This window comes from Cupressus sempervirens, chromosome 10 (genome assembly GCF_028749045.1).
Source record: "Cupressus sempervirens isolate cs-2001-9-10 chromosome 10, ASM2874904v1, whole genome shotgun sequence".
In the NCBI taxonomy this organism is placed as follows: Eukaryota; Viridiplantae; Streptophyta; class Pinopsida; order Cupressales; family Cupressaceae; genus Cupressus; species Cupressus sempervirens.
In genome coordinates, this window is record NC_143127.1 from 497,302,388 (window position 1) to 497,446,566 (window position 144,179).

A 144,179-nucleotide genomic window follows, 5' to 3' on the forward strand; every position below is an offset into this window, starting at 1 on the left:
ATTATAAGAACCAAATTTAGTAGAATGAGAGTTGTATAATAGAACATTAAAAACTTTATTGTAGAGGATGAGATTGTGGTATTTGAGAGTTATCGTAAGAGACACATATTTCTTTTATAAAAAAAGGATGTTTAATGTTTTTGCAAGATTTTTTAAAGAAAAAAATAGTTATTTTTTTATTTAAAAATATTCTAGATATTTTCATATTTAAAAATATTCTTATATTATCTTTGAACATAACGTGAAAATATTTTCTTTCACATTTAATTTTTGCATGTCTTATAAATGTTAATGATCATGAAAATAAATTGTATAATATACTACTTTGTTAATGGTCATGAAAATAAATTGTATAATATACTACTTTTGATGAAATGATTTGTAAGTTAAATCATTTTATTTACGAGTTTTCTTTGTTTGATGATCATAACCAAATCTATATGAGATCAGAATAAACAACAATATAGAATGTCTCTCTTTTCGATATATATTCTTTATTTTAAACTTTGAATTCTTCGAATCAAAGAGAAACGAGGGAGTGGTCCGGTAAATTGCAATTGAATGTTTGGATGCGAGATATCCAGTTTCGCCAGGGGTGGGGGACACCATAGCTTAGCTCTGATCAGTTAAAAAAGAAGACACCGAGCATATCTGGGGGTTGCGAATGGCCAAAATGAAACTAAATAAGGAGAGGTCACAGTTTCTAGATGTAGATTGGTCTGTGATATCCGTGTCGTCCATTCGTATGGTGTTTGAGGAGCTCATTTGTCAGTTGATGGGCGTGGATCGGCCTTTGGAGAGGTGGCGTGGCGCAGATGTGAATGATGTCTACCGGAGGTATTCTACAGCAGCCCTGGGCAACAGCAGCGCCGGGTTTCCGATAAAGGGCGTCATCTATGACATGCTCTGCTTTATTCAGAGGGCACCCTCAAACGCAATTTCTCCAATTGCCTCTTCTTCTGTTTCTGATGGGGGAAGAGACTGGAGCAATCTTATTCCGGCCTTTACTAATTCTAGTACCATTACTAGTACCGATGCTTGCCCTCCTGTAGTGACTGCTTCTGAGGTGGTGCAGAGGTTGGGGGTTCAAAATCTTCCTGGGTTACAAGATAGGATTTTGACAGAGAGAAAGGAAACACTGGCGAAAAAGCAAATGCTGGAAGAGGTGACGGGGAGAGGGGACAGTGTGAGAGACAAGTACATGGAAAAGATCAGAGCCAAGAAGATGATAGCTCAAGCCAGAAGAGAAAGGGAAAGGTTTTCCATTAACACCAACACTGGCGGTTACACCGCTCAGTCTTCACTTTCTCAGAAGGCTTGGAGTATCACACGTAGTTCCCCTGCGCTTGTCCGCTATCTCGAGGTATGCTTATCCTCTGTTTTTCTTTTGAGAGAATAACATGATAATGCAAATTTTTTTAAGCTTTCACATTGTAGCTAATACCTGTTAGAAAATTGCAAGTTATTACTGCTCCGAATGGTCCGGTGACCATTTTCTTCCGATTCGGCACAAATTCAGATTACTAGTATCTTGATATGTGCCCAATTTTATCTGTAAAATCACAATTCAAACGTAATTGAACATGAAATAACAGCAATTTTTTCTCTGTTTCATTTTTCATCCGACTAGGTGATTTGTTGAGCAATCTTGCGTATTAGTAAATAACCAACAAGATTATAGAATATTGAAACGGAGTTGAGAAACAATCAACAAAATACACCATTAAGGCCTTTTGTGAATGTAAGTCACTAATATTCAAAACTAGAATGTACCGAATATTTACAGAGTATCAGGTTATCTATCGCGTAGTTCCTTTCGTCTGATTGCATTTGTTACATTACCGATAATAATCGGTTGATATTAGTTTGAGTCAGATACCGATTATGAAACGGTAGGTGGAGAGACATGTCTAGTCTATCCATTGGTATGTCTCATCAAGCAAATATATATATCTCAAATCAGACAGAAATTCATTAGTGCAAGTAATTTGGAGTTCAATCTCTCTTTCTTATACTCAGAAATTTGTGATTCAAATTCAGAATAATTGAAGTATTATCAATATCAGAGTTATCTACATTTCTTGTGAAATATCATTGTTTCATTATTCTGGCAGCAACCTGGAAAGAATCATTAGTTACTAAGAACATTATTCAAGAGATAATAAAATCAAAAGATATCTATATTCCTACTCAATAATAAATCTAATCTACTTTAACATGGTATCAGAGTATAGTTAAGGAAGATCCAATTAGATTTGAGATAGCAGATTATCTAGACTATCAATTAGCTCTTAAAGAGAAATCACGTTCCTTTCTTTATAATGACAAGCGGAATCAGATTCGAAGATTGTCTTGAAGGAGCATCAAACTTTGTACCATGGAAGTTCAGGGTCATGCTTATGTTGAAGGAAAATGAACTAGATTCATTTGTAAAAGGAAACATATCTGAACCAGAAAATGATGTTGAAAAAATTCAATGGAATAAGAACAATGAAAAGGCTATGAAAATGATTGTGGATGCGGTTAGGGACCATATGGTTCCAATTATATCAAAATGTGACACAGCATACCACATGTTTGAATCACTTGAACATATGTATGAAATAAACAATACGATCAAAGTTCTCACATTGAAAAAACAACTCCATCATGTGAAGATGAATAAGGGAGAAACTGCCACATCATACTTTATGAGGATCACTGAATTGAGAAACCAACTTTCTACAATTGGTCATCAATTTGACAATGAGGAGTTAACATTGATGGCTCTAGGTGGACTCCCATCATCATGGGAATCATTTATTCAAGGAATAAGTGCACGTTCAAAACTCCCTAAGTTTGATCAGTTAAAAATCGATTGCATTCAAGAAGAATCCAAATTGTTCACCAAGGGGATTAACCAAAATACCATCAATGAAGACATTCATGTATTGAACACTAACTCTCATAAGAAAGGAAAGAAAAGGAACTACAAAAGAAAGGACAAAAACACCTATGGAAAAGGCTCTTCCAAGAAGAGGAAGGACATATCTCAAGTACAATGTTTCAGATGTGATAAATGAACATTATGCCATGTTGTGTCTTGATAGAACAAAATTGTTAGGATTAAGGGGAGATTGTTAAGTGGTTGGCATGTGGATAGCATGTCTATGTGTTGTATTGATGACATGTTTGTCATTGATGTCAACATATATATATTTTGGTATGTGGCAGACAGAGATTTTGAACATTGTAGTGGTCGATTTGATCAACGATATTGTGTTATGACATGTTAAGCTATGTGTGTTTAGATTCATGTTCAAGAATGTGGTGAGATGCTAAATTTGTGTGTAACAAGCTATTTTCCCATTTCCATTTAAAAACTTTAATTTAAGATATATCTATATTCATAATAGAATGACAAGGTTACAGTTATAGCAGGTATTTCATATGAAAGAGAAATTTAACGAGCATATTCAGATACTTGCAATTCATAATTAAAGAAATCATTAATGAACTAATCTAATTCACATGAAATAGAGTTATAACTTCCATATCTATTTCCTTTCTATTTGTAATACAATCTTTCAAATGATAACATAAGGAAATAACAATTTAAATATCATGATTTCATAGTAATATGACAAATGATAACCGAGCATGCTAGCGTTAGAGTGTCGACTAGACAACAGACAAGGCTGTGGATATCCTTCATCAACCCACCCTCTATCAGCTAACACTCTGACCTCTAGTAATCGCAGTGACAAGCATGCCACTAATTTACCTTGGCCAAGGATTTTAGTGGTCTACTAATTATGCCCGATCACCCACCGCTCGACTTGAGAACAAGAGTTATATTTTGACTCAGTTATTTTATGCTGTTGTATAAATATATTCATTCATTACTGATCTCATCTTGTTTTTGTAGGGATGTTCTCTCCTCCCACCCTTTTGTCTTGACCATTCTGGTCATTATGGGTGATTCCTAGGAGATCCCTTGAATAAATTCAGTTCTGGTATCAATTTGCATTTCTAAAACCAAAACATTGTACATAATTTTTATCATGGCATCAAATGCTGTACTTATCTCAGAGGCATATTGCCAACACTTTTGTATAAGCCAGTGTAATACAGTAAGTAATATTTGCTTTGCAAATATCATATCATATACATGATTTGTAAGTGGCAAATGCATAGCGGATCACTTGCAAAAATACAATAACAACTTACAATGTTTACTTCTATGTTACTATCATACGATCCTTCTGCTGCAACATAAATAAATGAATAATGAACGCATAACCTACTAGAAAGAGGTGCGCTGCCTTGTGCAGTTAGAGAACGGAAATGAAAATCTGCAAAAGTGGATGCTAAGAGAGACTTGGCAAGTTTGATGCCACATGCTTGGCTCCTGATCGATATGGAGCTCGCATTCAATTGAAACTGCAGTGTTCGCAGTCCTTGGCTTATGGAAAATGCCGTGAGGAAGGAATGAAATTGCAGAGCACAAAAAAAAAGACTTAAAGAAGAATGCTTGCATAGCCTTGGTGAGAAGATATATAAACCAGCCTGCAAATGCATGCTTGATTGCAAGAGAGGCTGAGGTGGTGGATGTATAGCCAGGTATCGGTTCCATAAAGAAATTTCATTTCCATTGATTTTAATAACTCCATCGGTTGAATTATTTGAGAAGAGCATTTGAAAAGCATAAAAAGCCCGATGAAAAGTTAGGCAATCGCTCAAAACTGTAAGTTTTCTACAAATTCTGAACTTTCTGATATAATGTCTTTAGTCTTGCTGAAGATGTTCTTTAAATGCACCAGACCTGTATATGAAGTGTTCCTGGGAGTAGGAAAATTATTCTGAAAATGTTTTTATCCCTGCTATAAATCATATAAGGCAGCAATGCTAAAGGAGCAGATTTTATTGTATTTGTGTGTCCTTTATCCACATCCTTACCTCTTATTTATATGGCACCCAAGAGGCATGTCCTTAGAAAGGACACGACTCTTTCTAGGTCAGCCCTACATATAAACCAATAATTACATTGCCAAGATCAGCGTCTCAAGGATTTACAATTAGTTAGTAAATATACTAACTATAACTATGCAAATAGAACATTAATAAATGCTCCCAAGGAAGACGCCGATTAGGTTATGCATATAAGGTATTTAAGAGGCCAGTCCTTTCTAAGGATCTTCATGCTTTACTAAATCTGATGATCTGCAGTTCAGACCGGTTATGATATCAGAGTTATATAGAATTAACACTCCCTGTTAACTTGATAATCATATTGAGAGATAACATATCTAGCACCATCAATTAAGATGAATAAGCATAGATTGATACTCTATATCGATCTGAATCTTCTAAGCATGTGGTATCGTTGAACACATGATACTATGTCATATTACTATACCTGTGATATGACTTATCACTTGTACTTGTGATAACAATATTGCATGGAATGCAATATACATGATAAAATCCGGAAAATGATTAAATTCTTCCTTCATCCAAGTTGTGACTCATAGGTATCGGCAGGCCTATTTCACAATATGATCCTGAGTTAAGATCTACTAGTACACAGGATAAGATCTGGAGAATGATTAAATTCCTCTTTTATCCAAGTTCTGACTCATAGGCATAAAAAATGTCTACATCACAGTGTGATCTTGAACTCATCCATATCTGACAGTAGTTCTCTACTATTCAGTACATTATCTTAGAGATCATCATCTCTCATAATGTCTTTTATACAAGTGCTCATTATCTCAGAGATTGTCACCTCTTAGATATTGAATACAAATGGTGAAACCCATAACAGTCAATAGCCTGACAATAATAATTTTAACACAATTATTTTATTAATAATTAAAGAATACAAATTATAATTCAACCATACCAAGTCCTTTTCTGAAGTGATCTATCTTCACTTGAGAGAGAGGTTCGGTAAGAATATCTGTTGTCTGATCTGCAGTGTAAATGTATTCTAACTTGACAATTTTCTTTTCTACCATATCTCTTACATAATGGTAAGGAATTTCAGTATGCTTGGACCTATCATGAAAAACTAGATTCACAGAAAGCTTGATGGAACTCTGATTATCACAATGAATAATAGTGGGATTCATGTGTTGACCAAATAATCCCACAAGTTACTTCCTAAGCCAAATTGCTTCCCGAAAGGCCATTGCAGTTGCAATGTATTCAACTTTTGTGGAACTCTGTGCCACCGATGCCTGCTTTCTGCATATCCATGATATCGTTGCTGAGCCTAAACTAAAACAACATCCTGAAGTGCTTTTTCTATTAGTAACACTTCCAACACAATTTGAGTCTGTGAACCCATGTAAGTCTACGTCAACTTTCTCATACTTGAGCCCAAGGTTAAGAGTGCCTTGTAAGTATCTCATAATGTGTTTGATTGCAACTAGGTGAATCTCCTTTGGCTCACACATAAACTGACTTAAGGCATTGACAACATAGCAAATATCATGTCTTGTATTTACCAAGTACATAAGACCTAATCATTTGTCTGTAAAGAGTAGAATCTATGGAGGGTGATTCTGCTGCTGCTTCCTTAAGTTTGTGTAGATTACTCTCCATTGGAGAAGACATAAGTTTGCAGTTCCACATTCCAAATCTTTTCAAGATGTTTAATGTATATTTTCCTTGATTAAGTATGATGCTATCAGAGTTCTGCTACACTTCCAGTCCTAAGAAGTAATGGAGCCCTAAATCTTTCATATCAAATTCTTTGATTACATCTTTCTTGCATTGATCTATAAGATCATCATCTGTTATTAGTAGACCATCATCTGTTATTAGTAAATCATCAACTTATAGTATCAAAATTATTATATCATCTCTATTCTTTTTATAATAGAGATTTGGATCACCTTCATTCTTAGAGAATCCTAAACTGGTAAGATATGTATCGATTCTTTCATTCCATGCCCTAGGAGCCTATTTAAGCCCATAGAGAGCTTTCTTGAGTTTGCAAACAAAGATTTTAGGATTATGAGTTTCAAATCCTTCAGGTTGTTCCAAATATACCTCTTTTGTAATCTTTCCATTCAGAAATGTTGTTTTCACATCCATTTGATGTACTTTCCATCCCTTCGATGTTGTAATAGCTAGGATTGCTCTTACAGAGGTGTATCTGGCAACTAGAGCAAAGGTTTCTTCATAATCAATTCCCTCCTGAGAGAATCCTCTAGCTACGAATTTGGCTTTATATTTTTCAATGCTATCGTTAGCAGCATGCTTGATTTTAAATATCCCCTTAGAAGAAACAATAGATTTTCCTTCAGGCCTTGGAACAATTTCCCAAACATCATTCTTTATAATCGGTTGGTATTCTTCTGTCATAGCATCCTTCCAAGCTGTATGTTTAATAGCATCTGAAACATTGATTGGTTCTGATTTAGATAAATCACTCATGTTTGCTACATAGCTAGAAAATCTTTTGGGTCTTTTTATTTCTCTGAAGGTTCCAGATGGTGCAACAAAGTCTTGTGCTTCCTCTATAGTCTTAATAGCCCAAAGTGGTATTTTCTTAGGATTTTGAGTTTCCTCAAGATTAAGATTTTGAATTTCACCTTCAATTTCCTCAATGTTCTCCCTCTGAAACTCAGGTTCATGATTTTCTTTAGAACTAGGTATATGTGAAGGATCTTCAGAACTTAGGGCTCTTTTGAATGCTAAATCTTCTTCAAATATTACATCCCTATTAAGTTCAATGTTTTTCTGACTAGATATGTAAACTCTATATTTCACTGTACCATTCAAAAATACCTTTCCTCCCAGAGGGTTCTAACTTAGTTCTCTTTTCTTTTGGATCATGTATGTATACAGGGCACCCAAATATCCTAAGATGACTTATATTTGGTTTAACCTTAGAAAAGACTTCTTCAAGAGTTTTATCTCTAAGGTGGGAGTGAGGACTTCTATTTTGAATATAAACAGTAGTACAGGAGGCTTCACCCCAAAGATAACATTCTAAATTTTGATCAAATATCATAGCTCTTGTTGCTTCTATAATTGTTCTATTCTTCCTTTCTGCTACCTCGTTTTGTTGTGGGTTTTAAGGAACAGTATACTCTCTCTTAAGTCCTGCTTCTTTACAAAAATCTTTAAACAAATTTGAAGTATATTCCCCTCCATTATCAGTCCTAAGAGTTCTAATTTTGTGTCCTGATAGGTTTTCAGTTAAGGATTTGAATTCTTTAAATCTCTTAAGGATTTCTTCTAATTCTTTACGTTTTAAGAAGTAAATCCATGTTTTCTTAGAGAAATCATCTATAAAAAGTATATAGTACCAGAATCCTCCAAGAGAAGGAACAAACATAGGTCCACATAAATCTGAGTGGACTAATTCTAAGATATTGTTAGTTTTTCTATTGCTATCTTGAAATGAACTTTTGGTGTTCTTACCTAGAGCACATCTTTTGCATATGCTTGAATGATCTTTATTCAACTTAGGTAAACCAGTAATCATCTTTTCCATAGTCGATAAGGTTTTGAAGTTTAGATGTCTTAACCTTCTATACCACATTTCATTTATATCAATAGCTTCATGAATTCAGGCTTGAATAGGTTCTATATTTAATTCATACACGTATCCCTTTCTTTGACCAATCAACTTTGATTTCTTAAATGAAGAGTTCTTAGACAAGGTCACTACTTTACCGTCCATGAATGCGACCTTATGTCCATCATCTTCAAGTGATGTAATAGAAATTAGATTCCTCTTGATTCCTGGTACATAGAGTACTCTTTTGAGATGAAGAGAAATACCCGACTTCAGTTTCAAAGTGCAGTTCTCAATTCCTTTGATAGAATGGGTGGAATTATCACTTATGGTAACTTCGTCATTAACCTCTTCTGATATTGAGTCTAATACTTCTTTGTATCTTGTGATGTGTCGAGATGATCCACTATCAATTACCTATGCTTTGCTTGATACTTCATTTGATAGTGCTGAATACAATACACTTTTGTCAAGATCATAGTTTTCCCCTTTCCTAATAACGTTTGTACAGTTTACTTGCTGCTTTGTATTCTCAAGGCAATTAGATTTATAGTGTCCAAATTTTTCACATTTGAAGCATTCTATTTTGGATAAATCTCTCTTAGGTTTCTGATTTCTTTGATTACCCTTTTTCTTGAAGTGCTTCTTCTTACCTTTATAGGAATTTGTATTGAGGACATGAAGTACTTCATCTTCAGTTTTTAATTTCCCTCCTTTCTTGAGTTTCTTAGATTCTTCTTGAAGGCAATCCCCATTAAGTCTATTGAAGTTTGAAAGTTTGTCTCTAGCACTTACTTGTGAGAATGTTTCCTATGAATCTGGTAACCCATCTATAGCCATAAGTGATAGCTCTGTCTTCAATTATGGTCCCTATACTTGCAAGTTCATCTCTTAGACTAGCCACCCTTAGGAAGTATGAATTCATAGATTCTCCCTTCCTTATCTTTATATGATTTAGTTGCCTTTTTAGTACAAGGGTTCTAGTTGTATTGTTAACCTTATATGCATTTAATAATGCTCTCATCATATTAAATGTTGTATGATGTTTCATTAGCATAGGTACTAATTCATTTTTAACTCTGTCTAATATGATTTGCATGGCTTTCTTGTTTCCTTTAATCTAGATAGTTTTATGAGGATCAACATCACGTTGCTTGAATTCCTTATCAACAAATTGTATTACATCATTGTCTTTAAGAATCATCATAATTCTGAATTTCCAAGCAACGAAGTGTTCTTTTCCATCGAACCTATCTTCAGGTTTGATTGCGCTAGCCATTGAAGGTAGAAGGATATTGCTAGATATTTAAATATGATTGTCAATTTGCAGAGCCTAGGTTTGACTACCAGAGCTTTGATACAATGTAAGTTTTCTGCAAATTTTGAACTTCCAAAACTGATATAATGTCTTTAGTTTTGTTGAAGATGTTCTTTAAATGCATCGGACCTGTATATGAAGTGTACTTGGGAGTAGGAAGATTATTCTGAAAATGTTTTTATCCCTGCTATAAATCGTGTAAGGCAGCAATGCTAAAGGAGCAAAGTTATTGTATATGTGTGTCCTTTATCCACATCCTTACCTCTTATTTATATGTCACCCAAGAGACATGTCCTTAGAAAGAAAATGACTCTTTCTAGGTCTACCCTACATAAAAACCAATAATTACATTGCCAAGATCGGCATCTCAAGGATGTACAATTAGTTAGTAAATATACTAACTATAACTATGCAAAAAATAATGATAATTATAAAGGTTCTCCCTCCAAAAGATTTTTAAATATATCGACATCATGGTATCTATGCCACCTCCATTTTTACTTACACATATACATATGTGTGCACAAATTTAATCATTTATATCTTTTGTATCATTATGTTGATTTATGCGCGTGCGCACACACACACATATATATTTGTATGTGCAAATATAGATGTCATGATATCATGGTGTCAATATATGAAGTATAACAAGAGGCTCTACAATGATCTTAGATAGAACAGGTAACAATTTATCTTATTATTTAAATGCTTAATGTTTTTCTTGATAAGTGATGTGAACTAATTAGTTAGCTCCTGGTCGTCCAAGGTATACTCTTGCTTGCCTAGTTGTTAAATCCTTAGCCAAGATGGTTAGAATGAATACTTGATGCCCCGTTAGTGGACTTTTTGTGCTAATCCTAGCTCCCATTTTGGCAATACTTCCCCCCTTCGTTGTGTTTTGCAACCTAGAAGAATTTCCACGATAATAACATATTCAAAAATATAAATCAAGATAACTATAATAAAAAATCATATTTATAATCATCATAATGGCTAACCACCATTTCAAATAAGCTACTAACTTCTCCAAACTTCTTTAAAAATAATCAAATATTCATTTTCTTTTTTAAATTGCAACAAACAACTAACATGTCATCTTCACATGGATAAAACGAACAACCACATTTCCATTTCACATGATCATAATATTCAATTGGTTTACTAGCCAACTGACATTCACATGAATTACATAACGGCTATATGATTATTCAAATTGGCCAAAAATTTGGGATGTAACATTGTGTTTGCACATGTTTCTATAAAGGATTGGATGAGTTATAGTTGATTTGGTAAAGAATGGTAACAAGCAAGTGAGTAGGAAAATAGGTAATTGGTAGTTTGATTGTATTTGACGAACGAGATGGAATAAAGGTGAGTGGGCTTAGATCGTGGTTGAAGACATGTTCGTGTGAGTAGATGTTAGTAATCATAATGATCGCTGAAGTGTAATGTGTGATATGTTCATTGACAACCAACTCTTGTATTGGAAATTATTTTGGAAGTTGTAAAGTGTAATATAGCGTGTTGAACTTTAATGTAATATCTTAATGAGGTCCTATGTAATTAATTGTATATCGGGGAAGCTCAAAAGGCCAACCTATTTAGTTGTTAGGACAAAGTATAAAGGAAATATTGTTTCCTTAGGTTGAAGTGTAGTTAAGTGATTATGTGGTGTTGTAATTGTGATGCTTGGATGCTGAGGATGCAAATTTGATCAGAGAAGAGCAAAGGATTATGATGATGTTGTAAAGTTTTATATATCTTCTGTTTGGTGTAAATCTCAATTTCTATATATATGTAATGATATGAAAAGACTTAATATTCTTAAGGTAAATATGATCACAATATAATATCTTAATATTAATATAATTGAATTGATCAAGTAATTAATATAAGAATAATTGTGTTAATTTCAGATTTACCAATGTATTGAAAAATAATAATTATACTTGAAATGCGATGGGAATAGAACTCGATTGCCTTGGTGATTGATTGGTCTATCCCATCGCATTCAGATATATATCAATTGAAGCGGTATTAAGGCACGTCCTTTAAAATGTCCCATCGGTTTAGAACAATGTAAGGACAGTAGAAGTGAAGCAGGCTGATAGACTGACAACAGTCTTAATTAAAACATTTACCGCTGATGCAAGGTATCAAAGAAGTTTATTATAATGTGCTTAATAATTATTACAATGTGTTTGGTAATTGTTCAACTTATTTGGTAGTATATATATATATATATATATATATATATATATATATATATATATATATATATATATATATATATATATATATATATATATATATATATGTATGTATGTATGTATAATATTATATATATGTATATGATAATATATATATATATATATATTATATATGTATATATGATATATATAATTAATGAACAATTATATGATGCTGTAATAAAGTATATACACATAATAAATCTGTAGACACATTATTTAATTTCAATTTCTCACATGGCTAACATATTTAACACTCCCTCTTTAGCAAGAGGGAAATTGAAAGAAAATAAACAACTTTACACAATAAGGTGTTATCATCATAGTGTTTGATAAGGTTTAACCCAAGAATAAAAAAACAATGGATTTTCATGGTGTCTGGCGAAATCCGGCCCGAAGAACCATGAAGGTTATCAATGTGTCCGGCAAGATCTGGCCCGAAGAACAAGGATAACCCTAACTTCAAACATTTCTGTTTGAAGACAGATCAACTATAAATAAAGTCGTCACTTTATAATAGGATCAGAACGCAAGAAAGGTCGTCACCTTTCACAACACAAGCTTGCAAATAAATTTTTTATATTCATGAATATGATAGTTTAATAAATGCATTTACAACAATGTCATACCAAGTTTACCTCTGAAGTACACAATTTTCAACTTCGCAAGAGGCTTGGTAAAAATATCAGCATTTTTCTCATTTGTACTGATATAACTTAATTTAATAATGTCTCTGCCAACTGTATCTCTTATATAGTGATAAGGAGTCTCGATATGCTTTGATCGATTGTAGAAAACTGGATTTGCAGAAAGTTTGATACAACATTGATTATTGCAATGAATCACTGTAGGATTTAAAGGTTTTCCAAATAACCCGAATAGGAGTTTCCTTAGCCAAACTGCTTCACGTGCTCCCATGGAGGCAACTACATACTCAGCTTTAGTAGAACTTAAGGCAACAACTGGTTGTATTCTACTGAACCAAGATATCATTGCTGACCCAAGACTGAAACAACAACCTGTAGTGCTTTTATGATTTGAAGAGCAACCTGCCTAATCTGAATCAATATATCCTTCAAGATTTATCTCAACATTTTTATACTTTAAACCAAAACCAATAGTTCCTCGTAAGTATCTCAAGATGTGTTTGGCAGTATCTTCTTTGGTTTGCACATGAAATGACTCAGGACATTGGTAGCATAGCATATGTCAAGTCTGGTATTTACAAGATGCATAAGAGATTCAATAATCTGTCTGAAGAGAGTAGGATCAATGTCCTTAGAGTTTATGGCTTCTTCTTTTAGCTTGTGCAAGTTTGTTTCCATCGGAGTAGATAAGGGCTTACTATCCATCATTCCGAATCTAGTTAGAATATCTTGAGTATACTTTCCTTGATGCAAGAAGATGATGTCCTTTTTTTGATTAACTTCTAGTCCCAAGAAGTAGTGTAGTAACCCTAGATCTTTCATCTCAAATTCAGCTATGAGGTCCTGTTTGCATTTTGCAATCAATTTATCATCTCCTGTGATTAATAAATCATCAACATATAGAACAAGTATTAACATCTCATCTTTTGAGGTTTTGAAGTATATGTTTGAGTCGGCTTCATTCTTTGAGTATCTAAGTTTGGATAGATAGTTGTCTATCCTTTCATACCAAGCTCAAGGAGCTTGTTTGAGACCATAGAGTGCTTTCTTAAGTTTACATACAACTTTTTATCTTTCACAGTGAACCCTTCAGGTTGCTCTATGTAGACTTCTTCACTAATGATTCCATTTAGGAATGCAATTTTTACATCCATCTGATGAATCTTCCATCCTTTGGATGCTGCAATTGCAATGATTGTTCTTACATAAGTGTAATGGGCCACCGGAGCAAACGTTTCTTCATAGTCAATGCCAGTTTTGTGAGAGAACCCTTGAGCAACAATTCTAGCTTTGTGTTTTTCAATACTTCCATCTGCGGCGTATTTGATTTTATATAACCATTTTGAAGATACAACTGATTTGTCTTTAGGTCTAGGTACAATATCCTAGACATTGTTTTGAAGTATGGAATTATATTCTTCCACCATCGCATCTTTCCACTCTAGTGAATTTAGAGCTTCTTCAGTTGTTGATGGTTCAGTTTTATTTAGCTTAGTTATCAAAGCAGTGTAACATGATTGATTTCGAGTTCTCTTGCTTTCTTTTGAGATCTCCTCTGGTTCTATATTGTTTTCTTCAATCATCTTCCTTGCCCATAATGGTCTTTTCTTCCCATTAGTAATTTCCTCATTAGCTATATCTAATTCTCTTCCTTCAGATGTGTTCTCCCTCTGAGTCTTAGTTTGTCTAGATCCTTCATCATCTAAGTTTGGTTCATCTTCTATGCCGGTTGAAAGTTTTAAAACAGAGTGTTCTTCAAAAATTACATCTCTACTTATTTCAATTGATCTTTATCCGGGAATATAAATTCTATAACCCTTGGAATTTTCATTGTATCTTATAAATATACCTCTCTTTCTAGAAGGTTCAAGTTTAGTCTTTTTTTCTTTGGGTATGTGTATGTAGACTGGACATCCGAATATTCTTAGATGACTTAAATTTGGTTTAGTCCTTGAGAAAACTTCTTCTGGTGTAGTATTTTTTAGAATTGAATGTGGACATCTGTTTTGAATGTATACAACAGTCTTAGAGGCTTATGCCCAAAATGAAGCGTGCATATTTTGATCATGTAACATAGCTTTTGTGGCTTCAACGATGGTTCTATTTTTTCTTTTTGCGACTTCATTTTGTTGAGGATTATAAGATACTGTATACTCCTTAATCCCAATAGAATTGCAAAAACTTTTGAAGATTTCAGATTTATATTCACCTCCATTGTCAGATCTTAATGTTTTAATCTTTTTACAGATTTGATTTTCTACTAAGGCTCTGAAGGTTTTGAGTTTTGATAGTACTTCATTTGATTCTTTGACTTTCAAAAAATAGATCCAAGTCTTCCTAGAGAAGTCATCAATGAAGGATATATAATAAAGGAATCCACCTAGAGAAGGTGTGGGCATAGGTCCACATAGGTATGAGTGGATGAGTTTCAAAACTAATTTTGACTTGTGTTCACTAGAGGGAAATGGTCTTTTTATAATTTTCCCTAGAGCACATCCTTTGCAAGTTCCAATATGGGATGAGTCTAGTTTAGGGGTTCCAGAAGTGATCTTTTCTAAATTTGGAAGTGAGCTGAACCCAATATGCCCAAGTCATCTATGCCATAATTCATTAATATTTGATGTTTCATGAATAAGGGCTTGCTTTTGAATATTGCTTAATCTATATAATGTTCCAAATCTGGATTCTATGATAATAGCTCTTTTCAGATTTGAGTTATTAGGCTAGTATAGTACTTTGTCTTTGTTGAAGGTGACTTGATATCCATCATCGATTAGACTTGAGATTGAAATGAGATTTCTCTTTATACCTGGTATAAATAAGACATCCTTGAGATTAAGTTTAGTTCCATCTTTAAATTTGATCGAACAAGTCCCAATGCCTTTGACTGGATAGGTGGAGTTGTCTCCAATTGTGACCCCTTCAGTAATATGAGTTCCGAATGTATCAAACATATCTCTAAATCCAGAGATGTGACGAGATGCACCACTGTCTATAATCCAAGCTTCTTTATTTGAATTTGCTTCACTTGAAAATGTAGAATAGTATGGTTGGTTTTCATCTTCCTTTGTTTCAGCTAGGGAGGCTAGTATTTTTTCTCTCTTTGGACAGTTTCTGAAGGTGTGTCCCATCTTCTCACACTTGTAACACTTAACTTTGTAGTAATCATAATTTCTAAAATCTCGTTTCTTGTTATTGAATTTCCGTCTATTGAATTTTCTCTTTCGTTTATTTGAGACCGTGTGAAGAGCTTGATTTTCTCCTTCTTGATTTGATGTGATTCCTTTGGAGATTAACCTTGACTCTTCTGATATGCATTCGTTTTTTAGCTTATCAAAGGTAGGAATTGAAGGTCTACTTACCACTTGGATGAAAGTATCCCAAGACATTGGTAGTCCCTAAGAGCTATTAATGAGAGCTCTTGATCTTCTATTTTGTGTCCAATAGATGATAAGCGTATCTTGGTTTCAAAAATTTTCTCGAAATAAGATTGAACAGAATCTCCTTTTTCCATTTTAGTATTCAGTAGTTGAGTTTTTAAGGTGATCAGTCTACTTGAGTTATCTATCTCAAATGTAATTTTTATGGTCTTAAATACTTCGTATGCACTTTTGACATCTGATATGGAAGGGAGAATGTGATCCTTTATTGAATCAACAATAATTTTATTTGCTTTATTGTTCTGTCTTTTCCAGGTGAGTCATGATTCATTTTGAGGTATTGGAATATCTTTTTCAATGACTGTTTCTAGTTCCAGTTCTTCAAGAATTGTAATAATACGAGTTTTTGAAGAGAAAAAGTTTGATGCACCTTCAAGTCTATCTTCCACTCTAACATTGTTTGTCATTATGTCTTTCCCTTTTTTTTTTTAATTAAATGAAATTCGAGATTTTTCTACCAAGTTGGCTTTGATAACATGTAAAGTTTTATATATCTTCTGTTTGGTGTAAATCTCAATTTCTATATATATGTAATGATATGAAAAGACTTTATATTCTTAAGGTAAATATGATCACAGTATAATATCGTAATATTAATATAATTGAATTGATCAAGTAATTAATATAAGAATAATTATGTGTTAATTTCAGATTTACCAATGTATTGAAAAATAATAATTATACTTGAAATGCGATGGGAATAGAACTCGATTGCCTTGGTGATTAATCGGTCTATCCCATCGCATTCAAATATATATCAATTGAACCTGTATTAAGACACGTCCTTTAAAATGTCCTGTTAGTTTAGAACAATGCGAGGACAGTAGAAGTGAAGCAGGTCGACAGACTAACAACAGTCTTAATTAAAACATTTACCGCCGATGCAAGGTACTGAAGAAGTTTATTATAATGTGTTTAATAATTATTACAATGTGTTTGATAATTGTTCAACTTATTTGGTAGTGTATGTATATATATATACAATATTATATATATATATGTATATGATAATCAATAAATATATAATATTATATATATATGTATATATGATATATAATTAATGAACAATTATATAATGCTGTAATAAAGTACATACACATGATAAATCTATAGACACAAATTATTTAATTTCAATTTCTCACATGGCTAACATATTTAACAGATGTTAGTTTGAGAACTTCAAAGGAATTGTATTGGCAATTAGGTTGCAATATTGGTCAGTTCACTACTTGGATTTTTTATCCTACAGATCTATTTGCATAATAGTTGCTAAAGCAATTTGGATAGTGGGTTCAGGTACCTTCCTTATTGCTCTTAATGGGCTAGAATCTTTTGATAGGGATCCAAAGTCTCCTAACAGGGCTAATGTACTGATTGTAATGTAATTGGATCCTAATAGTGTCACATCCTTTCAAAAGGAACTTTTATATTAGTACATCATATTGTGGGTTCCATCTCCATTGAGGTTTTCCCTCTGATCAAGGGTTTCCCTAGTCAACAAATTATTGTCATCGTGTATGTTTTATCTCTTGGTATTGCTCACTATATTGGTTATTGGAGTTGGATTCAATAAGTTGGATTTAAATTATAGTTGGCATGCAAGTGATCCCCCCCCTCTCAATTGTATTGGTGGACTTCAATTTCTAACAAAAACAACAAGCCTCCTTTATTGAAATTGGAAAAGCTAGCATGGAAAATGATTAAAATAAACTTGGCTTTTATTTAGCCTTATCAAGTCAAGTTTCAAACGAACTCAATACCTGGGTGATTGATAGTGGGTCCTTACGCCATATTACTGCGATACCTGGGTGATGAGGAAGTAATAATTGGGGATAATTCTAACTACCTCGTCATGGAAAATGATTAAAAGAAACTTGTCTTTTATTTAGCCTTATCAAGTCAAGTTTCAAACAAATTCAACACCTGCGTGATTGATAGTGGGTCCTTACGCCATATTACTGGATTACCTGGGTGATGAGGAAGTAACTATTGGGGATAGTTCTAACTACCTAGTCAAAGGAATTGGAATCTATACTATAAATTTGAAATCAAGCATATCTCTTGAACTCATAGGAGTATTATTTGTGCTAGGAATAAAAATAAATTTAGTCTCCATTTTTGCACTTGAAGACAAAGGGTATAGAATAACCTTTATGGAAGGCAAAGTTTTGGCATGGCCAAAGAACTCCACTATCAAGAAGGCTCATACTATAGGAATTAGACATGGATGTCTTAAAAAACTATGCACTAATCCTACCGAAGCCCTAATTCATGAGACTTCATACTCAAACGAGATTTGGCACAAAAGATTAAGGCATCTCCATTTTTGTGCTCTATCTTCGCTAGAAAAAATGATCATTGATTTGCCCAAACTAAATCAAGCTCATGAAGAAACATGCAAGGGTTGTGCCCAATGAACTTTCCAGAATAGTGTTAGCAAATCTAAAAAATTCATTCCAATTTGTGTGGACCTATGTCTGTATCCTTTAAATGAGAATTCTTGTACCATATAATTTTTGTAGATGATTTCTTTTGGCAAACTTGGATATATTTTCTTAAATGTAAAGGGTCTAAAGAAGTCCTTATGAGGTTCAAGGAATTCAAAGCTCTTGTAGAAAACATGTCAAGGAAGAAAATCAAAACATTAATGACAAATAATGGAAGGGAATATACTTTAGACGTTTTTAAAGAGTTCTATGTGAATGCTGGGATTAAGAGGGAGTTTATAGTACCTTATAATCCCCAACAAAATGGGCAGCAAAAAGAAAGAACAAGACCATAGTAGAAGTTGATAGAGCTATGTTGTATGATCAAAACATGAAAACTTCATTTTGGGCTGAAGCCTCTAGGATAGTTGTCTACATCTTAAATAGATGTTCTCATTCACTCCTAGACAATAAAACTGAAAAGAAGCATTCACCAATATCAAACCTGATATAAGTCATCAAAGAATCTTTGGTTGTCCTATCTACATTCATGTGCCTGAAGAAAAGAGGTCTAAGTTAGAACCCTCAGGCAACAAAGGAGTATTTGTAGGTTACAGTGAAACATCTAACACCTATAGGATATACATACCTAGATAAAAAATTAATTGAACTTAGTAGAGTTGTCATTTTTGAGGAAGACATTGCCTTTAGGAAATCCAAGAGCTCTCACGAATTAGAAAATTGAGATCCTCCCAAAGATATGGAAGAGGATCATGTTCTTGAGGCTTAGAGGGAGACTCCCAAAGATATTGACAATGAAGGTCAAATTACACCCTTAGATGAGCCCAAGAATAATTGAAAGATACCACTTTGGGCTAGGAAGATGATTCATGAAGTAAAGTATGTGACACTAAAGGGAACCTTCAAGGAGAGCAAGAGACCTCAACAATTCTCTAGTTATGTTGCCTTGATGAGTGAGATCATAAAATTAAAACTATCTTGTGTTAAGAAGCTCTCAAAAATCAAGTATGGAAAGATGCTATGACAGAAGAGTATCAATCCATTGTAAAAGAAGTGATATACGAGACATCATGCCAAGACCCAAAGGAAAATATGTTGTATCATCAAAATGGCTCTTTAATATTAAACATGGTGGAGATGGTAGCATTGAAAATCACAATGCCTGGTTTGTTACTAGATGATTCTCTCAGAAAGAGGGAATTGATTATGAAGAGGCTTTTGCCCCTGTTGCCCCATAAACTTTATTTGGAGCCGTAATTGTTGTTGCAAAATCAAAGAGATGGAAGTGTTAGAAATAGGAAATATTGAGAGGGGGTGGGGGGTGAATCAGTATTTCACAAACTTTTTCCCAACTATGGATAACTTTTATAATCTTAAAGCATGCACATGTGAATATATTGAAAGTAAGCATAACAGTAATTGTAAATCAATGCAACTCATAACACCATTATTTGTTAACTAGGGAAACCCTGGCCAAGGGAAAACTCTCATGGGGGTGGTACCCGCAAAATGATCCACTAATCAAAAGTATCTTGTGAAAGAGATTTACCTTTTTCGGAGTCTATCACATCCGTATAGTGTCTCAGTCCTTGTTACAAGTTTCAGCTCTCTTAGGAGCTGTTATTACAATTACAAATGTATGCAAGATGGCAATATGCAATAATATCCAGTACTCAAAAGGTATAGATACAAAAACCTTTTGCCAATGCTAATATCTTCAATATCTGATTTGACCTTTGTAGCTCACTATACAATCTTCGCATACACTGCCTCTTACTGCTCTCAACATCAAATTCACAACACATAACAATAGCATAACTATCACAAAGGCATTACAAAAACATTGCAAAACTTTGTATCCAAAATTCTTTCCCTTATACCATATTATTCTGTACTATCAGCCTTCATACTCTTACACGTGTACCAAAATGCAAAACTGACTTTTGCTCACTTAGAGTTAACATCTAGGATATCGTCCCTAATTGGTTAAGTTATTGTTTTGGTAAACAAAACAATTCCTTAACTTAAAATATCCAATTCCTTATTGTTGTCCTGTTCTGCCTGTGTATACCTATAACCACTAAATCATCAATATCTCCGTCCGTACAGCTCGTAATGACTCATGCTCTTGCATGTAGGATCCTTATAGCCTGTTCTTGCTTCCCCCAAGTGCGCACATGCCAAAACTGTGTGTGTGAACTGTTAACCAAAACTGTGTCTGTGCTGACAGATTTTCTAAGTCTTCAACTTAAAACTGTAACTCCATAATATGCTGCCTTCATATAGATAATATGTTGCCATAACTCACAACTCCAAACTATGTACCTAGCCAAAAATGCCAACAATCTCCAGCTTTGGCATTGATGGCAACATATTGGCAAGTCCCAAAAACTAAAAAATTCAAAATTTGTGAAGTTCTTCACATAGCCATTACAAAATTCCAAAATGTGGATCATTTTCTATTTATACCATCTTTACATCCTTACATCTCCTTATTACAATATTACTCTCTCTTACTCTACACTCTAACTTATATTTCCTTTTACATAATACATATAAATTTTTGCTTACCATTACTCCCCCTTTGACATTAATGACAAAGGTGAGTCAAAAACTATGTACTATTACTCTCTCTTACTCTACACTCTACCTTATATTTCCTTTTACATAATACATATAAATTTTTGCTTACCATTACTCCCCCCTTGACATTAATGACAAAGGTGAGTCAAAAACTATGTACAAGTCAAAATTTTGGTTCTACCTGTCTTATCTTCATCCCGATGAATGTTTTGTTAATGAGATACGATCAACAAAACAATGCTTCAGGCTGATTAGACCTTTAGTCTATGCCCCTTTTACTGAATCCGACACTGTAAGAAGCACACACAATCCATAGGATGCTACTTCAGTTGCTTGGGAGTCTGGATAAGTAAAATTTTCATATGATATTTCTGCCTTCAAGCAATCTTCAAGTTGCTTTTGAACAGGGACAATTTTCAAAGATAGATGCTCTCTTACCAAAGAGAACCTTTGCAATGTTTGCTCTTTGCTGCTTTCCAGTATTGTCCTCTCATCATAATTGTTTCCGATCTTTTGCTCCAAGTGAATCACTTGAGCATCTGCATTCTTTATTTTGCTGATTACATTATTCAATTCATCCTCTTTTCCTTGATTGGTGCTGTGAAAGTATTCATATACTCGTGCTAGTGCACATTTCTCACATGGCACCTTGCTTTCGTGAATGCATCTCCTTAACTCTTTAATGCAAGTATCTAAGTTAGCTAAGTCACTTTTCACATTTTGGCATACATTTCTAAACAGGTTAGCATCACGCTCTGCTTGAGCTTTGACTGTAGCTATTTCCATTCCACTAAGGTTTTGCAATGATTATCAAATTCTTCTAGAACTTTTACTGCCTTCTTCTGTGGGTTGTCCTTATTGATCTGAATATCCATTGAACTCTCCATTTTCCCTGTCATCTTCTCAAGAATTTCTTGAGTGCCCTTAATCCTTTTGCTCTTTTCAATTATTCTGTTGGTTGCTAGAGCTGATAATTTGCTGAGCATTTCAATCTCTGGATTCTTTGTTGCTACCAGTGGAGTAGTGCTCATCATGTTTGCAATCAAGGTCTCCATGGGTGACTTGGATGAGCTACCTGCTTCTCTGCTTGTGCCTTTGACAAGAGTGACCAACTGATTGTCATCCTTTTGCTGCTCTGGCTTATTTGCTTGCTGACTCAGGATTGTTTCTATTTTAGTCTCTGTGCTTTAACTGGGGCGCACATAAAGATGTTTCATGAGCAATTATCTCCCAACTAGCTTGAAACTTCTTATCAACATTATGTAGTTGATCTACTAATGTAGCCAGATCTTCATCATTCTTGTCATCTTCTTCTGCTTTACTTTCAACTTCTTTTTCTTCCTTCTCATCGTCAAAACTAGTATAACCTACCAAATTGTCAACGCTAGGGCCATAATCCTTAAAAGGATCTTCTGATGTATCGACAATAATGTTAGTGCTGTCAACATTCATCGTGTCTGTACCAATTGTAATTTTAGGTGTCACTGATGTAACCATCTCTGAAATTCTGCTGACTGATGCATCTCTCATCTTTGTGTCCTTTGCTGTAACTGCAGTAGTGGTAGTAACTGCTCCCCCTAACTTCAAGCCCTCTTCTTTTTTGCTACGCTCAGAAGTATTCAATATTATTTTGTCTTTTGAAGTCTTCTGAGTCTCCATCAGGGAATCGTTAAACTTTGTCATGACCTTGATAACCGGTTCCTCTGTTTTTTTGTTTATTTCCTCATAGTTGACTCCCATGATCATAATGGCTCTTGTTTTATTCCTCAACAAAGGTTCTAAGCTATTCATTATTCTTTTGAAGTGTTCTTCATCCCCAATTTCACAAAGCTTCTTGACTACTCTTTCCCTTATTGGTTTGTCCTCTGCCTTTTCCATTCTAATTTTCAATCTTTCATACAAATCATTAGGAATTCGTCCTTGAATATTTTCAAACTTTTGCTTGAACAAATTCATGTGTCTGATTATTGCATTTTCTAATTGCAACTTGTCAAGGTTATCATACAAGTGGTGAAATCTGTTTAACTTCGTTAAATTTCCATCATTGATGATCAAGCAGTTCATTTCTCTATCTTTGGTTTCCACTTCTTTTTGCTTTCAGTTGATACCTCTGGTCCATCTTCTTCTTTCTTTGTTGTGTCATCAGGTTTCTCTTCTTTCTCTTTCTTTGACTCTTTCTTCTTCTGCTTACCCACATAAGTTACTACAGTCTTAGGTCTCTTACCAGGTCCTGTGGCAAATTCTGACTCTTTTGTGTTTGGGAGGTTCAATTGCCTCTTGCTTGACGTCTACTAACCTCGCTGATCTTTTGGTGCTGTTAGGTGTAGATGTTTGAACTTTTACAATGATAACATCCTCTTCATCCCTAGGCTGAATTGGTGGAACAAATTGTGGTTGAACTTGTGCAACTGCTGCATATGGTGCAATGGGTGACTGTATGGATGGAACTGCAATTGTTACCCCTCAACAGATCTACTTTCAATAGCTAAAGGTTTTGCAATTAGAATCTCTGACTGTCTGCTTGCTTTCATCTCTTTGGCTGTCCCCATAGCTTCTCTGAATTTTTCTTTGTTCATGCCAGTTTATTTAAGCAACTCATTTATCTTTTTGTCAACTTTCTTCCTAATGTCCACGCTATACAATTGCCTGTCCACTTCTCTAACTTTTTCTTCATAAGTGCCCCATCTAGGACACTCTTCATCCTTTTTAGATTCAAGTATTATCTTTGCATAACCTTCTATTAATTCCTCTATCATTTCATATCCCATGGGGTCAATGAACTTTACTCTTGGTTCTACAGCTTCAATACAGGTTACATTTGTCTCTACCATAAAATAAATCTCATTTTTATAATTTTCTACTATGGCAGGTGGAATCCTAAATCTTTGTTTCATTTTAGCTTGGAAATTTTTCATCATTCTAGATATATCTTCTATAATTCTCTCCTCAGGCTGTTTCCTATAATAGCGTGTGATCAATTCCATGGTACACTTGTTTGAATTCCACTCATAATGAGGCATTCTAGGGAATTTTCTCATTACTTGAAAGAACAAATGTGTCAATAAAGATTTAAATTTGAATGCTGCATTTTTGGTTTTCTTGATTCTTTATATGTTGTCAAGTAATTGCTGCCTAAGAATTTCACACATATTAACCTCTCTTTCTACAATCATCATAAATGCTGCATGGATGAATCCAACAAGTCTACTTTTAAACTGTAATTCATCTTATATCCTATAATCTTATTGATTAATCTCACAAAAACTTCCTCTATCTTGTCTATTTTCATGTTTCTTACATCTGATACTAATTTCAGGTTTGTTTCAACCAGCTTCTTAACACTTTTCACATTAATAGGGTTGCTGCCTTCATTACTCAATACAGTTAGCTTGTGAATCATATCATTATCAATCATAATCGGAATGTCTCCTACCCAGGACATGTCTTCATGAATACGGCTCAGAATTATCTTTGTCCACTCATGTTTATCAAACTCCTCAACAAATATATGCTTCGTGATATTTAGTTTCTCTAGATGCTCAAACCCTTTCTTGAATGATAGATCATTGTTGTACACTAGGTTCATATCTTGGTGAATGTCGTTGTCTCCAATTGTTTCATACTTGCAGTGAATATACACACGGATATCTTCTATGTGCAGGACTCTACTTGGTACTTGGGAAAATGCTCTTGATGGGTCATCTTCTAAGGAAATGTACGGGTGCTTTTTAAACTTGTACCTAGGTCATTCACTTAGATCACATATAGTTGGTGTTGCCATTTCCGAATTGAAACTTTCAAATTACAACTGCGAAAGCGATAAATACCTTCAAGTTCGTAAAACTAGGGCTCGTGGAATTTGCTTTCCAATTTGCTTGAGCACACTTCAATTTGCTCTTAAAATTCGCCTTTTTATGCTCCTTAACTTCTTGCTCGATCAAATGGTACTCAAAAATCCGATTGCATCCTTTAAATCCTTTCTAGTTAACTTTTGCATTAATTATGCAAGTACGCACAGGTGAAAAAGTTGTTCTTATTAACCAGTAAACTTGTTTTTCTTTGCGCACTCACATATGAACTCAGAATCTCATGCGCACTTAGGTATAACTTCCTTTCATCCATGTCTACCTCATATTAACTGTACACATCTTAATTCTTCCTCTTAAGTGTTCAAATAATTTTTCTGATGTAATTTCCCATATAATTTTCTAATGAAATGATTGCTTGGATTGATAAAGGTTGGTTTGCAACTATTACTAACTTAAACTTATTTTCAGGAGTTTCACTTGACTTCTTTTCTACCCAACCTTGTGAACTTACTGGTGTCTTAGCTTTAACAAATGTTTCATTGAGGTTTTCTACATGTTCTTTCACATTTTCTTCCTGACTGTTACTACTATTCTCATTCCTTTTGACATTGTTCACATTCCTTAAAGTTTGGTGTTCTTATTTTGTTCCTCATGTTATTTGACATTCTTATGTTGTTCATTCTATAAAATCTTGCTGTATGTCCCATATTGTTACAAATTTGACAAGCTATCACATTGTTTCCATATTTAGGTCCTGATTGATTGATCTGAGTCTGCAATCTCTAGCAATATGTCCAAAGTTGTTGCACTTATAACATATGATTCCATTCCTTATAACATTGGTTCCTCCAATAGGCCTACTAGCTGCAAGGTTAGTACCTTGATACATATAATTAATAAATCTAGGTCTTCTATATTCACTAGCTCTATGTCCATAACCATAACAATTATAAAAATAACTAGAGATAGGGTTAGTATACTTACATGTACAACCTTTCTTCATATGACCAACTTCATTGTATGCATACCATTTTCTAGTAAATTGCCTCTTTACTCTTTTAGGTGGTTTGGATTGTTTAGGTACATCTTCAGATTGATTATGCTCAAGCTTATCCAGATCTTCTTGATTTTGTTCACCCTGTTGGATCAGATCTGGTTCCTTTGTAACTTTAGATCTCTTCGATGATTCTCCTTTATAGTATGTGTTGGTTCCCAAAACCACAGATTGGAAATCCAAGAGCCTACCACTTCTCTGATAGGACTTCTCAATCAGTTCTGGCCAACGAATGGAAATACCTCTTGATTCCCCTGCACTTCGGGCTCCGCTACACCCAGGCGGGTAAACCTTCTACTCAATTCAAGGGTTTTCTATAGCGAATTTAAACTTTGCGAGTTCCTCGGCTGGCAAGGTCCTTGAACTCAATCAAAATGAAACTGAAATGCTGAATAGTGGTTAAATGTTTTGAACAATTGAATAATAATTAATTTGATGCTTGCAGGAGGAATATATAGATTTTCTGACTTCAATAGAAAGACTAGTGCCTTTGCTCATCCGAGCGATAGAGTCAACTTCGGTGAACTTTTACATACAACTTCATAATGTTCAATGCACTTGTACTGCCAATAATTTTGATAATCCAGATGCAATAGACCAATTATAATGTAATCTTTAAATTAGTCCAGATTGAATTTTAACTCCACTGAGAGTAACTGGACAAAGCTGCGGAAACAATTAAATATTTCACAACACCTATGATGATCAAATTTAAAATGCTAACTGACCATGTCCACTTATCTGATAACAAAATCATATACAAAATTTTAAAATATAATTATGAAGGACGATTCGCCTGCAGTTTAAATCTCCGCTCCATTAAAGATAAACAAAAGACATTTTTTATTTTATTTAAAAATAAAATAATATACTTTATTACAAAATCATAATATTGCCCTTATCTCTCCATATAAAATAATAAATATTTTATCTCTTCCTGTGAATATCTGAATGGATGTTTTTTTTTAATCTCTCTAATGCTTTCTTATTTATATCTTACATGTATGGAGACGTGACTTCTCAAAATAAAGTCATACTCAAAATATTATTGCACCCCTTCTTTTAAACACGGATTTAGACTATATTAAAACTTGAATGGGATCATATGGATTTACTAAAATATTCATATTAGCCTTCGTATTTTTTCCTTATACTTTAGCGGGCTTTGAAAAGCTGTTTAATATTTGGTAACCATTGGCGGCAAAGACCCTCGAATCCCCGTAATATTGTTCGGTGACTATGGTTCTTCCCAAAACATGCTTCTTCATTAATCGAAGACATAATCTGCATCAAAAAATCCTGAATATTATTTTTCAATGTGTTGGCGAAAAAGATATGTTGCTCTATATATTTTACTGAATCTTATTTGTGCAGGTCGTTTGAAAGAAAATATGGCATGTGGCTTCCAAATCGATACTTGTCTCTTCTACAATGGCTACCGTCTCAGTCAAATACTTCAACGCTCCCTGTTACAACCTTTCCATTTCAAACACTGGTTTGCAGATAATGTTCATTCATTCATTTTTGTCTTCCAACGCTGTAGGAAAGCTTGTTTTTGAACAGTGATCAAGGCATCCGAGTATGCCCACACCCATCTTTGCTCCTAACTCGCAGTAATGAAAGACTAATCGCCTGGGCTATGTATTCTGGTCAGCATCATTGTAGGCTGGAGATGATGTTGCTTGAAGTTTCTGTTTAGACTCTTCAACCACAGCATCCTCATTTTCACCACACTTATTGAATTGTATTCGCAATTTTCCAAACAATGGTTATTTGTGTTTTGGAAATGGGCTGCACAATATATTGGAATCTTTGTTGATTCAGAAATTACTTTATGATTGTAAAACCATCTTTCTCAATTCATATTTCCTCAATACTACAGTAGTTACAGTTTGCAATGATTTTCAGAGTTGGGGATCTAAGTTTCGATCATTCTATCTTTCATAGGCATATTGTCTAGGACACATTGATCTCTGGTGGAGGAACACATCATGACATTGTCTTTCTCATGGCTTTAAAACCAGTGCTACTCTGGAACGTGTTTGGTTTTCTGGGCATTTCTGCAGCTTGAAAATTTATCCCTTATTCTGGAGTTGCATTTCCTTCAATTTTAAAAGCTTGTCAAAAATTTGTTCCTGTCTAACGCTTTTTCAGAATCAGAAGTCATGCATCACTTTCTTCAATCTGAAGAGTCCCATCAAGAAATTATGCATAACCAAAATCTCCAAGAATGTAAGTATTGCCATAAATATTTTCGGGCTTAAGATCCAAATGCACCACTCCACGTTTATGAATAAATTCCAATGTTTGAAAGATCTGATACACATTGTGCGTGAAGTTTCTATTCTCAAATTAGCTGCTGTCACAAGTACGTATTCATTTACCTTTTGTTTGAAAGCTTCAGCAGACAACTCACTCAACATTTCTCGCAATTTGTCAGCACTCAAGTATTCAACACAAGTGATTGGGCCAGTATGGCATACTAGTTCACCAGCATATATTCCATGAAAAACAAATCACAGTCTGATAGTCCAGTCATCAATTTCAATAATTATAGTGTCTACCACCATTCTCATAATAACTTTTATTGGTTTGAAGCATATTGGTAGTTGGTAAGATCTAGAGATTTTCCCTTTGTCATGGTGTTTGGAGCTCTAAAATTTGCCAAAATTTAGGGTTCCATCAGTATTCAAGACCAGTCTTGTCATAAGGTCTTTGTGCCATGATTTGCTCATCAAGCTTCTCACTATTTGAATACAACTTCTCAATATGTTGCTTTTTTTGTGTAAGGTCACCTTCCACAATAACATTGTACTTCTTAAGTTCTGCATATTGTAGCTTTGAAGATTCAAGTTCAGATGTTACCTTGGTAAGTTTGGATTTCAAATCTGCATTCTCAGACCTCAAATCTGATTCAATCTCTTTGTCATCATCCTTCAAACTCAACTTTAGATTTGTAATCTCTAGCTCATGCTTCAAGATCTCATTTTCTTTCTAAGCCTTGAAACTTCATTAATATCCTTGATCTGATCTTTAGACTCTTTCTTGGATGTGATAGATTCTATCTTGTCTTTTAGCTTCTCAATGTAGTCTTCCGCACTTTCATATTTGTCCTTCAGAATATCCTTTTCCTTTGTTATTACATCAAATTTCTCAAGAGCTTCATCCAAGTTCTTCTGTAATTGATCCATATCCATAGAGATTTCACTCAAGCTGTTAGGCCTCTTTTGAGTAACTGTGCTTTGATACCAATTGTTAGAAATAGGAAATACTGAGGGGGGTGTCAGTATTTCACAAACTTTTGCCCAATTATGGATATCTTTTATAATTTTAAAACATGCACATGTGAATATACTGAAAAGTAAACATAATAGTAAATCAATGCAACTCATAACACCATTATTTGTTAACTAGGGAAACCTTGGCCAAGGAAAAACCCTGGTGGGGATGTTACCCACAAAATGATCCACTAATCAAAAATATCTTGTGAAAGATATTGACCATGGTAGAAGTCTATTACATCCGTATAGTGTCTCGGTCCTTGTTAGAGGACTTAGGCTTGTTTACAAGCCTCAACCTTGTTAGGAGTTATTGCAATTACAAATGTATGCAAGATGAGCCCACTGCCCAAACATTCAATATACAATAAGTTTCAGTACTCAAAAGGTATAGATACAAAAAGCTCTTGCCAATGCTGATATCTTTGATATCTGATTTGACATTTGTAGCTCATTGGACAATCTTCGCAAATACTGTCTCTTACTGCTCTCAACATCAAATTCGCATCACATAACAATAGCATACCTATCACAAAAGCATTACAAAAGCACTACAAAACTTCACATCTAAAGTTCTTTCCCTGTACCATATTATTCTGTACTGTCGACCTTCATGCTCTCACATGTGTCCCAAAATGCAAAACTAACTTTTGCTCTCTTAGGGTTAATATCTAGGATGTCGTCCCTAATTAGTTAAGTAATTGTTTTGGTTTACCAAAACAATTCCTTAACTTAAAATATCCAATTCCTTATCTTTGTCCTGTTCTGCTTGTGTATACCTATAACCACTAAATCATCAATATCTCCATCTGTACAACTCGTAATAAATCACACTCTTGCATGTATAATCCTTATAGCCTGTTCTTGCTTCTCCCAAGTGCGGGCATGCCAAAACTGCGTGTGAAGTGCACCAACCAAAATTGTGTCTGTGATGACAGATAAACTTCATAATACTTGGACAATTTTCTAAGTCTTCAACCCAAAACTATAACTCCATAATATGTTGTCTTCATACAGATAATATGTTGCCATAAATGACAACACCAAACTGTCTACCTAGCCAAGTTGCCAAGAGGAAGATTCATCAAATGTATGTGAACACTGCATTCCTGAATGATACGATTGAAGAATAAGTATATATAGAACAACCCAAAGGTTTTGTCATACATAATGCTGAATTGCTTGTTTGCAGATTAAAGGTCTCAATTATGGACTTAAACATTCCTCTAGAGCTTGGAATGAAAGGATTGATCAGTACCTTGTGGGATTAGGGTTTTCCAAGAATAATGCAGATCCAAACCTCTCTCATAAGGTAATTGATGGTGATCTGTTAATTCTTATTTTATATGTTGATAATTTACTTATCATAGGAGAGGATCACCTAATATCCCAACGTAAAAAAGATTTAGCTTCAGAATTTGACATGAAGGACTTGGGTATCCTACATTACTTCCTCTGGATTATAAGTTTGGCAGTGGGCAAATGGTATCATTTTTAATCAAGGAAAGTATGCTATTAACATTTTGAAGAGGTTTGAGATGATGGAGTGTAGATCCATGTCTACACCCATGGAAACAAATTTGCACAACTTAAAGGAAGTAGTAGTAAACTCAAAATTTGTCGATCCCACTCTCTATAGACAAATAATTGGATCCTTGATGTATTTGGTCAACACATGATCTGATATTTGTTATGCAGTGAATGCACTTGGCCAATTTATGTGTCAACCAAAGGAGATACATCTTGTTGGTGTAGAACATATTCTGAGATATCTTCGAGGTACAATCAAATATGTTCTTAGATACAAACATGTAGACCTAGATCTACATGGATACACTGACTTAGATTGGGCTGGAAGTGTGGTTGACAGAAAGAGCACATCACGATGTTGTTTCAGTTTAGGATCAACAATGATCTCATGTATTAGTACGAAACATTCCTTAGTTGTACAAAGCTCTACAAAGTTGAGTACATTGCAGCTTCCATGGGAGCAAGAGATGCAGTGTGGCTTAGGAAATTGATTGTAGGACTATTTGGTGAGCCTTTGAATCCTACTATTATCCATTATGACAATCATAGTTGTATCAAGCTTTCAGTGAACCCAATGTTTGATAGATAAAAACAAATTCAGATTCCTTATCACTATGTTAGAGACATGGTAGAAAGGAATGTGATTCAGTTGGAGTATATTAGTACAAGTGATTAAACGATAGACATTCTCACCAAGCCACTCTCTAGGTAAAAGTTGAACACTTTCAAGATAAACTTGGTATGATTGAAAATATAAGTCAAATTTGAGATTGAGTCTCAATTATTCTCTACTTGCACTACTGTCTAAAGATGTAACATGATAGCTAAGAGGGAGTGCTAATAATGATAACTTCAGTCAGATAAACATGAATGATAATTATTAATAGAATGATCTATGATTGGTGTAGGAGTACCTAAGGGTTTAGACATTAAGCCCTAATTTTTTTGGCTTATAAGACCTTAGATAGGATATGGTGTAAATAAGGACCATGGGAGAGTCCAATAGGCTGTTGGGTTTGAGTTTGACATATTTGGAGCCAAGTTGTTCCAAGTTTGGCAAAATGTTGCAGTAAGGCCAAAAGTTGTCAAGTATGCCAAATGTGGGCATGATACGCAAAATGGTGTAATAGTGGTTAGGAGGTAATGTTTAGGGGTTAGATATGTCTCGAGTGGGTAAAGACATTATTCTACACCCTTAAGTTGGATGGATACATTGATTAGGTAAAAGTTGCACAAGTTGCACAAATTGCACAAGTTGCAAGAAGTTGTAATGACAACTTTTGCAACTTTGCAAAATTGCATTGACAATTTTTGGCAAGAAGTTGCATTTCTTGCCTAATGAGTTATGGGCACCCATCATCGGTTGAAACATGTTGGGTAGGCATATTTAAGACCTCCCAAGACATTGTAATAGGGTTGGTTGCTATTTTGAGCAATTTTAGTTGATAGTTTTCTAGTTTATCTTGCACAATTAGTTTGCAACACGAGCAACTCATGTGCCATTGATTGAAAATGGCTTCTTTTTGATGTACATAGTTAGAATAGGAGTTTTCCTTCCCTTGTGTGCATTTGGTGTTGCATTTTTGTATAGTTTCGTTTAGTTAAATAAAATCAAAACCCAAGATTGTTGTTCATTGGCATAGTCAGGGGTTTGAACCAAATAACGTCTCTATCTTAAAACTGCACCATGGGATTTTCACAAGCATTTGAGGTCTTTGAGAAGAGACTATGTATAGTGCTTTTGCTTTGGTTGCAGGCCGAAAACTTCAATCTTTAATTTTTAAGCTCATGCCCTAAGTGAGCTCCATGACAGCCTGACTAGGTGATAGAGTATTAGTTTGCCATTTCTTGCAGGAGTGGATTGAAAATCACAATGCAACGATACATTGGTGTGCAATGGAGTCAAGGCAAGCCTTGGATGCAAGATCAAGTTTGGTTGAACCCATTTGAGGGGTCTTTGAATCCACTGATTGACTTAAAGTGTAATTAGGCTTGTAAAGACCCAAGATAGGGTTTGGTGTTGTATGGAGGTTTGGAGACCCAAGACCTACAAAATCGTTTAGGCCTCCCAAATGGGTATGACGAATGGAGATTTGTTCTTTAGGCCATTTGAGAAATTTTTAAACTAGGCCCCAAAATTTCAAAACAGAGGCCTAATTGGTGACCTAAAAGGCTTGAATGCCTAGAAAGACACAATTTGGAGATCGATTAGAAAGGATTGATAAGACCAAGCAAAATTGGGTTGAATCCTTTGTTTATTACTAGGAATTGAATCTTTTAGACTCTTGCAAGATAGATTGCAGACAAGGTTGAACCACCTTGTTGAATTGATTGGGAACTCTAAGGTAGGACTTTATGTTTGATCCTCATCATATTTTTGTTTGGAAGGTTTGAGCCTTAGAAGGATCTCGAGTAGTCTAAAACCATGAAAGTGACCAAGAAAGATTGAGAAGTCAAAACCCTAGAGTGTCCCTATCAATTTCGTATCAGAGCCTAAAAGATTTTGGCTAGGTTGAGCATATGTCAGTTGTGGAATCAATGGGTGAAACAAGTATGGTGACCAATGTAGAATTGGTACAAGACCAAGAAGAGAAGAATAAACTCCTAAAAGAAAAGCTTAATGAGTTAAAAAGTAAGCTTGGTGAAGTAGAAACTAAGATAGAAAGAGTGACTGTGAAGGTCACTGAGAAAGATGAAAAAGAAAAGCATAAAGAAGTTTTAGTAGAAAATGAAGTGCTTGAACCAGACCCTGTATTGCAAGAACCTTTCCTTAGAGCACTAAAGGCCTTAGGAGGAAAAGCACTAGGAGTACATTTTTTTAGTGGCAAAATGAAACTTGATATGATCATGGAATGGATTGAGGGTCTTGAAAGTCACTTTGAATGTGAAGGTGTGAGTGAGGTATAGAAAGTGAAGGTGGCTAAGTCTAGGTTGAGAGGAGCTGCTCTAACTTGGTGGAAGTTTGTTTAAGTAGAGAGAGAGAAGGAAGGCAAGAATCCTATGGCCACTTAGAAAGGTATGATGGCCAAAATCAAAGAGACCTACATACTTGAGGATTATGAGATCCAACTCCATAGAAAGAGGTAAAATCTAAGGCAAAAAGACCTTGATGTTAGCGCATATACAAAGAGTTCCAAAAGTTGTGTTTGAGGTCTAATGTTGTAAAAAGGGAAAGCATCAAAGTGGCTAGATATTTAAATGGTTTGAGATGGAGAATTCAAGAACTTAGTTTGTTGACTCCTACCATAGTGCAAAAGTGCTATCAGTTCACACTTAAGGTGGAAGAAAAGAGCAAAAAGGGGCATGAGCAGAGTCATAGGGGGACAGGCAGAGGTAGAGATGGCAGAGGACACAGAGGTGGTTTTGGTGGAAGAAATAAACTAGAGGTCCCAAAGAGAATCCAAACTAGCAGAGCAGAGTGGGGATTCTAGTAGCAGAGGAGACTACAGAGGAAGGGAATCTTGCACTAGCAGAGGTAGGTCTGGAGGATCAGGGAGAGGATCTTGTTCCTCCACAATGAAGTGTTACAATTGCAATCAACTTAGGTGCCCTACTTATAGATGTCCTAAGAAGGCCTCTTCTTCACAAGGAGGAGATATGAGAGTGAATTACCTACAAAAAGATGCAACAAGTGTTAAATCACCTGAAGTCAATTTTTACTCTGAGGTATGAGAAAATCTCATGGCAAGGAGAACTCTAATCAAATAACCTTTCAAGGAGGAATCAAGCCAAAGAAGATCCTTTTTCAGGATAAATTGCAAGATTATGGGAAAGGTCTGTAAAGTGGTTATTGGTCTAGGTTCTACAGATAATATTATTTTAGAGGAGGTAGTTAGTAAGTTAAAGTTACAAAGAATTCCCCCTAGTAATTCTTATAGAGTCATTTGGCTCAATAAAGGTCAACATGTCCTAGTTAATGAGCAAGCTTGGGTAGAGTTCATGAAAGGAGGGTATAAGAATAAGGTGCTTTGTGATTTGCTACCCATGGATGCATGTCATCTCTTATTATGCAGACCATGGCAGTATGATAGGAAGGCTATCCATGACGGGGAAAATAACTCATACGCATTTAAGAAGGATGGGGTCACCTTTAGAATTTAGTCTATTGAAGAAGGGGAAGAGACCAAGTTAATAGGTCCTAATGTCCTATTAGTTGGGGAAAAGGAGTTCCTAAACACCCTAAAAGAAGGAAATGGCATTGGGTTTGCTCTTTTATTGAAACCTAAGTAGGAGAAGTTAGAAAAGAAAGTGAATATCCCTGCAGAAGTGCAAGCCCTACTTGATAAGTATAAGGACATAGTGAGTGATGGTACACCTGCCACATTGTCACCCCAAAGAACTATAATCCATCAGATTGATTTAATTCTAGGAGCTTCCCTTCCCAACAAGGCTGCATATAAGATGACACATCAACAAAATGAGGAGATAAATAGACAAGTGCAAGAACTTCTAGACAGTGGCCTAATTAGGAAAAGTAATAGTCCATGTGCAGTACCAGCAGTTTTGGCACCCAAGAAAGGAGGTATTCAGAGATTATGCAGTGATTCTAGAGCCATAAATAGAATCACTATTAGATATAGATTTCCTATTCCAAGGATTGAAGACTTGATGGACGATTTAGGAGCAAAGTACTTCACCAAAACTGATGTTAAAAGTGGCTGTGAGTGGAAAACAACCTTTAAGACCACAAAAGGGCTATATGAATAGCTTGTCATGCCATTTGGACTGACCAATGCCCCTAACACTTTTATGAGACTGATGAAGAGGTGTGGAAGGATTTTATACTTAAGTTTGTGGTTGTCTACTTAGATGGCATATTGATATTCAATAAGACAAAGACAGAGCACCTTACGCACATGGAAATTGTTTTGAGAAAGTTGCATGATGAGAAACTAAACATCAATTTGGATAAGTGTGAATTTATGAAACATGACTAGTCTACCTTGGCTTTGTGATCTCATAGGGTGACTTGAAGACGGATCGTACCAAAGTTGAAGCAATCCTCAGTTGGCTTACTCCTAATACTGCTAGTGAGGTAAGAAGTTTCCATGGCTTAGCTCAGTTTTATAGGAAGTTTATCAGACATTTCAATGAGATATGTGCACCAGATTTAGACACCATTAAAGGAGGCATGACAACCAAATTTCAGTGCGCAGAGCAAGCTGACAAGGGGTTTTGAGACCTTGAAAAAGAAAATAGCTACCTAAACTGTCTTAATACTGCCTAGTTCTGACAAATTGTTTACATTGGAATGTGATGCCAGTAATGTTGCAGTAGGGGCAGTTTTGAGCCAAGAAGGCAGGTTTGTGGCATTTTACATTAAAAAACTAAATGAAGCTAAGAAGAGGTATTCTTCCTATGATTTGGAACTGTATGCATTAGTTCAAGCTCTACGAAAATGAAGACATTATCTCTTACCCAAAGAATTTGTTGTTTACATTGATAATCAAGCTTTAAGTTTTTTGAACTTCCAAGATAAGTTGAACCAGAGGCACATGAAGTGGGTGGAATACATTCAAGCCTACACTTTTTCTATCAAATACAAGAAAGGTCAAACCAGCAAGGTTGTTGATGCATTGAAGAAGTTCGCTGACTGTTCAAGAAACTAAGTTAAAGAGCATAGGTATTGATAGCTTCAAGGAACTTTACCAAGATGATGAAGAGTTCTTTATAGCCTACAAGGTGTATCTGGACTTTAGGAATCACTTTCATAGTGATTATGCAGATTACACATCCTATTGCTGAAAGGTGGGCAACTTTGTGTTCCAAGAGGGTCAATGAGGGAGAACCTGATGCAAGAGAAGCACAATGGCAGTCTAGGAGGACATTTTGGGCTTTACAAGACACTAGAGTTGGTGCAAAGATTTTACTATTGGCCAAAGATGCATAAGGATATCAGGAGGTATGTAGAAACTTGCATAATATGTCAAAGGGCTAAAGGGACATCCTCCATTGCAGGTCTTTGCCAGCCTTTGCCAATTTCCAACAGGCCATGGGAGTGTGTGAGTATGGATTTTGTTGTAGGGCTATGTAAGACAAGGAGTGGACATGATAGCATCTGTGTTGTGGTAGACATATTTAGTAAGATGATCCATTTCATCCCTTGTAAGGTAACACATGATGCATGCCAAATAGCTAACTTGTTTTTCAAAGAAGTGATAAGGATTCATGGTTTGCCAATCAATATAGTGTTTGACAAGGACTCTAAATTCATAGGTCATTTTTGGAAAACATTGTGAAAGAGACTAGGCACTAACCTGTCATTTGGGTTTGCATACCATCCCTAGACAGATCGGTAGATAGAAGTTGTCAACAAAAGCTTAGGGAACCTTTTAAGGTGCTTAACCAAGGAGTATGGTAAGTCATGGAACCAAAGCATCCATCAAGCTGAGTTTGCATATAATGATATACTGCCAATAGGACCACAGGGAAAATTCCTTTTGATGTGGTTTATGGTCTACATCCTAGGGGAGTGTTAGAGCTCAGAGACCTTGGAGGCTTGGAGAAAAGAAGAGAATATGCAGAAGATTTTGCGCAATCCATGAAAGAGGTTCATGAAAAGGTCAAGTAGACTCTGACAGAAAATACTTAAAAGATAAAGGACATGGAAGATGTGAGGAAGAAGGATGTCCAATATTAGATAGGTGACTTAGTCATGGTGCATTTAAAGAAAGCAAGGTTACCTAAGGGAGTCCTTAGCAAGCTTCAAATGAGGAGGATTGGCCCATGTCAGATATTGGAAAAGTAAGGCAATAATGCTTACAAGATTGACTTGCCAGAAGAGAAGCGTTTTCACCTATTTTCAATGTAGCAAATCTAGTGCCATATAAGAGTTCCAAATCAGAGGTGGATAAGGAAGTTTCCTGATGTTGCAAACATGATCCCTTAGTTGAAGCAATTGCCTCTTGTATCTAATCCATAAGCAAAGAAGGTCTTAGGATCAAGAGTTGCAAATAAGACTAGGCATAAGTTTTACATGGAGAATTTGATCAAGTGGAAGAACATGTCTAATGTAGAAGCGATGTGGGTACCTAAAACAAACTTCAAGAAGATAGGTATTGATTTGGCACTCTTGTCACCTCACGTGACTTGAGTTCTTTTCTATTGGGTGATAATGATATAGGAGAACCTAAGGGTTCAAACGTCAAGCCCTATAAGTTTTGGCATGTAAGACCTTACATAGGTTATGGTGTGAATAAGGACCATGGGGGAGAGTCCAATAGGCAGTTGGGTTGAGTTTGAAATGTTTGGAGCCAAGTTGTTTCAAGCTTGGCAAAATGTTGCTCAATGAGGCCAAAAGTTAAGTATGCCAAATATGATATGCAAAATGGCATGATAGTGGTTAGGAGGTCATGTTTAGGGGCTAGATATGTCTAGGGTGGCTAAAGACATCATTCTACAACTTTAAATTGGATAGATGCATTGATAATGCAAAAGTTGCTCAAGATGCAAAAAGTTGTCATGACAACTTTTGCAACTTTGTGAAATTGCATTGATAATTTTTGGCAAGAAGTTGCATTTCGTGCCTAATAAGTTATGGGCACCCATTATCGGTTGAAACATGTTGCTTAGGCATATTTAAGACCTCCCAAGACATTGTAACAAGATTGGTTGCCATTTTGAGCAATTTGGAATAGCAAACAGTTGACAATTTTCTGGTTTATCTTGCATAGCTAGTTTGCAACATGAGCAACTTGTGTGTCATTTATTGAAAATGGCTTCTTTTTGATGTACATAGTTAGAGTAGGATTTTTCCTTACCTTGTGTGCATTGGTGTTGCATTTTTGTATAGTTTCATTTAGTTAAATAAAATCAAAACCCAAGATTGTTGTTCATTGGTAGAGTCAGGGGTTTGAACCAAATAATGTCTCTATCTTAAACTCCACCATGGGATTTTCACAACCATTGGAGGGCTTTGAGAAGAGACTATGTACAGTCTTTTTGCTTTGGTTGTAAACCAAAACTTCAATCTTTGATTTCTAAGCTCATGCCCTAGGTGAGTTCCGTAACAACTTGACTAGGTGATAAGAGCATCGGTTTGCCATTTCTTGCAGGAGTGGATTGAAAATCACAATGCAATGATACATTGGTGTGTAATGGAGTCAAGAGAAGCCTTGGATGCAAGATCAAGTCTAGTTGAATCCATTTGAGGGGTCTTTGAATCCACCGATTGAGTTCAAGTGTAATTAAGCTTGTAAAGATTCAAACTAGAGTTTGAGGCTGTATGGAGGTTTGAAGACTTTGTTGGCACGAAGGCCATAGAATTGATAGGGCATCTTGAACCACTTCTATTTTCTTTGCCTTTGCCCTTGATTCCTTGGCTTACTATGTTGCTATAACCTTTATTGTGCTAACTATTGCTTATGTTGGGTCAACTCAATCTCGACCTGGATGCCCCTTTTCAATATAGGGTGTCGGGGATCCTTAATTGGCGACAATATATGCCACAAACTTTTCCTTTGCACCATCATTGGACATTAATATGGGATGGGGTTCCAACGTGGTTTCATGCGCGGGGCATGCTAGATGCGATGCCCTACAAAATATTTTAGTCCTCCCAAATGGGTATTTGGAATGGAGATTTGTTCTCTAGGTCATTTGACAAATTTTTGAACTAGGCCCAGAAAATTCAAAACAAAGGCCTAATTGGTGACCTAAAAGGCTAGAAAGCCTAGAAAGACACCATTTGGAGATTGGTAAGAAAAGGTTGATAAGACCAAGCAAAATTGGGTTGAATCCTATGTTTATGAGTAGGAATTGAAGCTCTTAGACTCTTGCTAGATAGACTTGAAGAATTTGGTGATGGATGTTTAGGTTGTGAACATGGATTTGTAGACAAGGTTGAACCACCTTGTTGAATTCATTGGTAAGATAGGACTTTGTGTTTGATCCTTATCATATTATTTTTCTAAGGTTTGAGCCTTCGAAGGATCTTGAGTAGTCTAAAACCAAAAAAGTGACCAAGAAAGATAAAGAAGTCAAAACCCTAGAGTTTCTCATTGATGATTCTATGCATGTATGTATATCAATATACATTGAGTATATTGCATGCGTCCCCCCTTTTTTGCCCCACATCATGGAGATGGGGACGCACTAGGGACTTGGGGACTTCGTCCCCCCATCTCTAGCGGCACCACTAAATTCCACCACCTTCATCGAGGCTGGAGAACGTCTTGGTGTTGACTATTTGTTGATTCAACTATTTATGTACAATGTTTAATGTTCTAATTCAATGCAATGTTCAAGTATTTACTCTTTTACATCTTTATATCTTATATTACAATACATCTTTTAATAACTAGAATTTGAAGTACCATATGTATAGCATATACGACACCCCCCTATCCACTGCCACCATCCCTCTGCCGTCCCCCCATCGCCCCAAATTAAAGCCCCTTTGTCCCTATGTCCCAAAAACTTGTCCCCCCGTTCAGGCGTTCCCCCGTTCTCTAGTGTGGTGTAACTATGGTATATTGATATACACACATACATAATTCAATACTAATCCATAAATTATATGTTGATTATATGAGAATCAAATTACCATTCATGTTAATCGACTTAATGAATGATTATTATTACTGTTTTTTTTCCTAGTATAAATTTGTATTTATCAATCGGCATTAAGTCGATATTGAACATAATTATCATTGACATTTAAATGAGTATTGTGTTAGTTGACATTGAACATGGTTACTGCCATTGATACTATGTATTGATAAAGATAAATTTCAGCAATTATATATCAGATTCGTATCTGATTGCATATGTTATATTACCGATGATAATCACCTGATATTAGTTTGAGTAAGACACTATTGCTGAAATGGTATAGAGACATGTGGGTGGAGAGACATGTCTATCCATCAACATGTCTCATCAAGCAAATATATATATCTCAAATCAGTTCGATGAATGACAAGTACAAAAATTCATTAGTTCAAGTCATTTGGTGTTCGATCTCTTTTGAAGTAAATATTTCTCCTTTATTGGCGAAAGGGTTGCCACCTTTCATAAGAATTGTGTCACCACTTTTTTGTAGTTGCCTTTTGAGAATAATATATTATTTTCCCAAATTGATCTCCTTTTGATCCTCCTAAAATGGAATCTCCTTTGCCTTCTATCTTCCAATAAGGGAGAGACTGCTTCTCATCATCATGTCTGTCCTCTGGAAAGAGACACAACCTTTCACAATTAGCACCCTTTGAACTTGTTATGATCCTTCATTATTTCTGCATTTTGAGAGTTACAACCTTTCATAATTGCAACCCTTTGAAAAAGTTACAACCTTTCATCATTGCTGTCCTTTGAAAGAGTCACAACCTTTTGAGAGAGTCACAACCCTTTATCATTGCTTCCCTTTGAATGAGTCACTTCCTTTTTTACTTCCCATTCATTTATTAATCCTTCCTTGATTCCCACGCTTCATTCTTTATACTTTTTTTCCTGGTTGTGTAATTAAGGTGTTAGTGATAATCTCACTCCTTATTACACACTCACTTAAGTTTAGTTTGTGATCATATACACTTTAGGAGAATCTCCACTTCCGGTGGCTATATCATTTTATCACTTATCCACCTTTTGTGGTCTTATCACATTATTATATATTTTCCACCTTATGTGGGTGATAAGTTGTGCATTGCATAGGATTAAGACACTTGTCAACATCTTGTCTAATCCTCCATTGTCACCTTGCCTTTACAAGCAAGGCCTATTATGTACATGTAATGTTCCCGTTATAAAATAAATTGTTTATCAAAATATTGTAACCGGCCAATTGATTTAATGTATTTGGGATTTATTTTTATTTTTGTTTCCGTAATGTGTTGCCGTCGGCTATCTTTCTACACCCTCAGAAAGTTGTTCCCGACGGGTATTTAAGCATGGCATATAGGTTGTCTTTAGGTATGCTTTGGATTATCTTCTATGTATTGCGAATTCTTGTTGGAGTTCTGGATTGTTTGCCATTTCGGAAGTGAAAGATCTTCCCTATTTGGCTTGTGCGGTTTTGGTGGGATTCAACCCTCACCCTATTCCGTTGTTGCATGTAATACTTCGCTTGGATTTGGCAAATCGGAGCACCATCTTTCGGTATATATTATTCGTATTCAAGTTTTTGATATTGTGTCTGATCTACTTGTGTTTTTGTGAATGAATTTGCATTCATTGTTGTGGCTCAACACCTAACTGTGTGGCATCCGGCATTTCCGTACGACTACTTGAGTTACTCGTATGACCCTCATTCTCCACGTGACTTCCACCTTGCCCTGCATCTCCCTTGCACCCTCCACCCAATACTGTACGACTTGTTTGTTCTTCTTACTGTACGGCCTCATAAACACCGTACGACTTCCCCTCCCTTGCTTCCACCGTACGGCTTCAATCACTCCCCTACCTGTACACTTTGACACCGTACGACCCTCACTCTACCCTCCAGACACAGTACGACCAATTACTTGCACCGTATGGCCAATCCATTCACAGTGTACGACCATTATACCCTCTTCGTACCCCATCTTTTGGTTACTTGCCATTTCCATGAAATTTGGATATAGTGAAGTTCCGGGGTTGGAACATTACAGTGGTATAAGAGCTAGTGTTCTTGCTAGCTTGTGAATAGTGAATGAGAGTTTATCGCCGAAAGAGAAGAAAGACACATTCCATTGATCAAATGGCTGCCGAATTGGAACCAACAGCTGTCGAACTCGTGGCACTACTGAGGGAACTTGGCAGGAATCAGGCACAAATCACTCAACTCAACGACTCATGGAAGAAACTATCAAGAAGTTGGTGGACAATGAAATATTCGGAGAACAAAATGGTCACAGTGCGGACTCAGTGTCGGGTAAATCGAATTCTCATCCAATACGCTTTCGACCTTCCATGTCGACTTTTCCCCCACAAATGAAGGTGCAACACAGAGGCAAACAACCAACCTTTGAATAGATGCAAGAACAACTGAGAGAAGACTAGAAGAGTGCAAATCTTGAGGAAGATATATCCTACAAAGATTACGCGGATTTGAGAATGAGATATTCGGGAGGCGGAAATAGAGGATATTTTAATGATGATCTTAGAAGAAAGTTGAGTAAAGTCAATCTGTCTCCATTTGACAGATTTGGTTCCATATCTGCGCAAGCGTGGGTTGAAGGCCGATACTTACTTCCTGCTGAATCCTATGCCTGAAGAAGAAGCAATCAAATTTGCGGTGCTGCACTTGGAGGGAGTTGCACATGAGTGGTGGCATCACGACACCATCACATTAGGACATGATCAAATAAATACTTATGTGGAATTTATGGAGAGATTGATAGAGCGATTCAATGGTAAAGATTCAGAACTCAATTTCAAAGATTTGGCACAGCTGAGACAAATTGGATCAATCGATCAGTTCATTGTAGAATTTCAGAAACTCTTTGTTTTGGTCACAGACATTTATGAAAGAAGACGGGTAGTGCTCTTCATGGATGGACTGACAGAACCTTTGAAAGGTTGGGTAAAGGGGTTCAATCCTGCCACCTTGTCGGAGGCAATCAATAAAGCACGAAGTATGGCATCGTCGTCGACGTCATCCTCTCAAAGTTACTCACATTCCAAACAGTCGATGTTTCCGAGGGACAAACCTCCAACCAGGAAGCCGTCGTTAGATGAAGCTACCAGACAGGGACTCGAAAGGAAGAAATTGTATTTGAATTGCAAGGGACCTTGGGAGCTTGGCCACAGATGCCTCGGAAAAGGAAAGATCCATTACATTGAGGTCGTGTCTGATGATGAGGATGAACAGGAGGGAACGCTCACCGAAGATCACCCTCATAACGACAACATTGACATGGTTAGTTTGAACCATACAGAAAGAATTGTAGCTTTGGTGCGGTACGGAGGAACTATTGCCCTAGCTGGCAGTCCGAGGTGTACAGTTTTTCGGGTACAGGGTACCCTTCAGGGACAGAGGGTTACGGTGATGCTAGATAGCGGAGCGTACCCTTTAGGGATAGAGGGTTACGGTGATGCTAGATAGCAGAGCTACTCTAAATTTCATAAACTCATCTCTGGTGAAGTGAAGAGGTCTACTCACAGAGACACACGCAAGCTTTTAGGTCAAGGTTGTCGGAGGGACTCTTTTGCCCTACATGCACCTTGTTCCTTAGCTAAGTATCACAATGGCGAATCACACGGTGATTGAGGACTTCTTCATAGTGGATCTTGATGACATGGAAGTGATTCTAGGCATACAGTGGATGGAGACACTTGATGAATACACTTAGAGTTTCAAACGGATGGACTTCACTTTTTTTATTGAGGGAAAGAAGGTTGTCCTCTGCGGAATGGCAAATGAAGGTTCGAAGGAAGTTTCTGCGCATCAAATGGAGGCAATTTTTCGGCACGATGACGTTGCGTGGGCCGCGCATTGATTTATCTCAGTGGAACCTATAAAAGAGCATCAAACACCTCTACAGGATGATGAACTCCAAGATATTTTGAGTAAACATAATAAAGTTTTCATTGACATTCCTCTTGGCATACTGCCTCATCGAGGGTTTGAGCATACTATCGAGTTGGAAGTAGGAGCCAAGCCGGTCATAACGACACCGTACTGCCATCTAAAGAAATTCAAAGATGAGATTGAAAAAACAATTCAAGAACTGCTAGAGAAAGGATGGATCCGTCCAGTTCTAGCCCTTTTGCGTCATCTGTGGTTTTGGTCAAAAACAAGGATGGGACGATGCGCATGTGTGTGGACTACTGCGCATTGGACAAAAAAAAATAAAGAATAGATATCCCATTCCGAGGATAGATGAGTTGTTGGATGAATTACATGGCGCAGTCTATTTTTCAAAAATAGATCTCTGTTTCGGGTACCATTAGATCCGCATGAGGGAGGAAGATGTAGAGAAGACGGCCTTTCGTTGTCACTACGGACATTATGAGTTTTTGGTCATGCCATTCGGGTTGACCAATGCACCTGCTATATTCCAATCATGCATGAATCGCATCTTCAACAAACAATTGCATAAGTACTTGTTGGTATTTTTTGATCTTCTTATTTATAGCAGGACATGGGAGGAGCACCTAAAGCATCTGAATGAAGTCCTGAATATCATGGAGGTATAGTCTTTGTTCGCCAAGCAGTCCAAGTGTGAATTTGGTATGACAGAAATATTGTACCTGGGGCATTTTGTCAGTAAATACGGAGTTCAAGTGCATCAGGAGAAGATTCAGGCTATCCTTGATTGGCCTCCCCCAAAATCACTCACGAATTTGCAAGGAGTTTTCGGACTATGTAGTTGTTATCGGAGGTTCGTCAAAGGATTCTCTCAGCTCAGCGCACCTTTGATGGATCTGACAAAGGAGGGGTCTTTCTAGTGGAACGAAAAGGCACAACTCACTTTCGATAAACTGAAAGAGACAATGAGCACTTGTCCTGTACTGGTATTACCTGACTTCACTCGACCATTCATTTTGGAGTGCGACACGTCCGGAGAAGGCATTGGCGCAGTACTGATGCAGGATAGATACTCCATAGCTTATGAGAGCAAAAAGCTTACCCAAACAGAATGCCTCTATTCTATCTATGACAAGGAGATCTTGGCCATCGTACATGCGCTAACCAAGTTCCGGCAATATCTGGTAGGTGCCAAGTTTGTCGTCCGCATGGATCACAATAGCTTGAGATACTTTTTGGAGCAACGTGATTTGAACAAGAGGCAACAGAAACGGGTAAGCAAGGTTCAAGCCTTTGATTTTGATATTGAATATGTAAAAGGAAGAAACAATGTGGTTGTAGATGCTTTGTTCGGAAAGGCTGCCATCTGCTTACTAACCCAGCTTTCAGCCGATTGGAAAGCACAGTTGTTGGTAGAATATTCCAAAAAGACATTTGCTTGTGAGGTAATGGATGACATCACCAAGGATGATAGGTACCGAGTAGATGACATCATTTACTATAAGAGCCAGATATTCCTAGTGCCTGAATCTAAATCGAAGCAGAAAATCTTGAAGGAAGTACATGACTCACCCCTGGCAGGACATCCGGATTTCCTCAAAACATACAAAAGTCTATGGGAGAGGTTTTCATGGAAAGGATTAAAAGGGGACGTGTTGCAGTATGTAAGAGAGTGTGTGGTCTGCCAATAGAACAAATCCGAACATACCCTACCTAACAGGTTATTGCAACCGTTGCCAATTCCAGAACATAAGTGGGAAAGTATCTTGATGGATTTCATAACGGGGCTTCCCAAGGTGAACGGAAAGGATTGCATTTTCGTGGCAGTTGACAGGTTGACAAAGTACACACATTTCTTCGCCATCCCCTCAGAATTTCAGGCCGCACAAGTTGCCGAGCTGTTTTTTAGAGGAGTCTTTCGTCTGCACAGGTTACCCCAAAACATTGTCAGTGATCGGGATAGGAGATTCATCGGTATCTTTTGGACAAAACTATTTCGGATGGTAGGGACAGAATTGTCACCAAGTACTAGTTACCACCCACAGACTGATGGGCAAACATGGATTGTGAACAAATGGCTCGAAGTTTACCTTCGGAACTACGTTTCGGCACGACAACGGGCATGGGTCAAATGGATACATCTGGGGGAATATTGCTACAATACCACGTACCACATGTCCATCGGAATGGCACCCTTCAAAGCTCTGTACGGGTATGAACCCCTTTCCTTCATTGACACGGTTTTGGGTGATAGTCGCTCACCAAGGGCGAGGGATTGGCTTCAAGAGGGATAGGACATACTGAGATGCTTGAAGGAAAACTTACAGCAAGCACAAAATCAACAGAAGATGTATGCCGACAGACACAGACTGGAGAGGAGTTTCGAAGTAGGGGACTTGGTTTATCTCAGGCTCCAATTGTATTGGCAATCCTCATTGAAGGAAAAGGGAAAAGAAAAACTGAAACCTCGATTCTATGGCCCCTATCATGTAACTTGCCGCATTGGTGAAGTTGCCTATGAGCTGGAACTTCCAGAGGGTAGCCGTATTCATAATGTCTTCCATGTTTCTTGTCTGAAGAAAGCCATAGGGCAGAACGTCACAGTTGCTACCGACCTTCCGCCACTCAATGAAGAAGGAAAGCTCATTTTTGGAACCGCTCGAGATCCTCGAAGTATGTGAAAAGGTCCTATGACACCGCACTGTGAAGGAATATTTGGTACGCTGGCGACACCTACTGTTGGACGATGTGATGTGGGAGGGCAAGCAAAATTTGGGACGGGAGGACTGTAATGTTCCCCTTATAAACTAAATTGTAATACGCTGATTGATTTAATGTATCTTGGACCCATTTTTATTTTTGTTTCCGTAATTTGTGCTGTTGTCGGCTATCTATGTACACCCTCGGAAAGTTGTTCCCGACGGGTATTTAAGCACGACATGTAGGCGGTCTTTAGGTATGCTTTGGATTATCTTCTATGTATTGTGAATTCCTGTTGGAGTTCTAGATCGTTCGCCATTTCGGAAGTGAAAGATCTTCCCTATTTGGCTTGTGCGGTTTTGGTGGGATTCAACCCTCACCCTATTCCATTGTTGCATGTAATACTTCGCTCGTATTTGGCAAATCGGAGCACCATCTTTCGAGATATATTATTTATATTAAATTTTTTGATATTGTGTCTAATTTACTTGTGTTTTTGTGAATGAATTTGCATTCATTGTTGTGGCTCAACACCTAACTGTGTGGCATCCGACATTTTTGTACAACTGCTTGGGTTACTCGTTCGGCCCTCATTCTCCATGTGACTTCCACCTTACCTTGCATCTCCCTTGCACCCTCCACCCAATACTGTACGGCCTGTCTGTTCTTCTTACCGTACGGCCTCATAAACACCGTACGGCTTCCCCTCCCTTGCTTCTACCGTATGACTTCAATCACTCCCCTACTTGTGCATTTTGACACCGTACGACCCTCACTCTACCCTCTAGACATAGTATGACCAGTTACTTGCAACGTACGGCCAATCCATTCGCAGTGTACGACCATTATACCCTCTCCATACCCCATCTTTTGGTTACTTGCCATTTCCATGAAATTTGGATACAGTGAAGTTCATCTCCTCCAGGGTTGGAACATTACAGTACATTTCAATGTCCATTAGCAATATTGTTATTCTTGTACTATGATGCGATCTTCTTGCCATTCTCTTGTGGAAGCTATCTTGATCTCTTTGTTTATGGGGGTGTTGTAGAGTCACTTAAAACTCTTACATGGTATCAGAGCTCTATAAGTGTAAAGACTCCTCTTAAGGTGGTTTTGGCTTGAAGCTGTTGCTGGGTGCAGATTGTGGCTGTGTGGTAATCACCATTGCATCTGGGAGGCTGTTTCAATGAATTTTGATTCAAATATGCCTATATTCAGGTAGAGTTGTTTCTATAGGAATTTATTTTAGTTGAAGGGCCAGTACGCTCCTCCTGCGCAGAAAATCACAAAGTTTACTCTAACATTATGATGCTTCACTGTCTGATTTGTACAGTCAGACTTAGATTGGCAGGGTGGTTCTTTTTTGGCTAGCCATATTTTAATAATGCAGGCATTATTTACCTAATCTGGAAACTGTTAAGCCTGTGTGTGCTAGTATTTGCCAGTTTTTCCATAGTATTGATCTACCGTACTAATACTGTATTGGCAGATATATTGGAGTGCTCAGACTCTATGGTGATATCCATCATTTATGTGTATTGCAGTAGAGTGGTATTTTTTCCACCTTTTGCAGGCCTGTGTTCATCTTTATCTCTTGCCACTAAATGTTGATTTGCAGGCCCATATTGAGAAATTTGTGGGCCCTCCCAACCTTAGACAAGGTTCTTTTGTGAGCCTATGTGGAGGCCCACACTGGCAGCATGATTGGCGACCATTTTTTATGTTGACAGATATTCGAGTATTTTTTTTGACCAACATGATTCATCTGACTTCACTTTTTGCAGGCATTTGCAGCTTGTGACTAGGGCCATGGGTTTTCATTTGTAATTTTGGTGGACAGTATTAGCCAGGTCTGCAACTTGTTGATTGAAGAAAAAGGACCCATATCAACACTTGATGAGTGGTTCTCCCTTCATTGACCAGATTGATTGTATTCTTGCAGACCCGTTGGCTTGCTTACTGCTTGGCACAGACTTATTATTGGTTTAATGGCGCTTCTTCTTGTAAATTTGGGATGGACTCCCTTATTTTTGCAGGTTTGCGCATAGCTGTCTTTATTCTTTACCAAGGCTTCATTTGTTCATTTTCAGCCTGCATGGAGTTTTGCCAATTTGGCCTTCATATCAACGAGATTTTTTCTTTTTCATGAGTGGCACATACTGTGCACTTCAGTAGGTTCCATTTTAGCCTGTGCTTAATGGTGGGCTATGCATTTCCTGCCTTTATTATCATAGTTACTTGGCACCTTGGGATTTAATTCCACATTCATTACATGGTGGATTATTCACTTTTTATATACAATAACACCTGCACACTACTGCAAGTTGTGTGGAGATTTGGTGTGCAGTGGGGCCTGCGCTTTCAGTGCCCACCATTTTTTCACCTCAGTACTCTGTGTGGTCATGTGGGAGATCAGGAGCCCACATTTTTGTGCCCCTTGCTTGATTGGTTCCATAGTGCCTAAACAAGACTTGTTTTCAAGCTGGTGTAACTTTTGCAAATGGGTGCAAAATTCTGCACACAAAATATTGACGGAAAGCTGATTCCATCAACTACATCATCCTGCAGGTATTATTCAGTAATTTTGCTGTTTGGTACTAATTTTTTTCAGTTGAAGATAACTCTTGGTTTGACACTCCTAAGCTCATACCTTTTGGCTTGGAACTCCATCTTTTTCGATTCAAGTTGCATTAGGAAGGTATTAAGAACATCAGTTCTATTATGCACATTTTGCAGATTTGATTTCAGAAGTTCATAATTTTAGTGAGTTACTGAATTGGTACTTTTGGGTAAATTGTTTTAAATTTGCAAAAGTTGCGCCTTTCTCTTGTATAGAGGGGTTCAATTGCCTGTGCTGTGAGGATAATCAGTTGTTCTGGTATACTTTTTGATTCTATCATGTATATGTCAAAATCTGTACTCCTAACTCCATATAACTATCATGAGTGAAAAAAGCAAATGAAGGTTTTGATGCTAATAGAGGCATTGGATATAATCACTTTTGGTCATAATCCAGAATTTGTAGGTGCCGCTGAAAAGAAAAAATGGTTAGTTCAAAGGGATAAGGCTCTTGGTACTCTCAAAATCTCTCTCTCTCCCGCTCCTCCCTCCTCCCTCCTAATTTGAGATATCTTGTTGCATCTTGTACACATTCTAATGAGATTTGGACTACCTTAGGGAGCCTCTTTGGTAAACTAGATAAGACTAGGAAATTCATGTTGGAGAATGAACTAACAAGTCTCAATCCTAGTGATCTTGAGCAAAGATTTAACGTGGTTCACCCAATCTTGGGCTATACCTACCAAATAGAGTCCAATATAATCTAGTAACTTCAACCTGTTACAATCTTCAATTTCCCTTAAAGCTCAATATCACCGCAAGAAGCTATATATTCTCTTTAGAAAAACCTAACCCTAAGCAAATATTACATGACTTATGTCGGCTTAATAAGTTAATCTTAAACATAGGTGACGAGTCAGCCTTGGGAAATGGTTGTTGAGTCAACCTGAAATTTTTGATGAAAAGTGTACAATACTTACCTAATCACTCACCACAAACCAACAATCTCCCGCTCGAGGACTGATCGGGCTCCACACTAAATTGCCTCCCACTTGGAGACTGATCCTGTAACCACACCGCCACCCTTGAAGCTCCCACTTGATTAATACTCCCTTGACTCTATTGTTCATTTTTTTTTTTAGTCTAGAAGACTAACCGAAATTGAAGAGGAGTTCATATCTGTTGGATTTTCATATGTATGTATCTTTTCCAACTTTAAATGTCCATCATCCAAAACGAACTGAATGAAATGGTACCACAATTGTATGTGTTTTGTCTTTGAATGTAAAGCAAAATTCTTGGCAAGATGAATGAGACTTTGGCTACTTGTAAACAAATAATTTCTAAAGTGTGAGTGTCCCAACTCTTCCATGAAAGATTGTAGCCATATCATCTCCTTGGCTGCCTCTATAGCAACAACATACTTTGCATTTGCAATGGATAAAGCATTCAACTTTTGTAATCAAGAGATCCAACTCACCGCTGTTCCACCAACAGTAAGTATATATCGTGTAGTACTCTGCTTAGTATCTTAAGTTAACATATCCTTAGTAAATTAGTAGTAGAGCCCCCAAAATGTAAACATTTGCTAGATGTACCTTTCAAGTATTTGAGAATCCATTTGACTGCATTCTAGCGCTCAATTTCAGGATGACTCATATACCTACTAATGACTCTCATAAAATGTGCAATATCTAGTTTAGTGCATACCATGACATATATTACGCTACCTACTATTGAAGCATAAGGTACCTTGGACATTTTATCCTCCTCTTCCTATGTCTTTGGACACATCACCTTAGTCAATTTTATATGACTTAGCAAAGTTGTACTGACAGTTTTTGCATTCTCCATATAAAATCTCTATAACACCTTTTCAACATAATCAACCTGAGGTAGAGTCAATTTCCTATTCTTCCCATCTCTGCAAATTTTCATACAAATGATTTGTTTTGCTACCCCAAATCCTTCATCACAAAAGAATGTTCTAACTGTTGTTTCAACCCCTTAATGTGATCCATTGTTAGACTCCACGACAAGCATGTCATCAACAATAAACATATAATAATTTAACTATCATTATCCAGCCTCTTAAAATAAACACAATTGTCCAAATGAGACTGACTATATCCATGCTCAGTCATAAAACTATCAAATTTTATACCATTGCCGAGGTGCTTGCTTCAAGCCATATAAACTTTTCTTTAATCTACACACTAAATTCTCCTTACCTTTGACCTCAAATCCCTATGGTTGATCCATATATATTTCTTCTTCTAAATCATGATGGAGAAAAGTTGTGTTAACATCAATGGAGAAAAGTTGTTCTAGATGCAAATCTTCAGTAGCCATAATACTTGAAACAATATGAATAGAAGTCATTTTAACAATTGGAGAAAAATATCTCATCAAAATCAATGCCCTTTTTTTGTGCAAATCTTTTTACAACCAGCCTGACTTTAATTTTTTTCTAATTTCCATCCTCCTCTTTCAGCCTATAAACCCATTTATTTTGTAAAGCCCTTTTACTTGTAGGTAACTTACATAATTCCCAAGTTTGATTTTTCAGCAAAAGAGTCCATATCTTCTATCATTGTAGACTCCTACTAGATCTTTGTATCCACCTGCATAGCTCCATCATATCCTTATGGTTCACCAACATCTGTTAGTAAAATGTTGTACAAAAAGGGAGATAATCTTTTAGGAGCTCTACTTATCCTTGTTGACCGTCTAGCATTCACTGGAGTTTGTGGTATTTGTTGTTGCTGTTGTTGTGGAGCACGAGGAACCACTGGAACATCATCTTTTGAATTATCATTCAACACTACATAATCATTTTCTTTTTATTTGTGTTGCTGCAACAGGTTTGTGAACAATACTTTCTCATTGAATATGACATCCCTGCTTACTATAATTTTTTGATTTTCAAAATCCTCAAGTCTATATCCAAATTCATCAATGCCATATCCAACAAATATACATTTCTTTAACTTAGAGTCCAATTTGGTTCCATTTTTAGAATCTACATTTTCAAATGCTTCATGACCGAAGGTTTCAATATTAGAATAATTCACCTTCTCGTCTGACCATGCTTCCTCTGAAACACCACAACCCAAAGGAGTAGAGGAATGTAATGTCCCCTTTTTTTGGGACATTATAATTTTGTGTGTTGGCTTGCTTCGCCTAGGTTTCAGGGGTGAAAAGGTTCTTTATAGGGTTCAGTTCGAGGTTTGGCCTAGGCATTTCTAGTTTTAGACCCATCGGAGCAGTTTTGGCAGGTTGTGCGGATACTTGCTATTTTTAGTAAGTAAACAGAGCTTAGTATTTTCGGTACCTCAGTGTTGGTTTGGAAGAGTCTCGCCGAGAGTTTTCCATCGAGCTATTGGATGCGATTATTTGAGTTCATTTGGTCAACTATTTTAATACCTGATGATTATATGGTTTCCTGACTAAGTGACTATTAAAGTCATTTAATTTGTCACTTTATTTTAAAAAGTTACTATGCTCACTTAAGTGACTAAAGGACAAAAAAGGTGTTTTATCCCACATTGCTTAAAAGAGTGTGCATCACATCGGAAAAAGTGATGAAGGTACAACAATGCTCCACATGAGAGGATATGAAGATTATAATATTCAAAGCAAATATTAATCTGGGAGCTAGAAACAGATTGCTGGTTATTTCTTCTAGGACGCAAACCCTTGAAGCATTTGAAGGTTGTACTTAAACTTAGCCTTCTTACAGGTTTATTTATATTTCCAATCTGACTATTATTTCTGTGTATAAGATTGGATTACTTGGATTGTTGCACGTTATTGTATTGCTGTTGTATAATATAGTAACATTACTTGGCAACTATTTGTGTTACTTCCTGATTTATGTATGTATTTCTGCATATTGGAGGAAATAAATGAACTTTTCTGAGTTTTCTTGTATTCAAATCTACTGGTTATAAATCTATTAAAGTTTTGGAAATTGTATCAAGTATTGGTTTTCTATTTGCTTTTGAAAACTGCACATTTTTATCAAGGGTTATTGGAAAATATCCGAAAGGGATATTACAAGGGACCTCCATTAATTACATAAGCAATGCTATTTCAAGCCTCTACCCACATGTTTTAAGGGCACCCCAACATGTAACCACATACTCCTTATATGCTACATTATTGTCTTGTTCATGTGTTCAACCACTCTATTTTTTGTGGAGTCCTTGGAACAATTTTTTACCTACGAATACCATTAGTGGAACAATAATTTTTAAAACCTTTGCTGCAATACTCATCACCATTATCAAATCTGATATATTATAGTCTTTTACTAGTCTCATTCTCAATCAAGCTTTTCCATTTTTTAAAAGTTTCAAATACACTAGATTTCTGTCTAAGAAAATAAATCCATACTTTTCTAGTTGCATTATCAATGAATATAACATAGTATAGAGAGCCGACAAAGGAAGTTACTTGAGTTGGTCCCCTTACATTCGTATGTAGAAGTTTTAATTTCTCATTTTTCTTTTCCTTCCACTCTTTAGAAAATCCTCTTTTTCTTTCTATATGAACAAATTTTACAGAAATCCATATTGACACATTTTAGACGAGGTAAAACTTTCTTTGAATAAAGTGATTTTATACGTTTTTCACTCATGTGTCCAAATGTGTTGTGCCATAGTGTTGTTTTAGAATCTTTAGCATTTGTTTTCTTTTCTTTCTGCTCAACTGCATCAAGTGTTCACATTGATTTTTCTCTAAAATAATTAAAGTAGAAGGAACAATATGACTTGTACAAACATATAAGGTGCCTACTTTCACACCTTTTGCTAGTACTAAGAACCTTTCGAGACTTTTTAATTATTATCATTAACAGTAAATGTGTAACCTTTATCACCTAGTTGTTCTGTTGAGATTAAGTTCCTACTCTCTTGAACATGTCTTACCTCTCGTTGTAGCTAATGATTCCCATTCTGCAACTTATTGTTAATTCTTCCCCTTCCAACAATCTGATAGGGTTCATTATCTCCCAAATAGACTAAACCAAAATCCCCTTAGGCATAATTAGTAAAATAACTTCAATGGGGTGTAGCATGAAATGGAGCCTCTGAATCTAAAACCCATGAACCATTTGTATTCTAGGGAAAGAAGCAAAACACTCTCTTCAGATTTATTACTTACTACATTTGCTTCCTTATTTTCTTCTTGTTTATCCCTTTCATTATTCTTTCGAGATCAACAATCTTTCTTCTTATGACTTGGTTTCCCATAGTACCGGCAATCTCATGGTCCTTTGGATTGAGATCTCTTTCCTCTTGGTTTCCCACTAATTATTTCCTCTCTATGTCTTTCTGCCTCTACTTTCTGCATTCAAAACACTACCTGAAGTAGATCTATCGGGGCTTTTCCTACGAATTTCCTTACTCAGAATAAGACGATAACATCATCAAATTTTAGGATATTTGAACCAGACACAAAGTTACTAACAACCATTACCAAACCACTCCGACTTTCAAGCAAAGAATACAAAATTAAGAGATCCCTAATTCTTTCATCAAAATTGACATTTATAGAAGATAATTGACTGGTAATGGTATTAAACTCATTTAAATGATCAGAACTAGGCCCACTATTTACCATCTTCATATTAAATAAACACTTCATGATAAATACCTTATTTGAAGTAGAAGGCTTTTCATACAACTTTGCTAGGGTTTCAACCAACTCTTCAGTTTTCTTTGCATTTGTAATATTAAATGCCACCGATTGTGCTAGGCATAAACGGATACTTCCAAATGCCTTTCTGTCCAAAATATCTCAGCCCTCATCTGACATATTTGGGTCTTTCTTGGTTTTCCTCTAAGTGGTCGCCATAAATCCTCCTGATAAAAATAGTCCTCCATTTGCATTTTCCATAACTGAAAGTTTTGCCCATTAAACTTCTCAACCTTCAACTTACTCTCATCTTCCATTGCTCCCACTCAACCGCAAGATTCCTCAACTGTGAGACCTTCCTACAGAGGATAACTGAAACAACTTGGCTCTAATACCATTATAAGGATTACTTAGACATAAAATAATAGTTACATGCAAATATAACCAATATCACAAAGGAAAAAAACACACAGAAATGGAACAAAAGACAAAGATTTAACATGGTTCACCCAATCTTGGGCGATGTCTACCAAATGGACAGTCCAATATTATTATCCAAGAACTTCAACCTGGTACAGTCTTCAATCTCCCTTGCAATTCAATACTGCTGCAAAAAGCTATATATTCTCTTTAGGAAAGCCCTAATCCTAAGCTAATATTACATGACTTATGTTGGCTTAACAAGTTAACCCTAAACATACTTGACGAGCCAACTCAAAAATGCTTGATGAGTTAACCAATTTTTTTTCAGAGCATTGCCCCAAATTTCACACCTTATGCAAAGTGTACAATACTTGCTCAATTAGTCACCACAGAGAACCGTCACATGGGTATATTGAAGTTTTCAAAGCCTCAATCTCTTCTTGCAAACAACTCCACTCCAGAGGCTTTAGTGGCAAAGGTAAGAAGCAATATAAGAATCCTAAGCCTTGTGAGAAAGATACGGATTCTCCTTGACAACATACTTCTGAGATCAAGACATCTTTTAAAGAGGAATCATCTAAAAAGAAGTTGAAATTTGCATATTTTAAAAGATCTAAACATGATGAGCATAGGTGTCATAATAAGAAGATTGATGAACTCACACACCTTCAAAAGAACAACATCACGTTGCCTTCATTAATGTTTCCTTCTCCTTCATCACATTTGGCGAAATCTTCATTTACACAGTTAGGAACTACAAGACTTTCACATGGCATAGATAAGATGAAAGGTGGAACATTTATGGCTTCTATGCATCTTGAACATGGGAGATGGCTTCTTGATTCAATTGCCTCTATTATATGGCATCTTCTATGGATATGTTCTCTTCTTTTGAGCCTTGTAATTCTCCTAGCATATTGATGGTTAACAACACATACATGACGGTTTGTGGGAAAGGTTCTATTGACACGGGAGAGGGGACATTTAATGGTCCTCTTTGTGTACCATCCTTGACCACTAATCTCCTTTCAATTTATTAAATAATCACAGGGCACAAGGTAAAATAGTAGAGTTTACTTTGATTATCTACATTAGGGACATGGAGACTAGAGATGTTATAGCTACAGGAGTTGTGGATCATTCATCTCATTTGCATTCCTTTTCTCATGATGATGATGATGATGTTCCTAAGTTCACACTCTTCCATCAAGGGTAAATCATGTTTGTGAGAGGTTTGGACACTTAAATCATTGTTCTACTCTTCGATAGGATGATCATAGTTTTTCAGATCTTGTAGTGTGGGATGAATACTTAGACGACATTTTAGACTTGTTTGTTGAGTCGCATAGTGCAGATTTGGGAGACATACTTGAGTGGGTTTCTCTTCTTTTTGATGACAACTTTATCATAGCTGGAGATTCTTCTTCACCTCCCGTTTGGAGATTGAAAATTGTAAGTCTCCCCCTTGACTTGGCTTGTCAAATTTCTTTGTCCACTTTGATCATGTTTATGTGATGGATTTAGATATTCCTTTTCAGTCTTTAGAGATGCGTATTTGGGAACCTTCTCCCTCCTTTCATTTTGATGTGGAGTGGCTTCTTCTTCATTCAGTTAACTTGTTTCTTTATAAGGGAAGATGTACTGCTTGTAGACATTGGAGCATGTTTTGTTTTAAGCATACTTCATCGGTATTGGAGCTTCTTCATTATGTGGAGGATATTATATCTCTCCTTTTACTTCCTATGGAGGGATACTTGGTTGTAAACTTGTATATACATGATGAATGTAGTCCTTGGGGAGTTTTGAGTCATTCATGTATCATGATTTGTTTATTTTTCTCTCTTTTTGAGAGGAGTTTTGTCCCATGTTGTTTTCTCCTTTTCTAGAGACTTCATTTGCATTATACATGGGCACCTAATGTTGCCTAATAGCCGGGACCCATATTGCATCTTTGCATAATAAGTGTATTCCCGAAGTTGTACTTAAGGGGGCGTGTTGGTGTATTTCAGGTATTGTACCTAGTGATAATCTCACCTAGGTCCTTATTACACATTCACATAAGTTTACTTGGTGATCACATACACTTTAGAAGCATCTCTACTTTCGGTGATTATATTATGTTATCACTTATCAAACCTTTAGTGGTCTTATTACACTATCACTTTTCCATCTTATGTGGGTGATAGGTTGTGCGTGGCATAGGATTAAGATACTTGTCAGCGTCTTGTCTAAGTCTCCATTATCACCTTGCCCTAATAAGCAAGGCCTAATTTGTGCATTTCAATGTCCATCAGCAATATCATCATTCTTGTACTGTGATGCAATCTTCTCGCCACTCTCTTGTGGAAGTTATCTTGGTCTTTCTTTGATCATGGGGGTGTTGTAGAGTCACCTAACATTCCCTTCAAATGAAGTTATCTTCTCTCCCCTTTATATCTCATGTTTGACGGAGACAATAATTTAATTCATGCATTTTGACCATTTGTTTAAACTTAAATAAATTTTAATTGTTTGAAATTTTATTTTTTAAGATTTGACAATTAATGCTTTTTAGTTATTATTAAATCTTATTTCAAAAAGGAGATATGCCAATCTACAAGTCAGAATCCAATTAAGATTGTAGACCTGGTAATTAAGCCATTGAAGAAGTTTTTCTGATCCACTTGACTCGACAATACAATCATCCCTAAACTTATCTAATTGATTCAAAGCATATAAGAGCTTCCTTCAATGTCAACCTTCAAAGAGATATTACCACTGAAAAACTGGAGTGATGCAGAGGTTTTTAACTCATACAAGGACTGAAATAGCACTCAGAAATTTTCAGAGTCAAGTGGCAAGCACTAGAATTGCATGGGCGACTTAAGATAAATTATATAAATTGTTTTCTGCATGTTCAATTATCAAAACGCTGGAAGCTCTCTCCCAAAACTCCCAGGCACCAAAAATGACAGTATTTTGTAGTCTTCAAAGGAAGATACGACACCACCAAATCACTTATGTGCTGAAAACTTACAAATTATATATCATTTTCCACTGCCCAACAATGGTAGAAAATTTGCACTAAAAGACAACTTTATAAAATTCATCCAATGAAATATGAGCCAAAATGTGATTTTTTAAATCTCTGAAATAAGGATTAACTGAAAATATATCCTACAGTCAAAAAACTTGAACAATACTCTAGGGAAGATCGTAACACAAGATCAATACCCACATACGAAACCTTGAAAACCTTCATGATCATCCAACCTAGTTAACGAAGTACAAACCAAAGTCATTGGAAACTCGAACAGTAGATCACAACCAGTTAAGGTGGATCTTTCACCACTGAAACTGGGCTAACTAATGAGGGATTTGGTCCTTAACAATCTTCAGAAGAACTCCAAGTTCGTTCCAGCAGCTTTTTTGTATCTTCAATATTCAACATAACCAAATGAGAGACAACACTCTCCTTCTTTGAAGTCTCTATAAGAAATTAGGGCAACTCAACAAACAATAAAATATTATATTTGTCCTTTTAATATTTCACTTTTCTTTTCCCAGGTTGACATCCACCTTTTGGCAATAAAATATTACTTTAAATTCTTTTAGCTTCTTCCTCAAATCACACATCCGCCTGTATGCTTTTCCAATGTCACTACTTAATTTTCTCAACTTAAATCCCAATGTCCACCTCTAGGCCCATTTGGCAACTTGAAAAACAACTTAAAGTTGTTCCCCTACCTAGGTGTGGCCAAAGTGGTCACATTTTGACACTTCATTTCACTTCAGTGATTCATTTTCTTGAAATATTTAAGTGAAATAAGACAATATCATTTCTCAACCTTATATGCCAAGTTCCAAAGCCCGCACTCAGTAGCTGAGAAGAAACCATGATTGAGACCAGTTACCCGAAGTAACACTTAATATGAAAAGTAATATGCTTAAAATAGTAAAAATTGCCCAAAACTTGAAATTCAAGATGTTGCACAGTGAAGTTGAGAGGATATTGGAGCTATAATTGATTGCCCAAAACAAACACTTACTATAAATAGTAATATGCTAGAAGTAGAAAGCCAGCCAAAGCTCACCGAATTCACATGGTCTAGCTTTCCTTCATAAGCAAGCCCCCTAAATATCTCGCCTTAGCCTAGGGAAGCCTGAGGAATAAACCAATGACAAGTCAAGCTGACTGCAAACGAAAAATGGACATTGCTTTTATCCCTTAAATTTGTTTTGTGTTTCCTTTTTTATGCGTATGTTTTAAATTTGTTTCGACTTTGCTTTGTATGTAGATGTAGCATGGGATATGTCATACTTTGGACTTTGGAGCCTTAGTTATTTGGGTTGTTTCACCATGATGGAGCTCTGGCCATCCTGTTGTGGCTATTTTCTTATGGTTAATGTTCCATGTAATATAACTTGGCCTAGCTGAAATTCCTTTTATATAAACCAGAGTAATCTCATCTGTGCTTCACCAAGCTATATCTAGCGAGCAAATATGCATTTAACTTGTAGTTACTTGAGTAACCTAACTTGTGCTTCACTGAGCTATATCTAGTGTGCAAATATGCATTTAACTTTTTTGAATCAAAGAAAATGCAATGCAGATCTTGACGCTGACACCTAGTTCCAGAAGATGAAGAGGAGGTTGCCTGTATTTTTGTATTTTACTTTAACATAGAGAGCACGTTGCTTGCCTTTCCTGTTTTTACTCTTACATGGTTATGAAGAATAAGTTGTTTGTTCTTTATAAAGTTTTTCCTAAGTTACCAGTTCAAATCTGGATGTGGATGTGGGTACAAGAACCCGGTGTGTGGATACATGAATTGTTTTTGGGGGTTTTGGATGCATTTGAGTACCATATATATATATATATACTATATGTCTATATATATATATATATACAAAAAATGAAATAAATATTCAGAATTAAGGCACTTAGTAGTATGATACTTCATCATTTATTAATACCAAATGCCAAAGATAAATGTTAAATGCCAATCGATAGTTCACAAATGATATATTTTAACAATGAATGGCATCATCATGGGTTCTTGTAGGGTATTGTGGAAAAAAGTAAATAAATAAGTGACTTTTCAAGCAGGTGATAATGAAAAGTCAGTTTTTAAAGGTTTTCACTGAGATATCTGAGCACTGGGCGTCCGAGTGCATCCAGATGTGCCTGGGTGTGCTTGGATGCTCCCAAAGGGCGCTTTTTTTCCCTGTGGGTGCATCCAGATGCATCCATAGGGGGAAAAAGCCTTCCCTGTGAGCATCCAAACACACCAGCACCCGCATCCTGCATAACACACCAGCATCCGGATACTTGGGCAGGATGCACACACCCAGATACCTGGGTAGGATGCACACACCTGGTAACTAAGGGTTTTTAACTAATTAAATCTTTGGGTCTAGACAAATTGTGGTCACAAACAAGGTTACTGATTCTGTAGCCATGTGTAGACTGTCTTAGCTGGCTTTACTTCACATGTGCATATGGTGTCCTTTTGGCTGTAGTCTGCCTTTGACATACTGGGGGAATTTGAACTTCACTCTCCTCTATATAAATGTATGCCATTTACAATTAGAACACAGCTATTTGATCATGCTTCTGTCATGTTTAATTCTGTGAGCTCTTTGAATTATTGAATTCAAATTTCAGAGTGAGCCAAATTTGATGTGTCCTTTACTTTAAGGAGATTCTGATTTAGTCGTCATTGTCTTTCATTATGATGCATAATTTTTCTCGCATGTTCATTGACACAGAAGTGATGAATTATGCTTCAATAGGAAAGAGGAATAAGGCAAGCACTTATAGCACGAGGAGATCAGTCACAGCTTAATGAATTGCTGGAAGAACTAAGAAATTACAAGTTCCAGTACTTAAGGAATCTAGAAACGGAGGAAACTGGGAAGTCCACTTCAGAAGTTAAAAATTCTGCAGATCACTAGTTTGGCCCTAGCCTACTTGTTTCTTTGAATTATTTGGCCAAAGGCGATTTTTTCGTTTTGTTTATATCTATTTGTAATGACTGGCCCTTTTGCTTTCTCTGTTTTATGTGCAGTATTGAAATACTGAAATCATTTTGTGCGACATGGGGCCTTCCTCCATGGCAGGTGTTATTGGTGAGCATTTCAATCTGTAAGATTCAAAACAAACAATAAATGACATCACTATGGGTGCTTGTAGTTATTAATTCTTTATCTCATGATTTGTTTTAGTTATAGATGTACATATATCTTGTTTGGTAATGGGACATGCTCTTGTTTTCTTTGAAATATCTATGAAAAAGCGAGTTGGGATTTTTACATCAGTGAATATTGAGTGCCCATACACACATCGTTCAAAGGGTTTCACTTTTGTAAAACCCATAGACCTTCAAGTATTTCACATTTCTATGATGTGAGGCCTTACATTTTGTTATTTTAATATTACACATGCAAAATCCTTAAGACTGAGTAAGATGTTCTTAATGTCCAGCCTTGCAATGCCTTGGATCATAGTTCTTGGCTCGAACTTGGAGAGTAGTTGGCAAGATAAAAGTTCCAACTCGAAGAGTACTTAGTAACTAAAAGGACACACACACACACACACACACACAAACAGAAAAAATACAAAATGCACCTACAATCTGTCAAATGAGTTTGCCAGGATAATGGGATAACAATCTCAACAGGTTTGAGGCGTAGTGTCCCTTGCAGGGTTTCAGGGTAGTGCCCCCAGTAGGGTCGATGGGCAGTGTGATTCATGGGGGCCAGGGTGGATCACTCCTCATAGATTTTGGAGACAGTACCCTTTGTGTGTTCCTTGTCACAACATAGGATGTGATTGACCACCAAGCCCAATCGAAAACTTTCAAATCCACACAAACCTTATAGTGCACATTATTTTCATAAGTTTTTTAAAGGAAAAAAACAATGCTTGTGAAGCAATCTATTACAGTTTTGTAGTGTTTAACCCACTTTTTTCTCTGCAATTTTGATGTTGCTTGGTGAACATTGTGAGTACTTGTGGATCAAAAGAAACTCACGAGAATTTGCCGAGTTTGTGAACTATGTTTTGGATGTCAGAATATCTCAGAGAATGTTTTTCCCCTACATTTAGGAAGCAAAATGAGCATAAGGGATATCGTATTTGATGGGGCTTAAAAAGTTTGTATTATATGAAATGGATCAGTCAAACCTTCTCTAATACACAAAAATATGTTCTATAATTCTTTCTAAAATTATCAATAATGCTATGTCATTTAATAATGTATTTTTTTTTCATTTATCTGGGTTCAAAACAATGTTAGGTTACATCTAACAGCATTCCTGTAGAAAATTATAATTATCAAATATTACCCTGTAATTTTATTTCTCATTGCATAAAATTTGGAAAGTGTCAAATTGAAAAAATACAATGATATGATAGTATAGATCACTGATATTGATAAGCTATACGTGGTAATCAGAATTTTAAAATTATAGCGATCCAAGAAGTCATTAGAGGGTGTTCTCTCATGCTTTTTATTGATTTAGTAGGAGCAGGTGGTGACTAAGGTGTGTTTTGAATCTGATTAGGGATGATCACATATAGCATGCTTGCTCGATCTCTTCTTGAACTTGCAAATAGAAGACATTTTTTCTATATCTATATTGTTCAACTTTGTGCGTTGGCTGTTGTTAAGATTGTGCAAACATAAGAGATCTTGTGTATTTTTGAGGTAAGACAATTATGCATTGTGGAATGAATGTGTTACTTCTCAAAATTGTAGGTCCTCCCACATGGCACCATCACTCAAAGTGATATTATGGAAGTAATTGGTAAAATACTTGCTTGTTATTAACAGAGACCAAAAGGTCAATAAATACAAAAGAATAAAATGATGTTTCCTTAGGAAACAATCGTAAAGAATAGAAACATTCTATTTTAACAGAGAAAGTTAAAAAAGTGAAAGCTAATTAAAGATAACTAGATATTTACAATAGATTATCATTAACTAATTAAGACTATTATCTATTATTGTAATACCCTTCCTTAATGGTTAATTTATTTAGAACACCAAGCTGTCCTTTGAATTTGACAAACTTATCAAGACCAAGAGGCTTGGTGAGAATGTCTGCATTTTGATCTGTGGTAGGAACATACTGCAAATCTATGGTCCTGTCTTCAACGAGCTATCGTATGTAATGATAGTGAACATCCACATGCTTGGTTCGTTCATGGAAGGCTAGATTTCGTGCTAACTTGATAATGCTTTCGTTATCAACAAACAAAGTAGTCGGTTCTGCTGGTGACATCTGCATATCTCCAAGCATCCGACGAAGCCAAACAACTTATCATCCTGCCTTAACAGTCCCTATGTATTTGAACTCTGTAGAGGAGAGAGAAACTGCCTGCTGCTTCTTATTGGTCCATGTGACTGCACTGGATCCCAAACTGAACACATATCCTGAAGTTGATTTTTTATCATCAACAAGAGCCTGCCCAATTTGAATCTGTGAACCCACTAAGTTTAGGATTAGAACTTTGAGAGTACAGAAGTCCATAATCTGAAGTGCTCTTCACATAACAAAGCACACGCTTTGTTGCCATCCAATGATCAGCCTTAGGAGCTATCATAAATCGTGAAATATAGCTGATTGCGAAGTTGATATTAGGCCTAGTAGCAGAGAGGTAGATGAGGTTGCCTACTAGTTTCTTGTATGTAGTATCATCAACAGAAGGAGAATCAAACTTTGTGGATAACTTGAGACCTTTCTCCATAGGTGTAGATGTAGGCTTGTTATCCTGCATACGAAATTTGTCTAACAGGGCCTTGGCATATTTAGATTGAGAGATGAATATTCCAGAAGACTGTTGCCAAACCTCAACACCTAGGCAATAATGCATGAGCCCAAGGTCATTCATATCAAAAGACTGGCATAAATTCTGTTTGATTTTTTGAATCAAAGATGCCAAATTGCCAGTGATGATCAGATCATCCACATAAATAACCAGAAGGATGATGTCACTGTCAGTAGTCTTGATGTACACATTTGAGTATGAAGAACTCCTCTTGAAGCCTTGATTACTGAGGTACTTATCAATTTTTATGTACCATGCCCGAGGGGCCTGCTTCAAGCCATAGAGAGCTTTTACCAATCTGAAAACATGATGGTCTTTACCAGCAACCTTGAAACTAGGAGGTTACGTCATATAGATCTCTTCATGAAGATCACCGTTTAGGAAAGCACCCTTGACGCCCATCTGATGGACCTTCTAGCCAAACCGTGTGGCCATGGCTAGGACTAATCTGATGGTGCTCATCTTTGCAGTAGGAGCAAAGGTCTCCTCATAATCAATGCCATGACGCTGAGAAAAGCCCTTCGCCACTAAACAAGCTTTGTACTTATCCAAAGTACCATCCGATTTGTATTTGATTTTTTTAAACCCATTTGCAACCAATGAGTTTCTTCTTTGGTGGAAGATCATAAAGGACCTAGGTGTTGTTCTTTAGCAGGCTCTGGTGTTTAGATTGCATGGCCTGTTCCCACTCTGTAATTCCTTTAGCCTTAGAATATGTTTGAGGTTCAAACACACTGTGAATGTTGGCCATGAGAGCAAAGTTAACAGAATTTGTAGTTTTGCTTTTTTCCGAGCAGTTCTCCCATCAATGGGCTCATCATCATGAAGATCAGCAAGTGTCTTAGCCGACCACTTAGGCCGGATAGAAGAATGACCAACATGAGTATTGGGAGATGCATGGTGATTAGGTTTCTCATCAGAAGAATCTGGATCAAACTTAGGTGAAGCATCTACAAAAGTGAGGTGATCCTGCAGGAGAAGCTGGAGGTGTCTGTACAGGTATCACTGCTATAACAAGAGTTGCAGGCGCTATTGGAGCCCTCCCATTAGGTGGACCTAATGAAAGCTGAACTCCCAAATCATGAGCCTTCATAGGCTAGTTTGCTAGATTAGGAATAGGAGAAGCAGGCATGAAAGGTCCTCGCTGCTCATCAAAGACTATATCATTAATGTAGATGAGACGAGATGTCTCAACATCGATCAGGTGGTAGGTTTTGTGATGACTACTATATCCAACAAGCATGAGTTTTTGACTCTTGGCATCCAACTTGGTGTGTGACGCATTAGGGATCCAAACAAAAGCAACGGAGCCAAAAACCTTGAGGTGACTCATTCTGGGCTTGTGACCTGACCAAGCCTCTTCCAGAGTTTTACCTTTGATCGCCATTGTGGGTGACTAGTTCAACAGATAAACTGCAGTGTTAACTACTTCTGCCCAAAACTTCTTCGGAACATGTCTGTGTTCGAGCATGGATTGAGCCATCTCGGTGTTATTTGGTTCCGACGTTCAACTACACTGTTCTCTTATGGCATGCAGGATGTTAACTGGTGTTTGATGTCATGTGTATCCAAGAAGCTGGAGAAAACATTGGAACGAAATTCCCCTCGATTGTCTGATCCTAAGAGTAATAATATATTTCCCAAACTCTTTTTCGACTAAAGGTTTAAACTTCTAAAATATAGGAAATGCATCCAATTTCTTTTTAAGCAAATACACCCACATTTTTCTATTGAAATCATCAACAAACTACAACGAATAACTAGAGCCAAGAACAGAAGGAGTGGCCATAGGGTCACAGATATTGGCATGAACAAGTTGAAGTACCTGAGAAGCTCGCCATGAATCGCCACTGGTGGAAGTGTGCAATGTTGCTTCCTAGCTTGGCATGCATCACAGACTCCAAGTTGTTGAGTTTGAATCTTTGGCAATCCAAAAACAAGCTCATCTCGAGAAAGCTATAAGAGATAATGCACAGTTAAGTGCCCATATCATTGATACCAAAGTGTGTTGACAGAAGATTGCCGAGCAGCCATGGCTAAGTCCCGAGAATCACCAGAATCATTAAGTCTGAAAAGACCATGATCCTCAAGACCCTTTGCAATAGTAGACTGAGTCGCCTAATTAGTGATGGTGTATTGATGTGAACTGAAGGACGTCCAAGTGTGGAGAATGTCATAGCAACTGATTGACTGAGAGTAGATTTAGTTCCATCCCTGAAACGTAGTACACATCAAGGAATATGAGATTCCTCCTAGCAGACTGAATTTGAATGTTGCCTTTGCCGACAACCATGCACTCTTCTCCGCCACCAAAAATAACAGAGTTTGAGTAAGGTTGGTAGTTAGTAAACTAGTCTTTGCGGTGAGTGAAATGACGAGAGGCACCTGAATCAATGTACTAGGCAAACGAATTTACATGATCTGCAGGTCTTTTAGCCATGAAGGCGTAAAAGGCAGATTCTGCCTACTCAATGTGCTCTGCACTGTTCGCTTTGGGCTGCGAACTTGATTGCTTAGATTGTGTGGCTATCAACCTTCATGTGTCCAAACTTGTGGCAGTAGTTGCATTGAATGTTCTTTCAGGAACCATCTGATGCTGGAGCAGGAGATTTCTGCTAAGATGGTTGTTGAAACTTGCTTTTATCCTTCTGAAAGGATTTCATAGCAAAGGCCTGGTCTATGGAGGTGGAACTAGAGTTGTTACCAAACTTTTTTTCCACCGATCTTGCTGAAGCAACAACATGCAGAGATCAGTGAACTTCAAATCAACACTTGAAGACGTGATGTTGGGAGTCTTGATAAAATGCTCATAGGACTTTGGTAAAATCCGGAGAGTGATAACCTCAATATCCTCTTCCTCCATCTTGTGATCGATGGCAAGTAATTGATCACGAATTTCTTGAATCTGATTTAGGTGTTCTTGGAGCGAGGTGCGCTCATCCATGAGAATAGAAAACAAAGTGTTTTTCAAAAAGAAGGCTTTGCTTTTGTCAGAAGTCTCATGAAGACCTTTGAGATGTGTCCAAATCTTGGCAATTGTCTTGCCAGATGGAATCTGAGAAAGCGGATCATTAGCCGTGGATAATTTGAGAAGCATCATCGGCTCTTGATTATTCAGATCCCATGTATCTTGATCAGAACAAGGAGCAGTCAGATGTTTCATGACACCCAGAACAAGTTGATTGGTGTTCCGATATTCAAAAAGCGATGATATGCTGCTTCCAAGTGCCATAATTTCGACCATTGAATTTGGAATTGTGCTTGAGCAGATTGTTTGTTAGAGATGACATGACACATTTTTCAATGAAAAGCTGTGAAAATCTGTGAAGGCACATTCTGTGAGGCAAAAAATGAAATACCCAAAAAATTGGAGGGTGACTGAAAAGAGAGCTTGAAAAACCTAGAAGGAATATGTTATTTTTTGGATTTGCTAGCTTGAAAATCGAGGCACCCAAAAAAAATTGAAGATAACCCAGTTGAGCTTTTGGAAAACCCACCAAGAATCTGAAATCAGAAAAAAAATTAAGGTAAAAAACTAGGGTTTCGAAGAAAACTCTAGTCAGCGACTATGGAGGTCGGATTTGTAGAAAATATGGCTGATTGCTGATAAAGAAACGATCGAAATGGATGATTTGATTACAAAGAGGGGCAGCTAGGTTGCATCAAGCAAAAACGGTCACCATTCATAGCAGGAAATCGCGAGTTCATCAAATGTTGCAAGCAGAAATCGTGATTTTACCACACACACGAACCCCTTTTAGAAATATTTAAATAGATGCTCGTGGTTTGCAGAGAAAGCACAAATTGGAGGTCGCGAGCGTATGAAATCGTGAGTTAGACGTGATTTTGGATCTTGCGATTTTTAGATGCGAGTTGCAGAAAAAACAACCTCCGGATTTGCTATTTTTAGTCAAGATTTTGCAGATGTTTCTTTTGAAAAGCCCTAAAAAAAATAGCGAACACACGAATTCTTCAAAAAAACGAAAATCCCTAAATGGATTTTTGAGAAATCGTAGAATTAATTCCGAAAATTTTGAAGGCAATTTAAAAAAGAAATTATAAATTTTTTTAATTTTTTTGAAGTATTAGCTCTAATACCATATTACGGAAGTAAAGGTAAAATACTTGCTTGCTATTAACAGAGACTGAAAGGTCAATAAATACAAAAGAATAAAACGATGTTTCCTTAGAAAATGATCGTAAAGAATAGAAATATTCTATTGTAACACAAAAAGCTAAAAAAACAAAAGTTAACTAAACCTAACTAGATATTTACAATAGATTACCATCAACTAATAATAGACGATTATATATTATTATAATAAGTGAGACAAGGGGCTTGAGGTATCTTAGGTAGGTGAATGACACATCTACAAAGAAAGGACAATTTTGTACCAATTCATAGTATTTGGTCAAGTCTCTTCTTCAGGATTTGTAGAGCCTAGTGTTAAGATTGTGGTCTTAAATAGGGCATAAATTGGAATAGGGCTTTGACTAACATGCCCTACCTTAATGGTAGCCAAGAACAAACCTACCAGACTTCATATTTGTATCAGGCATGAACGTGCACCCACATATGTAACAAGTTACACTACCAAAGATGAATTTCCTTAAGTCTCATAATGACTTATGTCTTGCAATTGAACGAACATTTCCTTCTAGAGATTTATTTAACACTAGTTCTCTATGGATATTTATTTGGTAAAGCAATATAGTATGAAGATGAATAGGACTCGTATGTGTACATACCTTTGGATAGCTCATTCAAGCATAAATCTCTTATTTAAGCATATTCTATCAAGATATGGCTATAGCAATAAACTTGTTTTGTGCATGTAGGCAAGATAAGAAGCTAAGCAAAACAAAAAGAAATTGTATATAATTTATATCTCAATCAATTGCTTCCAAATCCATTAGAAAATAAAGTCACATGGGAGAAAGAAAGAAAGAAATGCAGGACTGCAATTGAATAATACGAACAAGGAACCATTGCATATCATATTTACTTATTAATCCATTTCAAATCAACAATACACTGCATAAAATAAAGAGAGATCATTACAAAAAGAGTTTGCAATTCATTGTCATACGTGTGACATCAATCAACTCCTCATTACATCAGGCCTACAAATGTTAGGAGAGAGAATCAATAATTAGGTTTGAAAATTCCCCTTAGGTATTATAGTTTACAGTGGAGACATATGACCATGACCTACCCAACTATATTTTCCTATAGCTGATACAAGCATGATCTTCCTTTACAATGTTGCACATACATTGGTTGATCCCCTAGAATTTTCTTTCAACAACTAGGGCAGGAAATTGGTTTAGAGACCAACCCTTGTTATATTTGTTTACATGTGTATACATCGTTACAATCTCATTTTGCAAATTGGGCTGGAAAACAAAGGTCATTCAACTAGTGTGTATGTTGGCCATGTTTGCTTGCATTGTAAGCACATGGTTGGGTAAATGCAACCATGTTCATTCGTACATCAGCCTCGTCTTTGAGGTTCCCACATGTACAAAGAAGCATTCGAGAGCCATCCCTTGTCTTATTGCATTCATTTGGGATTTTTAATTGCATCTTGTGTCATGCATGTAGGTCGGCAGGTTTCGATGTTCAAATGCTAAGAGGCTCATTTAAGTTTCACATACCAAAGGTGTTGAGGTTTTTCCCAAAAATAATGATAAACAACAATAAGAGGAGAGAAAAAAAGCGAAAAGACATAAGAATATCCTGGAAAACACTTCCACTTGAAGGGAAACACCCAACCACACAACAAAAATATCACATTTATTGATCAATAAATTTTCTAGTGTACAATTCTTTTCGCTTGAACAATATATATAAAGAAAAGAAAGACTCTTCACATCAGAATTGAGGGTCTCTTCTGTTTCCTAGAACAAGTCTCTTCTTATTTCCATATGCATGCCTCTATGCGTGGCACATGACACGTGTCTTCATATTTAATATTATCTCAATAATTATCTCAAATGTCTTCTTCAGCTAAAGATGACCATAATGGTTATAGCGATTATATTTCTAAAACTCAAAGAAAAAGATCTCTACCACAGCTACAACTTCAACACTCCCTCTTTACAAGAGAGATATTTAGTATAGCAGTCACACATAACTGCAACAAAAAAAATGTCAATGATAAATTCTTATGAAAAAATATGTTATATCAGCATAACATAATTCATGGAATCACTCAACATGAAAAGCTTGCAAGGATCACAACCAACTTACATCACACTCTTTCAACGTGATGCTGTCATGGAATCTCTCAACATGAAGGGCTTGCAAGGATCACAACCAACTTACATCAATGACTCTCTCAACGTGATGTTATGGAATCTCTCAACATGGCATCCAACTCTCATCACAGAATCCAACTCTAATCACAGAATCTCTCAATGTGATGACATCGTGAACTCCCTCTATATGATGTTCACTATGATTTACCTTGTAAGAGTTATCATAGTTGTTCGTACAACTTCATTATTACATGAATAAGAACTCATAATCAACATGAAAGGAAATCATAGATGAGACTCGTTTCCAACAAGAGTCTTAAATTCTAAAATACCAATAAAACATTAACGTGTATAAGAATGGCAGGGATTCTATAAGGACTCCCTCTCAATCAGGAACAATTTTGATCATCACAAGAAGATAGCAGATGAAACCTCCCTTTGAAGCTAAAAACATCTCCCTTTGAATATGTATCATTAAAGCAATATCCTCATCTCATTGCTTCTTGTTGCACCTTGCAACCTAGAGAGATAAAATAACTCACCAAATCTAATGCTACTATTCTCAGTAGTATAACAAAAAAATTCAAAATATCTACTCGTTTATTTCTTTGAAGTCTCAAATTAGTATGCACACAAAAAAGTTAATACACACAGAACAACAAGACTTATCTGATTAGATATCGATGCTAATAGCCATCGTTGAGCTTAGAATCACAATAATGACAAGCCCTGTATGAATTTTAATTCATCAACATGGCCCACAGGTGTAGTAGCAAAGGGCATTCCAAGATCCCATCAGTGAACAGGCAATCCAAATCCCAAACCTGTCATAACGAACCCAGTGGGAGAAGCCCAATGGGTGGTCATAAATGACATCAAACCCCGATTATAAAAAAACTGCTTGCAATGCACCTTTGCTTGCCCCTCTACCAAGCTCACCAGACTAACTCTATCGTCTTCTCCCACGACATGCACAAGCAAATTGAGGTGGAGGCCTCCAAGTCCATGGCACTGATGCCATTGCCCACTTGTGAATTGGAAATGATGCACATAGGATTTGGCATGAGAAAAAGACTCCCAAAGCTATAAGAAGTTGTAATAATGGAAGGGGTCACCTTGAGGGTGGATATCTTTGTAGGGACAGTGTAGGAGGCTACCAAACTGAGGGATGGAGCTAAGGGGCTTAGCGAATGCAAGTCGATACAACAAGACGAGAAGCAGTCATTTGAGGAGGACGCTACTACTACATTCTGCTCCATAAATATTTCTGACCACTATGTAAATTGTAAATCACGTACTCTGAGCCGTTATAAAGTAGCTCGCAACACATGTCACCATAATCTCACCTATTGGTAAGGAAGATGAATGCTAAAGGTGAATATACATGGCAGTAAACCATAACTGATGACTTAAAGAAGATGACAAATCATTGATACTGTAATTGCTCGGAGCGCAAACATGTCAATGTTCCTGCATTCACTCTGCCCCACAACAAGCTCTTCAATACATGCAGGGAACCAACAAGCTACCCACTAGCAAAAATATGTGAAGTCATAGTTTTTCTCCCATATCAATCCTCCAATTTGTTTGCAGTTTCTGCACAAGTTCCCCGTCCTCAACAAAGGATGTAATCATATTTATACACGAAAAGGAATTTGTCCGAGAACCTATGATGCAAATCGAAGCTATCTTTGACTCGGGCTTAGTGATGAACAAACCAAATTTTACCAAATGTACTTATCAATGATTTCACCTCAATGCTCTTTGTAGTGATATAAGAGAATGCGAAAATTGACAACAGTCTAAATATCCAGGTGGATAGCAAAAAAATGTGAAGTCGTAGTTTTTCTCCCATTTTGTTGGACATCAATCCTCCAATTTGTTTGCAGTTTTTGCACAAATTCCCCGTGCTCAACAAAGGATGTAATCATATTTATACACAAAAAGGAATTTGTCTGAGAACCTATGATGCAAATCGAAGCTATCTCTGACTTCGGGCTTAGTGAGGAACAAACCAAACGTTACCAAATGGAATTATCAATGATTTCACCTCAATGCTCTTTTAGTGATATAAGAGAATGCCAAAATTAACAACAGTCTGAATATGCAGGTGGATAGTAATTGGAGACTTCGAGATTGTAGTGAAGAACCATGACCTCATTGGCCACCCTTTGCCATTACCAAATGTGCCCTTATCAAAATGGGACTGGAAGCCATGCATAATCTAAACCACGGACGAGCATAAATACATGCCTTGGAGGCCAAACTGAAATACAAGTAGGCTCCACCAAACTATCAAAGAGAACATTTTGGTATAAAGATTTCCTTTGAATAACTCAAGTATTGAATGCCATTACCCCGATCAGAAACTTAAATCTATGATAGACGAGGTGGACATAGGAAATCATTGCATGAATAAGGAGGAAAGAAAACAATATGTAATGAAAATTGATTTCGCTAAGAGCAAAGATTGTTCTATACAAAACAAATGTCCTAAATTGCTGCTACCAACTTGGCTCTGATACCATGTTGAGGTTTTGCCCATAAATAATGATAAACAGCAATAAGAGGAGAGAAAAAAACACAAAAGACACGAAATGTAAGTCTGATAAACATCAAATTACTTCACTTTTGGATTTTTGACATTTTGTCAAACACTTTGCGCCCGTCCTCTATCTCGCTGTCCTTTATTTTCAGATTGTATTTGCTTGCTTGATAATGGTTAAAAATAATGTTCAAATGCTTCATAGATTAACTCAGTGATGACTAAGAAAAGGACAAGAGGTAGTGACAACTCCACTTGATCATTTCATATGTATATATCAGAATTTTACATGCAAATCTACACCTACATCCAAGAAACATTTCTACAAACACTTCGCATGCATACTAGTGATGACTGAAACACACAACTAGAGCTTGGCATTTCATCAAATAGTTCATGTGCAACCTTGTAACCTCTTAATTCAATTCCAAACTATGAACAGATAGTAATGCTTGAAACTTAAATTTAAATTGCAAAACATGTACAATGCATGAGCACATATGCAATAATTGAATAATTAAACAACCTGGTATGATAGCAATATGTTTGAATCTTCAGACCTCCATGCTGCTGCCAGTGCAAGGAGTATGAGATGCTACAGTCCAAGTTGCAAGAATAAAGATGATTACGTTGCCAGCGTGGTCCCAAAACTTGAAATGCTTCCTTGAAATCCTTTGCAGCCTATGTAATGCTTGTGATGTGATGCCAAAACAGGTCTTTAATCCTTGCGTTAACCTTAGGAAGATATTGCAGCCTGTGCTAGCTGCCTATCCACCTGCTTTTGCACCCTCAGAATATGACTCATATATCAGATGCTGCTCCAGAATTGCAAAGGAAAACCCAAGCTGATGAGCCTAGATGCTAAATGCTCAAATCGGTAATGAATAACTTCAGATTTCTGTTGCAAACAATTAATAGCTTTAGCAGTAGCAAGGTCTTCCAACAAAAACAAAATGCCTTCCCAGAAACAGTAAATACAGTAAAGGAAGACACAAATAAACTCTCTTCTAAACTTCAATGGGTACAGTATGAGAAGATACAAGTATCTCAGGCCAAATCCATTATACTTCTGCAATGGATTGAATTCACAAAACTCACTCAAAACCCTCACCAAAGAAATAACAAAAGCAATAGACAATTAGATCATTCATTTGCATCATGAAGCCACCTGTTATAATCCACTTGGCTTCACCAACACACCATTAATTAGAAGCTTCCATTAGACTGTTTTAATAAATAACTTTTCTTGCACATGGCTTCATGAAGACACTTTTTACTTAAGAGGCTTCAACTTTTAAATATAACAACTCCTTGCACTTTAATATTTAGTACTTGACTTAGGTTTCATATTAATTAAATAAATGGCACCTTCCTATAATGACTCAACCCTCAACTTTTTGGATTAATGTAAAAACAGGTTTTGAGGGAACTTGAAATCCCATACAAAAGTTATCCAAGAGTAGGCATTAAATCCATAGTATCAGGAGAAAGTACAGGTTTACAAGGACCTAAAACCTCAGTGATAAAACATTACAAATCATATCAAAATTCCCTAAGGAAACACCTAACTATACTAGATGAAACAGAGAACAACAGACATGACCAGGGCCAAAGACCAATACTAGAGACCAGAACCATTGGAGCACGAAGAATGTATTACAATAATAGATAAGACGTCTATTATTAGTTAATGGTTATCTTGTAAATATCTTTAGCTTTAGTTTGCTTTCGTTTTTTGCTTTCTCTGGAATAGAATGTTTCTATTCTTTACGATCGTTTCCTAAGGAAACATCGTCTCTTCCTTTTGTATAAATTGACCTTTCGGTCTCTGTTATTAATAAGCAAGTATTTACCAATTACCTCGTAATATGGTATCAGAGCTAAATACTAAAATTTTTTCGGAAAAATTTATAATTTCTTCTTGAAATTATTTGTTTAAATTTTTCCAAAATTATTTCAGCTAATTTCTCCAAAACCCACCTAGGGTTTTTCTGCTTGGAGAAATTCCCGAATTACGGGTCTGCAAATCGCATGGAAATCGTGGCCATTTTTTGGAGACTCGCGTTTTTGGGGTGAAAATCTGCATGTTTCTGTATCAAATCTTCATGCTCTTAGCCGTCTCAGTCTGTCATCGTGCTCTGGGAAGCAGATTCGACCATTTTTCATCAAGAAATCTGAAGTTTTTTCAAGCTTTTTTCAGCTAGGGCTGTTTTTTTTCGAAACCCTAATTTTTGGGGTCGAAATTTTTTTTTTTTTGCAAATTCTTGGTGGGTTTTTCGAGAGCTCAACTGGGTTGTCCGTTTTTTTATGGGTGCCTCGATTTTCGAGCCAGCGGATTCAGAAAACGATAGCAGATTCCTTCTGGGTTTTTCGAGCTCTCTTTTGGGTCATTCTCTGATTCTTCTGGGTCTTCCATTTTTTTGCCTCGAAGAACGTGCCTTCACAGATTTTCACAGTTTTTCATTGAAAAACGTGCCATGGCATCTCTGACAAATATTCTGCTTGAGCATAATTCCAAATTCAATGGTTGCAATTATGGAACCTGGAAGCATTGCAATCTTCGAATATCGAAACACCGATCAACTTGTTCTAGGTGTTAAGCAGCATCCGACTTCTCCGGGTCCTGATTAAGATACATGGGATCTGAACAATCGAGAGGCAGTAATGCTTCTCAAACTCTCCGTAGCTGATGACCAGCTTTCTCAGATTCCATCCGGCAAGACAGCGGCCGAAATCTGGACACATCTAAAAGGTCTTCATGAGACTTCCGACAAGAGCAGAGCCTTCTTTCTGAAAAACACTCTGTTTTCTATTGTCATGGATGAACGCACCTCGCTCCAAGCACACCTGAATCGGATTCAGGAAATCCGTGATCAGTTACTTGCTCATATTGGGAGGAAGCTCATATTCCTTGATGTGTACTATGTTCCAGGGATGGAACTAAATCTACTCTCGGTCAGTCAGTTGCTGCGACATTCTCCACACTTGGCAGTCACCTTCAGTTCACATCAGTGCACCATCACTGATCGGGCGACTAAGTCTACTATTGCAGTTGGTCTTGAGGATCATGGTCTTTTTAGACTTACTGATTCTGGTGATTCTCAGGACTTAGCTATGGCTGCTCAGCGATCTTCCATCAGCACACTTTGGCATCAGTGATATGGGCACTTAAATGTGCATTATCTCTCACAACTTGCTCGGGATGAGCTTGTTCTTGGTTTGCCAGAGATTCAAACCCAACACCTTGGAGTTTGTGACGCATGTCAGGCTGGGAAGCAACATCGCACACCTTTCCCCAGTGGCGATTCTTGGCGAGCTTCTCAAGTACTTCAGCTTGTTCATGCTGATATCTGCGGCCCTATGGCCACTCCTTCTGTTCTTGGGTACAAGTATTTTCTGTTGTTTGTAGATGATTTCAGTAGAAAAATGTGGGTGTATTTCCTTAAAAAGAAATCCGATGCATTTATTGTATTTTAGAAGTTTAAACCCTTAGTTGAAAAAGAGTCTGGGAAATCTATTATTACTCTTAGATCAAACAATGGGGGAGAATTTTGTTCTAATGTTTTCTCCAGCTTCTTGGATACACATGGCATCCAACGCCAGTTCACCACACCCCACACGCCACAACAGAACAGTGTAGTTGAACGTCGGAACAGGACAATCACCGAGATGGCTTGTTCCATGCTCGAACACAGACATGTTCTGAAGCGTTTTTGGGCAGAAGTAGTTAACACTGCAGTTTATCTGTTGAACCGGTCACCCACAGTGGCGGTCAAAGGTAAAACTCCGGAAGAGGCCTGGTCAGGTCGCAAGCCCAGAATCAGTCACCTGAAGGTTTTTGGCTCTCTTGCTTTTGTTTGGATCCCTGATGCTTCACGCACCAAGTTGGATGCCAAGAGTCAGAAACTGATGCTTGCTGGATATAGCAGTCTTCACAAAGCCTACCACCTTATTGATGTTGAGACATCTTGTCTCATATACAGCCGCGATGTAGTCTTTGATGAGCAGCGAGGACCATTCATGCCTGTTTCTCCTGTTCCTGATCCAGCAGACTAGCCTATGCAGGTTCATGATTTGGGAGTTCGGCTTCCATTAGGTCCACCTGATGGGAGGGCTCCAGTAGCTCCTATAGCTCCAGTCCTGCCAGTGATACTTGTACAGCCACCTTCGGCTTCTCCTGCAGGATCACCTCGTTTTGAAGATGCTTCACCTGAGTTTGATCCAGATTCTTCTGATCAGGTTCCTGCTGATCAAGCATCTCCTAGTACTACTGTTGGTCATTCTCCTCTCCGGCCTAAGTGGTGGGCTAAGACACTTGCTGATCTTCATGATGATGAGCTCATTGATGGGAGAACTACTCGGAAAAAGATCAAAACTATAGATTCTGTTAACTTTGCTCTTATGGCCAACATTCACAGTGTGTTTGAACCTCAAACATATTCCGAGGCTAAAGGAATTCCAGAGTGGGAACAGGCCATGCAATCTGAACACCAGAGCCTGCTGAAGAACAACACTTGGGTCCTTTTTGATCTTCCCCCAGGGAAGAAACCCATTAGCTACAAATGGGTCTACAAAATCAAATACAAATCAGATGGTACTTTGGATAAGTACAAAGCTCGTTTAGTGGCAAAGGGCTTTTCTCAGCGTCAGGGCATTGATTATGAGGAGACCTTTGCTCCTACTGCAAAGATGAGCACCATCAGATTAGTCTTAGCCATGGCAGCATAGTTTGGCTGGAAGGTCCATCAGATGGACGTAAAGAGTGCTTTCCTGAATGGTGATCTCCATGAAGAGGTCTACATGACGCAGCCTCCTGGTTTCAAGGTTGCTGGTAAAGACCATCAGGTTCTCAGATTGGTAAAAGCTCTCTATGGTTTGAAGCAGGCCCCTCGGGCATGGTACATCAAGATTGATACGTACCTCAGTGATCAAGGCTTCAAGAGTTCTTCAGACTCAAATCTGTACATCAAGACTACTGACAGTGACATCATCCTTCTGGTTATCTATGTGGATGATCTGATCATCACTGGCAGTTCGGCATCTTTGATTCAGGGAATCAAACAACACTTATGCCAGTCTTTTGATATGACTGACCTTGGGCTCATGCATTATTGCTTAGGTGTTGAAGTTTGGCAACAGTCTTTTGGTATATTCATCTCTCAGTCCAAATATGCCAGAGCCTTGTTAGACAAATTCCGAATGCAGGATTGCAAACCTGCATCTACACCTATGGAGAAAGGTCTCAAGTTATCAGCCAAGTCTGATTCTCGTTCCGTTGATGATACTACGTATAGGCAACTAGTAGGCAGCCTCATTTACCTATCTGCTACTAGGCCTGATATCAGCTTCGCAGTCAGCTATATTTCACGTTTTATGACAGCTCCTAAGGCTGATCATTGGATGGCAGCAAAGCGTGTGCTTCGTTATGTGAAGTGCACTTTTGATTATGGACTTCTGTATTCTCGGAGTTCTAATCCTAAACTCAGTGGGTTCACAGATTCAGATTGGGCAGGCTCTGTTGATGATAAAAAGTCAACATCTGGATATATGTTCAGTTTGGGATTCGGTGCAGTCACATGGACCAGCAAGAAGCAGCAGGCAGTTTCTCTCTCTTCTACAGAGGCTGAATATAGAGGGACTGTCAAGGCAGGATGTGAAGCTGTCTGGCTTCGTCGGATGCTTGGGGATATGCAGATGTCACCAGCAGGACCGACTACTCTGTTTGTTGATAACGAAGGCGTTATCAAGTTAGCACGGAATCCAGTCTTCCATGAACGAACCAAGCATGTGGATGTTCATTGTCATTACATACGACAGCTGGTTGAAGACGAGACTATAGATCTGCAGTATGTTCCTACCTCAGATCAGACTGCAGACATTCTCACCAAGCCTCTTGGTCCTGATAAGTTTGTCAAATTCAGAGGACAGCTTGGTGTGTTAGATAGATTAACCATTAAGGGAGGGTATTACAATAATAGATAAGACGTCTATTATTAGTTAATGGTTATCTTGTAAATATCTTTAGCTTTAGTTTGCTTTCGTTTTTTGCTTTCTCTGGAATAGAATGTTTCTATTCTTTACGATCGTTTCCTAAGGAAACATCGTCTCTTCCTTTTGTATAAATTGACCTTTCGGTCTCTGTTAGTAATAAGCAAGTATTTACCAATTACCTCGTAATAGAACGACTAAAAGAACAAAAAGATATAGCACCGCACTAGAGATCCTTCACGCATTTAGCTAGGTTCTTCCCAAGACTAGCCACCTCTTCAATTGATTCTTTAGTAGTCGAACCCGGATCTGCCTCAATAGCCTTCTTTGTACTCATCCTTGTACGCTTACTAGGACCTCCACTTAGTGAAGTAGCCACTGGGGAAAGAATCTCATCCGCACTTCTCATTTCCATGCTGGCAACATCGACACATAAATTGGAGGTAACCATGTTCATGTTCTGCTCATTATTCTTGACAAGCTGTCGCAACTTAGCCTCATAGTCCAGGAGTTTACTAGGAATGTCCTCGACCTTTGCTTCCAGCTCCATTCTTTTGTTTTTCTCTACCTCAAGACTAGTTTACAAATCCTTGACAAGCTTCTTCAATAAATTTTTCTCATTATATATCCACATATCAGTCATGAGGGAGATGTCATCCCGCATATTGGCCTTATGGAGAAATTCAAAATTTCCACCACATTCCTCCCCATCCATCTCATTTGGATCATCAATAGCATAGTTGCCATCCTCAATGTCTTGACCACTTTTAAATCTTCAGGTCTAGTGTCAGCGATCCCCTCAATCAAGTTCTTCTCACTCTCAGGACCCACATTATCTCTCGACCCTTCAACATTCTGGTCAAGACTTGGCACATTCTCCATAGGATTTTTCAATGGACTGATCTTGGCTTACTAGAACTCATTCGTCTTTTCCTCACGTGGCTCCTTTTCCTCCCTATTATCAAGCCTTGAAATATTATCCTTCAGAGGAGTCTGTTTAGTCTCCGAAGGGTTAACATCTTGAGTCCCTTTCCTAATCTTCTTCTCAAATTTTGGGGTTTCAACAATATTGACTCAACCCTCAACTTAAGTGAAATTATAACTTTATAGTAAGCCATTTGATGATTTAATAATAATTTGGCTGCTAAAATAATAATAATAACTCCCAAAATACTTATCCTTTAAATATGTCGTCGGAAACAGGAGTCACACCTATCATTTTCCCATGTGACCAAAAGCACTTTTCTAAAATAGAAAGGGTCCACATCAATTATTACTAGCCTTTCCGTAAATAGAAGGTGCATGAAACTAAGCCCAAACAAAGTCCAATCTGAGTCAAACAAAGACCAAACTGGAACATATTGAATAACGAAGAAGGCAAGGCTCTCCCATGCCAAGCCTCTAACTCAGAAGACCCTTTATCTAGAATAATTAACTTACGAGGCCAAGCCTCTACCTCATAAGAGCCTTTATCCACTATAATTAGCCTACGAGAATCACAATAATAGGCTAATCTCTCAAACGTTGATGTTGGTGAAATTGAGGACATTACAATTTGCCTCCCTAAGATTGCTTGTCCCCGAGCAATCTCGGAAAAAACTAATACATTATTCCACCTGGGTCCCAAGGGTAGAATCGTGTAATGTCCTTGTGATCATCAACTAGCTCTTGTAGCATCATAATCAATGCAACTTAGAGAACCTGTCAAACTGAATTGAATTTGACTACACGTCGTAGGAGTGTATATCTCATAAAGAAACAACTCAGAAAGATGACAAAGCTTACTTCCCCAAATTACGCCAAGTGAGCTGTTATACACACTATTTGACACATGCGTAACAAAACTTTGCACTTGGAAAAGATCATGCACATGAGAGTCAGAAGTAAAACCATATGTACTCGATACCACATACACATCCCAAAACTTCTCTGTGAGCCCTATCTGAAATCCCGATGCACTAAAAGGATCCCAAACATTGAACTCAACTCCACCAACAACCCCTACAAAAGATGTAGCTATGGGATAACTTGGTGCAAGATGGGGTTCTCTGCTACCGTCAACAAATGCACTCATCCCAACAAACCTATAACTACAATGGATGTAGCCACATCCTCATCACAATTTGTGGATACAAGAATTTCATCAACTGCTGCTATAGGAAACTGAACACATACACATCCCAAAACTTTTCTGTGAGCCCTATTTGAAATCCTGATGCACTAAAAGGATCCCAAACATTGAACTCAACTCCACCAACAACCCCTACAAAAGATGTAGCTATGGGAGAAATTGGTGCAAGATGGGGTTTTCTGCTACCGTCAACAAATGCACTCATCCCAACAAACCTGTAACTACAATGGATGTAGCCACATCCTCATCACAATCTGTGGATACAAGAATTTCATCAACTGCTGCTATAGGAAACTGAACTATGTTTGCAGATGGTGTAAACCATGCCAAGCTCTACTCAGGTAAGTGATCAACATCGACCTCGAAAAGTGGATTTTCATAAGATAATGTTGCATCCATCTCAAACATAGGATTGACCATAAAGTGAACCTCACCACTGTATTTATCTGTATTATAACATGACGTTGTCTCTACATCACTCACCTTATAATCAAAATCAACATGTGTGCTATCATTAGTGCACACATCAACAACCACATGCATGCTGCCCAACACTTTAAAAGATGGCTCAATTGGCACGAAAGTAGCTACTAATCTGGCAATATGATTGCACGCTCTCACTTCCACTATCACTGCATTGCCATCAAATGCACGATCTTGGGAACTCATGCCAACAAATTCATCATCTGACTCAACCTGACATGAATTCCAATCACACCTCTCATCCAATGTGTCCAACACTTGAGCACTGGCATGTGGTAGCTCAAAAGGAGTGTCTTGCACATCTATAGCTACTATGATATCATCATGATGCCAAAAATCCTCACTGCTGTCATGTAAATTGGAGCTAATGTGACTATCAATATCCATGTCATCTCCCTTGATATCATCAACAAAATGCACACTATCATCCACAACATTTTCGAACTTTGCTATGACACCAGGTGCAACTGTAATCTCATGTTGGCCACTGCTGATATAAAAATCAGACTTAATGTGTTTTCTGAAAATATTTACTTGTTCTTTGATAGTGTCCTCTGTGTCACCGGTAGAAATTGTATCGGCCGACGGGTCCCTTCGGAAAGGAAATTGTGTATTGGCCGACGGGTCCCTTCGGTAGAAGTCTTGTTATGTAGCCGACGGGTAAAATAGTTTGTAGCAGGTATAATGTACCTGGCCGACCGATACCTTCGGGAAGGTTCGTCGGAAAGTATTTATAACCCCTTCGGGAAGCATTGTAATCATGATTATGATAGGAGAAAAGCATGATGTACTGATGGTATATGCGAATAATAATAAGAGTTCTTCTGTTTGCTGTTCGTATTCGTGTCTATTTCCTGTGTGCGTTGCTTAATTAATCCATACGGTAAACATTTGGCGCCGTTGCCCGATGGATCTGGCACGCAGGCAGGCGGATATGAATTAAATGCCGAATCAGTTGAACAAAGATAAGAGTAAGCTGAAGGAAAAAAATGACATACGCGTTGCGTAGAAAAATTTAATTTTGGCTCAGCAGATAGAGCGTCGAAGGAGGTTTCAGAAGATTTCCGACGGAAACAAGAGCGCGGAAGGATTGTTGAAGGAGACACGACAACGGCTTGATTTGGTGGAAGAAGCGAGGGAGGAGTTTCTGAACCTGCATACGCCACGCGAAGAGAATCCTGACGGAAGGAGATCGACTCGCACGGCTTAGAGTGCCGAAGGAGCACGAGCGTGGAGTGACCTCTTCGTCCGAGATATACTTCCGGAATGGACAGCTTCGGTTGACGAACCCTCTTCTTCACCAAACAACGCGGAAGCAGAAAACAGCGGTGTACAGAACAGCGCGGGTGTCCAGAACAGTGCGGGTGTGCAGAACAGCGCGGGTGTTCAGAACAGCGCGGGTGCTCAAAATAGCGCGGGAGTGCAAAACAGCGCAGGTACACAACAAAACCCTCAACATACAGTAATAATGGCAGGTCTGAAGGAAAAATTGCCTAAATTTGATGGTGATGAAGTAGCTGATCCCATTCGACATTGTAAAACATGTGAAACGATTTGGAGGGCGAATGGCATAACAGATACAAACGAATGGATCCAACAATTTCTCGCAACCCTACGGGGTGTTGCCATTGATTGGTTTACTGATGCCGATCCACAGAAATTAAATAGTTGGGATAACATTAAGAAGGAGTTCATCGCAGAATTTCAACTTTTGCGTGATGATAATGAAATTGTTGCAGAGATATTCAATACCAAGCAAAAGAAGAATGAAATAGTACGGGTCTTTGCTAGGAGATTGAAGGACTTAATCAGTAAAATGGAGAATAAACCAGCAGATGGGCTCCAGAAAAGATGGTTCATTGAAGGCCTTCACCCGAAGCTGCGGAGGAAGATGAAGATCGTGCCACCATCGACATACATTGAAGCGTACAATCGGGCAATAACTTCGAAAGTGACCAGAAGACAAAGAAAAAGAAGAAGACCAGCTCATCGGATTCAGATAACGATGAGCCTTCAGGAGAAGATAGCAGCGACAATGACGAGGGAAGCAGCAAGAAAGTCCGTGCTCTCCAGAAGGACATGATGCGAATGATGAAGGAATTCAAAAACATGAACAAGGAAACTAAGGGCAATGACCTATGGTGCACGGAATGCAAGAAAGAAGGCCATACGAAGGGATCCTGCCCGAAAGATCAATTTTGTGAAATCTGTCAGATCCTGGGACACTCGGTCAAGGAATGCCCTTTCAATTTAAAAACAAGGACACCACAGCAAGTGTTCCTGTCACAAGAGGCATCCCCGTCAGGAGGGAACGGGAACACCAGTACGGAAGGTGCCACATCAGGTGGATACAGAAACAACCAGCGCGGTCCAAACAACAACAACAATAACCACAATGGTGGCAACAACAACAATGGAGGAAGGAGTCGAATTCAGTACGATGCGAATGGTCGGCCAATTGTTCAATGCCGCGCATGCAATCAGTGGGGTCACTTCGCCCGGGAGTGCACAATGACGAACACACCGAAGCTGATATGCCATTGGTGTGGACCTGGAGATCATGATGATACTAAGTGCCCGAAGTCCGACGTAAACTTGATTACCGTAGGGACAGACGAGGAAGAAGTTCTAGCAATCACTCGGAAGCAGGCGAAGTTATACCCTGACCCAGCGGAAGAAAAGAAGAGACTGGAGGAAGCAAGGGCAGAGATCCAGAAAGTAACACAGGCAGAAATAGCACACCTGAAGGACATGCCGAGTACTTCCGTCCGGAACTGTGCAGAACAGAACATTGTACGGCAAATATTGCAAGCTGAGATACCTGTTAGGATAAGTGATTTGTTGCTCACTATGCCTCAACTCCGATCGGCACTCACAAACATCGTTTCGTTGCTCAACTACCAGGAGAACATGGAAGGAAGCAGGAAAGTGGAGCAAATACAGTGGACAAAAAGGAGAAGGAAAGTGGCGCAAGTGCAGAAAATCCGATGCTAGTAGCTCTTTCATCCGGACGCCATCCGGCGGTTGTTGAAATGGGCATTCTCGGGACTGTATTGACGGAAAAAATTGTGGACGGAGGGTCCGGTGTCAATGTGTTGCCTGAAGATACTTGGAAAAAGTTGGGACAACCGACATTATGGCCACCTACCTTCCAGTTGCTAACGGCCGATCAACATGGAATCAAGCCATTGGGAATACTTACAGCACAACCAGTGACAATCGGAACACAACCATTCCTGTTGGACTTCGTTGTGATTCCTCTCAAGCGGAAGGGGTACGATGCTATTTTGGGTCGGGGATGGCTGATACAAGCAAAAGCAAAGCACGATTGGAAGAAAAATACTTTATCACTCGAAAGCAAAGGTCCGAAGTATGTCATTGATCTGCACACTCAGATGGTCGGGGACGAAGCCCTCTCGTTAGATTCTGAGGGAGAAGAGGATGAAAAGGGGCAGATTATGGAACCTGATCAGGAGGGAGTCCTACAATTGGAAGGAGATGACGATCTGGATTCAGTAAATGGTCTTTACCACTGGCAGATAGAGGATTACGAGCTCTTTCCAAGTTGTAATATGCTAAGGATCGACGAAGGTAAGAAAGAAGAAGGAAATGAATGTCTGAAGGAACACGGAGAAGCCGAAGGAAGAAATGAATGTTCGAAGCAACACAGAGAAGCCGAAGAAGGAAACGCGGATATGACTGAAGCTGAAAGACAGAACATACAGTACGAACCCAAAAGAAGGAAAGATTCTACTGTACGACTGCGCAGGAAGAAAGTATTATGTCAAACCACAGATATAGCAGAAAAGTACAGATGGCAAGGAAGACACACGATACGGTTTGCACAAGCAACAAAGAGGAAGGTTTCCATAAAAGTTGTAGCAATACAGAGTGAAAGTGTTATTGACGGACAGAAGGGGCAGCTGACGGAGTCCATGGTACGGAGCTTCGGGAACAAACTAGGCGATATGGAGATGACACAGAACAGGCGTAGTAGGTTTCAACCAGGACAATTGGTGTTGAGGTATGATGGACGGAATGAGATCAACCCAGGCAAGTTCAGAGTTAAGTGGGTTGGTCCATATCAAATTCGGGAAGTGGGTGACAATGGATGCTAGACGGAAAGGAAGTTGCGGACACAGTGAATAGGTCGAAGTTGAATGTCTGCCATGAAAGAAGTAACGCACCTCCATGGACGAACAACTGAGAGAAGAAGACTGTAAGTACTGTACATATGTAAATATTGTACATAGTTCAAAAAAATAAAAAATGATGAAAAAGCTACTGTACGAATTTTTGGAAACAAAGCACCATACGGATTCTTAAATGTTCACCGTACGGTTTCGAAGGAAGTGTACGGATTTTTTAGTCCAGTGTACGGATTTTTGTACCGTACGGATTTCGCCAAGTTTTGCATCTTACGGATTTTTTTTGGAGGTTTTGAGCAGTGTACGGAAAAGCATCAAGTCTGATATGTGTTGTACGGATTTTACAGTGAAGGAAGGAGCACCATACGGATTTTATAGTGAAGGAAGGAGCACTGTACGGATTCTTAACCTGCTCACCGTACGGTTTTTGGAGGTTGTGTATGGAATTTAATGGTTCACTGTACGGATTTTATAATAAGAAAGCAGTGTACGGTTTTTAAATGCTACCGTACGGTTTTTTAGTGGGCAGATACCGTACGGATTTTGGAGACAATTCCTGTATGGATATTTTCACAGCCGCTGTACGGATTGTGGAGAAAATGTACGAATTTCTAATGAAGATGCAGTGTCCGGGTTTTAGGCAGGCTATGTACGGGTTTTATGTGGTCGCCGTACGGCTTTTGAGTTCCTGTCACCATACAGATTTTGGAGGTTAAGTTACCGTACGGCTTTGTTAAAAAGCTTGCCGTACCGATTTTCCCATTTATATGTTGTTTGTTGTAAGAAATTCGAGTCTCAGTGCGGATTTTGAAGACTTGGTGGGATATTGCAGTACGGCTTTTCTAGAAGATTGAAATAGTGAAGACGCCTTCAGTCGGATTTCATCACAGAAGGGTGATAGGAGGTTTTCTAAAAAAAAAAAAAACGATGACAGAATCAAGTTGCTCAGAATGAGTATCAGATGATGCCATAGGAAAGGGGAAGCATTAGCGATTGCCAGAAAGAGTGTAGAATCGGCAAAAAATGACAGAAATGGTGTGTTCCGTGCATTTCTGTGTGGGTTATGAAGTGCTAATTCGCGCACCCGGGGCGCTGCCCCAGGACCCCGCGGGGGCAGACCCCGCCGGGGGCGTTGCCCCCTGTACCCCCAGTCGTTGCGGATATCAGTCATGGGAGTCTGACCAGTTCAGAAGACTTGGAGTTGCTGCAAGCATGGAGTGTCTGTGTATCAGAGGCACTGAGAGTAGGTGTTGGCCGTGAGGCTATCTTGGTGGATGCGTAGAGAGCTCGGGAGGAGCTGATCATCCAGTTGGAGGCAGTGCAGCGACACTTGGCTCAGGGTACCGAGGAGTTGGAAGCAGAGAAAGCAGCACAGGTGGCTATCAAGGTCAGCTTGAGGAGTCAGTATTGTGTTAGCAAAGGCTATAGATGCAACGGGATGAATGTGAAAGTGATATTGTTATATTAGTTGTTTGAGTTTTGTTCTGTAGTCGTCAGGAGACGACTTTTCTTTTTGGGGGGGATGATGTCACCGGTAGAAATTGTATCGGCCGACGGGTCCCTTCGGAAAGGAAATTGTGTATTGGCCGACGGGTCTCTTCGGTAGAAGTCTTGTTATGTAGCCGACGGGTAAAACAGTTTGTAGCGGGTATAATGTACCTGGCCGACCGATAGCTTCGGGAAGGTTCGTCGGAAAGTATTTATAACCCCTTCGGGAAGCATTGTAATCATGATTATGATAGGAGAGAAGCATGATGTACTGATGGTATATGCGAATAATATAAGAGTTCTTCTGTTTGCTGTTCGTATTCGTGTCTATTTCCTGTGTGCGTTGCTTAATTAATCCATACGGTAAACACTCTGTACAATCACATTTCTTTCTTTGAAAAAATGATATCAAGTTGTGCTCAAATTTTGGATTTGAAATCAGTTTTGTCATCCATTTGTAGTTTTGATTCAACTCAATCACTAACACACTCAACTGTTTCACAATATCATCCTATTGTTTCTGATTAGTGGCCATAACTCTCATATATGCACAATTTTGTTTTCCTACCCCACAGAATGACAAGAAACTGCTCTGATACCACTGTAATAACCCAAACCGGTTATAGCTTTGACAAACATAAAATTACTTCACTTTTGGATGTTTGACATTTTGTTGAACACTTTGCACACATCCTCTATTTTGCTGTCCTTTATTTTCAGATTGTATTTGCATGCTTGATAATGGTTTAAAATAATGTTCAAATGCTTTGCAAAATAAATCAATGATGACTAAGCAAAGGATAAGAGGTAATAGTAACTTTCCTTGATCATTTCATATGCATATATCAGAATTTTGCATGTAAATATACACTTCCAGCCAAGAAACACTTCTACAAACACTTGGCATGCATACTAGTGATCTAAGTCACAAGGTTCGAGTTCGAGTTCGAATTCGAAAACTATAAAATTCGGATGAAGTTCGACAAGTAAAAAAAAATCGAAAAAAATTCAACATTAAATTCGCATTATGTAATTTCCAAAAAAATATAAATATATTATTAATATTCAAAATATTAATAAAGTAATATAATGATAAATAAATTATAAATACACAAATTATTAATATTTAAACTTATAATAATAAATAAGCATAAAAAATATTAATATGTAATTCCATGTTTCCTTTGATTACAAAATAACAATATTACAAATAAAATAAAAATATTACAAATAAAGTAATACAATATTTATTAATAATAAATAAACATAATATTAATGTTTTAACTAAAAATATACATATTCATTTTATTTTATTTACAAATGAACTCAAAACTTTAAATAAATCACACTAAATAAATCTCAACCTAAAAAAAACTCAATAAAATTTAATCTTTCAAACATTAGAATTAAAATTGTCGAGACTGTGGACGGGATGAAATTTTGAACATTGCCATAGAGCTGCGATAGCCTGCAACAGTGCGACAGAGCCACCACCAGCAGATTAAGGTTGTGAAATGCTGCAAAACCACAACAAACATTGAGGAAACACTGTTGAAAAATCATGAACGAAGGGCAATGATGAACCGAAAACATTGGATTAGGAAAGCAATGGCCACCACAACTGATTATTGCAAACAATCAGATCGAATATATTTTCCCTAGCTCTCCTGTGAAAATATTCAATCGATTGATGCCGAGAACCCTAAAAATGACAATAAAATATATTAAATAGAAATGACCACAGCTTTATTGCCGTACGAATTTATGGCGAACTTTTACGAATTTTTTGGAAAAATCATAGGTTCGCCGAGATTTGAACCTGGAGCTAAAAATTCGGCGAACCTTGTGACTTAGTGATGACTGAAACACACAACTAGAGCTTGGCATTTCATCAACAGTTCATGTGCAACCTTGCAACCTCTTAAGTCAATTCCAAACTATGAACAGCTAGTAATGCTTGCAACTTGAATTTCAATTGCAAATGATTTATAATGCATGAGCACATATGCAATAACTGAATTAATTAAAGAACCTGGTATGATATGCAATATGTTTGAATCTTTAGACCTCCATGCCGGTGCCAGTGCAAGGAATATGAGATGCCACAGTCTAGATTGCTAGAATAAAGTTGTCTACGTTCTCAGTGTGGTCCCAAAACTTGAAATGCTGCCTTGAAATTCTGATCGCAGCCTATGTAATGCTGGTGCTGTGATGCCAAAACAGGTCTTTAAGCATTGCGTTAACCTTAGAAAGATATTGCAGCCTATGCTAGCTGCTCATCCACCCACTTTCAAACCCTCAGAAGATGACTCATATATCAGATACTGCTCCAGAATTGCAAAGGAAAACCCACACTGATGAGACGAGATGTTAAATGCTCAAATCAGTAATGAACAGCTTCAAATTTCCGATGCAAACAATTAATAGCTTCAGCAGTAGCAAGGTCTTTCAACAAAAACAAAATGCCTTCTTAGAAACAGTAAATACAGTAATGGAAGACACAAATAAACTCTCTTCTCAGCTACAACAGGTACAATATGAGAAGATACCAGTATCGCAGGCTAAATCCATTATAATTCAGCAATGGATTGAATTCACCAAACTCAGCCAACACCCTCACCAAAGAAATAACAAAAACAATAGACAATTAGATCATTCATTTGTTTGATGAAGACACCTTTTATAATCCACTTGGCTTCACCAACACACCATTAATTAGAAGCTTCCATTATATTCTTTTAATAAATAACTTTTTGAACACATGGCTTCATGAGACGCTTTTCACTTAAGAGGTTTCAACTTTTAAATATAACAACTCCTTGCACTTTAATATTTAATACTTGACTTAGGCTTAATATTGATTAAATAAATGACCCCTTCCAATGATGACTCAACCCTCAACTTAAGTGAAATTGTAAAGTTAAATTTTAACTTTTAATAAGCCATTTAATGATTTAATAATAATTTGGCCACTAAAATAATAGTATCTCCCAAAATACTTATCCTTTAAATATGCTGTTTGACATAGTAGTCACACGTATTATTCCCCCATGTGGCCAAATGCACTTTCCTAAAATAGAAAGGGTCCATCTCAATCATTACCAGACCCTCCATATATAGAAAGTGCATGAAACTAAGCCCAAACAAAGTCCAATTTGAGTTGAGCGAAGACCAAACTAGAACATACTAATTTGTGATGAAGACAAGTCCCTCCCATAGACAAGCCTCTGCCTCAGAAGACCCTCTATCTGCAATAATTAGCCTTTGAGGATCACAATAATAGGCTAATCTTTCAAACTTTGATGTTGGCGTAAATGAGGACATAACACAAGATTATCACAGGAAAACCCTTCCACTCGAAGATAAAAACTCAATTACACAAAAATTATATCATTTTAATTGATCAAGAAAATGTTCAAGTGTACAATTCTTTTTGCTTGATACAATATATATAAAGAATAGAGAGACTCTTCACATCGCAACGAAAGATCTCTTCTGTATTCCAAAACAAGTCTTCATATTTCCATATGCATGCCTCTATGCATGATGCATGACACATGTCTCTATCTATAATATTATCTCAATTATTATCAAAAATTTCTTCTTCAGCTGAAGATGACCATAACAGTTATAATGATCATATTTCAAAAAATCAGAGATGAAGCAGCAGCAATCTTCAATAAAAGGGAGTGGATAGTAAAATGATACTTTAGAGGTCCAAAATTGGAAGTTTAGGGATTTGCACAACGATAGGTACTTGAGATGGAGAAGGAACTGGGAACTTGGAGGTCAAGATGCAAGGACACAAGGAGGAGCAAAGATAAGTAGGTAATAAGAATAGCGAATGTTTGAGAGAGGAAGGCATGATGGGGCAATCATAAAAATAGGATACTGCATTAGTGGGAGGAAGACCAAAGAGGGGCAAGAAATCTTGGAAGCCTATGAAAAATATTTTGTTAAGGGAGGATGAGGATCATGGATTTTGAATACTTGATACTAGAGGGCTTGGGGATTGGGGGTAGGAGATGACTAGTATCCAAGTGAAGGGGGATATTGAAAGGGAAGCCTATTGGGCTTTTGTATAGTGGAGTAGCTAACGTGAAGGAATTGAGGGAAAATAAAACTCAAAGGCTTGCTAGGGTGGCAAGGTATGGGAAAACATGATACCAAATGCCTTTTTAGAGTGAAGAACGATTGAGTGTCCACAAAGAACCATCCAAAAGGGGGTGGGTGTTGGGACTTTGGAATACCCATTAACACTTTGCTAAAGGAGAAGAAACTTTAAAGATTGTTGGGATTAAATGATCCATGCTATGAACTTCCTCAGTTATGATGGTAGAGGAAAGTTCACAATCTCTCCATAGAGTGGAAAGTGGAACATGGAGAAAACAAATCCTTTGAAATTAGAGCAAGAATGGAAGTTCAAAATTTAATAGGAATGAAGAGATTAGGTAAGTGGGAATAGGGATGCACACTTGCCTAGGGTAATGAATTTTGAAGGTCAAGTTGGCAAGAGGAAGTTTGTAACTATGATGGATAATGAGAAGTGGGGGATAGAGAACAAAGGGAAATGGCACCAAGGGAATGGGTAACCCAAAAGTTCACAACTTGGGGAAATGGAAGAAAAGTTACCTTGTAAGTTAGAACATACAACATCTTTGACTACATAGTTAATCTAAATGAATGTAGTTACAAATGATATGGCAGCAAGCCAATCATAATGCTTAGTTGGAAAAGAAGACATAATCAACACCTTAATGGACCGTGGAAAAGTACATGTAGGCAGAAAAGCTAGCCTATCAACATATAATGACCATTCCCAAATTGGTGATTGCAAAGTCTGATCTTTTGGGGAGTATTTTTTTTATGTTTTGTGTTTTTCTTGATATTTGCAATGAATTGAAGAACAAATAGAAGATAAAAATCTGGAAACAAAAGTACAAGAAGAACGCACAGTAAAGGACAATAGTACTGATTTTTATTTGCATCACATAATCAACAACATACGCGTACAGCCCAGGTAACAGTGATACAAAATTCTGGGCAGTGATCAGTCACATCTAACTTGGTTTTTCATCATGGCTGCCTCAATTGTAATGTCCCCACTTTAGTAGTTGTTTAGTTGTGTGACTGTTAGCCTATCTCTGTGTGGTCTCGGAGGCTAACAAAGAGGTTAGTGGGATCTTGAGATGTTTTGGCCTAGTCATTTCCAATTCGGGCTAGAACGGAGTTGATTTACATGGTGTTGGGCAAACTTACTATTTTTAGTAAGTCAGCAGGGCATGGGCGATGTTAGAATTAGTGATTGGGTTTGATGCTCCTCGATGAGAGCTTTCCGACGAGCTATCACTCATATTATTCCAAGCTCAATTACTATTTTATTTTAATGCCTGGAGTTTATTAAAGTGACATTTAAATTAAATGTGAAAATAATAAAGTATTACTTTTATATTATTCATGTTGGGTTGTGTGTTGGAAAAGGGAAGCCCAAGGGAGACATAAGGTGTTATTTTATTTTAGAACACTTTATCCCACATTGCTTGTGAAAAGTGGGTTGACCCTATGAAGTAGAAATAAAAAGGAGAGCTTGTGGCCCTTGTTCGGCAAGTGGAATATGAGAAGAAAATTGACGTGTGAGTTGCAAATCCGTTCTTCGCATTAGAGGACGTCTATCCTCTCTTGTGACATTCTAGATGTCATTCTCTTGGGGTTTGGCCTTTGAATTCATTGCTATCAGTTTCATTAACAGGCAGATTGGGTGCATTTCCAGCTACAGGTGGATTGGGTGTTTGCTCATATCATTCTCGTTTCTTGTCCGATGCTTATGCCATTGTGAAGGGATGATTTTATGAGGGTCTTGGACTGATTGAAGGCATATTTTACTGTAGCAACACTATAGTGCGACACTATTCACGCGGCACTATTCATGTCACTGGAGCAGCAAGTTCAAAAGCATGGGCTAGAGTATTATGCCAATGATATAGGAGTAAGTAATGAGTTGATAATCTGCCATGTATTTGATTTAATTAAATTCTGAAAATAACATTTTATCGGCAGCAGTTTATTGTCCACTTTGCATATTATTGTAGTTTCTTTCTTGCTTATGTTGTATGATTCCTTTTCCATTCGCAAAACACAACAAACAAATAAACGTTTGATTTCCGAAGATATAAGGGGTTTAAACGTTAAACAGAGAAATAAGAAGTTGAATGCAAACTGTTTGACATAATTCCTTTCAGCAGTTGGTTTAGTTTTTTGGGGAATTCAGGGGTGTCCATTACATCAATTAGGTTTGATCTGCTTTATCAGTCTGATTCTAGAATCTGATTGCTGCTTTAGTTGACTGAAACCCTATGTCCAGCAAGGGTTGGGCTTCACTGACACAAACGAGGGGTACGGATGGCTTGGTTTGCTGATAAATGATGTTCAAACAACCCAGATCTGCAACTTAATACTTCAAATTTGCTCTCTCATACTTGTTGATCTCTGATTTCTTCACCACTGAGCTAAATAAAATCTTTCTTGGAGCCCTGTTAAATAACTTGTGAGTGTTGAGAGTGCAACTGTAGGCACTTGATCTTCTAAGAATTTTTGTTCCCAAAACCCTGAAAGCTGCTGCTGAAAACCCTTGTCTTCACTCACCAATTTTCCTATGCACAAGATCGAATACTAAAACCCCCGGAACTTCTTTTATTTCTCCAAAAGGCTACACCCTAATTAGAATTTGCATAATACTTTATTTATAACTTAATATGCACTTTTATAAATAATAAACTCCTCCAATGCTAGTCAACTCGCTCCATGAATTATTTATTTGTCTTTAAAAAAATAAAATTATGTCTTCCTGGGGACGTGTGCTCCATGGTGGCCCCCATTCATTGGATTTAAGTATAAAGTCACTAAAGTATTTTATTTTATTTATTTTAAACAGTAAAGTTTGAAACTTTAATATTTAATTTTTATCCCTGAAACTCATCACCTTGTCTCTCCAACTGAAATTGATGCCACATCAGCCCCCCTGGGTAATGTCCAAATCTAGCAAGCCAACTGCTAGTCCCCTCCTAAGAAATAGGACCCCCTCCTAAAAAATAGGAAACTGTTTCAAACTATGTTGAATATCTGAGTGCATCATAGGCCATCTCCTAGTTCTCCCTCCTTAAAAATAGGGATCCTTCTAAAAAATATGAGACTGCCTCTGAATGTTTGGAATGGCTTGTAAAGCCCCCTGCTAAGGTCGACAAACCCCTGAAGGTTAAATAGACAGACTGCCAGTTCCCTCCTAAAAATAGGAGATTGGCTCTAAGCTCTTGAAACATCACACAAACTTCCCCAAAGTACCACAAAATCCTGAAGGTTAAATAGACAAACTGCCAGTCTCCTCCTAAAAATAGGAGATTGGTTCTAAGCTCTTGAAATACCACGCAAACTTTCCCAAAGGGCCAGAAGACCCCTGAATGGCTTCCCTATCTATTGTATTAGCCTGTGGGAATCTCATTGATAGGCTAATCCCCTGAAAAACACTGGTACTAGGGAAGGCACAAAAATGGGGACATTACATATTTGCCTATATATATATATATATAATATGCTAGGACAATGCTTACCGTACTATTTACTATAGCACCCCAATTACTGAATGAGAATGCAGATTCTTACATAATCTTCTTTGAATTCCTTTCTCTTGTTCTATCTTTTTTGATTGAATACCAGTCTGCTGATTATTAATTGCAGATTTGCATATTTAATCTGCTCTTTTTGATGCAGTGGATTAATACAAGCAACATGAAGTGAAATAAGCCATCATTTAATGCACGATTTTGATACTTATATCTAATAGGTAATGCAGTCACATGTGGAATTGCAAATCAACCGAAGTGTGTGAATTTCATAGTGAAAAATCAGATACAAAAACTCCCAATCAAAATATCCAAGTGTAAGACATGTCGTACTCATAAAAATGCTAGTAGGTGGAATTATATCCAGTAGTCTAAATTAGGAATCAAGCTCATTTACATCAACCCACATTGAATAATAATTCAACAGGCCCAACTTCAGACCTACTGGGGAGAGCCAGGTGCAATGGTTGAATTATACTTCTTTCTTGCTGATTTGATTAATTGATTAATTGACTATTAGATGTGAGAGCTAGGGAAATTGATGTGAATTCAACAATAATCAGCATAAGCAATAAGCTACAAATCAGAAATACAAACTCTGAGTAAGAATTTGGAAATGTGACTTAAAAAGGAAACTGTCACTGAAATTTGGGCCTGAAAATGTGGGATTGGGTGGCTAGGCAGCCTAGTCCTAGAGGTTTTTGATGTAGATATCAAAAATTAATTCCAACTTAGGACTGTGGTTAAGACATAGTATCCCAACTTTTCTGCTCCTTTAAAGTCTGGATCTCTTTATTTCAATCTGCTCTTTCTGGATCTGCAATCATTTTCTCTCAGATCTCAATTCACACAGTGCTGGGTTATGTTGATTTAAGTTTTATGCCGCAACGGCACACCAAATTGCATACTTAGTATGCCAAGTGAAACACAAAATCTCCAACTCTCTCTTTAACTAGGGAGTTCATGTGCTAAACAATGTATATGGATTGTGTAATCAATTGAGACAACCGTAAGGCTCCTTCTAATTGTGGACTTTCACTTAGTTTTAATGCTGTGATATGTTGGTATCACAAAGGGACTTATGTTGTTCATTCAATGACTATCAACTTCTCTTCGATTACTTCTAACAAAGAAACTGCAAAAGGATAAAGGGCTTAGGAAGATCTATTCTACTCCTAGAGTGAAAGGAACAATGAATGCTTTTGTGACTCTACTAGTTTTAGACTTTTAGTTTAGCCATCGACCTCAATCAAGCTAGTGCAACCTGCTAAGGTAAATGTAGATGCTCAAACTATTGGCATTACATTAATACCATCAATGGATGCATGTCAATGTGCAAACCCAATTACATTAAAGCATCGCCATGTGGGCTGATAAGGAAAATTACATTGCTTTTATTGACCAATGAGAAAATGGGTTAGGTAGAAGCTTATAGAATAAGGCACGAATGAGTGGGCTAATGATACAGGGGTTTACAAGAAATCTTCCTTTAGACTATAATTTCCATTGACTTTTTCCCTTTTAGAAAATTGAATGAATCTGGACACGATATTGTTGAGCTCTTCTATGGAAACACTTGGCATGATCTGACTGGTTAAAGATGAACGGGTGCTACCTCAACATGCTTTTCTTATAGACTTAATCAATTCCTTGGCAATGAGAAAAATTCTCTTGATCCTCAACATTATCAAACCTCAATCCATTGTGATGGCTCATATTCCCAAATTGCTTCATCTTCATGTAGTCTTTCATCCTCTGAAGTTGTTCACCTTGTGACCACCTCATTTACATGTACATGAACTTGCTTGTACTTGAAATCTTGATGTCATGCTGGTGTCCCAACCTTGGTCTTGTGCTTGTAGAAGTGATGGTTCACGATGTAGTTGAATTTTTCAATTGAACTTGGATTTCTGAAGGAAATTCAAGATTGTGACAACTTCCGCTATTTGTAGTTTTCATAATGATGTTGCTTAACTTGTCCTTTGATTTCCCCTTTAATGCTTGAACTTGATCTTTGCCTTACACCTTGACTTGTTCTTTAACTTAGAAGTACTTTGACTAGATTAATGACTTGAATTTGTATCTTGACTTCCTTGTTAGATTGCTTTGTTTTATCAATGTTTCTCCTTTGTGCCTTGGGATTTTGTCAATGCACTTGCCCCACTTTGATTTTCAGTTCCAACTTTTTTGCTCGCTTAATCTGTCCACTAGTAGCTATCCCATTGATGCTTGAGGTCTCCATCCTTGCTTTGATGTAGTAGCCACAAAGTGTTCTCCATGACATGAAACATTCAGCTCCATGTTATCTTCTTGCCATCTTCACGTTGAGAGTCAGTTCCATCATGCTTTGCATAAAGAAGAAAATACTTGCATTTAATTCATAAGATGGCAAATGTAAATAATACTAAGATATTTTGACAAAGCGTTCTATATAGTCTTAATATTGCACTTATATTTATCCAAGCACTAAAATGGAACAAACTCCATTCATAATCCAACTTCTAATTTCCAATTTCAAGTTTTCTCTTTATGCACATGCATAGGTGCAATCTCAAGTAGCATGGCAGAAATTACAGGTAAATAAGGCGCCAACCATGAAGCAAGGGCATAATTTCTAAGCAAATAAGGCACCAACCATTGTTATTTGCTGGAAATCACATGTTCTGTGGGCAGAAATTAGAGGTAAATAAGGCAAGTGTCTTAGGGTAGGGCAGAAATATGGGGTAAATAAGGCATTTGCAACTTGGGCATGACAGAAGTTATACCCAAATAAGGCGCCAGCACTTAGTGCAAGTCAGAAATCAGATCCAAATAAGGAAAATTTACTTGATGCAGACCAGAAATCATTGGTGAATAAGGCACAACGAATGGGGGCAAGTCAGAAATCAGGAGCAAACAGGGCACTTGCTGGGTGGAACTTGCACTTTGCCTTGTAATTGCAACTTGAAACTTGTGTTTTCATTTCATTTCTTGATCTCAAATCAGTGCATTCTGATCTGATTCTGTTTGATTTCTGATCAAGTTAAACTCAGATCTAAAAGTTAAAATATCCTTCACTCCCATACTTTCAGATTTATCCATCTTCATCTTGATTTTCTCATGTCATATTCTCAAGGTTTGAATATCATGTTTGTCGAATTCCTTCAGTAAAAGCTTATTGTATCCAAATCAAATTTCCTCATGGATTCCAATCTCATCCTCAATCCCAATCAAATCAGTCTTATCTCAAGTCAGATTGTAAAGCTTCAAAATCTTAATTCTCATGCCTTGGTCACATTGTTGCATCTCATGTACTTAGGGCAGAAATAAGACACAAATAAGACACTCTATATTGAGGGGTGTGGAAAATGGAGGTAAGGCAGAATCACCTGCATTTTCAACTCAAATTTTGTTTGCACTTTTGGGCTTGAATCTTTGGACATGCTCAAAATGACTGAGTAAAGGCTCAAATACAGTCTTAATCCAAACTTAACAATTCCATGTTCTTACCTTGATTGCCTTCAATCCCAACTTCATACTTCCCTTAGTTGCTAACTCAAACCTGATCGAAAATTTGTCACTTTTGATATTTACTTAAATCAATGTTGAGTCTGATTTGGAATTTGTCAATCCCTCTCGGGCCTGACCTAACTTAGCTCTCTGCCTATGTATTATGAATTGCCCATTCTTCACTTAATCATCTTACACAAACTTGATCAACTTTGGATTACTTGATGGCGAATGGATCAAGTTTGAAACTACATTGCAATCCTTCCTACCACATGTTGTCTAAGGCCTGAACTTGATGATTCCTCTTGAATACTCCCTACCACCTCAATTCTCAGACACAATCACTTGGACGCTTGAATTGTTGCCAATCTACTCCTACACTAGTTCCTATTGACAGCACAAGCGAAAAGAGGGAGCCCCCATTTGCAATGGGGCAAAAACGTCACAATAGTCTGTATAGGGGTGTGTCTTAGTGAGAGCCCTGGAGCATTCAACCTTCCCTACAACAATGATGATTAGGAAGAAAACTTAATCTGAAGTAAAATGTTGAATATAACAAGATTATACCTTAAAGTTTGATAATGTTGATAAAATAAATGCTTTTTAAATAGGACCCCTAAGTGTTGATGTAACAACATGACACCGCAAAACAAGATCAATCATGAAAGCTCCTTTGCGCGAAGTTTATTGTAATTTGCCACTTCATAATGCTCAGCTATGAAGGATTTCGCTCAAAATTCTTGCTGTAGGAAGTGATTAGGAAGAGTATTGTTTGAGTGATGTTGGATGTGAAATGAATTTGAAATGATCATTTATATAGGGTTCCCAAGGTATTTCATAAAGGAGGCTGACCTCCATTAGTCATATGCAAATATCTAGATCAAAATAACAACTAGTGGGAACTAAAACACTACTATATTCTAACTTGGACCTAATTTTTGGGTACCAAGATTTGTAATGCTATAGTTTACCCAAAATGGGATGGAACCATGGCAAATGAAGCATGCACAAGTTAGAGTTCAAGATTTGATTTCCATACTAGCATATGGCTATAGTTTGACAGTGAAGGGGTCAGAAGTAGACGTGGAAAGAGCTATAATGAAACACATTAAATCAAGGGACAGACTAATCTCCATCCAAAATGCACTAAAGACAAAACAAAGTCAAAATTTTTTTTTTTCCAGATTCACGAAAACGTAGTGATTTTTTTTCCAATTATTTTGTTGTTTTTGACTACAAACTATGCAGATCATGAAGATCAAAAGCTAAAATTTTCAGAAAAATCCATGGTGTTTTCGATTTTTTGAAAATTGGTCAACTGTATATTTTGGATGGAGGATAGCCGCGTCCTTAAGTCAAGGGCCCAAAAAGAGTGTGAAATTGTAAGGTTACAATTTATGACATTACGATATCCTATTGCAATATTAGAATTTAGTGTGAGTGGTGAAAACTTTGCATGGGAAACAGGCATCAAGCCCAACCAGCCCAGAATTGCTGGCAAGAAATTAAGGTTTTATTTCTTATCGTTTTCTATTTATCCCTTTTGTTGATTCAAAGTAATTTTAATAGTCAATGTGGACTGTATTGGAATTAGGCAGTTTAAGGTGATTATGCTTCTTCAAACTCCACGAAATGTAACTTTGTTTATTGCTCAATTAGTTATTACTCAAGTATAAGTAATACCTTGATGATTTGATGCCTTTTAAGTATATATTTTATGCACAGCATGCTTTCTGGGGATGGATCAATGTTTTCTTAATTTGGTAGAAAACTGCTTCATTTTCTTGTTGTCACCTGGAAGGTTACTTGCTGCCATGTATTTTTTGGATTGTTAAATTCTTTAAGGTAGATTTGGTATAAAGGGCAGCAGATATTCATATAATACTAAGTGTGAGTCTCAACAATTGCAAATAATATAATGCAGTCAAAAGCTTGAATGTATTACTTCCAATAAGTTTTATTTTTCATATTGGGGATTGATGCTGTTTGTGCTTAAATGCAGTTCAGATGGGGCACTCGTAATTTTTTTAATACAGAGGGATTTTTCTTTATGGCATAACCCATGCTTAAGAATTGTTCCTTTTTTTTCCTGAAGGTCCTTGCTGACAATGCACAAGACAAACCTTTACGGAAGGCAATTGCAGACTCACAATTTTTTGTTTGCAAGGTCAGAAATCTATCATACGCTGAAGATGTGAATTCTACTGAAAATGATGTATCCCACGTTGGGTATTCCAGGAAATCAAATCACAATCTAGGACTGTTTAATTGGTTTAAAAGACTTTCTGAAGGTACGTTGCATGAGGATGATGTTAGAGAGCGTGGTGAGCATAGTTCAAAAGATGTTCATTTTAAGGTCACTGACATGACAGAGTTAAAATGGATTATAGAGGATATGAATGGTGTATCTTATAGAATGAGCACCTTTGTCCAAGGGTTTCAATAAAAGATGAGTAAGAATGTGGAGTTAGTAATTATGTTCAAATAGATTATGTATGATAGTTTTACTTAAGAAGAAATAAATGAATTGTTTAAAATTTAAATTATACAGGCTACAAATGAGTTCATTTCAATTACATTTTTGACATTTTGTAATTTTGTGATCTATATTTGTGGTTGAGTAAATTATCTTGAAATGATTAGGAATATCAAAACTACTTAACATATATCTGTGAAAAGATTTTATTGTTGGAATGAAAGGTAGAATAATGACCAAAGGTGTTCTCTGTAATACTCTACTGGGACAACCTTCTGCATATCTGGTTAGAGCATCTGTGGATGATGCCCATGCTTTTGAACTCTATTTTGATTGGTTGCAGGTCAGCTGTTAAAACTTGAAATTTATAATCAATCTATGACGAAGCATGATTTTGTAAACACTGGTTCTGATGATTAATATTGTTGGTGGAAACCTATTCACCCAAATTATGAACTGTAGATTAAGATGATATTAACTCTGATAAGGATTCCAATGTAATAGTTATTTTATGCAAGATGCCATGATGATGTTTGGGTTAATGTGAATATCACAGGTTCGAAGAATTTCCAAGCAGAATATAAGGGAGGTTTTCAGTTCCATGCTTTGATAATTGAGCAAGCAGAGGTAGTTTTCATGGCAGCAAGAAAATGAGTAGGTTAGACAGTTCATGCACATCAGAGTAGTGTAACTTAAGCAAGACATATAATGATAATGTGAACATTAATACACTGATTGTTGATATTGAAGACTTGGATGTTGAAATCAGTCCTTGAGAAAATGGAATCACAGAAAGGATAGTTCTGAAAAGAAAATAACAGTGGAGTGAATGAATGCTTACAAGATGAGCCTTGAAATGTTATAAGCATCCTTAGAAAGATGTGGTGGAATTCACTGAGAGGTCTTAGGGGAATCACATTGGAGAAAATTGGAGATTAATGTCTACTAGAAGAGTCAATGCATGAGGAAAGAGTACTGGTTTTTGAGAACTAAAATTGCAGACTGGTAAAGACAACACACGAACCCAAAAATCTGTCCTAACAGGTTCAGGTAATGGTTAGGACAATCAATGAGATGATTAAATTTGTGAAGGCAAGGAAATTGGACTTGCACGTATTCATCATTTTCAATGCCAAATGTAAGACACCAATCAAATTCATGCATGAAATCCCGTTGCAAGTTTGAAATGTCATGATAGGTTCTCCAAGTTCCCAAATAGAGAAAGGGTGCTTCTAACATATTCCCCTTTTGAAAAAATCCAAATAAAGAAAGCAAGTATATCAGGACACATACAAACTTAAGACATCAGAAGATTGAAAGGGACTAGAATTTTCAGGAAAAAAGGTATCTCATTCTCAAAACTTTTGAGTGCCTCCTAGGAGTCGCAGCAAATGCTCATTGTCCCCACTCTTTAAAAGGCCAGCGTACTCAGCAAAGGACACAATAAGAGCATAGACATTGAACACTTATAAATTAAATAACTCAAGTAGATGCAATTTAAATAACTCACTCAAGTAGATGCAATCAAGACTCCCAGCATTAAGGAGGTTTTAATACAATAAGAACCGATTAGGATGCTTTAGATATTGAAACATGGTATAATACAGTGATGTATAGGAAGTATAGCAGTCCCAATTAAAATAAAATGATCTATCCAAGAACTTAAAATCCATTAATCAATATATTTACAAACAAATAAATGAATTCATAGTACAATTTAATTATAAAACAAAATTTGGTATTACTTTAGTGTCATGGCAAAAACACACCAACAAATTTTTTTAAAACATAAATTCAACTAAGCTAACACACAAAATGTAAGCCATCATTGGGTACATTGCTGAAGGGTGATAATGTAACATCTTGTTTTCTTGGGTCTTAATTAACAACTAACATACTCAAAGAATACAATTATCTCTTCATTTTCATGGGAAACAGTTAAATCAGTTTCATTCATATGAAAGGAATTGATGGTTAAAATCAGTTAAACAAAATTTCTTAATTAAAAACTTAAAACACCATCCAAATGAATTTACTTTAGAAATTGAAATCCACATACCATGAAAATTGAGATCGAAATCAAACTAGGGATGCTTCTGCAACCACCCGGGTTAGTCCACAAATACCACTATAACATTATCACATAACGACTTCCATCCAATATTGTTAATTCAAAAATCAAAAGACGATTATCATCAAATACCACTGTATAAAATTAAGACATCATTTACCATTGTAATCATTAGGGTATCAATTTCCATTGAATATTTTAGGGCTTTTGATACCGTTGTATCACTTATGGCTTTCGATACCATTGATTCAAATAGGGCTTCCAATACCAAGGGTTAAAATTAGGGCTTTATTTATCACTCAATCAATTAGGGCTTCGGATTCCTTTTCTTCTGATTACTTTTTTGTGGCAGTAACTCAAGATTAGAAAATATGCTTAAAATCAATCCATAAATCTATCTCTTGCATCTAGGTCTAACGATGAAATAACTCAATTAATCTTACATTCTTGCATATTAACCATAAAAGTGATAATACCTGTTTCCGAAAACGAATTGAATGTATGACTTATCTTTGTTCGATGCGTGTCTGGTAATTTATGGAGAGGTGAAGCATTGTTAGGGGCTTAACCATCCAACATCAGACCAAATCTTATCCCCACACAATCTCCAAAGAGAAAGACCCTCTCTACTTGGAATAGACAGGGGTCATCTTGCCATCCTTTGGGCATTTTGGTATCTAGAAACATCTCTCAACTTGACAGCAGGAGAAACATTAAATAGGATCTTGCATGAGCTATTAATTGTTTCCTTTTAAAAATGTTAAACATTGTTATGCCATGATTTATACTGATTCATATTATTGCAGATTTCTTTCTCTCACCTCATCATCCATTCTTTTGGCTACACAGTCGGGTGAGTCCTCGATGTTCGGAATTCTCAGAGCTGACGACTCTGTCAACTATTCAAGAAGATTACATACATCCAACATTTCACACTCTATGATTATATAATTATGATATTTAAAGATTTCAGAATTGATTGTGTAAATCTAACATCCATTGGCATAATGATTATGGATCCATACTAAGTTTTTCTTGGCTTTCACTTGCCACGATGAAGGCAAAATTAGAAAGAGAAATAAATCTACAGTATCAACAATACATCAACGTAAGCGATAAATGTACATATTATGATTATTTGTAATGGTTGGGTCAACATATACCTTGTTATGTAAAGAGCTCATTAATGTTCAAATATTACCCACAACGTAACTTTGACTTGAATTTCTTTTGTTGAAGTTTGTGATCCTATTAGAGTGAACATGCTACCAAGATTGGTTTAGATTTAGCAGTCCCAGGTAACGAAGTCATACCAGATTGTTGAAATCTGTGACTCTCAATTGACTAGTTTTCATTAAAGTACTTTCCAATACTGCCATGCAATCCTCAAGCTTTCTCCCTCTGTATGTTTTGGAGATCTTTTTGATTTAAGTTTGCTAACCTTTATTTGAGCAACATTCGATAAGGTGCCTAAAAATGCTTGAGGTGATGCAAAAGGACTGACATAGAGAAGTGAATGCTTATTGACTAATGCTTGAGCCATAAAGTATGTAGCAATAAAAGATGGTGAGGAGCCTCAATGTCCTCCATGATCATAACAATTCCTCCAATTAGTATCCCCCTGCTATCACCATATCGAGGTTTGCAAATCCAATAGATGTGAGCAGAACTCCATTGGTGTTCAACTTCATGCCAACTACATATGTCTGCCCAGTCGGTGCAGAATTTTGTACAAAGCTTCTGCTTTTGACGGCCATTTCTTGAAGTAATAGAATGACATGAACATTATCAACTACTCATATAAACAAACTTGATACAACTTCGATAGATTTTTCGCGGCATCCTTGTGCATGTGAGTGAATCTTTCTTGGTTTCGTTATTCAAAGTTCATACCATCTCCCCTCTCACTCATGAATTCCAAAAATATGAGAAGGCGTGACTTTTGGGCTTCTGACGGTTCAAGATTATAGACTATTCAAATTCCTAGGTGATAATTAGTTAAAAAAAAGAATATTAAAAAGAAAAGATTAGAGTTGGAAGAGAAGTTGGAAAGATTAAAAGACAACTCAAATTGCCAAATATTAAATCAATCAATTATGCCAAGTGTTATCATTTAAAAGCAAAGAATAGAGTTGGAAGGTTGTAATTCAAAAATTATAATAATTCAAATGTTATTATAATTCGAATATTATTAAAATCTTATATGTACTTATAAACATCACTTTATTAAATTATTAAATTATAATGGTGAAAAATCATTTTTATATTATATGCACGTAAATTGAAATCCTTTGAGATACTTTTTATATTTAAACCCAATTATTTTCTCAATTTATTTATTTAAATAGCTCATGCGGGTCCCACAGATGTATCTTATTTCAAGTCACTAGGTCCTCAACCCATTTGCTCAGTGATGGTGACGCTCCTGCCTAATCTTTTCTGACAATGCTTCCACCCCTTTGACGTGTTTCCTGCAAGGAAATTCTCTGTAATTAAATTATAAATTATTTAATCATAAATAATCATAATGGTTAACCTTCATCTCAATTCCATGAATTCATGATTAACGATCAACTAACATATTATCTTCACTTGAAATCATAATGACTAACTATCTTACCATTTTGCTAGATTATAACAAATTAAACTGCCAATTGACTTCATGTGAATCTCAACGGCTATATTTCAAATTAGGTCAAAAATTGAGATGTAATAGATAACATGGTACATTTAGTTTTGAGTTACAAGGTCTAGGTACATAGTTGAGTTCAGATTATATCACATGAGGATGTAGAGTCGATATTCTATCCTACTACATGGGTCCAAAACCCTAGGTTCTAGTGCTACAGGAACACCTAGGTCGAGTGGAATAAGTCAGTTGATAAAACTATAGTTTCTTGTTCAAAAGTAACATAATGGTTGGAGAACATCTATTGCGAAAATAATTTAGGTTAGATTGATTTTATACATTTGCACTTAATTCATTTTGCTAGTTAAAACTCATAGGTGTACAAATATGCATTTATAGGTTAACCTAGCAATATATTAACACTTAATCCTGATTATAACCAACTAGAACAAATCAAAACATTAAATATTTAACACACCTATTTAATTATGACATACAATCGATCATCTAACATAATCCTATGCAACTATCAAGCCATTCTGACAATCTACCCTATAACACTTCGAACCTTAACAACCTCTAATAAACAAGTTACTAGCTTAAACCGTATAATTTTAATTATTATTATTGTCAACCGTCGTTCTTAAGTCATCAATGATGAATCAACAATATACAACTTGGAAGACCAAATCATTTATATATCTAAATACTATTCTAGTCTAACCGATGTTCCCCTTCGATAACTAACACCCATAAAAAGAATATCCATTAACCAATAAATTAAATTCCAAATATAAGTAAAAAAAATTCCTAATATAAAACAACATTTCCCATACAAATTAAATATTTAAACTAAAAAAAAAAAACCTTTATACTAATCTAAATCTTAGTTCCTTAACACATTTGCTAACTATCCTATTTCCAATTAAAACATATCATGCTATAACAACCACCTAACTACTACCATAATATCCTATTGAACAATACTAAATTTCATTAAAGACAGAAAATATACTAAACTAAATAAAGGAATATTCTAAACTAAATTATTAATTACTAACCAAATCACTACTCCCTAATCACCCCTTAAACACCTACTAACAATCCTCAATCCCCCAAGCAATACATGGCAAGTGGCAATCTTGTTTTGAACGTTTCCCAAGGCCAAGCATGTGATCCCAAATGGACTTGGGCAACTTCCTTGGGTAGAGCTCCCACTAGCCCCTATGGCACGCCAAACAGAAATGGGGGAGGTAAGAAAGAAGGTGGCTTGGGTCCCACCTTACTAAGGTTTAGAAATATTAAGTTTAAAACCATGTTTAAGGCCAATTCCAACTCCCATCCAAGTCAACATACCAGCAAAGGGGAGGGAGTATGCCTTGCTCATGAAGGGAAAAAGGTGATGTGGTATGTAGGGTTCCATGCAAATAAAGGGTAAGTTTCAAGGCTAAAAATTCACATGAACTTTCCTTCTTTCTCCTCCTTATCCCCCCCAAAGCAAGTTCAATGTCATCAGTATGCAAGGGCCTATACACCTTGCATTCCTTCCCTCTTCTCACCACGAGAAGAGACTCTACACTAACATGGTGTCCAACTAACCTCTTCCCCCATATTGGCCACTTCTTCCCTTTCCCAAAAGGGTGAGTAATGCCATACACCCTTTACAAAACTCCCTAATTCAATCAAGAAGAACACAATAACATGAAATCAAAATCAAATCCCATCCCCTTACATAGAACAACACAAATTATTATAATTACAAATGCAAGAGAATGATTTAAGAAAGAAGGTGGCTTGGGTCCCACCTTACTAAGGTTTAGAAATATTAAGTTTAAAACCATGTTTAAGGCCAATTCCAACTCCCATCCAAGTCAACATACCAGCAAAGGGGAGGGAGTATGCCTTGCTCATGAAGGGAAAAAGGTGATGTGGTATGTAGGGTTCCATGCAAATAAAGGGTAAGTTTCAAGGCTAAAAATTCACATGAACTTTCCTTCTTTCTCCTCCTTATCCCCCCCAAAGCAAGTTCAATGTCATCAGTATGCAAGGGCCTATACACCTTGCATTCCTTCCCTCTTCTCACCATGAGAAGAGACTCTACACTAACATGGTGTCCAACTAACCTCTTCCCCCATATTGGCCACTTCTTCCCTTTCCCAAAAGGGTGAGTAATGCCATACACCCTTTACAAAACTCCCTAATTCAATCAAGAAGAACACAATAACATGAAATCAAAATCAAATCCCATCCCCTTACATAGAACAACACAAATTATTATAATTACAAATGCAAGAGAATGAAAATACATAATAACCTATTTGCAACAAGAAACAATAACTTCCATGGCAATGGGGAGACCAACCTTCACAAGTGTTATGGCCTAATGGTGCTTGAGAAGAACTCCATCCTTCCTTTGCTTCCTTTAGTTCCAAAACTCTAATGTCTCTAAAACTAGAGAGTGGGTGAATACCCTCCAATTCCTCAAAGGGCCTCTCAATAGCTTCTAAAACTCAGCCACCTAAAATGACAATCAATTCATCATTGACTCTAAGTCCCTTGGCTCCCAACTTGATCCTACCATAAATGCAAATCTTTTGACATGAGTAAGGATTTGGAAAGGGTCATGAAGTTTCTCAATTTTCACAACCAAAGAAAAATGAGATATTTTGAGGGTCATAAAAGTCAATAGGAGGTTCTAGAAGGGTTAAAAAGGTGCCCAACCCATACCTGTGCCACATGGGTACTTGATTTTCATTAAAATTGGCTTCTAGGACCCCTTTTTGGCCTCTACAAATGACTAGCAAAATTTGAATTCAATTAATCTAATTGGTGGGACTATTCAATTACCTTAATCAAGGGGGTTTAATTAGGTTCTTAATTAGGTCACTTAGGTTTAGGGTTACATCGCCAACCTTAGTAGACATGTCGTTACATATACATATGACAAGTGTCAAGTGACACTGTAAAATAACATTACACAACATTGACATGTCAAGAATTAACAGTGAAATCACCTAATACACACATACAACTTACGATTACGAAATAAGTCACTTAACAACAAGGTTTAAGTCTCTTTATTAGATTCAACCTTGGCTTTTATAGTTTGCACATATGGTTTGGTTACTGATTCTCCAAAAATTTCCATGGTAATTTCTTGCACACTTAATTCGAACATCAATAATTATATATATATATATATATATATATATATAAAATTCAAATTACATAATCAATTGACGGGACACATTTCTATTTTTGCACTTGACAAACATAATTGATTGCATAGTCAAAATAACATAACATATTTATCAATTCAAATTAAAATACTAGAGTAATCATCATAATGCATGCATATACCTGAACATCATAAACATCATCAATAGAGCATATTGAACTATCAAAATGCATATAGCCTAATCATCAAGGTACCATAAATATCATCATCATCATAAGGGGAAAGACCTCATAGCATCGTTAGTACAAATCAATATTTAAATAGTCAAACAATGTAGTAAGTCTTGAATCACATGGTGTCAAAACATGAACATATCAACTAATCTCAATTTCCATTAGGACACCTAAACCATATAACTTCAATTCATATCTATAAGAATTTGTTTAAGGCAATAATTCAACGCCAAGATCAAGAAGCTCAGTAGATAGCACAAGAGAGACAAATGATGATCAAATGAGAATGGATATCAGATGATTGGATATATGACATAAATACACACTAGAAGTTCCTGTATATAAAGGCAACTAGAATGACTAGGAGTTAGCAAAAAGATAAACATCACAACTAAGCACATGTCCACCAAGAGTGGATTATCCTCCATTGAACACATGAGTTTGTGCGATGACGAGAGGATAAGTTTACATAGGTGTATCTTATAAAGAGATTTTGTAAACACCATGTGCTCAAATAAGTTGCTAACTCCTGTGTTGTCAACAAGACAACTCATATGTCTATGCATATTCCTAAGTGTCTACATGACAACTAATATAAAAATGCATTATCCTAAGTAAACTTAAGTAAAGTGTAATAATAATTAATTATTTACACTAACACCCCCCCTTAAGTGCAACACAGGGGAATGCAATTAATCTCACAAAGCTAAATGGAAGATGCAATGTGGGTCCTAGCTATTAGGCCATGTTAGGTACACATGTACAAATGCAATGCTCTACATACAATGCTATGCAATCTGTCTGAAAACAAAGAAAGAGGGAAAACTTCATCCAAAAAGAGAGATGAAGTAGTACAAGATGCATGCAAGGATGGAGTAATCAAGACCCCCTATACATCATGCATGTACAAGCATATGATGATATCCCACCATATTGAATAATCTCCTGCAAGGATGTCATGAAGACAAAAAAGTATCCAATGCCTACAAACGACATTTCTCCCTTTAGGAAGAAGATACACCAAGTATAGGTGCAAGTATACTTTCCATTGTGGATAGGAAGATGGATTAGGAATCTATATGTAGTATGCTATGGATGTTGCCTCTGAAGTCTGCTTATATGATGACAAGTCCTTGATGAATGTAGATGCCACAAGTCAATCTGGTGGATGCCCAAAAGAAGGTGGCAAACAAGGTAACATGCCCATGTATGAAAGTGAATCAAACTCCAAAGACAAGAAATCATTCTTATAGGAAGATATGGGAAGAGAAGCAATGTAGCCTCCCTTCAATGATGAGTGCACACCCATGAAAGAAGCTCCTTGATGACTGAAGAAGCTACACCATGAAAATTGAATGATTTTCCTCCTGTAGGAAGAAGTGGTGCCATAGGTGTAGTAGAGAATGCTCCCCAACTAGTAGGAAGAATCCTCAAAAGATATGATGTCTAAGGAAATTGGAATACAATCTCCAAATACTGATATGTCTCCTTTGAGGTATAAGAGTCCTCCGACTCCTGAAAAGAAGTGTCCACAAACATGTTAGTCTCAAAAGAAAGATCAAGTGGTTGAGGGTCAAAGGGTTCCCTCGCAACAAGTGAAGAAGAATTATCCTCAACAAAGAGAAGATGGATGTCATCAATAATGTCTCCCACATCTTCAATGTAAGACTCCACAAACAACACTGCAATGTTTGGAAGGAAGTCATCTGATGAAGCTGAAATATGAAGACATCGTGTTTCCTACTGCACTGAATTAGGAGCATCTGTGGCTGGAACTGGATTAGTAGAAGCAATAGAAGCATAAGGAGGTATGATCTCAATTGGAGTGATTGGAGGTAGAATGTCCTCTGGTAATGGAGGGACTCGTGGATCTCCATATGCTTCCCAAAGACACATCCAAACGTCATGAGGACTACTTGCCTTACTAAGAGGAGCAAAAGATTCCTTACTCATACTATTATACATAAAGCGAAGAAGAAGAGAAAGATGTCCCCAATTAGTATTAAGTGGAAATATCTTTGAATATAGATAAAGAAACACTTCCTTATGTTCTCTTAGATGATCAATCGTTAAAGCACTACATTTCTAATAGTTCCTTTTTGTCAATTTGAATCTTAAACCAAAGTGACACTTTTGACATGACTCCATGAGATCAAATTGTCATGCCCAAAATTTCAGGCAAAAACACACAACAAATTTTTTTTTTTGAATAATTATAAATCTAACTATTTTGGATTATTGAATTCAAAGGACCAATCCATCCATATGACATGTAACATAAATAAATAAACTATATTTTTAACAACATTTATTCTATCTAATTACTTTTAAATCTACAATCTATCTACATACAAAACATTTCTAAGGATAATAATATCATGACTAAAAATTAAATAAATAAACGAGTAAAATAAATATTAACCCTCCTAACTTCTATAACAATTTACAAATCAACTACTCCATTTAATTTAACCTATAAATCCTTGCATCATAACATAACACTTACTAACCTTAAGGTGCCTTAATTACAATTTTTTTTTATAGACGAGTAAACTTTAATGGAACTTTCAAAGATAAAATATATCTATAACTTAAGGTAAATTAACCTTAACCCAATACTAATATCTAAATCAAGAAAGATAACTATCTAATCTTAGCAACATCATAAAAATCACTAAACTTTATTAACACTACTTACCCACTTATAATCCTAACGCTCTAACATACTAACTACTTTAATACAACTAATTCCAAAAAGGTACAATACTATCTTAACACTTTATTAATAAATTAACCATTACTAGCTAACAAACCCACCTCCGACATTTAACTCACTCTAGATAAAACACTTCAATTAAATCTAACTTATACTAATTCTTAGTATAAAAAAAACAACGATGACTATACAACTTTATAAAGTACTAATTTACTTTCTTAACAAAATATGAAACTACACTTAATTAACACAAAATCTAATACCAATTTCTTATAATACATTCTAGTATTTAAATTATAACATTTAAATTATATAATCACAAACTAACTAAAGCTATAACTTTATTTGAAATACAAAATGAAAGCTAGTAATAAAGAAGAAAACAACTAATCTAACATTCTACTATCCTAATCCTTTTAAACCTACTAAACTTTAGCACAACAAAAAAAAAAAAACTAATTAAAAAATCTTGCAATGACTATTTAACATTAAAAAAAAAAAGAAAAAAAAATTAGAATTACATCCTAACACCCAAACCCAACCCCACTAACTTCCACCTAACTCTAGTCCACTTGGCAAGTGGTCCCTTCACCTACCATACCCACCCACTCCAAAAGAAACCTTAACATGCTTGGGAAACTCCCAACAAAGTTCACGTAGGCCAAGGTCTGCAAAATGCCGCCCAAAACCTGCCACCATGTACGTGAGGACAACACAAGACTTGCTAACCAATCAAGCCTCTCTCCAAGTGATTTGGGGATGATAAAAGGTTTGGTTTAATGCAAACAAAATTTAAAGCAACCATACTCCAAAACATGCAACAACCAAACTTGTGAGCAAAGGAGTATGATGTCATCTTGCTGCAGCAGTAATGAGTGCCTTATTCCATGTGCTGGAGACTTGAGACTATGTGAAAAGGGATAGGTAGGGGCTTAAGTGGTTAGTGGTAGTTATGTTTAAAAGTTTCTTAGGTGAGAATGTAGGATATTTGATATATATATATATATATATATATATATATATATATATATATATATATATATATATATATCTTCCTTCTTTTATTTATTTATTTAAATATTCAACATTAAATATGTTCAAAGAATCTTTAGATGCTCTGTTGTAGGAAGAGCATTTATTTAGTTTCCATACAAATTCCAGCATCCTGTAGGTGGATGTTTTCTCTTTTTTTTTTTGTTGAGAATTTTTTTTTTGAAATCTCTAAAGAACTAAGTTACATGTTTTTAATTTAAAACTTTCTAGTGATATTATTTGGATTCAAATTTAATGATTTTTAGAAACAACTTGAGAAGTGAGAAGCATATATCTCAATTTATATTCAAATCTAAAGATTTATTGACATGTCTAATAAACAACTAATAGCATCCAAAGTAGTTTATCCAAACACTAAGTTTTTGATTTAATTGCACTTATTCTATTATTGCACATTCACACAAAATATACTAAAGATTGATCATTCCATCCTTTCTTCATTTCGCCTAATTAATATTAATCTTATGAATACAATTTCAAAACATAAGAATGCCTAAGGAAGAATGAACATCATCACATATGATTTTTAAAAAGCATATGCAAAACTAAAAGCTACAAAACTCATATGGAAGATCCATACTCAATCGCTTTTTTTTTTTTTTTTCTTCTTTATTAATCAACCTGGTTCAAGGCTCTATCGGGAAAGAACCAGTAACAAAACCTGACATCCTTGCCAATACATCAAAATTTAAATACATTTTTACATCATATTACAATACCATTTGAATTCTCTTCTAGGTCCACCACAAGGGATCCTTTCTAATATCTTCAATGCATCAAGGGAATCATGGAGAGACGAGAACTGACCCGAAGGTAAAACAAACATAATCATGAAGACAAAATAGACATTCACTCCCATCCTGAGTTTGTACAACAAGTTCAGTCATTGAACTAGACTCGGGGGGAGGTGCATTTTCCCAATAGGAGATGTCGATCACCATACATAACGTAGCCCTTTCGAGGCTAAAACTCAAGAATCTCCATTCTTCTACAAATGCCCTTTCGAGGCCAATACAACAAGGATGCTCATGAGAATATTCATTCCTTATCTTGTTCTAACAATCAAGGTTTTGTAATGAAAGTGGACGTTGCTAAGGCTTATGATAGAGTTGATTGGTCTTTTCTCTCAAACATTTTGTTTACCTTTGGCTTTGACAACAAGGTTGTTGGACTGATACATCAGTTGATCTCTACTTCTTCTATTGCTATCCTGGTTAATGGTAGTTCTTCTCATTTTTTTAATCCCTCCCGAGGATTGAGACAAGGGGACCCTTTATCCCCCATCCTCTTTGTTATTATGGCTGATTGTTTGGGGAGGTACATTGGGATCTAGTGCATAAAGGAGTTATTAAGGGATTGCAACCCTCTTCCCATCCTCTTATATGTTCTCATGGCCAATTTGTTGATGATACCATCTTTATGGGGAAATCTGAAGTCAGGGAAGCCAAAAATTTGAAGCAAGCAATAAATCTTTATTCTTCTGCCTCAGGCCAATTGGTTAACTAGAATAAAAGTGCTGTGTTTTTTCTCAATACCCCTATTCTTAGACAACATAAAATTTCCAAAATCCTTGGTTGTTCTATAAGGTCTTTCCCTTCTTCCTATCTAGGTCTTCCTTTAGGCTTGAAGGCTTCAGATTCCTTCTGGGAAGACTTTATTAACAAATTCAGCAAGAAGTTGGCTGGTTGGAAAGGGAATCTTTTAAGCCAGGCTGGTAAATTAATTCTTCTTAAAGCTTCTCTCCAAAGTATACCAACCTATGTTTTAAGTCTTTTTTAAAATCACCACTAAATTTGCTGAGGCTATTGACAAAATTCAAAGGAATTTTTTATGGACTGGTGCAGAGGAAAAAAAGAGAATGCCTTTAATTGCTTGGGACCAAGTTTGTAAACCGGTTAGGGAAGGTGGACTGGGCATTCGAAAAATCAGAAGCATGAATAAAGCTCTTCTAGCTAAACAAGGATGGCATGTTTTTCATGAAAACAAAGAGTGGAGTACCATATGGAAACACAAGTACCTTCTTAATTCTGTTTCTCTTCTTGATTTCTTCTCTTCTTCTGATGTTTCTCATCCTTCCTCCATTTGGGGAGTTGTGCAGAGAACAAAGAAAATTCTTGGAGAAGGGTGCTCTTGGAAAATTGGTAATGGGATTACGGTGAGATTTTGGGAAGATGTATGGCTTAAGGATCACCCCCTGATTGAAGATGTTCAAGATATGACACAAGTTGACTTATGCAACCAGAGATATGGCACTCTTGTTAGTCATTATTGGCAGAACGACTCTTGGGTGAACTTGAAGGACATTGATCAATGCTTCAATCACATCCAATTATCTCTCAATGCTGTTTCTCTCCATCCTTCTTTTGAGGATGAGATTATTTGGTATGCTGATCCTAGTGGGCAATTCAAAGTTTCTTCATTTTTTGTTTCTAAGGAGAAGGAAAATCTTCCCTTTTGGTCTCAGGCTTGGACTAAGGGTCTCATTCCTAAAATTAACATCTTCTTTTGGGTCCTGCTTCAAAATAAAATTCCGACCCTTGATAACTTGCAGAAAAGAGGTATAAATTTGGTGAATAGGTGTATTTTATGCAAGAATGGATTTGAAGATAGAGACCACCTGTTTTTGAACTGCTCTTATACCCAACAAGTTTGGACTGAGATCCTTATGTATTGGAATTTGACTTGGGTTCATCAAAACAATGTGGAATCTTCTTTTAAAAGCTGGCAATGCCCTTCTAAGAATTTTGATGTTCGATTCCTATGGAAAATTACTCTTCCTCATCTTTGGTGGGGTATTTGGAAAGAAAGAAATAATATAATTTTTAGAAACAGAGAGGTTCCTGGATGGGTGCTTGGTCATAATATTATTAGAGCTTTTAAGGAGAATTTTAGATCTCTGAAAAACCCTGATAAAACCTTTCCTGTTGATAATCCAATGCATTCCGAATATCCTAAACTTCAAATTGATAACCAAGATCGACCATCACTTGGAGTTCCCCCCCCTTATGGTTGGATTAGAGGAAAATTTGATGGTGCTGCTAAGGGAAACTTGGGAAGTGCGGGTTGTGGAGGTGTGTTGAGAGATCATAGGGGAAATGTTAAAGATGTTATAGCAATCCTTATAGGCAGGACTAATAGTCACATTGCTGAAGCAACGACTGCCCTTTATACTATGAAAATTACCGTGGATTTGGGATGTCCGAATTTATGGTTCGAAGGTGACTCTCTAAATATTGTGCATATCCTAAATAATAAAAGTTCTATCTCATGGTCAATAGAGGCCACAATCAAGGAGATCAAATACCTTATTCAAAAATTTAAAAAAGTTGTCATATCCCATACCTTTCGGGGGGCCAACGGTGTTGCTGATTGGATTGCCAACTATGCTATCCTAACGGGGCCAAAGGTGAGGTGGACCGATGAATTAACTAACCAAGTTGATCTCAAAGCAATTATTCATTATGAAGCCATCCATGTGCAAGTGGGAAAGATTTGTAAAGATTAGAAAGTTAATGATTTCGTGGAGTGAGCATATTATTGCCAGATTTTCTTCCCCAAGGAAGTACACTCAAATGAATGCGATGTGGTTTTTGCACGTATCTCCAAAAAAGGGAGTCTCTTTTGATGGGACGAAAAATAGTTTTCATTTTAACCCTTTCACTCTTTGCGTCTAGTTACTCTGGTTTGAGTGCGTTCTCAATTCTTTGCAGATGGGGGGCGAACTGTGCAAGCAGGAACCAAAAAATTGTGATGCCTGGAAGGCTCATGAGGATGTATGGAAAATTTTGCAGAAAGGAAATGTGACTTGTTATCTGGAGCGACTCAATGGTTTTAAGCCACACATCACTATGGCTTTCTTTAAGAACTGGTCCAATGACAAAGTCACTCTCCATGGTGTTACTGTGAAACTTACGGAGGATTTTATTGTAGAGATCATGGGGCTCTCCACGACAGGCATAAAATTCACCAAGCAAAATAGTATTTCAAATGCAGCCTACAAAAAGTTTTCGAAAATGGAAGACAAGGAGAAGCAACTGGAAAAGAGTGGTGATTTCTTCGATGTGCATCAGATAAAGGAGATTTGGAGGGATGTTCTTTGCTCTATCCGTGAGTATTTCATACTTGATGGAAGAAGTAAAAGAGTTCATAAATGCCACTGCATTTTTTTAAATCACTTTAGACACAAAGATAGAATATCTTTCCCCTTCTTTTTGCGGTTTTCTTTACTTCATAGTTTAGAAGCTCATAAGAAGAAGGAGTCCAGACCCATTTTACCTTAAGGGCTGATTCTTCTTATTGAGAGGTATTGTAAAAATAAACACATTGCCTCTACTCCCTCTAAGGAAAAGAAGAAGGACTCCATTAAGAGTAAGAAGGGTGACTCTGTTAAACGTAAAGATAAAGCCCTAAATTTGAAACCCTCAGCTTCTCAAAAACACGAGGATGACAAGTTTGAGATCGAGAAATCGAAAAGCCATGAGAATATTAACCCTGAGGTTGAGGAAGATACCGACGCCGGGGATTTAAGCTCTAATTTGGACGGGTACCAAGAGACTGAAGGTAATAATGAAAAAGGGAAAGAGAAAGCCAATAGTGAAGGTAATTCTAAACAGAGTAAATCTTTTAATAAGGGTAACCAGGCTATATCTAGTGGGGGTGATAAAGAGGAAGATAACACTGTTGGGAATCCTGTTGAGAAGAGTAAGGAGGACCATATGGCTAAGACCACTTCTCCTATCAAGGGGATAGAGGAAGAAAAAAGGAAGGACTCTGCTCACATAGAGGACTCTGCCAGGGTTCGAAAGGAGGATCAAATGGAAATAGAGGAAAATAATGACAATGTCTGTTCCCCCCCACACGGGACTGCTGAAGATGATAGTGACTCAATGCAGAGGGATAACATGCTCACCTTCCTGCATTCTGTGAAGGATAAAGCTTACACCATGCTCAAAGTAGATTCCTGGATCTACAATGAAATGATGGGTTTGAAGAAAAAGGTTGAAATTCTCCAACATAACCTGGATACTATCAATGTCAAACTTAGCCAACTAGAAGGGCAGATGGGAGACATCCCTAATAAACTTAACAACTATGAGCAGAACCTCAGAATACTAATCAAGGAGAGTGGCACTAAGATAGAATAGGTCACCTCGAGTATATGTGTGGCCGCTGCAAGCCTGGGAAAAAGGGCTAATGAAGATATCACTTCAGCTGAGGGTCCGAGCAAAAGAACAAAGCAGAGCTCGAGGAAGAGTGCAATGAAATTTGCTGTTGCTTCGGCTACTGACACCATTCAAGAGACTGCACCAATTGGTAAGGAAGCTGCTAAAATGATCTTGGAGCTGCAATAGTGGCTCTGGGTCAGGTTCCTTGGTTTAGTTTTTGTCTGACCTGGTTGCTGGTTGGGGTCTCTGGTCCTGATTTTTGGTTTTTTTCGTTTTGACTGTTTGTGGTTCTAGGTGCCTGTAAAACCTGGGTTATTTTGTTCTTGGACTTTTCTAGTCATTTCAGGTCCCTGTAAAACTTGATTTTGATACTATTCCACAGTTTGTTGTAGGTTTTACCTGGTTGGGCTATAATGCTTTATCTTTCTACTTTTTGTTAAAGGGTTTCGGGGTTCCTTCAAAACTTGCTTTTACCGTGATCTTAAACAAGGATGTTCATTCCTTCTCTACTTCAAGAATCCAAATTTTCAAAACATGGTAGGTGATGACAAGTAGGGGCCCATAACACCCTACCCTCTTTCCCTCTTCTCACCATGAGAATAGACTCTACACTATTGAGGTCCAACTAAGGCCCTTCCCCCATACATGACCACTTCTTCCCTATCCAAGGGTGAGTAATGCCAAAAAAACCCACAAAATCTCTTCGAAAATCAAACAAAAACATGAAGGAAAACCATTCAAGAAAACATGATTCAAACCCTCCCAAGCATACCCAACATACATACAAGCATTCCAATGAAAACCACAATAATATAAGCATGAACCAAGCATGAACAACATGAGAAACCTGAACACAATGAACAAAGGAGATGAAGAACTCCTACCTCCACAATATGGTTATGGTAAAATGAGCAAGTTGAGAAGAGCTTTTCTTTCCTTTCCTTGAATCTTCAAACTTTTCTCTAAAACTAGAGATTGGGTAATAACCCAAAACCTCTCAAAAATGCCCCTAAAATAAGATCCCAAAACTCAACCACTTGCAACATGCAATAACTCCCCCACTTGACTCAGGTTTCTAGAAACTTCTAACTCAACCTCACCACTAAAACAAACTTCAGGGTAGATTTTATCTTGTCAAACTCATGATGGAACATCAATTTTTGCAACAAAAGAAAAATGGAATATTTGGAGGACCATAAAAGTCAACAAAAGGGGCTAAGGGGGTGGAAAATTTCCCTAACCCATACCCATACCCCTTGGGTACTTAAATTTCATATTTTTAGGCCTTTAGGATTAATTAGAGACCTAACAAAAGTTAGGAATAATTTAGGACTTACTAACAACCTTCAAAAGTAGATTACACACTAATCCTGATTAAGGTAATTAACCTCGATTACTTATTGATTAGCAAAAAGGTCACAAACTTAGTCCGACTTAGATCTTTAGGTTACATGGTTACTACTAACTATCATGTCAGAATGCATATACAATTCACAAGTGTCAAGCAACACTATAAAAAAAACATTGTTAAGAAAAATTAACATTTATTGACTATAGAATGATACATTCATTCAAACCACAACAAATATAAAATATGAACAATGGGGTTAGCATCTTTCATTAGATTTAACCTTGGTTTCCACAATTGGTACATAGGGTTCAGCTTCGTTTCTTCGTTAGATTCTCCGACTAATAAATATCCTGCACACTCATTGCACACATTAGTAGCTCAAGAACATTACATACACATATATTCAAAACTTATCTAGATGGTTACATAAATCAAAACATGAATCTTTCATATAATTTATTGTTTAATTCATTTCTACTAACATTTAATCATTAGTAAACACACAATCAATATAACATAACTTACTCCTTAATTCAGATTAAGCACTAGTACAACCATCATTAGGCATGCATATACCTCAACATCATAACATCACTAATAGGGCATATAGTACCATCTAAATTGCATATAACTTAATCATCATAGTATCAAAATCAACATCCTCATTATTAGGTGAAACCACTTTGTACCATCATTAGTAAAAATTAATGTTTTTAATAGTTGAGGTGATGTATTAGTTCTTGAATCACTAAGTTTCTAGAACATGAATGAATAAGCTAATCTTAGTTTCTTTTAGGACATTCACAACATAACACATTACTTCATTTCCAATACAATCTCCTATAATAGTTTTTTTTAACAGAGGATTCATATTTGATAAGTACATACGAGGAGGGTCCTTACATCTAATGTATGCACACCCAAAATGCAAAAAAAATCAAAGAAACCCCCCTAATGCAGGATTTGACACTTTATATTTAGTGCAATTACAATGGCCACTTGCCAATTCAACACCTAAGTAGACTTTTGATTTTGCTGGTTACAACAACAAATATGAAGCTATATTAGACTCAACAAGATAAGACACAAGACCTCTCAAGGATCTAATTAATTACAAGTGCCAATAGGCCAAAATGAGACCAAAATTTGAAAGTGCTATGTCTACTCAAAATTACTCCAAGCTGATACCAAATCTAGAAAGTAGACAAAAAATCATGCACTCTCAAAAAAATAGCACTTGAATATGTGTCCAGATGAGCCCAAAGTAAGCCTTTAAAGTTGCAAAAATTAGGATTTGTGATTTGCAAAAAAAATTTAGGAACAAAGATCTCAAACATCCTACACCAATGTGTAGATCACGAACTTCTACCCCAAAACAAAAAAAATTGCTCGAAAAAAGGAGTCCGTATGAGGGAGATATCGCTTTTTGAAAATAACCTCTGTAATTATTTTTCTTGAATCACTACCGTTGCACCTCCAAAAATCAAATGAATCTAGATTTCACCTTAGATGTCCAATTTTGATGAAACAAAAGTTGATTTGGGGGCTTTTTGACCTTTTGAATGTGATGCTAATATCTGATTTGCACCAACAATCTCCAATTCTTGACTTGCAAAATAAATAAATAAATCTCTCCAATGGCTATGCAATGAAGCTCTCGTGGCTCTAATACTATGTAAGAATTTGGTATAGCTCTGATACCATGTAAGAATTTTCCTAAGGAAATAATTCAACGCCAAGATCAAGAATCTTAGTAGATAGCACAAGAGAGACAAATGATGATCAAATGAGAATGAATATTAGATGATTGGATATATGAGATGAATACACACTAGAAGTGCTTGTATATAAAGGCAACTAGAATGATTAGGAGTCAGCAAAGAGATAAACATCACAACTAAACACATGTCCACCAAGAGTGGATTATCTTCCATTGAGCACATGAGTTTGTGTGATGATGAGAGGATAAGTTTACATAGGTGTATCTCATAAAGAGATGTTGTACACACCATGTGCTCAAATAAGTTACTAACTCCTATGTTGTCAACAAGACAACTCATATGTCTATGCATATTCCTAAGTTTCTACATGACAACTAATATAAAAATGCATTATCCTAAGTAAACTTAAATAAACTTAAGTAAAGTGTAATAATAATTAACTATTTACACTAACAATATCCATCATCATAATCATCCAAGTCCATAACTTTCTATCACCTAGACATGCAAATGTATCCTAGAAAACCCACACAATGTTTATGATTTAAACCATAAATTTGAGTAACCGAATAACTCATCCCAACATGAGTATAACTTCTTGTACATGACAAGCTAACAACCTTTACATATCGTAATGTACTCATAATATTTAAAATTAAACTACTTAAGGGAACTTCTAGTGAGTTGATCAACTTTGTCTTTGGATTTCCAATGATTCATAATAGGGTAAGTATTAAATTATATTTTTGCAACTATTATCAAATCATTATACGTAAGATAGTCAGAATTATCATAATGTCCTTGACATGGTTTCAAGACATAACCATGACAATAACATCACATTGTCATGCTCTGATTTAACAAGAAATTCATATTTAAATAAGTACATACGAGGGGGGGGGGGGGGGGGGGGGTCTTACATTTAGTTATAATGTGTATGTGAAGGTATATAGGTGTGTATGTTCATGTATGTATTTATACACACACTTCCACATATATGTATGAGTGCACACAATAGAAATAGATGTACATGCACACACAAACACAAATAAAACTAGGTATGAAATTGGTAAAATTTAAATGTTTCACCTGATACCTCATTTATGATCACTTTACCTAAACAAATTTATAAATCCTTAATTGAAATTTTAGATAGGCTAAATTTAATGCACCACATGTTTCATAACTGATCCTTATCCTATCAACTATGAATGCACATATTGATAAGATGAATGCTTGATTGATCTATTCAATGAAGGAAGGTAGAAATTGATACAAAAAAAATTAGTTTAATCATATTGTGTTCCACTAGCTATTTAACATCAAGCTTTGAGGCACTAAACAATGTGTTGCACTAACACCACCCTACCCATACATTGTTCTTGGAATCATCAAATTTATCTTGCCCTAGTTTTTTTATGAGCATCTAGAGTTGTAAAGGCAAATTAGAATCACTCACAAAATTGTATTTCTATTTGCAATGTAGTTTTCTTCAACTGTTTTGGAGTTTGTGATGACTCTTTTGAAGTGTGGGTGATTAAAAGTTTGAAAGGACCAAAAATATTCACTTGCTATTCTTAGCAGGTCAACCTATCTGGGTTCATATAAACATGAAAACTGATCCCAAGGAATAAAATTGAAAAGTATATGGTCCTTAGAAGTTGTGTATTCAAATCTACTCATAAGCTATTCTTGCTATTCTTACTATTCACATCCTATTTTGAATTTTCAATTTACTCATACTCAATTTTCAAGATTGTGGATACACATCTACTCATAAGCTTGAGTCAAAAGTGTGGTCCTTAGAAGTTGTGTATTCATAAGAGTATATTGGAAAATCTATTAGACTATATAAGAAAGCTCTCTTGAGTCCTCATTAGAATAAGGCATTTTGAAGCCAACAAGGAGAAAGTTGCTTGCTGTGTGTGTGTGTGTGTGATCCTGAATGGATAGTCTCCCAAATTTATCTCAAAATTAAGCTTCAAAATATAATCAATAATTAAATGCAATAATATACCAACAATAACAAACAAATGCTCATTGAAAATTCTCAGTCCAAAATAACATTAAGGTTTTCTATTGTATTATAATAACCAACAACACATTAACATGACTAGATATCCAACTCAAATCTTAAAAATAGTTACACAGTCAGATTGGAATCCTCGAAAAGAACTTGTAAGCACAATAATGAATTCCATCTCAAATTGACTCCAAGTTGAACTGGGTTGGCATCCGATCAACTAAGAAGAGCTAGAAGGTTTCCATCCTTAGGTACTAGAAAATTGAAAGCCATACTTCCCCTTTTCTTAAGAGAAATATGAAAATGAACTCCAAAATTCAAGCATGCTGAAAATGAATTGGAATTCCTCCTTTAATGCTCAAACAATGGCACTCTTTGACTGTCTTCTCTTGTCTTCTTTTGTCTTATTCCTCCTTTTTCACTTTTGCCCACTTTATAATATAAATTGACCCCTTTTAATTATGTTACATTTTCTTCTCATAAGTCAATTTTAATATTATATGGACATGTACTTAATTTCCTAATGTCCCAAAAAGCAGACATTGCATTCCTTCTTCCTCAAGACTGCTTGCCCTCAAGCAATTATGAGTTGATAAACCAATACCAGAACCCCATATCCATTTGCTAACATCTTTGTGGCCCATACTTATAGCTTTGAAGTCAAGACCCTCCACATTGCGGTACCCAAAATAAGTTGTGGTACCCAAAATAAGAATACAACCCATCTATTATTGATCCTTAGATCCCATATGATCTTGGAGATAGTGTTGATTCTACCTACTACAATACTCTAAACATAACTGTGTCAAGTCTTAGATAGTGAAACAACTCAACTTCATCCACATAGTGCATAGTGTCCATCCTATTAACTCATGGATCCTAAACTAGTCTATCCATCTATTCTTGGGAGTAGATGTGTATCGTACAATCTTCTTTGAAAATTACTCCATCGCTATAGTTTTGCAACCAAGTCCCAACACTAATGCATACACTTGAGTCCCAAACCCTGCAATCAATCTCCTCCTCGTCATGTAAATCGATAGGATCTATCTCACCCACTTCAAAAAGTGGATTGTCAAAAGTCAAATCAATATCCATCTCAAATAAACAATTGTCACCAATTGAATGTCTTTCATCAAATATTGACATTACAATGGCTCCATTAATTTCATGTGGTAGTTTCCAAATCAACTCCCTTGATTATTTCGTGATAACAATTTTTTTTTTTTGCTTCATGAAGAGCAACCCATGTATTTCCAATGTCCTTTAAGCACCATTAAGCTCACAATTGAGCTTATTAACAACTAAATATTAAAGTTTATTGCTGTGATAGAGATCTTTATCTCTAATTTTGTGAGATAGAAATATGTTTTTTATGACCGTTATGGTCATCTTTAGTTGAAACTGATAGTTGTGATTATATTTATGTTAATATATGTAAAAAGACACGTCTCATGTGTCATGTGTATGAGAATGTGAAGTGTTAAATATGTGGAAATATGAAGGGTCTTATTCTTGGGACTCATAAAGACCTTTGTGTGAAAGATGAATAGTCTTATGCAATATATTTATGTGATTGCTTGATATATTGTAATTCAATGAAGTGAAAGCCTTGTACTATGAACATTTCTTGATCAATAAAAGATGTATTTTGCTGGTGTGGTTGGATTTTTCCCTTCAAGTGGAAGGGGTTTCCTAGGATAATTTCTTGCGTCTTTTGTTGATGTTTTTGTTATTTCTTATTCCTATTATCTTTATTTCTGGAAAACTGAACAACATCCTCTTTTTCTCTCAAGTGTTTAACATATATTTCAACAACCTTTAAGATGTAATCCATGTCTATAAGTAAACATAAATATTTTGATTTCAAAGACTCAAAGGCTACTTTAACCCTTTGCATATCATCAACATAAGAATAAATTCCTATTCCCATTTACCTATTTTCCATTTGGGCCTTCCATTAAAGATCCTCAACGATGCTGTGAGTGTTTTTATAGCATACTAAGACTACAACAATCATATATTCAGTGACATTCAACCAATTCTTCAAGACAAGCTTCTCCTTATCATTGTGGGGGGCATTTTTTGATTGGTTATCCAAAATGACATCATCCTTGAATACCATCTTTGTTTAGTCCTCTATCATGTATAAGTGAGTTGCAGCTATAAAAAAAACATGATTCATCACACCTCTCAAAGATGTCATCATATGTTTCAAACTCCTTGTTTGATTGATCTATATACAAAGGCAAGGTTGTTGCTATGTCATTGAACTATTCCTCATGGCATGAAGTTTGGTAAGCCTCTTTAGAAACATCGAACATGCTCTCACATTGAGTATGATTATCCATAATAGAACGTTTATCAATTTCAATCTCTAAATCATCAATGTAGAGTTTTGAGTATCCCATACCTTTGACAATAGCTGAATTCATGTCATCAATGCTAATTGTGTTACCTTGTAAGGGCAAAAAGGTGAAATTCTTATCGTCTCCATTGCTAGTTTTTGTTTCTCTGGCTATCCCATCACCACAAACATGATCAGGTATCCAAGTTTGGTGACATGAAACAAATCTACTTTCCTTCATTTGATTCTTGCTCATTTTTGGGGATTTTGCAACTTGTATGCCTACTAAAATTAACTCATCTTCAATTATAAACTCCTTGAACTTTTCAGTTTTATGCTCAATCAATTTTCTAGAGAATTCATATGCAATCAGTGATATGATATGTTTCTTCCTCAAAATGACAAACAAATCAGATTGCAACTATTGGACATTTCATCATCTTCATCAAGGATTAATGATATCACGGTGTGTATGCAAGCTCTTACATTATCAGGCTGATGCTTCCTAATTTCAGTCAAGATGTATTGGAATAATTGATGTATAAAATCATTGCATTGAATGCCAATCATAATGGAAAACAATCTAAATTTTGTCATAGTATCTAAGATCTTTATCATTTAGGCAAACACATGGCTTTGTTATCATGTAACCCCTAAAAGCTTTTTACAATAAGCTACAAGACTTCTCTCAATACCTCATCATTATATGCTGCTATGGGGGTCGCTATCCATGTAATCTCTTTGAGACATGAAGGCATTAAGAGTCTAACATCCTTATGAGGATTTTTTATAAGCCTATGTTAGACCATATGAAATATCCCTAAAAGATATTTATTCATTCTTACCCAAGATAACATTCAAAATACCAACATATGAAAGTACATTACATATGAGAAAAATTAAACTAGTAAACTCTCATTAAATTCGTTCAAACATGTTATTGCATTATACAACAACAATACAATAACCAATATTCAAAATCCAATCCTAAATACAACTTTACAGTTAGATTGGAAAACTTAAGAAAAGAGCCTGTAATCACATATGAGACACTTGATGTGATGTCTCCAAGGACAATGAGTTTGCATCCACTATCTACTGACATGAGGGGCTACGTCCTCATACTAGCTGAAAACTGAAGCTTTCTAAATAACTCTCACAAGAGAGAAAACTAAAATTGAATCAAAACAAAACCTCTCTAAGAATGAGCCTCTTTCCCTTTTTTATACACAAACTGAGACTCTTTAACCCCCCTCTGGCTTTCTTTGTATTCCCCTGTGACTCTTCAACTTCCCGCTAACTTTTTGTCTTATTCTTATTTGACCTTTAGCCCCTCTAATAATATTAAATTGCTCCATTTCATTCCAACTTTCATAGATAAATTTTAATATTATTAGGGTATATCTAAAAATCCTCTAATGTCTCAAAAAGGGACATTACAAATCTCCCCTCAAAATTTTTTGTCCTCAAGAAATTAATACCAAAATCCCATATAAATCTGTAGGTTGTTCTGTAGCCCAATCTAAGAACAAGTCCTACCATAGTGTGAAGCAAGGTGTCAAACTGCAATCCAACCATCAACCATATCCCTGGATCCCAACACTGATGGGATAACTAGTTAATATGATGAGATAAAAATGTATCCAAAAGCTATGTATACCCCAATAGGCGGTGATGACTCGTCCTAAATAGATGATGTAGGAAATGAGCTTCCCAAAAGCTGAAATCAACGCCAAGGGTGCATAAAAGATAATATTGCCATCATCACTCTGAAGAATCCCTAAATACATAGGGGTCATGAGAAAGAATGAAGCTAAAAACTAATTCCTATGATCAACACATAACTTTCCTCAATCTTGCACTAGGATCTGTTTAACTGCTGAAATAAGAAATCCATCCAACCTATATATAAGTTAGAATTAAGAGGTATGCAAAGGCTATATGAAAGAGGGGCAACAATAGTCACTTCACCACACCAATCTTATGACCAAGGTTTGCTGTTAAGAACTGTAGCTTGATCCAAATCTCTGAAGTCAAGGTCATCCTCTTCTTGGAAATCAAGAGGAACTCTCTCCCTACCTCAAAAAGTGGGTTATGGGAAATCCAAACACCATCTACCTCAAGAAAAGGTTTGTTTATAAGCTGAATGTGATCTGAAGTTTTGGAACTTGGTCGCTTGGGGAAACTATCCAAATCATACATTTGCTGAATGCTATCAAGTTCATCAATTACCTCTAAGAAAAATTCTTGCCTCTCTTTATCCTCATGTTCCCTAAAATGATTTGTGCTTCGAATATGATTTTCCACTTCCTGAAGATAAAATTGAGTATCAACCAATGCCTCATGAACATACTTAAGTTCCTTGTTGAGCTCCTTAATCTCATTCCTTTTGTTATTCAATTGGTCGATATAGGATCCAACAACCTTAAGAGTATAATCCTTGTTGGATAGCAAACATAAGTAAATTGAGTTCATAGATTCAAGGGTTGTTTTGATCACCTGTAGATTAGCAACAGGCCAATCTCCTTTCTCTTCCCTTTGTGCCTTCCTGTAGAGATCCTCAACCATCTTGTGAGTGATGTCATAATGCACTAGAGATACCAAAAATCTATCTTCATTAACCTTCAACTAGTTCTTTAAGATATGCATTTCATGATTGTCATTTTGAAGTGGTTCATCGTTCTGCAGTGTCACCTTGGTATGCTCCTCTAATTTTATGTCATGGGCATAAGAAATACATGGTTTATCACACCTCTCAAGATAATAGGCCTTCTTTCCTTCATTCTCTTGACTTGCATGCAAAGGCCAAAGTGCTATTAGGTTATCATTTGTATATAAAGACTTATCATACAAAGTCCGTATCATGCTATTAGCCTATGTGCAACTGACTTCATCAACGTTCTCATTAAGGCTAACCTCCTTTTCACAAACATAGAAACTTTCACTCTGCGTAACATCAATTACAAGATCATGAGAAGGTTGTAAATCAATGGTGGTTGATAGTTCTTCTTTTTCAAGACCCTCTATTAGAAGATTTTGGCCTGCTGGAAATTCTTCATACAAATTTTTGCACTGGTCTTTTTCAAGGAGATCCTAAGCGAATTCAAAGTACTTTCTTTCTTCCATATGCGTGTTATTTTGCTGCTCTAGATGAAGCTCCAAGTAATTGCTAAATGGCAAGTCATTCTGAACTCAGTTAGGAAGTTTTTTATATTCTCTATAAATGTCAAGTACTTCTGCTCTTATTTCAGAATTTTGGGCTGATTGCTCTTTGTAACTAAATATCCTTCTTTTTGAATACCCACTTGGTGTCAATCACATTTTTGTCTTCTACTCTAGGAACTAGAGTCCATGTTTTGTTTTTCTCAATTTGTTCAATCTCTTCTTCCATGGCTTTACTCTAGTCCATATCTTCTAAGGCATCTTTCATTGTTTTAGGTTCTTTCATGCTCAACAAACATGTATCACTTCTCAATTTGTTCCTTGTCATTGATCTAGTAGTTTTATCTCCATTAATTTGTGTAGCATGATGATGTCCCTTGACATATTTGGACAATCTTGGTTCAACTCTAGTTTCTTTATTTGGTCTTTCAACTTCAGTGTCACTATGTACATCTCTGTCAGGTAACTCAACATCTCTCTCATGTAAACTAATCTCAGAATTAGAATGTGTCTCAACTTCATTCCGTAACTCGACATTTGAATGTGGCTTGATTCTTGAATGCAACTTAGCATTCATAGTATGTGACTTGACAGTTAATGAAACTTCTTGTTGGTTTGTAGCATCTTCTTCAGTAGGCATACCTTCATAAAAGTATACAAATATTTTGTATTGTTCTAGTTCTATCATAGGTTCAACCTCACGAACTTCTAAATATTCATCAAAATTTACATTTGGACTTTCCACAACCTTGTTAGTGTTAGTATTCGAACACTTGTAAGCTTTACTTCTTGTGGAATATCCTAGGAATACACCTTCTTCACTTTTTTTATATCTAATTTACCATTCCTAAAGTCTTTGAGAATATAGCATTTTCTTCCAAATACCTTAAAATATTTTACATTGGGTGAGTATCCATACCATAGTTCAAAAGGTGTTGAATGAGTACCTTTCTTGACTTGTACATAGTTCAAGGTATAGACAGTTGTACTTACAACTTCTCTCTAATATTTCAAAGCAACATTTTTCTCCATCATGAGTGTCCTAGCATAGTCCATTACATACTTGTTCCTCCTTTCAACAATTCCATTTTGTGGAGGGGTTCTAGGAGCAGATGTCTATCTTTTGATACCTCTGTCATTTTAGAACATCTCAAACTCATTTGATGTAAATTCTTCTCCTCTGTCAGATCTCAAACATTTCATACTTTTACTTGTTTCCTTCTCAACTCTTGCTAAGTACCACTTAAACATTTTAAAAGCATTAGATTTCTATTTCAAAAACATAATTATCATCATCATAGAATAATCATCAAAGAATAACATAATGTACTTATCTCCTTTGTAGCTTTGCACTTCAATTGGTCCAAACAAGTCAATATGAACAATCTCTAGTATTTCTTTAGAGGTACGAGTTTTACTCTTAAAACTTGACTTTGTCATTTTGCGAAGCTGACATTGTTTGCACATTATATTATCAGGCTTCTTCAACTTAAGCAAACCTCTAAATTTTCTCATGTTATTGATACTAATCAAGTTATCAAAATTAACATGACATAACATTTTGTGGCATAGCCACACATCATCAAATTTTACAACTAGACAAGTAACATCCTCTATGTCAAGATATAATAGATTACTCATAGTATGATCACCTTTTCCAATCAGGTTTTTATTAGTATCATATATTTTAGTAATATTGTTTTTAAACTCAACCTTACATCCTAAATTATTCAATTGTGACACACTCAACAGATTATACTTAAGTACTTCAACATAGTATGCATTGTCATATAAAATCTTATCTATGAGTTTGATGGAACCTTTTCCTTTTATCAAGCATGGTGCATCATTACCAAATCTTATACTATTTTCATCATAAAAATTCAAGGTAATCAACTTACTTTTGTCTCCAGTCGTGTGATGTGAACACCCATTGTCAATGATCCACTTGTCATTCTTGTTCACACAAGTCACAAGTGTAGTTGCCTCATCTTCATCAGATTCATCTTTCATTGCAACATACACCACTTCATCATCATGTTCATCAAATTCATCTCTTATTTCTTTTTCAAAAATGTAGCAAGAATTCTTTCCTTTGTCTTTGTAATCCTTGCTGTCTTCATCTCTTCTACTTTTGTACTTGTCACCACCTCTATAGTTCCTCTTCTCTGAACATCTAGCAACAATATGACCAACCTCATTGTAATTGAAATAGATAATAAGTAATTTACCTTTGAACTTGCCTTTACCTCTATTGAATCTTCTTACCAGTAGTGCTTCAAGTTGATCTACATCCTCCTCATCTCCATCACTGTCACTAGACACATACTTTGACTTTTTCTTCTTTTTCTTCTCATCAGGTTCCTTCAATGACAGCTGTAGGCGCACTAAAAGTACCCCAATTTTTTAAACTTTTAAGTCACCACCCATGATAAATTTATGCTAATGTATTCCTTGATCCTAAGAAAGTTTTTATGAAGGATTGAATTGTTTTTGAGTCCAGATATGCAGATGTGGAAGCAAAATGGTGAAAATTTGACAAAGTTTTAAAGAAACGGATAATTCATTTTTTGTTGCAATTTTGGAAGTCAAAGTTCATTTTTCTGCCATGAAGAAGAACTTCTTGAATTTTCCATAATGGAGTAGTCGACTTAGGATTTTCCACCAAAGGAAAATGCATATTGGAAAACTCATTTTCTGCTACACCTTTCATAGTCATTTTCAAATTTTCCATTGGAGAAGCAAATGTTTGATTTTCCACCAAAAGGGAAAATGAGTAGCGGAAAATTTATTTTTCACTACGCCTTTCACAGTCAAAGTTCAATTTTCCACATGAGGAGAGAAAAGACAAATCTCAATCCACAATGAAGATATATGGGGTCTAGTATCAAGATCACTCCAAAAAAGAAATTTGTGAATCAATCTACATCAAAATTGTGCCGACTACATGGATATAGAAAATTGAAGATTGGGTGCACTTTTCACACTAAAAAATGGTCTTTCGACCAAGCATCAGATCTACAATAAAGAGATGGAAAAGAGCCTTTAATTGATTAAATAAAAAATGATAATCTCATAATGATTTATCACTTGAAGATTTGGACATCAACATGACATTAAATATGAAGTGGAAAATTCATTTTCTGCTATGCCTTTCATAGTTAGTTTGGAGTTTTCCATAAAGGATGAATTGGAGTGTTCTATAACTAGTGACCTAATAGCAAAGAAGAAGTTTTGCTTGTTAATTATTTTCAAAGTGTAGCTATTACTAGAATGTGTGAATTTCATCTACAACAAAGAAGTGGAAAACTGAGAACTTGGTATGCTTTTCAACCTTCACTTGAGATTTTCTACCACAAGCATTCCAGAGAATCACTCCCAAAATTTAGCAAAGAATCAACATGGTAAGCATGGAAGAATATAATAGCAAATTGAAGATATCTAGTTTACAAAGAATGTGAAAGAAGAATGGATGGAAACTTTATTTTATCAAATTCTAATTTTGTAACAGCCATATAGACTAGTGTTTAGTAGCTCATATTTTTTGACTTCATGATTATTTTTCTGATTGCTTCAATTAGAATGCAAATAATTAGGTTTGAAAAAGAATATCCAAAGCTGAGCTCGATCCAACAGTGGAATCAAAGGATATGCCCCCCGCAATAGGACCCAACTTTATAGGCAGAATTATTTTTCAGTCCGACTAGCAAAGGAACATTTTGATATATCTTGTCCAAACATCATTCAAATATGTTAATGTATATCCTTATAAATCATAGTTTATAAGTATGTCAGTTTTCAAGAGGAAAAAGATGAGAAGTAGAAGAGACAAGAGTCGGTTATAGAACTAAAAAGTCACTCGAAGAAACCAAACAGTTGTTGGAGAATGTATTTATTGTAAAACCTTTTCATTTTTCGGGGGTTCTTTTCTGTGAGAGACATAGAGATGGAGTAGGGGGAAGGAACTTAGCTTAGTTTTCTGCATTTTCATTATGCATGTTAATAGTTCGAGTTTTTGTAATAGATTTAGCATAAGCTATGAGAAAATAAAATTTGAGCATTCTTATTTGTGATGTTCAAGGCAACAGGGGTTTTATTCTGAATTGGAGCATTTAGTTATTTCTCCTTTGATTATAATCAATCAGAGTATTGTTATTTTTAGTTTTGGGCATCATCTTGCATCTCATGTTGAATAATGAATGGGTTGTAGATTAGAGTATTTGTAGACATTCCTATTACAGGAATTTGGATTATTTAACTTTCTCTTTCATTTCATTTTGCACTACATTTGCATACATAGCATTCACATTGCATTATCAATGTCGGGAAGTCATAAGAAGTATGAATTCTTGGGGTTGGCTAGGTGTAGAACTAAATTTTTTGCCTAAGTTAATTCTATCTAGGATTGGCTTGGTTTTCCTCTTTCGTTCTCAGGTTAAGAATGTACCCAATTAGTTTAGGAATAAAACAAGATTCATTGAATATCATTGATAAGGGAGCTATATCTTTTACTTCAAAGGAAATCTATCAACCTCATGATAGATTATCCAACTATTGGTATCAAATTGTTTCTCACAGGTTCATACATTTAAGAGTTACATTGAAAAGAACAATCTATTTACCAACAGATTTTTAGTGACTTTGCTAGGGAAGTAGAAAAGAAGATTAGTGTTGAAGATTGTTTCCTCAGTTTTATTATTATCTCTGCTATCTAGAGATTGGTGAATCTATTATTGATTCTTATAATTTTTGGTTGAGGAGTCTAGTATTTTTATTTTTAGAATTATTATTATCTCTACTTGCAGGAGATTGGCGACTCTATTATTAAAAGACCATGCCCATTAAAGTTGTGAAAGGAAGAAGGCCAGATCCTTCTTTGATTGAACTTCATCAAACACATGATCCAGTATTGTGTGATTTTTTTGATGCTTTTAGAGAAAGCATTACTTAGGGGACAAAAATGAATTTGAGCATTGAAGAAGATCATGCACCAATTCTTTTCTGGAGAAGTTTTCATTCTAGATATCACAGGATGAAAGAGCTGGAGGTAAAAAAGTAGTTATTTTAGCATTGTGAGGAAACAGTGTCACAACTAAGCAATGAAGTAAAGGTGGATGATGAAGTGGTTTCAGAAGTCTCACTTGATTTTGTTTCCTATAATTTTTTAGAGTAAGAAAAAAGTTCAACCAAGAAAGAAAATCAAAAGGAAACCCACATTTGAAGAAATAAATGTTGAGAGTGATCCTAACTTACAATTCCTTTGGACTGCATTTAAACAAAGTATTACTGATGCTGAAAGAAAAGGATTAAATCCCTCGTAAGATCATCAATCTGCCCTACTATTAAAGTGTGTGATCCAAAGATACTTTAATGTTGAAGACCAAAGAAAAGGGAAGTATGTTTCAACAAGTTTACCTGAAGAAAAATCAGTAAAAGAAGAACCAATATCAGTCAATTGCTTGGTTCTTGGAGAACAAGAAATACCACAATTTCTGGAAGAACAAATTTTCATGGAGAAAGGCATCCTTGAAAATAGCAAAGAACTGGTAAGCACTGTAGAAAATGAAAATTTAACAATGCTTTATTTTTCTCCTAATAACAAAAGTTTCAGATTTGATGAAAATAGAGACAATCTTTTGCATGAGGTGTCTTTTGAAAATCATTCTACAATTAATGCACTTACAAAATATGAAAAGTTCAATTTTGTTGAAGATTATGTGAGAAATGATTTTCAATTTTCACATATTTGTAATGATCCTATATTATAATCATTTTTTTTTGAAGACCATCCAAAGTTGAGTATTCTAGAAGAAATTTGTATTGATGGAAAGGCTAAAACATTTATTGATAATTCTTTCACTAAGTCTGGAATTTCAATTGAAGAAAAAGACACAAGAACAAATTTTGTATAAAGATCTTCAGTGGCTTACAAAGTGTTGCATCATGAAGATGATGAAGAGAAAGATTCTATTTTCCTTTTTCATGAAATGGAAGTTAATCAATCTTTAGTGCTGGTTGAATGTAAGTCTTCTTCTACAACTGATTCAAGTATTGAAGTTTTAAATTTAGATAAAAATTTTTCAGACTTGGTAGCTACAAAGGATGATAAAGTTGTTTCATTTTGGATTGACCCTATGGGTGAAGAAGACTCATGCTATTTTAGTCTTGATGTAGATTCTGAAATTTCTATATTAAATGATCAAGTTGAAAATTATGAGTGCGAATATGTTGCAGCATCTTTTCCAAAAGTCTATGATTATTTTTCTCTTTAGCAAAGAATGGTTGAATACATGAGAAGTGATGTGCAGATGAATTCCAAAAAAATAGTGGTCTATGATGAGGCCTGGCTATTTGGGAAATTTTTTTGGCTCACTAATTTCCAACACTATACTAGTGTGGCATTCAGACATGAAGAATTTTCCAAGAGGTCTTGGTTTTGGTTTAGCCTTGCAAAATATAACCCACTTTATCAGACAGGCTCATATTTCTCTTTTCCCATTAATGGTAATGCTTCTATCAAGATTTTAGGTATTGATCAAATCTATATCTCTATTTTAAATGAAATATTTTCAGATTTGATGAAAGAAAAGGATGACAAAGTTATCTTAGTCAAGATTTATCCTCACCCTGAAAAACCAAATTTGTATGTTGAGAGCACCATGGATGTTGGAAATTCTTTTGATTATGGTAGTCCCAAGTGTTTGGATAATAAAGATGATATGATATTTTCCTTGGAGATGTCTAAGTTTCAGTTTGAGATTGGGAATGATTCTAAGTCTTACATTCAAAAGGATAAAGATGAATTGGAAATTAATGATGAAGCATTGTTACTTGGAAAATATTTTTGGATCACATATTTTCAAGATGCTTCTAGATTCACTTTCAACAATGATGAAGTCATCAAAAGACAATGGTTTTGTTGTAGCTTATTGGAGTGCAAGTTTCTTTTTTCGAAAAGGATCATACTTCTCCTTGCCAATTAATGGTTATGTTTGAGTTTCTCCCTGATCTCTTTATTTTGGTGAGACCTCCTCACCTATGTTTGTAAATAAGCTTTTATTTTTGCAGTTTTGGTGTGCTTAGCTTAGTGTTTCCCACTTTATCAATTTTGGTTTTGCCTTGCTCCCCTCCACCCTCCCAGCAAACAATTCTTTAATAATCCTATTTGTGCTTAGAATCTATAGCCCAATGGATAGTCATCTATCTTTTGCTAGAGATACTAGATTCTTTATGTACTTTGCAGCACATAATCCTCATTCAGAGCCAACTGTAGGTGCACTAAAAGTACCCCATTTTTCAAACTTTTAAGTCACCACCCATGATAACTTTTTGCTAATGTATTCCTTGATTCTAAGAAAGTTTCTATGAAGGATTGAATTTTTTCAAAGTCTAGATATGTATATGTGGAAGCAAAATGGTGAAAATTTGACAAAGTTTTAAAGAAAAGGATAATTCATTTTCTGCTACAATTTTTGAAGTCAAAGTTCATTTTTCCACTATGAAGAAGCACTTCTTGAATTTTCCACAATGGAGTGTTTGACTTAGGATTTTCCACCAAAGGAAAAATGCATAATGGAAAACTAATTTTTCGCTACGCCTTTCGTAGTCAATTTCAAATATTCCATCAGAGAAGAAAATGTTTCATTTTCCACCAAAAGGAAAAATGCGTAGTAGAAAATTCATTTTCCACTACCCCTTTTGCAGTTGAAGTTTAGTTTTCTACATGAGGAGAGAAAAGGCAAATCTCAATCCACAATGAAGATTTATTGAGTCTGTATGCCTAAAATGTGGGCATACTTCTATGAGTCATTATATCCAAGATTGCTCAAGAATGAGGTCTCGAATGGTGGCCCACACCTCTTTATTCATGAAGTGCAAGGGCTTGTAATAGAGACCCTTAGTTTGACCTAGTTTGTGCCCATGCAAGTACACCATGAAACAAGAGATTCAAGAATCCAAAATGCATGCAAATGGAGATGAAAACTAATCTATATGATAACAATGCAAAAGAATGCAAGAAATGAAATTTAATAACAATGCAATACTAATCTATGAAAATAAAAAATGGATCTAAGCTAATATGAAAATGCAAAGATGGATCATGATGATGGAAGCCATGGATGCATGAGAGAAGAAGACAAAAAGATAGAAGTTCTCCACAAAAAGCTTTAGTATTCAAACTCCTTCAAAAATCACTCTCCAAATCTGTAACATAACAATAGCATAATAATGGATGTTCAAACTTATAGCAGAAAAATATCATAACAATGGATGCCAAAAATGAGGAGATGACTCTCACTTATAAAGAAAAATGTGGATGTGGGAAGCTTCTCACAAACAATATGGGATAATAGAGTTTGATCCATGTGAGACAAAATTCCACCAATGAGAAAAGAGGAGAAGAATTAAATGAGGGAAGGAAAAAATAATTTATTTAATTTTTATTTATTTCATTTCCTTTTTCACATGGGATTTATTTAATTAAAAGGGAGCAAGTTCTTTTAATTAAATAGAAAATATTTAATTAAAGTAAAAGAGGGATTTTTCTCTTAATTAATTAAATATGGATGAATTTAATTAAAAGAGAGGTTTTCTTTTAATTAAATGGGGACTTATTTTATTTAATTAAAAGGGAGATTTTATTTTAATTAAATAAGAATTAGGATAAAATGATCAACCTTAGGAAATATTGAAATAATCAGATTTCATCAAGGAAATTAGTTTAAATTGATTTAATAAAATATTACAAACCATTGATTCATGAAATTTGATAAATTGAATAATGGGGGCCCATAGTCTAGGTGACCATTTTAGAGTGCATACATTTGCTCCTCTTTGACTAATGTGTGATTGATTTGGGAACACATGTATTCAAAAAAAGAAATTGAAGTGTGAGATCTATTTGGGATCACAAAACAACCCAGATGTGTGGTCGATTTAGGAACACATCAAAACAAAGAATACAAATAAATTTTGACTTGAAAAAAGTTGAGGATAAAATTGATAAAACTGAATCAAGGATTAATTTGATAAGTACTGCCCCCTCATGATCAAAATCAAAATGAGATAGAGGAGAAATAACAAATTGATAAATTTGATCAAATCAAACTAAAGATAAGGTTCTTTATGTAAGATGAAAGATATAAGAATCACAGAACCAAGGTAGACGAGCAAGCATGAAATATTATGCCCCAAAGAGTAAATTAGAAGAAAAGAAGCAGGGTAAAAGAAAATGGAAGATAGAAGTTTGGAAGAAATGAAAAGAAATAAAAAGAAGAAAATAATTTTTTTCATAAGAAATAGAATGCTCCAAAATCAATCAATTGTTTAAGATAGAAATTTCAATTAAGATCATGAAAGAAGATAAGGAAATGAAGATCAAAACATGACCACAGTTGATTAAAAGTCCACAAGAATGATGAAGGGAGAACCCTCTCAAACTCATAATGCAATCTAAAAAGGCAAACTAACATGAAGTCTAATAATCCAAGCTACATGAAAATGAAAAGGTGTACTTGCAAAAGAGAAACTATAACATATGATTTTGTGTTCATCATTCATTAGAGAATGTAAAGGAACTTATTTTCATCACTGGGCCATTATTAATGGACATCAAAAAATCACACAATCATCATTAGTCACAAGTCCAACTATGAAAATATGAATGTGATTTATATCGGATCAGAATGTGGAAAGATTCTAACATAAGCATCAAAGACATAAAGGTCAAGATGACTGCAATGTTAGCTTACCCAATTTAATGTAGCAAAACCATGCTCACATCAAGGCATAGATGCCAGGATGGCTGAAAGAATAGTTGTGCAAAAACAATCAAGGATGATGCCTCAAATCTCCTAAGTGTTTCAAGGGGACAACAAGAGACACTTTAGAGTTTCAAGAGCACACCCACAAGAAAAAAACAAATAAAAACATGCACCATGACCCAAGTCCTCTAGCTATGCATCCCGAAGAGACTTATTAGACAAGGACACTCAACAAAAATCAATAACAGTCAAAACATAAAGAAAAAAACATGACATAAGTCAAGCATTAAGTGTTTATGTTAAAAAATTTAAGTGTGTTAACTAATACTGAGTTCCAAGGATAAGGATCAAATGCTTGCAAGTAGATAAGATCACATGACAAAACTAGGTAAGACCAAACCAATAAGTGTTGAAAAATACTTTATGTCAACAGTTGTATTAAAAAATACAGTTGGGGTGGTGTTGAAAAACACCGTTTGCGAGGTGTCCTAAAGACTAACACATCTAAGAGACCAAATCTAACATAGTTATGCCCCCTAGACAAAGACCAATTCCAAACTAAGGCAATAAGGACAATGCATGATGGAGAAAGGCTACATGTCGAGGATGCACGCTAAGAAATAGGGGTGCAAAAGCTTCAAGTAGCTCCCATTTTTAGGTTTTCACCACTTGGATTATTTTTTAAAACTTTTTTTTTTCAAGACTTTTTATAATTTTTTTGTATTTTTGCTACGAAGACACTTGTTTCTAGGTCTTCAGCAAGGTACTTTTTTTTTTTTTTTTTTTGAAATTTGCAATTTTTTGGTTTTTTTTTGTATTTTTGGAATATATAATTTTTTTTGGAGATACATCAAAGCTCCTATTGCTAAGATGATCATTTTTTTAGGACATTTTTCAATTTTTAGAATTTTTACAATATATCATTTTTAAAGATTTTTGAAATATATGTTTTTTTTTGTATTTTTTCAAGATCAATAAATATATACAAAGATGCCCCCAAATAGAATGGGCATCAAACTCTGAAGCAAGATCACACCATGCAGTCCCAATATCTAGCAAGGTAGATGACATGATGGAGCAACAAGCTAGTGGATATGATGTATAAGCAAGGAGTGTATGAAGCAAATGAAAGTGATCTTCAAGGATTGACTCCTCAAGAGTACCCAAACTAGGGAAAAATTGTCATGTAAAGTACATTTGGACAAGAAATGAAAGGCCAGCATAGGATAATTCATGAAAGCATAATGTAAAAGTGGGAAAGATACAATCCAAATGAGCAGACATGTCAAGAGGCTTCATAGCATTGTATTTTCCTCTTTTTTATTAAATCAAGACCAAACGAGTAAATAGGAAAAGGATAAAAAAAGACTAGAATGAATGGACGAAAATAGATATGAAGGCTAAACATGAAAGGAATGAAAACAAGATCATCACAAGATAGCTCACAAGATAGCCAAATGTTTGCATATAGGTCAACATTGTCAAGATCAAAGAGAGAAGACAAAATGGATGAAAGATGTAGAAGAACTACACATGATGCCTGATTGTCAAGTTTTTATCATGGTACTTATCCAAGGTTCCATAAGGGAGTGGTTTTCACCATAGGATGAATTTATTTATCTTTACTTTTTCTACCAAGGTGCCTGATTACCAGGTTTTCACCAAGGCACATTTTCAAAATTTTCATTTTTTTCTTCAAATTGTTTTTCATTTTTTTTTCATTTTTTGGAAGAAGTCAAACTTTTTAGATAATGCTTCTTGAAAGTTTAAACCATGATATGCAAAGGAGTTGAAATGATATGCTCAAAGATGCAGATAGGGAAAGGAAGATGGAAGACAAAAATGGAGGATATGGCTTCATGCAAAGTGAGTGAGATTGGAAAATGGAAATGAAGGCAAGATCAATGTCAACACACACGTTGAAGGGTGGTGAGAGGATGGAGAAAATGTGAATCAAGGAATATGTGAAGGAATATGGTGAGTAGATAGAAGAGGTTGTAGTTTAGGCACATGGAATGGAAGAATGCTTTTCGAAGAAGATGAAGTGGAATTCTTTGGAAGTTTGAATGTCAACTTCAATTGTTGTTCAACATTAGACTCTCTCAAGAGAGACTTTGGAATCCATATAACCATAGGCTTCTTTTTATTTCTTTTTGATGATTTAGAGATAATATCTTCAATGATGGATTTTGGAACCCATAATTGTCTTATAATTTTTTTCTTAAATATCTCTTTTGACTTTATGCTCCCATGTCGATTAGAGGAGACATGGTGGTCTTCTTTTTTATACGGATTCTTAAATTGCTTCTTTTTCTTATATTGAACATTTAGGTAACTTCCAAAAGACTTGGGACTTGTGGAAGAAGGCTAATATGACTGGTTTAGGTGAATGGATGGATGAAAAGGATTCAAGGATATGCATCTATGTTGATCTTGAGGAAATATAGGAGAGGGATGGATGTAAGGACCCAAGATGGATGATGAATTAGGAGAGTTGGGAAGGGAAAGTGAAGGGACATAAGGACCCAAGATGGATGGAAGACGTGAAACATTTAGTATTGGTGGGGGAGGTCCAAGGATGGATGTGGAAGATGTAAAAGGGTAATCAATAAGTTCATCAACATCTATATGACAATTAAGGACATCAACTTTAGAGTGAGCATAAGGATTTTCAATAGGATCATGAACATCTTGAATAGGAGCAACTTCTTTGATAGGAGTACTTGAAGCTTGAGAAGACTTAGGAAGAGTAGAAAGTGGAGGGAACATGGAGTGGTAGAACAAGAAGATGGAAGACTTTGATCTTGACAAGGATCTTTGGATAGCATAAGTGTAGAGTTTTTCTCTTGATTTTCAATAGGCTCAATATTGGAAATAACAACACTATTTTTAATAACCTTAATAGAAGTATCATCTTTGGAAGGCATAACTATATTAAGGTCATTTTTATTGTCAATAAGATTAGCGGTGTAAGTCGTAGCTTGATCTTGCTTAGGAAAAGACTTAAGATATGGTGGAATGAATGAGGAAGGGCACAGAGGATCAAAAGAACCATGGAATGACCTAGAGACATCGTAACAATAATTGGATGACATGGAGGGTTCTTGATCTTGATATTTCTTTATATTATTTTCTTTATCATTTTTAGAGTCCTCTTGACACGAAGCCACTCATAAGGAGAAGGAAGTATGTTGGAATTGTATAGAAGAATTTGAGATAGATGATGAAGGACTAGCTAAAGTAGGAATTATAGTGCATGAAGGCTTAGGATCTTTAGGTTTAGCATTATCAAAAGTATTTGCAACCAAGTGAAGGTTAGCTTGAGTTTCTTTAAGTGGTATCATTTGAGGATAACTATAGGGAACTACATGAAAAAACATTAGAATCTTTGTTGGATAAAGGATTGTAGAAGATTTGAGAGACTTTGAATATTTAGGGGATGCATGGATAGTGGAGGAAGTAGAAGATGGAAGGGGAGCATTAGAAAACAAAGATTTAACATTAACATGATCTTGCTCAATAATGTAATCTTTATTTTCAGCATGAGGGTTCTTAGAAGAGGAACTCTTATGCCATTGATGTTTTATTTCAGCACAAAATAATACTTTCTCTTCCTCAAAAAATGCAAATTTATCATTTAGATATTGTTCACAAAATTTATCAATATTTTGTTTCAAGATTCAAGTCAGATGGATTACCTTTAATATCTATCTATGACTCATCCCCTTTAAGAAAAAGCATAAGACTAAGAGGACTTTTATGAATCGTAGGAATATAATAGTCATCTTCATCATAATCATTGTCACTATAGGCATTATATACAGGCATATCACAAGAATTTTCATGTTGTTCATTATGGTATGTCATAATAAGAGGAATAAGACTCTTGGTAGAAGTAGAAGAAGAATGATATTGTGAAGAAGAGGTAGGTGAAGACCTACACGAATGATATTTAGAAGAATCATAGTAAGACTTGGAATATGAAGAATGTGAATGATATTTAGAAGAATCATGACAAGAATTAGAAGATGAAGAATGTGAACGATATTTAGAAGAATCATGATAAGACTTAGAAGATGAAGAATGTGAACGATATTTAGAAGAGTCATGATAAGACTTAGAAGATGAAGAATCTAAACAATATTTAGAAGAATCATGATAAGACTTGGAAGATAAATAATATTTGGAAGAGGGATATTGTGTATGATCCTAGCAAGAACGTCTAATTTCTTCCTTTTTTCTATCATTTCTGTCACAAGGTTAGTATCCATATATCTATTGGAGTAACAACACTTTTCAAATTCAATAAGGAGGTCGAATTCATCTGAGCTCAAACGAGGGTCCTTGACAAGATATTCAAGATCCATGGTTTTAGAAGAAGAAGAATCAAGCATGGAAGAAGAGAAAGGATGAATAGAAGAAGGTAGACTATATGATAATAGGAGGAAAATAATCAAGAAGATTTAAAGAAGAGGAAGAATGGAAATGGGAGAGTAGAAAGACATGGAAGATAAAAAAGAAAGAAGACCAAGAGTCATTTTATGAAATTTGATACCATTTGAGTTCATTTGAATGTTGAGAAGTATGTAATAGTACTTGTAACCAATATGAAAGAAAATGTACTAGCTGATAGGATAACCCTAAGAAATGTTGGTACCAAACTAGGATAGAAAAAGTACTCACTTGTCCAAAAGAGAAATGATAAGATAAAATATTGCAATAGGCATAAACCAACACTGCCATAGAGGTGCCCACAACTTTGGGTGAATACCCTAGCACATATAGAATAGGAGGATGATTTACTCAAATTATAAATAATTAAAATTTAATTTTTATGAAAGTGGATGTACAAGAAATTACTAAGACTCTCCAAGCGTAATATCAAAGAATCCAAGCTATATTTTTCTCAACAAGGATGGTCTCTAACTCACCAACTCCAAACAAGGTCTCTTGTAAAATTAATGATTACTAATTCAAGAGGTCAAAGCATAATAACTCAAGGTGCAAATAAGCTTCTAACAATGGGGTAAGTAGCCTAATTTTAACTGGATCAACCTAGGGAGATTGAAAATAATAAGACAAAAAATCAATTTGATCGTAAAGTCTTGACTTAGGAACTCATATTTTGTTTGTTTTAAATGTCCAACTAGGTGTATCAATATATTTTTAATCATGAACCAAGCACAGAAGACACCAATATGGATTTAAAGCAAATGTCTTTAAACAATGAGAAAGGGACAAAGAAACCTTGCACATGAACAAGAATAGTGTCATAGTATCAATATAATCCCCAAAACCACTACTATGTATGTTCTCAAAAAGTTTTTCAATCATGCACATAGTCTTATCAAAAAAATTTGGCAGCACTATAGTTTTTAGTAATGTTCAACTCTATAGCTTTTACAATCTAGAGTGGGAAAAATTCAATCTCGGTGCACCAAGGTTTTGACATATTCTGAGAATTTAATCAATCAGAGATACTAAGGAGATCTGATAGCTCAACAAAAGACTCCACCTATGAGGATTTCCCCCACAAGGATATTTATATAGTGGTTGCTACTACCACGTCAAAAATGACTATTACCATTTGAGGTACCATCCACGTGGTTGACCCAATAAAGTGAATGTCCATAATGGTTCAACCCTCGCTAATCAAGGAAGACTCGCAAAGTTGTACCACATGG

The 144,179-nt window shown here is 36.2% G+C and overlaps 1 protein-coding gene across 3 annotated transcripts; it reads left to right on the forward strand.

The window, feature by feature from the left end:
- Positions 1–417: 417 nt before the first annotated feature.
- LOC149534838 (uncharacterized) lies at positions 418–101,152 on the forward strand. Of its 3 annotated transcripts, none has more exons than XM_089805031.1 (4): positions 441–1,363; positions 61,418–61,578; positions 61,693–61,753; positions 100,702–101,152. In XM_089805031.1, the coding sequence occupies exons 1-4, from the start codon at positions 665–667 to the stop codon at positions 101,050–101,052; spliced, it is 1,272 nt and encodes a 423-aa protein (XP_089661157.1). In that variant the 5' UTR covers positions 441–664; the 3' UTR covers positions 101,053–101,152. The 3 variants fall into 3 exon arrangements, with proteins under 3 accessions (XP_089661158.1, XP_089661157.1, XP_089661159.1); XM_089805033.1 differs by having other exon boundaries at positions 442–1,363; positions 61,693–61,769; XM_089805032.1 differs by lacking the exons at positions 61,418–61,578; positions 61,693–61,753 and having other exon boundaries at positions 418–1,363.
- Positions 101,153–144,179: the final 43,027 nt, after the last annotated feature.

What these genes read in the sequence shown, in the direction of transcription:
- LOC149534838 (XM_089805031.1), top strand. Translation starts at nt 665, where the DNA reads ATGGCCAAAATGAAACTAAATAAGGAGAGGTCACAGTTTCTAGATGTA. An exon ending in CGCTTGTCCGCTATCTCGAG is followed by an intron (nt 1,364 to 61,417) that starts GTATGCTTATCC and finishes ATGCTTCAATAG; the next exon opens with GAAAGAGGAATAAGGCAAGC. An exon ending in CTCCATGGCAGGTGTTATTG is followed by an intron (nt 61,754 to 100,701) that starts GTGAGCATTTCA and finishes TTTTTCCTGAAG; the next exon opens with GTCCTTGCTGACAATGCACA.